This window comes from Mesocricetus auratus, unplaced genomic scaffold (genome assembly GCF_017639785.1).
Source record: "Mesocricetus auratus isolate SY011 unplaced genomic scaffold, BCM_Maur_2.0 Super-Scaffold_100008, whole genome shotgun sequence".
Taxonomy (NCBI): Eukaryota; Metazoa; Chordata; class Mammalia; order Rodentia; family Cricetidae; genus Mesocricetus; species Mesocricetus auratus.
This window is the reverse complement of record NW_024429192.1, coordinates 1,821,699-1,931,551: the sequence shown is the minus strand read 5'-3', so window position 1 is coordinate 1,931,551 and position 109,853 is coordinate 1,821,699. Positions and strand designations below refer to the sequence as shown.

Sequence of the window (109,853 nt, the reverse complement as noted above, 5' to 3'; positions counted from 1 at the left end):
GAACTCACAGAGATCCGCCTGCCTCTGCCTCCTGAGTGTTGGGTTTAAAGATGTGCGCCACCAACGCCCGGCTATTTTATTGAACTTAATATCCAGTTCACATTGGCTTCAAATTAAGAAGTAAAGCAGAAAGTTAAAAGTCATGAATAATTAAGGCTTAAGTACATTTCTTTTGGAACACTTAACACGGGTACCAAGGGTGACAACTATCCTGCATATTTAAAGCATTTTTGTGTCTTTTATTTTGACTGTGTGAGTGTGTGTGTGTGTGTCTACCATTTGCATGGTTGGTATCTAAAGAGTCCAAAAGAAGTGTAGGGTCTCCTGGAGTTGGATGTACACATGGTTGTGGCCACTATGTGGGTGCTGGGAGCTGAATCCAGGTCTTCTGCAAAAGGAGCTAACTGGGAAGGAGGGCTTAGGTTTTTGAAACTTCACAATCTTGCCCCAGTGATGTAACTCCAATCCTTCTTTCTCACACAGTTCCTTCAAACTGGGGAAGCATTCAACCATGAGCTTATGGGGGGGGGGGGCATTCTTATTCAAACTACCAGAAAAGCCTAACAAAATCCACTTTCCAAAAGATAATGGGTATCACAAACAAGAGTGGTCCACTTACATTGTTAAACCATTTTTGTTGTTGTTGTCCTAAGACTCTCCTCAACAATACATAGTTGCAAATTAAAAATCCATCAGGGATCTAGAGTCCCCAGCTTGCCCCTTATCAGGGGACACAGACTACAGCGCTGACCTTTAGGCACTGTGTCACCCCATAACCCAGTGGCCTCTCCCTGTTCCTCCTTCCATGGTAGGCCACATTCAGGGGACGGAGCAGCGGTAACATACTCTATTTGTCATTGTTTTTCCTTGCCTGTCACTCCTCACACTGCATCTCCAGACCCTCAACACTACCCAGCACTTACTGGGATCACAAGCTTATGCCACCACACCTGGTTCAAGCTAGTGTGAAAAGAACAATTAATAGGCTCGCTAAATTGACTTTGACAAGATGTCTACTTCAAAGGTAAATTTGTTCCCATCTTGTCTCTACAGGTACTAACCACACGCTGCACCCAATGAGACTCTCAGGCTGGCCTCCCCTGCAATCCCCCCCCCCCATGAAGGTGTGCACCGTGTCATGTTAAGTTCTAGGACAGCCGAGAAGCATGAGGAGTTAAGCTCGGATCCTCGCAACTCCTCTGGTCGGGACAGCCCAGCTGAGAAACACATCTTTCAGGCGTCCTTCAGTCTCAACCCCTAAGGCAGCCAGGCTATTATGTATGCCATTAGACCCAGCTGTAGAATTTTCCCATTTGTGCGGTGGTATTGGGGAAGACCCCCAAGGCAGTTCAGATGTTGGGCAGTCCCAGCCCAGATATTGTCCTACGAGTTTGTGCCCAGGAATACACATCTAACAACTAGAAGGTAACTTCCCTAGCATGCAAGGCAAGTAAAATCAATTCAAAGTCATCAATGGCTAGTAAACAAGTTTAGAGGCCAGCCTATGTTACATGAAGATAGACTGTCTCAATAATCTTGTCAAGTGAGGGGCTTGCACTAATTCAAAGACCCAGTTTATCAATAACCCCAAGTTTCCCAGTCATCAGCAAGTCCAACACACATAAAAATAAGTCAGACGCAGTGTCCAGCTGTAGACCCTGCATCATCTCAGACCAAGTATGTAATCTCAGGAGTTAGAGAAGCCATGTGTGACCATGTGTGATAGATAACGCAACCGTTTAGCCCCAGCACCAGGGAGGCGGAGGTGGACTGATCTATGTGTTTGAGGCCAGCCTGGTCTACAGAGTGAGTTCCAGGACAGCGAGGGCTACACCAAGAGTTCACCACTAATTTAAACCAACGAGACACTTTCAAACTTTCACAACTGCCATTTATTGGTTGAGTGAGGAGCAGAGTACACAGATTATTTCAATTCTTAACACATGTACCCAATCTCTGAAGTCATACATGGTGTTCACGTACCCCAAAGAGCCACGTGATGCTTCTCTGTGAACTATTTCAGTGATGCTCTAGCCTCTCAAATGCTCACACTCCTCCATCCCACTGACTCCCAACTTTATGCCGTACAGTACATACTCAAAATGTCCATCTTTCACAGCGTATCATCACAACTGTTAGGAAAACGAATGGCCACGACCACCAGACACAGTTCTGACAGGCCAAGGACTGAGGAGTGGTTTTTTAGGAAACGGTTCTACTAGAAACACGAGACCACATAGAACTGAAAATATTGCAGACACAAATGCACGACCAAGACTCCAAATCGCCACTTAGTATGCTTTATGCTGTAGGATATAAAACTAGCCCCCTCTACGGAATGTTAGGGTGACCCCCCCGCCCCAGACAGTCACAGCCTCTCCCGATTCAGCATTCTGTTTTCTGGTTGTACCAAAAAATAAACAACCAGCAAATGATTTAACCTCTTAAAAAAATCATTTACACTTAAAAAAATGGGATGAGGTGAGATTTCCTCCCACCTTTTAAAAATGTTTCTAGAGCTACTAAAAAACTCGCATTTACAAAATAGTTGATAAAAATATTCCTCTGGATTGTACAAGAAGGGAGGCAGGGACCACTGACAGACACGATGGATGGTTAGTCAGACTTGGCTTCTTTCTCTTCTACTTCAGAGGCTGGACTCTACAGACGAAAGACAGGAAAAGGAAAGATCAAGTATGCCACCTGCCACGGCCATAATCTCCACCACTCAACACAGCACCAACGCACTTACAGACATGCTTTCTTTTCTTTCTCGAGACACTCTCTCCTGGAACTTAGACCAGGCTAGCCTCAAACTCAGACGTACCTTCCTCTTCTCCCAGAGTACAGGGATTAAAGGTGTATGTCACCATGCCTGGTCATCTTTTTAAGTTTTTATTTTTTATTTTTTTGGTTTTTACGAGACAGGGTTTCTCTGTATTGTTTTGGAGGCTGTCGGTCCAGCCCGGCCTCTAATTCACAGAGATCCACCTGCCTCTGCCTCCCGAGTGCTGGGATTAAAGGCGTGCACCACCAACGCCCGGCCCAGCTAAACCTTCTAATTGAGAAGCAAGTATCTAATAAGACCAGCCAAAAAACCCTAGTACACAATACTATTGCAGCTGGAGGCTGGCTTGGTGGATGTAGCTAATCCCCAGCACCCACACCAGTGCCAGATGGGTGCTGCAGTCCACCAGTAACCCCAGCACACAGGAGAGCTTCAATCAGCAAGGGATCCCATAACATCCACCCTGACCTCTGGCCTCTATGCATACAGGGCAAATATGTTTGTACGCATACAAAACCGAACATTCCAATTTGCCTTTCTAAGCTTAGCAAATATAACGTAAGGTTAGAAAAGTAAGAACTGTATGTTTGGCCAGGCAGTGATGGTGCACAGCTTTAATCCCAGCACTCAGGAGGCAGAGGCAGGCGGATCTCTGTGATCTGTTAAGTTCCAGCCTGGTCTATAGAGCGAGTTCCAGGACAGCCACGGCTACTCAGAAAAACCCTGGCCCTGTCTCAAAAAAACAAAACAACTTAGTCTGCTGCATAAAAGATCCAATTTAACACCTGCTGCTCAAAATCAACACAGGAAGGCATGCACACGCACATGCACTCTTCTGACCTGGTTTTCCGCCTCTCCGTTTTCTGCGGGCAGATCCGCAGTTTGCTGGTCAGCCACTTCAGCCTGCTTGCCCTTTGCTCCCCTCTTCCCTTTCGCTTGCACCTTCTTGTCCGATGGTTTATCCTGAAACAAGAGCAATGCTCAGTAAGCTTTGCATTCAACTTTGACCTGATACAGACTGTGCACAGTGGATATCACAACATACACCAGGCGCCAAACTCAGCAACCCAAAAAGCCTCGGTATTAGACAACTTGAGAGTCACTCCAACTAGGAGACAACTCCTACCATGGCTCATTACCAGAGGAGAGATTAATGCAAAGGCCTTGTAACCACGAACAATCCAAGTTCCACACAACAACCACTGTCCTGACAAGACTTGAACCCACGTTATGCAGACCATTCACCCTGACAAACGCTATGTTGTAATGTCATGCTGCCTACCCTGCTACACAGCCCCTTGCTTGATACCATACAATGAGTAGTTAAAAAAAGATGGCTTTTGAGTTATCATTTTCACTTGGGTGTTTGTAGAATCTGAAAAGCACAGGTATTAGTGTGAGATATAACTTGAAACCATTACCAGTGTGAAACAGTATTTCTGGACCCCACCTGGCTTATAGGGAAGGAGCTTAGCAACGAAACCCCTAAAAACCCCAGATAAACAACAAAAAGCATCATTTTTCTTGAACTAGCCCCTGTGCTGGGATTAAAGGCGCCACCACTGCCCAGCTCCATCATTTTTCTGTAGACTGTAAAAGACAAATTTAAGCCAACAGGCCATATTCAAACTACTCCCAGGCTGGATCGCCAAGCCCGAGGACCTGATTTCATCACAGACACATGGAAAGAGAATCAGTTTCAACTTCTGATCTTCACACAGGTTGTGGTACAAATAATGTACCAATACAATAAATGCTAAAATCCTTATGGTGACTGCTGACTTACAGTGTCCCAAGACAAAGAAGCAAATCAGTAAGTGTAAGGGAACATGAGTATGTCTTTCTTTTAGGTTTTTCGAAACAAGGTTTCTGTGTAGCTTTTGGAGCCCGTCCTGGTACTCCCTTTGTAGACCAAGGTAGCCTTGAACTTACCAAGGTCTGCCTGACTCTGCCCCCCCCCCCCAGGGCTGAGATTAAAGGTATGGGACAGCACACACAGCATTCCTTCTTTTTTCTTTTTGGTTGAGAAAGGATTTCTCTGCCTAACAGCTGTGGTTGTCCCGGAACTGAAGAGATCCCTCCACCTGCTCCTGAGGGCTGGGATCAAAGGTGCCTGCAGCTACGAGCACTGCCACGTGGTATCAGACACCTCTGTGTTTAGCTGATCAGCAGGTATAGACTTGGGTTTGAACCCAGCACTCTAAAATACAAAGGCCTCATGTGTGGCATACACACCTTAAACCTAGCACTCTGGCAGCAGAGACAGGCAGACCCCTGTGATTACCAGACTCTCAGGATCCAGGTATTATGCTGGCCTGCACCTGTCACGTGGCAGAATGCACTCAGGCAGTACCCTGGTCAGCCCAGAGCTCTATGACTAGTTTACACGCAGGTGCAAAAGGACCCCTTTAAGAGAAAGACCCTGCCCACTTACGCTGTCTTTTCCAGCTCAGTGTGCCCGGAGCAGACAGGACTTTTCCTGTCTCCCTCCTCCCTTCTGTCATCTCTTTACCTCTTTCTCTCCCCTCCCTCCCTTTTCCAATAAAACTACTCACAGACTAACTAGTCAGGGCCACAGCGAGACCATCTCAAAACAAATCAACAAAGGCATCCATTAGACAAATTGTACACAAAACACCTATTAGGTGAAATAAAACCAAGTCTTCCTGTGTATGATTGAGCCTTCAAAATGTTTGCTTTAAAAAATGACACCAACAAGTTGACATTGTAAGTTGGGTAATTAAGACAGGTAGGCTTAGCCGGGCGGTGGTGGCGCACGCCTTTAATCCCAGCACTCGGGAGGCAGAGGCAGGCGGATCTCTGTGAGTTCGAGGCCAGGCTGGACCGACAGCCTCCAAAACAATATAGAGAAACCCTGTCTCGTAAAAACCAAAAAAAAAAAACCAAAAAAAAAAAACCAAAAAAAAAAAAAAAGGCAGGTAGGCTTGTTAAAGAAACTGGGCATAAAAAATTAGCATAGCCGGGCGGTGGTGGAGCACGCCTTTAATCCTAGCACTCAGGAGGCAGAGGCAGGAGGATCGCTGTGAGTTCAAGGCCAGGCTGGACCGACAGCCCCGAAACAATACATAGAAACCCTGTCTCATAAAAACAAAACAAACAAAGAAAAAGCATAAATATATAAGTAATGCCCTTTCCTGAAAATTTTTCTTTGGGAAAGCCAAGCACCAAGTCTGTTCCTCAAGACACCTCCCCACTCACCTCTCAAGACTACACATACTGCCCCAAACCCACACAAGTCAAACACAAACCAATCCTGTTTACTACTTAAGATTCTACAGGCAGCTCAAAATATCAACAAAGAAGAGAAGGGTGGCGGCATCCCATGCCTTTGATCCCAGCACTTGGGAGGCAGAGGCAGGCAGATCTCTGTGAGTTCGAGACCATCCTGGTCTACAAGAGCGAGTTCTAGGACAGCCTCCAAAGCCACAGAGAAACCCTGTCTTGAAAAAAACTAAAAAACTTAAACAGTTAAGAATGTCAAATAGAAGGTGGGCCGTAGTGGCGCACACCTTTAATCCCAGCACCGGGAAGGCAGAGGCAGGCAGGCAGGCCCCCGTGAGTTTTGAGGCCCGCCTGGACTATAACAGAGTGAGTTCCAGGATAGCCAGGACTGTTTTGAAGAGAAACCCTGTCTCGAAAAACAAACAAAAAAGCTAAACAGCTTATACGTAGAAGAACAGTGAGGAGCAACAGAGAACTGAACACCCGATTAAGGTTGTCGGGGTTACTGCATTGTCTGACATCAAAGTCTTAGTTGATGTTATCACCATGCCTTGAAGATGTGTTTGAAAAGACCACAGACTTGGACTGGGAAGAGAAGAGACCTTGGTGCTCTCCCAAAGAATCCAGGTTCAATTCCCAGAACTCACTTGGCTCAAAACTATTTGGTCCTTTTCTGAACTCCGTGAATGCACATACATGCAGACTTAAATAAAACAAGCCACTCACTATTGGGAAAACAGTTCAACAATTATTCAGGTCCAAAAACAAAACAACAACAACAAAAAAGACTCTGGGTGCTAGTGGCACGAGCCTTTAATCCCAGCACTTTCGAGGCAGAGGCAGACGGATCTCAGTGAGTTCGAGGCCAGCCTGATCTACAGAACAGCCAGGACTGTTACAGAGAAACCCTATCTTGTAAGAAAGAAAAGTCTTTTTAAAATACGTAAACGTATATGTACGTGTGTGTGCATGTCTGGGTTGTGCCTGCAGAGGCCAGAAGAGGTTATCAGACCTTATTTATCCCCTGGGGCTGTCTGTCACTCAAACAGACCCAGGTCCCCTCTGTAAAAAAAACAGTGTACACGCCTAACCAGTGAGTTATCTCTCCAGCGCACCATAGTTTTTTTGGATTCTAAAAAAGACCTGTATTTGTGTATGAGTGTAGTTACATCGCGTGTACCTGGTGCTGGAAGTTAGCAGAGAGAGTAAGACGCCTCTTAAATACAGAGTTACGGATGTCTGTCACCAGCCCTATGGGTGCTGGGAACTGAACTCGGGTCCTCTGCAGAACCAAATGCTGGTAACTGCTTAGGAAGTACCCAGCCGCTCCCCCACGACCTTCCAGAAACCACTTAAACACATGGAACTTTACCTAAGCAGCCGCTCTAAGGCATCCCTTGGGAACCTACCTTTCCCGCGGCCTTTTTCGGCTTCGCGTCCACCTTAGCAGGGGCGGGCTTCTGTGGGGTGGGGGACAAAACCAAAACGTAAGAGATGGCGCGGTCCTGCTGACCCCAGGCCCGCTCCCTCCCGCCCATACTGACCCTGCTCGCCCACTGACGTCTCTGCTGCCCCCAGGCCCGCTCGCCCATGCAGATCCCCATCCTGATCGTTCCCGCCCCTGCTGACCCCAGGCTCGCCCACCGCTCGGCTCCCACCCATACTGACCCTGCTTGCACACTGACGTCTCTGCTGCCCCCAGGCCCGCTCGCCCATGCAGATCCCCATCCTGCTCGTTCCCGCCCCTGCTGACCCCGAGCTCGCCCGCTCCCGCCCCTGCGGAGCCCCGTCCCGCTCGCTCCCGCCCCCGGCCCCGCGGTACTTACGGCTGACAGCCTCGCGGAGCGGCGCTTGGGCTGCGGGGAAGAAGAAGGCGCGTGAACGACGCGGTGAGCCACACACCCCCCCTCCGTCCCGCCCCAGCTCGCCCCGGGCCCGCGCTCACCTCCGCCTTCGCCGCTCCATCCGCGCTAACCTGCGGGAGCAAAGCACCGGGGGAGAACAATGCGGCCCCGTGACGTCACGCCCGGCGGCCCGCACCGTCCCCCCCCTCCCGAAGGTTCCAGAACCCGCGCACCCCTCCGGGGCTCCGCCGCGCCCTGCACCGACCGTCCCTCCCCCCATCCCCCGCTCCCTCCGCCGCGCTCACCTTCCTCTTGGGCATCGTGGCGGCGCTGGGTGGGAGGCGCGTGCGAGGCCGAACCCGTCGTCACCGAGCTGCGCTGCCTGGGCCGCCTCCGCACGGAATGCTGCGACCCGCCGCGGGGGCGGTGGGAGAACCGGATGGAACCGGATTGGAGCCCGCCCCCTTCTCCCTCCCTCCCGCTCCTTTCTCCTTCACTCCCTCCCACCCGCCCCCAGCCCGGGCCGCCCCCAGCCCCCATTGGCTGCGAGGCCCCAGCGCGCCCGCAACCCGCGTCCTCTAATTGGCCCGCCCGACTGTCACTCCGCCGGCTCGCCCCGCCCCCGGGCTCCCCCCCCACACACACTCCACGGGCGTGACTCCCGGGTCCGAGGGGCGGGCCCGAGCCGCCCGACCCCGCTAGGTAGTTTGTTTGAAGCCGACTGCAAAAGTGCGGTCTGCGCGCTGGTTGGTGGGCGCGTGTCACGCGGCCCCGCGGCGTCGCTTCTCCCACAATGCGCCGCCGCGAGCCAGGCGCGAGCCAGGCGAGCCTATTCCTCCCCCACCCGGAGCGCCCGCCCGTGGAATCTGCTAGAAGGAAGGCGGCCACGGTTGGGGGATGCCCCGGAGGGATTTGCCGTTCGCCCGTGGCGGCGCAGGCGCGGTCCGGGAGAAGAGAGGCGGCGTGGCGGAGGGTGCACGGGCGTGCGGGCGGGCGCGGGTGTGCGTGCTGGTTGCGCAGGCGCAGCTTCTCCCGCGCGCCTGGGCTGCCCTCACGCTGGCGCGGTCGGGGTGTTTTAACGTGACTTTGTTAGGTTGTAGCGCGTGCAGCTGCGGGCATCTCGGGCTTGAGTTCCCGCCTGCTGCATCCCTTCCCCTACCCCCCAACTGCAGAGCTTCGGTTTTTAGGCTCTGAATTCCGAAGCCGGGCTAATTGCACGCAACTGTTCTTTGTTTAAGGAAAGCGGCTATTACTGACTACGCCGAGAGAAGGCGGGCAGCGAGGCTGGGTAGTCGAGTCCTACCTGCAGCCGTATTACTGCTGCTCGATTGTAAGAAATACCGCGTGTGTCATTACCTGCTGCAAAACCTGTATGCACTTCAGGGAGTTCGAATCTTTTGTTTCTTGCAACTTTTGAGATTTTTTTTTTAATGCAACTGTCTTAATCCCCCTGCCCTTGTTTTCTCCGACGCCCACTGCTGTATTTCACAGATTAGAAGCTGTTATTCCACAGATTAGCTTGAAGCTGTGGGCCGATCTTTTCAGGCTGATGAGATTCTGTGAGGTCCAGCTGGGAGGCACACGGATCTCAGTTAAATTTCGAGGCCAGCCTGGTCTACAAATCGAGTTCCCGGGACACCCAGGAATGTAACTGTAGGGAAAAGGAACCAAAGAAACACACCCTTCGCAGAGCCAAAGAAACACACTTTGGCCCTGCAACCAGAACCAAAGAAATGTACCCTGACACCAGTGCCAAAAGAACACACTTTGTCCCTGGAATCAGAGTCAGTGAAAGAAATGCACCCTGGCCAAAAGGCTAAAAAGGACCAGAGAAAGAAACACACTTTGGCCCTGAAACCAGAGCCAAATCTGACCCTAATCCTGTGCAGAAAACCAATCCCTGAGCAGAGCTCTAGCCAATCTGAGCTCGGCACTAAAATCTGACCAATCCCCACCCTGGAAGCCCTATATAAACCCTGTGTCTGTTCAGCTTGTGTCTGTTCGGGCTAACCCATTCTTCCCTTCCAATAAAGCCCTTCAATGAGCTTTGGGTGAAGATCTTCTTTGATAGAGCAGAGCTAGCAGGGCGGTAACTCTTGCCTGGGAAACCTTCCCTTGGTAGAGCAGAGTTGTTACACTCCGCTCCCTGCTCTGCATTCTGCTCTCTGGGAGCAGAGCTGAACTGTAGCAACTTTCCCCCAGAAACCTCATGCAGAGCAAAACTGCTACACTGGGTGAACATGCCCAGCTGGAAGACACTGTCCTGCTAGTGCAGAGCCGATACACTGGGGAAGCCTTTCCCTGAGGCTGGGCTGTAAGCTGCTAAGCTTACTGCAACCTGTGGTGGTCCTTGGCTCCCGAGCTCCAGGATACCTTCCCACCTGAGCTGTGTAACACTGAGTATTCTGTGACTCCCGAATGCCAGAATACCTGACCCACTCCTGTTCCATCCTGTCCCGACCCATCCCGAAACGCTTACATTTGGTGCTGAAACCCTTCCGAAATGCCAACAGTAACAGAGAAAGCCTGTCTCTAAAAAACAAAACCTTAACAAAATGACTGTGAGGTCCGAGTCCAGCCAATGTTGAGAAGACACTGTCACGGTTTTGTCTCTGTTCTGTCTTCCAGTTGTACCCTCTTGATTTTTGTCTCTTGAGTTCGAGGCTAACCTGGTCTACTGAGCAGGTAGGTTCCAGGGCAGCCAAAGCTACGTAGAGAAACCCTGTCTGGAAAAACAAAGCAACAAAAAAGTAAAGTTTGCCTATGACAGGAGGCTCACCAGAATGACCGTTCAGACAACGTTTATAACCAATTCAAAGTCTTCATTCCAACCAGCTAGGACCTACACTCAAGTATTGAGGACCCAAGTGTAGCCCAGAGCACTTAGACTGAGAGGCTTTTTGTTTGTTTGTTTTTGTTTCTCAAGACAGGGTTTCTCTACGTAGCTGGCTGTCCCGGGACTTCTGTAGGCCAGTCTGGCCTTGAACTCACTTAGATCATCCACCTGCCCTGTTGACCAGGCTGGCCTTGAGCTCGCTTAGATCATCCACTGCCTCCGGAGTGCTGGGATTAAAGGCGTGCGCCACCAACGCCCGGCACGACCAAGGGGCTTTTAAAGACAAAAACTCCATCCTGGTATCTTGCTCTGCTGCAAGGGGGACGTTTTCACAACATATCAGTTTAACAGGAGCTAAGTCAGCTGGGACATCTTGACCCTCTAGAATACGGAGTTGGGTAACTTTCCACTGGGCTCTCCATCAAGGAGATCAAATTCTGTCTAAATCCTAAAATGGCCCGAGCAAGAATACAAGAGGCAGACAAACCTCTGCACTGCCTTACCCCGTCACATCCCCCACTATGGGCACGAGTCATTAACTAGCCCCGTTCTAGGGCTGCACAGTTGGTTCTAAGGAGACTGGTCACTTAACTGAGATTGTTCTTGATGTACTTGGCCATGCAGTCGAGGATGCAGGGTCCCAGCATTAGCTTGACCAGAATAGAGAGTCAACATTCCAGCTAATGCTGACAGTAAGGTGGGCAGCCATGACTGATGCCAATCATCTAATCTGTCTCTCTTTCCTTTATTTATACTGTTTTTAATATTTTATCTATTTATTATGTATACAGTCTTCTGCCTGAGGCCAGCAGAGGGCATCAGAGCTCATTCAAGGTGGTTGTGAGCCACCATGTGGTTGCCAGGAATTGAACTCAGGACCTTTGGAAGAACAGTCAGTGCTCTTAACCGCTGAGCCATCTCTCCAGCCCTCTCTTTCCTTTCTTTGAGGTCTTCTCTGATCATGGCAGGGTTTCCACTAATAATTACCCCTGGTTGGTTGTCATGGAAACCATGCAAGGCCATGTCCATGTCCCCTCCACCCCTCATCCCCACCCCTACCCCTTGCTCGCCTGTTTCATAAAAAGAGGATACAGCCTCCTTCGGTTCTCTAGGACTACCTCTGTGAGGTCGTTAACTTGGCTCTCCAGCCTGGAAATAGAATTCTCCAAATGATCTAAGTCTTTAGTCTATCTGGGAACTGAGTTCCCCAAGGTTTTGATTCCCAGCAGTCAAGGCTAAGGTGCTTATGACGGTTTTACTGGCTAGCCCTACTAGAATCAGAGACAGAATTGGGGTCCATTTGACCTTTATTAACATTTTACCCAAGGCCAATATGAGCTCCTCCCTTTTCTCCGTTATAGGTCTATACCTGGAGGATAACCAGTATACATAGAGTGGGGGTGTGGCTTTCCATTGAACCGGGGTTCGTTTAATCAGTCCGTTAGTACAAACAAGCCAGGTTGGGGCTGGAGAGATGTCTCAGAGGTTAAGGCCACTGACTGATCTTCCAGAGGTCCCGAGTTCAATTCCCAGCAACCACATGTTGGCTCACAGCCATCTATAATGAAATCTGGTGTCCTCTTCTGGTGTGCAGACAGATATGGAGGCAGGATGTTGCATTCATAATAAATAAATAAATTAATTTTAAAAGCCAGGTAATTGGAAGATGTGATGCAGATGCCTTGCCCTTGGTAGAGGATGCATAAAATTGTAATTCCTGAAGGCCTTTTTCTAGCCAGTCTTCCCAACAACCTGATTTACTGACCCCTGACCCTGCTCTAGACCCATAAATCCCCAGAAGGGACATCATATGACAGCAGAGATCGACTCAAAAGATAGTTTCCCTGTCTGTGGTTTTTCTGAATTCCTGTGTCCAGGTTTGGGGCTGATGGGGATTGTGACTCCTAGGTTAGTAAACTCTGGGCGTCTTCATCTTTATCTTCAAGGGGTCTGAGTCCAAGCCCATATGCCCTTGTTCTTAGTGGCCTTCCCCCAAACGATGACACGAGTCACCTTCCCACACTCAAGAGTAGGATGAGCCTGCCGTCTGGCAACATCTATCATCCTTGTTATCTGTCCTGTTTGGCCAGTTTTTATTTCTCCAGTCAATCTCGCCCCAGGGTGTATTCTCCACAGCCCAGTAAACTGGGTTACCAGGACTGGGAGAAGCCTCATGTTACACCTGAGGAAAAAAACATTTCCTTGTCTGTCTGATTAAAGCAAGCTGTATTCAGAAGTGCACACGAGACTGGCCGGAGGACTGCCTCCCCCTAAGTCGGGGTTTCAGAGAGCAGCCCCTCACTGACTTTTGAGGCCCCCTTTATGGGGAAGGGTTGGGGTAGAAAACAGCCGTTGAGATAATTGGCTGCTAGCCTTAAGCAGAAGAGTGGGGAGACTCAGGGCCCAAGACTGCCCTTTGGTATAGAAAAGTACAAGAATTTGCTGGGCTGTGGTAGCGCATGCCTTTAATCCCAGCACTCAGGAGGCAGAGGCAGGTGGATCTCTGTGAGTTCGAGATCAGCCTGGTCTACAAGAGTGAGTTTCAGGACAGCCTCCAAAGCCACAGAGAAACCCTGTCTCGGAAAACAACAGCCACAACAAAAAAGAATACATCACGTGTAAGGGGTGTCATCAAGGTGTCTGGGAAGACACATTTTCGTAAGGCAAGGGGACAAGCGTCTATTACAGGTTCAGGAGTGTAGCAAGGCAGAAAGGGTGGGTTACTAGTTCAGCATAGACCTAGAAACAGTTTTTCAGGATACAATTAGGCTTATTCTTTTAAGGTATGGAATCGGCAACAATGCATCACCATGTGGCTTGGTAACAATAACATGGCTCCTGTTTTGGTTTCACACTCACTGGTTCTAGGACCACTTCTTCTGAGGTTCTCTTGCCTCCGGCTTCCGGGGAATCCCCTTTTGGGTGGCTGTGTTTTTGGGACACACTCACTTCTCCTTCCAGTTCAGACCTGTCTCTCCAACCGACAGAGCTGACGGAAACACACAGAGAGAAACACAATCCCTTTATAGGAGCCACAGTCACACAGAGAGAAACACGCTCCCTGTATAGGAACAGCCATACTCACACAGAGAGAAACATAGTAAAGACAAATAGCACTGACCGCCACACACTCAGACACCAGAACAGACCAGGGGAGTTGGGAGACGTCTCACGCAGGATTAATGGTCACGTCTGACTTCCCTTCCGGTCTCCTAGCCAGATGTAATAAGACTTAATTCCAGAGGTGTCAGATCAGATGTCTTCCAGTTTCCTTTTTTTTCCTCCCTTCTAGGTGGCACAGCATTGGTGTCACCAATCACTCACAGAGGATTTCCTTGGGGCACAGGAACATATCAGGGTGCACACTCCCTAAGAGTTGTTCTTAGCCTGTGCACTTTTTCCTACTCCTGGGGGTCTAGAGGTCCCTATGTGTCACGGTCCAGTCTCTGGGGACCTTACTGGGGCCTCCAAAATGTTATGGGGAGCCCACCAGAGAAGACCACTCAGACACAGTTTATAGTTAAGTAAAAGTCTTTATCCCAGCAGGCTGAGGTGACTACACTCAGGGAGTTAGGACCTAAGTGTGGCCTCAAGCATTTAGACTAAGGGGCAAACCCCACACCCTGGTATGTTACTCTGCAGCTTCAGGGGGACGTTTCCACAAGCCATCAGTTTATAATAGGAGCTAAGTTAGCTGGGACGTCTTGGCCTCAGGTCCTAGAACAGATCTGTGTAATCTTCCACAGGACTCTCCATCAAGAAGATCAAATTCTGGTTAAACCTGAAGTGGCCTTATGGAGAGAATCTGAGATGGAGGAACTATGCCTTGCCCGGAGATGTTAGTTGGAGTAATAGTCTCTTTCTTCATGACCCCTAACAATATTTTTTTTTTTTTGATTTTTGAGGCAGGGTTTCTCCGAGGCTTTTGGAGGCTGTGCTGGAACTAGCTCTTGTAGACCAGGCTGGCCTCGAACTCACAGGGATCCGCCTGCCTCTGCCTCCGGAGTGCTGGGATTAAAGGCGTGCACCACCAACGCCCGGCTACCAATTTTTTTTTTTTTTTGGCTTTTCGAGACAAGGTTTCTCTGTATTGTTTTGGAGGCTGTCCTGGAACTCGCTCTATAGACCAGGCTCATCTCGAACTCACAGAGATCCACCTGCCTCTGCCTCCCATTGCTGGGATTAAAGGCATGAGCCACCAATACCCGGCAACCCCTAACAAATTAAGTGAGAGTCTATAGAAAAATGTTTTAATGAAATATGATCGGCTGGAACTTTAAGGGAGGAAAAGCGACAGAATCACTTGGAGTGAAAGGTTGGAAGCAGAGCATGGTTTAGGGCAAGGTGTCTTGGCGTTGAGCAACTACATAGAAAAAAAAAGAGTGACTCTTTAGAACCTCAACCATGTGACTCCAATTAAAACAAAGACCTCTCCCTTCCACTTTGAAGAAAGCTGACTATTCTCGCAAAAGTCTAACACTTTCAGGGTATTTGTACTCTGCATTTTCCTTGCCTCAGTGGTGTCCACCATTTTCTACTCTCTCGACTTTTGTTCCTCCAGCCAGGCTGGACAACCCTCACTTCATGGCTGTGTTAATTGCTGTTTTCATTCTATCTAGACGAATACATTCCCTAACCTAAATCTCTGGGTAAAGCCACCCTCCCAGTAAGACTTCCTTGCAATGCCTCATCTGTCCTTGTCTTTTTTTAAATTTTTATTTGGTTTTTTGAGACAGGGTTTCTCTGTATTGTTTTGGAGGCTGTCCTGGAACTCGCTGTGTAAGACCAGGTTGACATCGAACTCACAGAGATCTGCCTGCCTCTGTCTCCCCAGTGCTCGGATTAAAGGAGTGCGCCACCAACGCCCGGCTTGTCCCAGTCTTATTTGTGCACTGCAAAAATGACAATTTGAAGGGGCTCTGGCAGGCCTGTGTAGAGCAAACATGACTGACTCCAACAGGCCTTCCCCTTCCCCTATTTCCTCTGTCTTGCTAAAAACAGATCACATTCCTAAAGCTAGACATCAAGACCTGTTCCTTTATTTGGCCCCTTCCTCCACCCTGAGCCTCCTTTTGGCCACCCTAATTAACATGCCCAATCAGAACCAAATACCTCATCCTAACATGAAATGTCTCCCTTTTCCTTTATAAACTGCCATTTGCCGATGGGTCAAATCTGGCTCTTCTCTGTCCTGAAGCAGTCTTTTGTCCCTCTGGGGCAAATATCCCTTCACCTTATCCCTTCTCCCTCTATCTCCTGTCTTTGTCTCTTATTCCCTGCCTTTTGCCCCTCTGAGGCAAATAAACTTTGTGCTGAGAACTTGGTCTTGGTGTGTCTGGTGCCGATACCACAGCAATTCTTTGCATGGTCAATATCTCAGAAGGAATCTGCAAGAACTTGGAGCCAGCGGTCACCTGTGGGGTGAACAAACTTGGCAGGACAAGAGTGAAACTTAGCTTTTCTCTTGTTTGGTAGTTTTTTTTAAAAGCATAATCCTTGTCACGTGGTGGTGGCAAACACCTTTAGTCCCAGCACTCTGGAGGCAGAGGCAGGCAGATCTCTGAGTTTGAGGCCAGCCTGTTACACAGAAAATGTTCCAGGACAGCCAGTGCTACTCAGAGAAACGCTGTCTTGAAACACAGACAAACAACAGAAACAATGGGGAGGGGAGGAAAAAAGGAAGGAAGGAAGGAAGGAAGGGAGAAGGAAGGAAGGAAGGAAGAAGGAACCAAAAAAAAAGCAAAAGTACTTGTGTGTTCTTTCTTGGAATTGTTGTAAGTATATCATTTTGATATAACAAAGGACAAAGCAAAAGGTAATAAGTAACTCCCCTTTTTATCATTAAGTGACATAAAATGTGGTTTCTATTTGAACGCCTTTTCATTTTTCTCTTTCAGACTTCTTCTTGCAAAGGACCCAGGTCCAGTGCCCAACACCCCACACCAGGTGGCTCACAACTTCTCTGGCCTCAGCTGGCACCTCCACAAAGTGGAGGTCATATACTGTTGAAGAATATCACTGTGGTGATATCTTGCTTGTACAAATAAAGCCTTGTGAAAATCAGAGGATGGAGCTTGCCACTAGCTAACTATGGAGGTCTGTAGGTCTGTAGGTCTGTAGGTCTGTAGAGACAGACAGAAAGTGAGATGGCTGGGCAGGGCAAGGATGTAAGGGAGAAGAAACAGGAATGCCCTCTCTTTCTCTCTGCATCTGGCTGGCTAATGCATCCCTACCTTTCCTCTTCCCAGAATTCTCCTAGTTGGGTAGCCCTACCTATACTTTCTGTCTGGCTACTGGCCAATCAGAGTTTTATTAAACCAATATGAATGGTAAGTGTTTACAGTGAACAAGAGCATTATCCAATATCATTTCCCCCGTTTCTTTAAATAAATCCATGGTCACTTGTTTGTTTTTTATTTTTTTGTGGTTTTTTGAGACAGGGTTTCTCTGTATTGTTTTGGAGGTTGTCCTGGAACTCTCTCTGTAGACCAGGCTGGCCTCGAACTCACAGGGATCCACCTGGCTCTGCCTGCCGAGTGCTGGGATTAAAGGCGGTTTTTAAAAAAGATTTATTTATTTATTACATATACAGTGTTCTGCCAACATACCAGAAGTGAGCACCAGATTGAATTGTAGATGGTTGTGAGCCACCATGTGGTTGCTGGGAACTGAACTCGGGACCTCTGGAAGAGCAGTGTAAGGAGCGTGTAAACAGACTGTGAAAACAAAACTGTAAATAGTTTGGAGGGAGAGATGAGCTTGAAAGGTAACAGCAGTGATAAGTTGATGTGTATGTGCTGATAGATAAGCATAGAGGAAAGTTCAGAGGGAACATATAAAAACCACAAAGGAAGCCGGGCGTTGGTGGCACACGCCTTTAATCCCAGCACTCGGGAGGCAGAGGCAGGCGGATCTCTGTGAGTTCAAGGCCAGCCTGGTCTACAAAGTGAGTTCCAGGACAGCCTCCAAAGCTACAGAGAAACCCTGTCTTGAAAAACCAAAAAAAAAAAAAAAAAAAAACCCACAAAGGAGGACACCAGCAGAGCACTGTGATGCACTAAGTGTAAGATGCTGTCCGAGCCTCAGAGCAGACTCTCCTCCACCAACCAACCGAGTGACCCCGTGTCAGATCAAGACGGAGCACTGGTGTCCAGTTGGCCACTACACTTTGCTGTGCAAGCAGGTCAAGAGGAACTAGAAGACGCGGAAACCCGAACCTGAACACGGAGGTACCCACATCACACTCATCTGATCATGGTATATTATATCATGGCCCCTAGGATCCTTTTGCTTATTTGTTAGATGATTATTTTGCTTATGATGATTGGTTAGAAATATAGTTGATGTGAGACATGTGATGTGCGAATAAATATAATATTCAAGTGAAACTCTGTTGCATATTTCCTCCCCTCGGTAACCTGATGGTGTGGCTCGCTTCAAGCAGTCAGTGCTATAAACCTCTGAGCCATCTCTCCAGCCCCCCCCTTTTTCTTTTCAAAACAAGAACCCTGAATCTAGTCTCCTTTGTTTAGCTTTTTTTTTCCTGACCATTATCCTGTAACAACTTGTAACCAACATGTTAAACAAAGATAAACATCCACAATCCATTTTTTGGCAATGTGGGTGTAGTTTTCTAGACTACTTCCTGTAAGCGTTTTGTCGGGATGGGTCAGGACAGGATGGAACAGGAGTGGGTCAGGTATTCTGGCACTCGGGAGTCACAGAATACTCAGTGTTACACAGCTCAGGTGGAAAGGTATCCTGGAGCTCGGGAGTCAAGGATACTTGAGTGTTACACAGCTCAGGTAGAAAGGTATCCTGGAGCTCGGGAGCCAAGGACCACCACAGGTTGCAGTAAGCTTGGCAGCTTACAGCCTTGCCTCAGAGAAAGGCTTCTCCTGTGTATCAGCTCCACTCCGGCAGGACAGGGTCTTCCAGCTGGGGATGTTCGCCTAGTGTAGCAGTTTTGCTCCGCAGGTTTCTCGGGCGAAGTTGCTACAGTTCAGCTCTGCTCCTGGAGAACAGAGAGCAGAGAGCAGAGAGCAGGGAGCCGGGAGCAGAGTGTAACAACTCTGCTCTGCCAAGAAAGGTTTCCCAGGCAAGTGTTACAGCGCTGCTCGCTCTGCTCTGCTCTGCTCTGCTCTGCCCAGGGTCGCCTCTGCTTGCTCTGCTCTGCTCTGCTCTGCCCAGAGTCGCCTCTGTTCTGTCGCCGCCGCAAAAGAAGATCTTCACCCGAAGCTCATCCAAAGGGGTTTATTGGAAGACAGCTGGACCAGCCAAGCTGAACATACACAGGGTTTATATAGGGATTCCTGGGGTTGGGGAAGTTTTTCCAGAGTAGGGATTGGTCCGATTTCAGTGCTGAGCTCAGATTGGCTAGAGCTCTGCTCCGGGATTGGTTACTTTTTTTACACAGGATTAGGGTCAGATTTGGCTCTGGTTTCAGGGCCAAAGTGTGTTTCTTTCTCTGGTCCTTTTTAGTCTTTTGGCTCCAATTTTAGGGCCAGGGTACATTTCTTTCACTGACTCTGATTCCAGGGACAAAGTGTGTTCCTTTGGCACTGGTTTTAGGGTCAGGGTACATTTCTTTGGTTCTGGTTGCAGGGCCAAAGTGTGTTTCTTTGGCTCTGCTCAGGGTGTGTTTCTTTGACTGGTCCCTTTTCCCTACACTTCCTGCTGACTGGGGGTGCTGGTCATCTTATGGGGACCCAGAGAAAATGTAGGATTATGGTCAAGTCCTGACTGGAGTATTCTGTGAGGCTGGATCATCTCAGCCAGCAGTGTTAAAGCTGTTCTGGATGCAGAACTCAGAAGAACCTGAAATAGAGGTGCTTTGAAATGTTGGATCATCTGGGCCATCCATTACCATTGGAGATTTTTCAGGGGGTCTTCCTCAATCAAACCTGATTCTTCTTCTTTTTTTTTTTTTTTTTTTGGTTTTTTGAGACAGGGTTTCTCTGTATTGTTTTGGAGGCTGTCCTGGAACTCGCTCAGTAGACCAGGCTGGCCTCGAACTCCAAACCTGATTCTTCTTAACCCAGAATGAACCCAGAGCCTCTCATTTCCTGTGAAAACAAAAGCAAAACCTCTTCTCCAAAGTAATATATCTTTTGACTTAAAATTTGGAGTAAAGGCATCTTTGAAATATGTATGTTGGATTAGTTCAGCAGTGTTTATAATCAAATGTCTTTTAGCAGCTGTTCCTCTTTCCTCAGCAGTCAAATAATCTAAAGACAACACAACATACTGTACCCAGATTCTCTGTGTATTTTCCATCTTTACATGACTTTTTTGTTTGTTTGTTTGTTTGTTTGTTTTCTCTACTTCTTCTTTCCCCTCTGGTTTTTCTTTTTTCTTTTTTTTTCGAGACAGGGTTTCTCTGTAGCTTTGGAGGCTGTCCTGGAACTCGTTCTGCAGACCAGGCTGGTTTCGAATTCACAGAGATCCACCTGCCTCTGCCTCCCAAGTACTGGGATTAAAGGCATGTACCGCCACTGCCCAGCCACCTTTTTTTTTTTTAAAGGACTTCCTCTATCCATTTTATTTCCTCTCCCGATCCTACATATATTTTTAAACACACTGTAAACCATTTAGAGGTGTTTTTTTTCCCCCATCTGAATCAGTCTTTACTGTGTATCTCTATATTTCTCTGGCCAGTTGAGTCTTTAAACAGCTGAACGGCTTGGCCAGGAATAAAGCAGTGGCTTTGGTGGCTGACTTTGCCCCATTCCTTGGCTTCCTGAGTGTCTACCTTCATAGAGGATACTGGTGGGAGCCAGGTTTATTGTCACAACTCTTCGGAGTTTGTAGGTTCATGTCACTACCAAGAAGCATGCAGCCAGCTGCTTGTAAACATTATTTATTTGGTAGCAGGGCCTCTTAAAGGAGCCTTGAGGGTTTTTGCCTCTAATGTAAGTCAGGAATTCTCTCTTAAAGGAGCCTCGAGCAAACAGAGCCCATCTGAGAAAATGCTGCTGCCAAGAAGCTGTGCTTATCTCTGTTCTTTTGTGTTTAGAATCCCTTTTTAAGCATTTGTCAGGTTTTACGTGGAAATTCTTGCCAAAATTTAGGTGCCACATGTAAATGGGAGTTTCTGTCCCACCCAGTCCTACAGCCATTCAGTCCCAAACAAACACACAGGGGCTGATATTGATTATAAACTGTTTGGCCTGTTGCTCAGGCTTATTACCCACAAGCTCTTACCTATGTTTAAGCCACATGTCGCTAGGTGACTTTTCTCAGTATGGCATTCTCATCTTGCTCCCTCTGCATCTGGCTGGTGACTGCGTCTCTGCCTTTCGTCTCCACAGAATTCTCCTAGTCTGGTTAGCCCCACCTATACCTCCTGCCTGGCTACTGGCTGAATGGTGTTTTATTAAACCAACACCAGTGAAAAATCTTTGCAGTGAACAAGAGCATCATCCCACATTGCATTCCTTTAACTATGTGAAGGTGTGTTGCTTTTTTATTTTTTGATTTTTCAAGACAGGGTTTCTCTGTATTGTTTTGGAGGCTGTCCTGGAACTCACTCTGTAGACCAGGCTGGCCTCCAACTCACAGAGATCCACCTGCCTCTGCCTCCAGAGTGCTGGGATTAAAGGCATGTGCCACCAACGCCCGGCCAGGAAGGTGTGCTGCTTTTGTTTACGCTACATTTGTTTAACTTGTGTAGAGACAGGTTGTGTTTGTTTCACCTTGCCTGCCTAAGGCACCTGATTGGTCTAATCAAACGATGAAAGTTCAGTAGCTCGGCAGTAGAGGGATAGGTGGGGTTGGCAGGCAGAGATTAGAATAAGTAGGATGATGTGGCGCCCACGCCACAAGCAAGTCTGAGGTATCAGGAAAAGACCAGATGTCCAGCTGTTTGTACTAAGAAGTGTCTTTACTTTGCAAGTGTTAAGAAGGTCTCTCTCTTGTAGGAGGGAGCAGTCTTATATATAGTCTTACAACACAGTAGAAAAACCCCAATTGGGGCAATGAGGGGGCTGTAAACCAGGACTAGAAAACAGGATGCACCTGTGTCTATCAGCTGACAACTCAGAGACCCTGTGGGGGCTAGGCCCCAACAGGAGGAATCTAGGGGGAGAAGAGAGAGAGAGAGAGAGAGAGAGAGAGAGAGAGCTGTGTTCAGCTAGCCAGCTACAAAGGAAAGCAGTAAAGTAGGACATACAGAGTGAAAGGTAAAAAGCCTCAATATAAAACATAGAAACAGGTTAAATTAAGTTATAAGAGCTACGGGGGGGCCGCGGTGCAGGGGATGGTAGAGCTGCAGAGGTGGCTCAGTGCTTAAGAGAACTGGCTGCTCTTCCTAGAGGACCTGGGTTCAGTTCTCAGCACCTATATGGCAGCTCACAACCATCCGTACTCCAGTTCTAGAGGATCTGGCACATTCATACCAATGCACATAAAATTAAGTTAAATTACATATATACTTTAAAAAATGAGCTAGCTGGGCCATCCTGGTGCATGCCTTTAATCCCAGCACGGGGTTTTAGAAGGCAGAAATCATGTCCTGGCATCTCTCTTATTTTGTTTTTGTTTTTCGAGACAGGGTTTATCTGTGTTGCTTTGGAGGCTGTCCTGGAACTCGCTCTGTAGACCAGGCTAGCCTTGAACTCACAGAGATCCGCCTGCCTCTGCCTCCCGAGTGGGTGAGCCACCAACGCCCGGCTGTGGCATCTCTTGATGGGCAGCAGGAGGAGATTTGCACAAGCACACAGTTTAAGAGAAGATATGATAGCTGGGGCATCTTGACCTTAGATTCACAGAAGGTCATCTTGCATACTCTTCCATAGGGTTCTCATCAGGGCGGTCACATTCTAGTTAAACCTGAGATGACCTCCTCAAGAATACAAGGTGGTGGGATCTCTGCATTGTGTTGTCCCCGTCACCATGGCAGAATTAATGAATAAGCAAGATCTCATTAGGAGTTCTGCTCACCACAATCTGTACCAGATCTATGCTTTTTTTTTTTAAAGATTTATTTATTACATATACACCAGATCGAATTGTAGATGGTTGTGAGCCACCATGTGGTTGCTGGGAATTGAACTCAAGACCTCTGGAAGAGCAGTCAGTGCTCTTAACCTCTGAGCAATCTCTCCAGCCCCCCAGATCTATGCTTTTTGTTCTCTCTCTCTCTCTCTCTCTCTCTCTCTCTCTCTCTCTCTCTCTCTCTCTCTCTCTCTCTCTCTCTCTCTCTGTTAGTTTTTTGAGACAGGGTTTCTCTGTGTACCCGTGGCTGGTAGTGGGTTGAGCCTATAGTTCCAGTTAGGCTGAGTACCCTATGCTGCTGCCCCCCCCATCAAGTTACCTACATAGTTATAAAATCAGAATTGTCAGTACTTCCCCTTTGTTCTGCAACAAAGTGTCCTCATGGGACCTAGTTTTTGTTGAGTGAAACTTAAACTTGCAAGCTTAATAGATACAAGTGACACTTTCACACTTTCTTTATACATATTATAACGGCAGTCTTCAACTAAGAACTGAGTGTGGTCCACAGGAACCATGAGCTGAGCTGTATCGCTGAAAGTGAACTTTCCGAGGGTCGGGAAGAGCTGCTCAACTGCCTATATCAATTACATGATATTCACCAGTAATTTTGTTAGCACCTTGCCTCACCAGGAGCACAGTGGTCCTCCTGGGGTGGTGTGGCAGGTGGGTGGGGTGAGGACTGCAGTGTCAATACTTTCCTCTTCCCTTTAAATGGCAGAGACTTGCAGTTGAAGAGTAAGCAGGCATGGAGGACTGGGGAGGTGAAGGGCCCAGGCCCTCGCTTTGATAATTCTGCAGCCATGACACGCTGCGGAAAAGACCCAGTTGGATGCAGGCCCCTGACTCAGCAGCATGTTCTGCGCCCCCAGATCTTGCCTGAGCTGCCCTATTTACTGAAAACGAAAACAAAAAACACATATGATATCCCCCCACCACCACTCCCATATAGTAAAGAACCAATCAGAGACTAGGCTGGCAGGATCTTTACTGATTGGAAGGATGGAATGCAGGAACCACTGCAAACGCCACCAAATGTTGCAATTTCCCCACCACTCTAGTTAGCCAATCAACTTAGGAAAGGTACCCTCTGTCCAGAGGTGCACCAGTTCCGAGACTGTCACTACACAATTTCTGGGCTCCCAGACTCACACCTTACTCTGTCCCCACTGAGACTCGAGGTCTCTTTCCTGCTCCACCTCTGAGTTGGGCGGAGGAGTGGTTGCATCGGATCTGGCCCCTTGGTGGTCTTTGAGGGGTCCAAACTCTGGGCACAACGGGGGTGGGGTGGGGAGAGGGAGACATGTTTGCAGGTCACACTTTCACCATTTCTCATAAGGTGGGTTACTCCTCAAGGCAAGTAAAGCTCCAGTGTGTGCAGGACTTGGCAGCCTGCCTGCAACATTAGGTCGTCTAGCTGGAGAGGAAGCTTAGGAAGGGCAGTCTTCTGTTTAGCGTGCTCTTTCGTGTGATAGTTCATTCCACCACTGCTGGTAGTGTGAGAGCCATGGTTACGTTTTACGTCTTAACTACTATGCCTAAGAGATCCATGAAACAAAGATGTCTCTGATCTGCAAGCCGCTTGCCCAGGGACAGATAGTTTCTGAAACGTTGGAGGTTAGTGTGTATTGTTTGTAACTAGTCACATGCTTTCTCGCTCCCCTAAAACAAGTTTCTTTGAAACCATCTCAAGGGATGTGCTTGATCACGTGCGGGGGGAGGTTTGCAAGCAGGAAATATGTCAGGATGTATGCTTGCTCCTGATTGGATGTAGGCTGGAAGCACAGCAGGATGTAAACCCTGATTTGGGGCTATCTTCTGGGAACCCAGAAATGGACCTGGCCAGAGCTTATCCCCAGCCAGTATTTAGCTAAAGCTTGCTTCAAATTTGACTTTAAATTGGGGTAGTGGTCTTATTCTAGATGGCAGGGTTAACAGTAGATCTAGCTGCGTGTCCTGTGTTTCCTTCCAACTAAAATGTGTAGAACCCCAGCCATTCTATCATCAGTAACTCCGTTTTCAGAATATAGCATGGCAGAGAAGACATTTTCTCACTTTATTTGCCATGTATAAGCGAGTCGGGCTCTTTTGTGATAAACACTCATTATTGCCTAATTTAGCTCATTTTACTCACTATAAAACTTTCTTTTTTCCTTTTCGTGGAGTGCGCTGAAGGGAACTGAGGCTCCACACACCAAGTCTCAACCAGTCACTAAGGGGTCTCTTTTGGTTAACGAGCTTATTTCTCAGGAGTGCAATGCTGTATGTTGTTCATGCTTACCAGTGTTTAGTTTTAAAAAATGCAGACAAGTCATTTTACATGCAACAACTGTATAGTAAACTTTTTTCTTTTTTTGGTTACCTGCTGCGATGAAGTATGTTTTTCTAGTCGTGCCAAGACTTATCCTACAATAAATTTAAGAATAAAAGCGAGTGGCCTGGTGGCACGCCTTTAATCCTAGCACTCACGAGGCAGAGGCAGGGGGATCTCTGTGAGTTCTAGGACAGCCAGGACTGTTACGGAGAAACCCCGACTCGGAAAAAAAAAAAACAAACAAACGAATGAATGAATGAATAAATAAATAAATGTGAGTTAACTCAGGAAGAATATAAATAATTTCCAGACACTACACACACACACACACACACACACACACACACACACACACACACACACACACACACACACAAGGGCTACCCAATCCCTCTTGCGAGTGGCGTGGGTACCACGCGGCTACGGTAGCCGGGAAGGCGAAAGAGGAATCCTAACTAGAACCCCGGTCCAGTCCCACAGAGGAGGTGTAATGAGCAGGCGCAGGAACTGGCTGGCGGCTCGGTTGCCATGGTGTTGCCGGAGCCGCCGCGAAGCCGGGCGCCGGCGCCGCATCTCCCAGGCGCCGCCGTCGCGGAGCGGAGCGGAGCCGCCGTGCGCGCGCGCAGTCGACGACGCTGCTTCCCCCCCCCCCCCAGGCGCCGGCGTCGAGGAGCGGGACAGCAGTTGCGCAGGCGCCGGCGCAGGCGCAGGCGCAGACGGGCGCGGCGCCTTGGTCCCCATGGCGCTGCAGTAGCGGTGCTGGTGGTGCGTGGGAGCCGGGATGAGCGCTTCCGAGGCGGACCGCGGGGCGTGGCTGCTGGTGCTGAGCTTCGTGTTCGGGTGCAACGTGCTGCGGATCCTCTTGCCGTCCCTGTCCTCCTTCGTAAGTCTGCCGGCTGGCCGGCGGGAGAGCCGGCGGGAGAGCCGGCGGGAGAGCGGGAGGAGGGCGGGAGAGGCCGGGGCGCCGGGCCCTGCCCGGGCTGTGCTGCAAGGCTTCTTCTACCTTCACCAACCGGCGCCTCTCACTGCGCTCCGGAGGGTGGGGACTCCCGGAGCCACGGTTTCTGACAGCGGGAAGCCTCAGACGCCCGGGGCATGCTGTCTGTCCTTGCACGAAGCTGCCCCGGCCGTGCATCCCCGGCTGCAGGGAGCCTCCAACCCCCGCCCCCTTCTGCTGCAGACACGGGAAGAAGGAACACTACGAGGGACGTTAAGCAAGGCTACCCTTCTTGCTCATTCGCGCTTATTCTATTATTATTATTATTGTTATTTGGTTTTTCGAGACAGGGTTTCCCTGTGGCTTTGGAAGCTGTCCTGGAACTCACTCTGTAGACCAGGCTGGCCTCCAACTCACAGAGGTCCTTCTGCCTCTGCCTCCCGAGTGCTGGGATTTAAAGGCGTACGCCACCAACGCCCGGCTTCGCGTTTATTTTTTTGATTTCTGCTTTCATGTAAGCGTGTGTGTGTATTTTGCCTGCACGTGTGTAAAGTGCCTCACATGTGTGCAGTGCCTTTGAGGCCAGAGGAAGGCACTTCATCTCCTGGTACTGGACTCACAATTTGTGAGCCACCGCGTGGGTGTTGGGAACTGAACCCGGGTCCTCTGCAAGAGCAGCCAGCCAGTGGGCTTAACTGCCGAGCCATCTCTGCAGCCTTGGGAAACACTCTTTGTAGTAAACTGGTGAACAAGAGCGTTTCCCTGAGTTTTGTGAGCTGGTCTAGCAAACCAGTGGAGCCCGACGAAGAAGGGACATAGGAACTTAACTTGTAGCTGGGCTGTGTGACTGGTGTGACTGAACTGGTATGACTGATTTGACGTGGCGGTTGGGAGTTGACGCTGCCTGCCGGTTGGAGTGGAGACCGCCTCGTTGGTGAGCCTTACACGTTTGGAACCACAGCAGCCATCTGTGTGTGGGCAGCTGGTAGGAGAGACTGAGAAACCTCTCAAGTCTTTCCTCACCGTAATCCATTAGTTTGTTTCGGTGGTTAGAGTTCCTCACGGGTCAGGTCAGGACAACAACCCCTTGTGGGGTTGGTTCATGCCTGAGTGTTTGCCCAGGGTGCATAGGCAGTGTTGTTTGCAGGAAGCACCTGGACTGGGCCTGGGCCCTGCACGGAGCCCTGTGCTGTTTCTTTTTTTTTTTTTTTTTGGTTTTTCTTTTTTTTTTTTTTTTTTTTTTTTTTTTGGTTTTTCAAGACAGGGTTTCTCTGTGGCTTTGGAGGCTGTCCTGGAACTCGCTCTGTAGACCAGGCTGGCCTCGAACTCACAGAGATCCGCCTGCCTCTGCCTCCCGAGTGCTGGGATTAAAGGCGTGTACCACCAACGCCCGGCCCTGTGCTGTTTCTGTGGGCTGTGTAGCCCCTGCCTTGAATCCACTGAGCTTAAACCCTTTGATAGTGATACCTCGGGTGGTTGCTGGGTCCGGAAGGATGATATATGCTTGTTACCATAGCGGAGAACAGGCGTTCTTTATTGGTGTTCAGATCAGGGAAGAGAGAGATCCCATTTGTCTGGGTGCTGGGTGTCCAGTGAGAGGACTATTGGGAATACCCTGGTGCAAAGAGGCCAAAATATTGCTCCCCGCAATGGTTAGATTATCCCTGCAGCATGAAAAATAAAAGACCCAGAGACAGATACTGGGATTAAGCTTCAAACTGAAGATCAGAAAAGCAAAGCAGCCGGTCACTAGCTCTGGCCTCTACCTGAGACTGAAAGGTGACCCTGGCTCCACCAAACCTCAGACTGTAACCTCTCCTCAGCGTGGTTGGAGAATCCTGAGACGTCAGTGTCTTCCTATCCTCATTGTGACTGGAGAATGGATGTCTTAAATACCTCCCCAATGTTGGGATCAAAGGCCTGTGATTTCAGGTGCTGAGGTCATCTTTGTGTGAGCTGTTTCTCTTTTAGGACTGGATCAGTTTCGGGTAGGTCAGTGTGGATTTGAACTAACAGATCTGCCTACCACTACCTCCCAAGTGGTGGGATTAAAGGTGTGTACAACCACCACCTGATCTCTGTAGCTTGCGGCTGACTTTGCTTTCCGAATCCTCAGGCATGCTTTACTAAGTCAGATAATGCAGCACCACACAATCACCCCCATGTGAAGGACCAAGTATGACAAACTGATGACAAGATGGCTGGGTTGGGAATGCAGACACCACCGTGTTCAGGTGTTCAGAGTGTAGCTAGCCTTCCTCGCTGATTCTGAGTGGTAAACTTTCCTCAGGGTGCTGTGGGTGCCAGGGCATTCGGGAAGGGTGAATGCTGCGTGCTGCACGAGGGTGACGGCTGGGGCTGGGCTGGTTGGGATTTTTCTGAGGGTCCTTCCCTTTAGGTTGGTTACAGCACGTGTAGTTGAGACTGTCTGATTCATAAAGAAGGGGATCCAGCCTTGTCTGAAGAGAAGAGGATGGCCGGGCGGTGGTGGCGCACGCCTGTAATCCCAGCACTCAGGAGGCAGAGGCAGGCGGATCTCTGAGTTTGAGGCCGGCCTGGGCTACAGAGCGAGTTCCAGAACAGCCAGGGTGAGAAACCCTGTCTTGAAAACACACACACACACACACACACACACACACACACACACACACACACACACACAGGACAGGATTGCACATGCATGGGAGATACACCGCTCAGGTGTCCCTGCCTGAGCTGACATGCTCAGGTGGGGTGAGGCTCTTCTGACTGCACAAACTCTCCATGCTTCTCCAGGCCTGGCATGGCAGACACAGGGTGAAGGTCTGATGAACGTTCAAGTGCCCAAGGAGTGGGGTGAGGGCCTGAGAGTGGCAGTGTGCGGGTGCCCAGGTGGACTTCCTGACAGACCTGCTTTGCTGGCAGTAGCATCCAGCATGAATGCCTCCGGGGCCTGGCTGGTATAGCCTACCTCTCTCTCAATGTGTAGTCAGCAGTTTTGCTGTTTGCTCCAAGCCTTGGCCAGCTCCTTCCAGGTAACTGTCTGGAGCACCTTCCTTAGGTGTCCCTTTCCACACACCAGCCTCTCAGCGTGGCCCTTCTTTGGGATTTTTGCTTTCATTTGTTGCAAATTTGTTTGTTTTTTGAGAAAGGGTTTCTCTGTATAGCCCTGGCTGTCCTGGAACTCACAGAAATCCGTCCACCTCTGCTTCCCAAGTACTGGGTTTAAAGGCGTGTGTCACATGATTGGTTGGGACACGATTTTGTGGCTTCCAAGTGTTAGGATGACTTTAGCAACCTAACAAGATCTACTCCTCGAGCCTTGCCTGAGAGGTGTGTTCCAGGGGTGATGGGTGGAGTGCTTGATTGACAGGGCCCTCCAGGTGCACAACTGGGGAACCAGCCTCCCAGGAGGAGGTTAGCCCAGCCCAAGGAGTTGCCCTAGATGACCCTGGTACCAGTGGAGAGCAGCAGGCCTCTGGGCTTGCTGTGTTTAGGTCTTGGTCCCCTCACGAGATGAGATGGATGTTGGAGACACACCCACACTGGTGTCCTAGGTTGGTCATTTTTGTGCTTGCCTGTGGGATTCCAGGTGGGAGGAGCTAGGCCGTGCAATTCATGCCACCAGCTTCCAGATCTGTCCGGCCCTTGGTTAGTCAGTGGTAGCGTAGGGTTCGACCCTTCCCAGAGTGACTCCAAGTGCAGTCTTGGGCAAGCAGAGTGCATCCTGGCCAAACGAGATTGTAGTAGGAGCCTAGTGTGCTCGCCCCAGGCATCTCGCCTCTGCTTGCAGGGTAGAAAGGAGGAAGCCCAGCTCCTGTCCTTTGTGCCCCTGGATGTCCTTACCTCCCAGGTCATCTTGTTTTGTTTTTTAAAGATTTATTTGTTTACTATGTATACACAGTGTTCTGCCTGCACACCAGAAGAAGGCCCCAGATCTCTTTTTTTTTTTTTTGGTTTTTCGAGACAGGGTTTCTCTGTGGCTTTGGAGGCTGTCCTAGAACTCGCTCTGTAGACCAGGCTGGCCTCGAACTCACAGAGATCCACCTGCCTCTGCCTCCCGAGTGCTGGGATTAAAGGTGTGCGCCACCAATGCCCGGCTGCAGTCACTGCTCTTAACCTCTGAGCCACTCTCAGCTCTCCTGAGTCATCTTGTTAAAAATTTCAAACTTCGTGCCTCAGATTATCCGTGGGTCTGGCTCCAGGGCATTTGTGAGTCTGAATCACATAAAAGATGACTTGTTCTTCTTTGGAGATGGCCCAGTGTGTGGCTCCTGTTGGTGTGGAGGGGGCCTTGCACCCCTGCTGCTCCAGCTCCCCAACCTATGGGCACACACCTCCAGGCCCAGCAGTGCCCCCGTTTTCTCTTTACAGAGTCCCTGATGTTGAATGACAGCTCTGTGACTTTAAAAACAAATGGTGTATGGGAGCTGGAGAGATGGCTCAGTGGTCAAGAGCACTGACTGCACTTCCAAAGGACCAGGGTTCAATTCCCAGCACCTACCTGGCAGTGCTAGTAGACCCAACACCCATGGCGAAACACTGGTGCATATAAAATAAAAATAAATAAATTTTTAACCCCCCCAAAAAACCGGTATATGGTCTTTAAAATTATTTTATGTGTGTATGGGTGTCTGGCCTGCATGTCTGTCTGTCCATTGCCTGCATGCCTGATGCCCATGGATCCAGAAGAGGGCGTTGGATCCCCTGGAACTAGAGTTACAAATGGTTGTGAGCCACCATGCGGCTGCTGCGAACTGAACCCCGATGGATCCTCTGTTAGTGCTCTTAACCACTGAGTGTCCCTGCAGTCCTCGAGACTTTGGTCCATTGTTGTTTTCTCCTCCAGGGCGGACCAGGCTGGAGTAACTCTCCATCTGAGTGGTGGACAGTGGGCAGCAAAGAGAGGCTGTTTCGCATGCCCTGTTCCTTGTACCAACCTCAGGCATGGCACAGTAGTGAGCCCAGTGTGTAGCCCTCGGCCCCAGGCTGAGGCGTTTGTTGTGCCGGCTCATGAGGGGCTTCAGCTCGTGTCCCTGGGCTGTGTGCGCTGGAGTTAAGGGGGCTTCAGCTCGTGTCCCTGGGCTGTGTGCGCTGGAGTTAAGGGGGCTTCAGCTCGTGTCCCTGGGCTGTGTGCGCTGGAGTTAAGGGGGCTTCAGCTCGTGTCCCTGGGCTGTGTGTGCTGGAGTTAAGGGTTTGCTCTGGCTGTAACTACAGTCTCCCTTCTGTGTTGCAAGCACTTCCACTTTTCATCTTAAAAAAACAAAGCAAAACAAAACAGCTATTCTTAGAAAGTTTGGACAAACCTGCACATGCAGGAGTTAGTCATAACAGTTTAAAAAGCATTTTCCATTGTCATACCTGCTGTGCAGCCTGCATCCGAGAATGTAGCGAGGTGGTCGGGATAGATGACACAGAGACCGGTCGGTTGCTTTAAGAAAACTTTATGCTTCCCAAGTCAGCTTAGGAGGAGACTCCCAAGAAAAAGCGCTTCCCTTTTTAAGGACTTCTGCCATCCATCCACATAAAATTCTCCAACCGAGCTCTCACAGCTCTCCCAGACTTCTCACCTTCCTGGCTGGTGGTTTAATCTCCGGCCCCAGGCCCCAGAATGGGGGGGGGGACAACACGACGATGACACCCACATCAGGGAGCAGGAAGAGGCATCTAGCCGTAGGGGGTGTCAAAGTCATGGTGGTTCAGTGAGCAAGCCCTTAACGGAGCCCTATCAAGAGCTTTATGGCACTGAATTGTTTTCAGTAAACATTATCTCACAGCTGCCTGCTCCCAGGCCGAAGGGGAAGTGGGTTTCTGCTCAAGGTCTGGTGTCCCCACATATCCCCCTTGAAGGAAGGCACGTTGACAGCCCTTTGGAGAGTGAGCAAAGGTCTTGGCTGTGTGACAAAAATGTCTGGTCTGAAGGCTTCAGTTTCCCCACGTTAGATGAGGTTCTTTCCAGCGTCACTATGTTTGTGGCGATCTCTCCTGAGTCTGGCAGGGGCTCTGCAGAGCAGCTGTTGTGTTTGAGGGGGTACTGGACGATGCTGTGTTACTGTATGTTACCCACCGGTACAGCTCTTCCCTTTGCTGATGAGGCAGGCTGCTAGCTGGCCTGGCTGGTACCTTTCTGCACTCCACCTTCCGGGACAAGCTCTGATAGTTGGTGGGTGCCACCTGGTGGCCGCTGTTGTCTTGCTCTGGCTTGGCTGCAGGGCTGTTTCTGTTTCATGACTCCCCAGTGTCTTCCTGCAGCACCTAAGCAGTGTAGTAGCTGGGCCTGTTGGAAAGCCGGTCTTGGATTCCAGCCTGTGTAAGGGGCACGTAGAGTTAATCGTCTGGGTCTTGGCGAGCACATGCAGGCTCCTCTTTGGAGCTGAGGGAACCCACTCTTCTCTGCGTGGAAGGACACTGATGCTGGCCTCCTCCCTGCCAGGTTTCCAGGGTGCTGCAGAAGGATGCAGAGCACGAGTCGCAGATGAGGGCGGAGATCCAGGACATGAAGCAGGAGCTGTCCACTGTCAACATGATGGACGAATTCGCCAGATACGCTAGGCTGGAAAGGAAGATCAACAAAATGACGGACAAGCTCAAAACTCATGGTACTTGTCTTGCGGTCGCTCGTAACCTGGCAGGCGTCATGAGGGCCTATCAGGGGAGGCCTTTGTATATGGGCTTGAGGTACATGCTTTGCTTCCTAGCTGGCTGCACAGTGGTAAGACCTTGTAGTTGTAGGGAGGATCTCCCACAATAACTCTGCTTCTCCTTATTTGCTGGTAAACATTTGCTTTCTAGATATAGAAATCATTGTAGATTTTTCTTTATTGTAGATTTTCATTTTCAGTTTGGCACTTTACTGAGGGAAGTCCAGATGAAGATCACACAGTGGGTCCTCAGGGCACTTTGTCCCACTCTCAGGAGCATGCCCACAGTGTGTAGACGTCAAGGAGCAGCTCCTGTGCCAAGGATGGTGCACACTTGAGTCCCAGTGCTCTGAGGCAGAGTCAGGCAGGTCTCTGAGTTCAAGGCCAGCCTGGTCCACATGGTGAGTTTCAGGCTAGCCAGGGCTAATTAGTGAGACATACATGCATGCAGGCACACATGCTCTCTCTCTCCCAAGCATGTATGCACACACATGTGTCTTCGGAGAGCAGTGTGTCTGTCCTACGAGGCCCTGCTGGGTTTGTAAGGTAGAGCAGGTCTCATGCTATAGAACAGGCCCCTGCAGGCCTGGGAGAGCTGGACCCCGGCTGGAGGTTCAGTGACACATGGGTTAGAAAATGGAGATGGTGTTTAGTCTTGTTGGTCAGTGCGTCAGGAAGAGTCTCTGGTGAATGACTTGCAGGGATTGCCGGATGCAGTCTGAATAGCATAGTGATACAACTTTTTAAATTCTGTAAGTTAGCATGCAGAATAAGGAATTTCATCATGGTGTTTCATGCTTACGTGTTGTACTTTGTCCTGTTTGATATTTCTAAGTATATCGGTTATTTTGTTTATAATTAGAAGGTGTTTTATAAGGGAAAATAACATTTCTGTGTATTTAGGTGTTTTCTCTATTTTGTAGGACTAGTTCATGTTTCACCTTCTTTTCCTTTCAGTGAAAGCGCGGACAGCTCAGTTGGCCAAGATCAAATGGTTTATAAGTGTTGCTTTCTACATACTGCAAGTGAGTGTGTGGTGTCGCCTGGGCTCTGGACAGCAGTTCATTCCTTTCCTTTTACTTCGTGCATGCGTGCGTGCATGTGCATGTGCGTGTGTGTGTGTGTGTGTGTGTGTGTGTGCACGCGTGTGCGTGTGTGCCCGTGTTTTTCCCCATGTACAGGGGCCAGGGGCGGATGTGGGGTGTCTTCCCTGATTGCGCTGCTCTCCAGCTTGTACACCGAGGCAGGTTCTTCACTGCACCTGATTTAGCTAATCCAGTCAGCTTGCTTAGGGGACTCTCGTCTCCAGCTGCTGAGCTCTGAGATTCAGACACCGGGCTGCTGTGCTCCCATCACACATGTGGGTGTTGGAGTTCAAACCTGCATGGCAAGCTCTTTACCTGCTGGGCCATTGATCCAGCTCCCCGCTGTGGATTTCTTTTTTTTTGTTTGTTTTTTTTTTTTTTTTTTTTTTTGAGACAGGGTTTCTCTGGGGCTTTGGAGGCTGTCCTGGAACTAGCTCTTGTAGACCAGGCTGGCCTCGAACTCACAGAGATCCACCTGCCTCTGCCTCCCAAGTGCTGGGATTAAAGGCGTGCGCCACCAACGCCTGGCCCACTGTGGATTTCTAAGACTGAAAAGAAATATGTCTCTGGAGACCTAGGCTCTCAGAGCTGGTTTGCCTTGCCCTACTCTGGAAGCTCCAGTGCTCCTTGCTCCCTGGTGGGTGTAAATAGTGCTCCCATCCTTCAGGTAGGAAACCAACTGTTTTCTTTTCAAACTTATTCTTTTTGGTTTTTTTTTGAGACAGGGTTTCTCTGTGTACCTCTGGCTGTCCTGGAACTTGCTCTGTAGACCAGGCTGGCCTCAAACTCACAGAGATCTGCCTGCCTCTGCCTCCCAGTTGCTGGGATTAAAGTAAAGGTGTGCACCACCACCACCTGGCAAATGTTTTACTCATTTTTATGTGTGTGAGTGTTTTGCTTGCAACTATGTCTGTAATATACCATGTGTGTGTCTGGTGTCCTTGGGGGTCAGAAGAAGGCATCAGATCCACTGGGACTGGCTTTAGAGACAGCTGCAAGCGACCCTTTGGGTGCTGGGAATTAACGCAGATCTCGTGCAAGAGCAGGCAGTGCTCTTAAATGCAGAGCCATCACTAGCCTACCAACCGGTTTTCCTCATTGCTTGGCCCCTGGCATTCTTACCTTCTCGGGGGGATTTGGTGCTGCTGGTGGGAGGCTGCACAGCTGACTGACTGGCCGGCGCGTCAGTAGCTGCTGCGAGTGACCTGGGGTTTTAGTGCTGTGCGTGGGGGGGGTGGTCTTTTCTGAGGTAAAGCACTCATGCCAGTTCCCCTAAGGATGCGGTGTGGAGAAAGGCTGAGGTGAGCTGGCGCAGGGCGCTCGTATTTGATAAACTTGTGTTCCAGAGGGAGGTGCCTGGCAGGCGCCCTCTTCAGCCTCCTCCTCTGAGCAGGGCGCTTGGGGCAACACAAGTTGCTTCTGGGAAAGGACAAGAAGTAAAACAGTCTTCGCCAGCTTGGAAATGGTGGGAGTGGCAGAGGGATCACCTCTACATGGAGCACCAACACTGTAGGGAGGACTGTGCTTACTAGGATCTTGAAGTCATGACTGCTTTTCTATGTGGCATGTGGTTCAGCTGCTGAGGTTGGGCATTTCAGGTGGACTCAGCTCATGTAAATAGTGAACATATGGTTCCTGTGTTGGGTAAAGTGCCAGTTCCCATGAGAAGGAAGGCCCGCCCACCTGTTACCACTGTGTGATGCTTCATCTAGAGTCCTGTGTGCGTCTCTGTGCCTGTGTGCGTCTCTGTCTGTCTGTTTGCCTGCCTGCGTCTGCATGTCTGCACGTGCGAGGGCTGACTGGGGTGTGAGGCCTCCACTAACCATGTCTTCCTCCAGGCAGCACTGATGATCTCGCTCATTTGGAAGTACTACTCCGTCCCCGTGGCTGTGGTGCCCAGCAAGTGGATCACCCCGCTAGACCGCCTCGTAGCCTTTCCTACGCGAGTAGCAGGTAGGTGGTAGAGGTGTGTGGTAGGGGATTAGGCCACCTGACCTCGTCCTCACTGTCCCCTTAGCAAGCTGCCCCTCCTATCTGTCTCAGCCTTTTTGGGGGTCTAGAGAAGATGCTTGCAAAGTCACTTGAGTGCTCAGAGACCACCATCTCCTCCCTGTGACTGCTGCACCGAGTAACTCGCTTCTGTTGGCTGTTGTTTTCAGGTGTTAAAGGTTTTTCAGGTTAGGAGGTTGTTGAGACAGAGTTTCACTGTGTGGTCCTGGCTGCCCTGCAACTCTATTTGTAGATCAGGCTGGCCTCAAGCTCACAGAGATCTGCCTGCTTCTGCCTTCCCAGGGCTGATAGGGTTAAAGATGTGCTCCCCCATGTCCTGGCAACATAGGAACACTTTCTTAAAAATCATGCCAGTTGCCTTTTGTGTGTACTTTTAGTCTAGCACTCAGGAGACAGGCAGGAGGATCTCTTGAGTGCAAGGTCTACATAGAGAGTTTCAGACCAGCCAGGGCTGCTTAGAAAACTGGGAAGGAAAAAAAAATTCTGCCAGTTACAGATCCCAGTAATGTTGTAGTCTGTTTCTTCCATTCTGTCTTTGCCATCTGTTTTAAAATGGTCAAGGTCATCTGGCCCAAATCATTTTATACCCTTTTCACTTTCTCATGTGTCTCCTAAGTTCAGGCTGCTGTAATGAGGTACCACAGTGGATAACTTAAACATACAGATCTGCTTCCTGACGGCTGGAATCCAGGAAGGGGCTGTGGATTGGTTGGGACCCATTTTGTGGTTCACAAATGGCAAACTCTCAAGGGCAGGAGGAGGAAATGTTAGACTGCACTGTGTACGCTTCTTCCTAAGGCTGCCCTGCCCCATGACCTCAGCCTCTCCCAAAGGCCCCACCTAATACTGTCCCCAGGGTCAGGACTTAAGGATATTATGGTACAAAGATGCAGATCATGGCACTCTGTCAGTACATTTCTTCACCAAAGAATCTTCTTGTTACTTGAATTTTCCTGTTGGGACACTTTCTCGGGTCCTGATTTTTGCTAATAGAGAAGATAATTCTGGATGTGGTGGGTCATGCCTGTAATCCCAACCTCTGGGAGGCGGAAGTGGGTGGATTGCTGCAGGTTCAAGGCCATCATGGACTACAGTGTAAGAGCCTATAAAAAGCCAAGTGTCTGTTGTTGCCAGTCTTGGGTTCTGATGTGTGATCATACTGTAGTGAAACACATGATTGAAAGGAAGCAGTTTCAAGGATTCAGTTTAGCTGTGCTCTGTTCCCCTCCTCTCTCTCCCCCTCAACTGCCAGGCTCAGGTCTAAGGAGCAGCAGGCTGCCGCCCTTGCTGGCACTCTGCTGACCTGCTGGCACTCTGCCGCCCTTGCTGGCACTCTGCTGACCTGCTGGCACTCTGCCGCCCTTGCTGGCACTCTGCTGACCTGCTGGCACTCTGCCGCCCTTGCTGGCACTCTGCTGACCTGCTGGCACTCTGCCGCCCTTGTTTACAGTGCTTTTTTGCTGTTGTTTGTTTTTCAAGACAGGGTTTCTCTGCGTGGCCCTGACTGTCCTGGCACTCGCCCTGTAGACCAGGCTGGTCTCTAACTCAAGAGATCCTCCTGCCTCTGCCTCCCGAGTGCTGGGATTACAGGTGTGTGCCACCACCACCCGGCTTTATAATGCTTTTGTGAGAAGTGAAAAAGAAATAGTGGTATAGGGTGTTCTGACATCTCTGGCAGGAAAGGGACATTAAGACAGCACCCACTGTTTGGGGTGGTCCAGCTTGGTGCACAGGGCACCCTGGCTATGATCTGTCCTCTGATGAGCCCCTGCTCGTACTCCTCAACACTCGGAATTGGCACCTTCCTCCCTGTGGGTTGATGGTCACAAAGGTGTTGCCAGTGTATCCTCTGACACGCGTTTCTTTCTCTTTAGGTGGAATTGGAGTCACCTGTTGGATTTTAGTCTGTAACAAAGTTGTGGCTATTGTACTCCACCCTTTCAGCTGAGGGGAAGACGTGCAGCTACAAGCCTTTACAGAAAGGGTTCTATAGGGTAAAGAGCTGATTGCACAGAGGCCCACGCGTTCTGGCCTGTGTGTTTTGGAATATGTTTGCTTTTGTTCATCACCGGAGAGGCTTGTTCGAGTCAGGATTTTCTATACTTATCATTGAGCCAGAAAAAGACCAGTTATGACACTCACGTATCGTTGACATAGATTTGGATCCACCAAGTGGCATTTGCATGCTGGCACTTGCACTGGGTATGGTTTGGTTCTGTTGCCAGACTTCCCTAACAACTCCAGTAGTGCTGTTTTTAATTTTAGAAAAAACTTTTTTTAAGAGAAAATACCACTACTAGAACTCTGCTTTTTATTTGACAAAGTTCAGCTAAAAGTGACACTAGTGGATGTTGCTTGGCTTGTCCTTCTGTTTGAAATGTCATGTTAGACCAGGTTCATTGTATAAATGTGTGAAAAGTATCTCCATGTATCTGTTAATTTTTCAAAGTTGCTCCTATGTGCGTTCATGTGGGACCACGTTATACTGTTTTTATTTAAAGCATTTCAAATGAAGTATGTCTTTAAAGCATTGGGTGTTTATGTTGTGTAGAGTGGAACAGAATTAAGCAAGTTCCAGTTCATCTGAACTGAGACTCATTTGGCTCATGAAGTTAAAAGGCAGAGTTCTGCCACGTCTGGGTGTTTTTGTTTTGAGGCAGAGTCTCTAAGTGCGGTCCTGGCTGTCCTGGAGTTCTGTACATAGACCAGACTGTCTTTGAACCCACAGAGATCCGCCTGCCTCTGCCTCCCCAGTACTGGGATTAAAGGTGTGTGCTGCTCCAGCGCCAGCTCTGTTTTTGAAGCACTTTTCCTAGTTACAGTATTTGCCAGTCCTGACAGTCTTATTGCAGGAGTAGCCTCAGGGCCTGGACTGCAGGCTGCGGTCTTTGACTCTGGGGAACCGTAGCACAGAAAAGCTACACGCTACCACAGCTCTGGCTGTCCTGGAACTCACTACGTAGACCAGGCTGGCCTGGGACTTACAGACATCCACCTGCCTCTGCTTCCCAGCTGCTGGGATCAAAGCATAGCACTGGGTTTTGAAGGATCATATTTATATTCTTATGTTTCCTCGTGATGTCTCATAAATTGTTTTTTTGACTGAATGTACTGTGAACAGGCCGAGTGTATGGCCGTTTGGTTTGCTGTCAGATGGAATACCCCCAGAGCAAGCTTGAGAGTCCACGGATTTAAATTTAGCAGACACTGTGGATTTGCATGGCCCCATGGTTACTTGGCTGTATTATAAAGCGCACAAATGGAATGCTGCGGTAGGCGTAGCCAACATTGCTTGGAAGACCTGTCCAGCAGCTCCAGGGACCTCAAGGACCCAGGAGGCTGGGCCAACACTGGAAGCTGCAGAATCTGGGTTCCCTCCAGGGATTCAGCACCTGGGGCCAAGGGAGGGTGTGCACCTTAGTCCTTTTTGTAGGGAGCTGCAATCTGGAGTGGTGCTTAAGCCTGCACCGTTTAGGCAGCTGGGGTTGAGGCCATAAGCCTCTCAAAGTATGCATGACCCCAGCTGATCCTGCAGGAAAAAAGTGACAGGAGGGTTAGTTTGTTCCCAAATGTTAATGCTCCCACATGCATAATGTGTGTACGGCTGAGAGGGGGACATCACTGTGTCTTTTCCCCCGATATTGTATTTGTTTAAAACTGGGTAATAAACAGGATTATCAAGGGGAAGGGTGCAGTGGAAAGCGTGCTCTATCCTCCTGCCCTGCCGTGGTTTCGAAGACTCCACTCTTACCTGCTTCTCAGGGTTTCCGAGAACACGGTCTGTGTTTATGAGTGTCGGTGCATGCACTTAAAGGCTTTAAACAATTATACAAATGAAGCTGCGTCAGGCGTCTCGGATCCGTTTCCATCCGATTCTGCAGAGACTCGTGTGGTTCCTCCCCACGGCAGCCACCCTGGTGAAGCTGATGGAGAGCAAGGAAGGTTTTCAGGAGGCCCTGGCAGCCGCGGGAGACGAGTCATAGTTGTGGACTTCTCGTCTACGTGGTGTGGACCACGCCAAACGACCAACCTTCCCGTTTTTACAAAAAGGGCCAAAAGGTGGGTGAATTCTCGGGCGCTAAGGAGGAAAGGCTTGAAGCCTCTCTTACTGAGTTTGCCTGATCATGCCCTGGAAAACGTAACCAGCCACCAGCTGTTTAAAACCTCTAAGTTTTTAAATTTTCAAAACAATATGAAGTGTGGAGAACCTATACCCAACTGCCATCTGGTTATAAATGATTTTAAGTGATTTTTTTTGATACAGGGACTTACTATGCATCCCTGGCTGGTCTAGAACACACCGTGAAGACCAGGCAGACCCAGACTCAGATCACCCTGCCTTCCCCTCCTGAGTGTTGAGATGTAGGTGAGCAGCCACATCCAGCCTCATTACCCCGCTTAGCAGGCACTGTTCGCAGTTTCTAAAGGTGTTAATATTCACTAGCCCATAAACATCTGGAGACTGTGGCCAGTAAGTTGCTCCTGTAGTAAATGAAGGCGAGTCACACAGTGTAGGCTGGGAATACAGATTTTTTATAGCTCCAACCAAAATGTTAGACCTGAGCAGCTAGCTTGAGCATACAGTTTTAGAATAGGAGTAAGAGAAAAGGTCATTATGTAACAAAATAATAAATCTCAACAACAAAATAGACTCCTGTGCAGGCACAGGGGCTCTCAAAGGCAGGCACTTAGACGCTCTCGGCTCGGCTGAGCAAGAGACCAGTGACTCATGATGCCAAGCTTGAATCCCCGCACTGTCTTCGTTTGAGTCTGCTGGCCAGTGCCTTTTCCATGCAGCTGTGACAACAGTCCTGCTGACAGAGTTTGAATGCCTTAGGCTGACCAAGAGTGGCTGTGAGTCCCAGATCTCCAAGCTCAGAAATAAACCAGTCTTCTTGAGAAGAGTGGACATGTTCCACCTTTATAATAAAGAAGTAAGTTTGTATTTAAATGTTGCCATTGATCAAGATACAGTGGATTATTTTATTAGATAGCAATAAAGCAAATTACCCATGGTCCATCCAAGTACTAAAACAGACACTGTAAGCTCTCACACGGTAAGATTAAAAGGAACGTATCTAGTATATAAACTAGAATGTATTCAGCTACTGTTGCATTTAAATAACTGTTTTCCTATTTCCTTCGGTGGGTGAGGCCTGAATGGACCGCACCACGGTGGCTCTGGAGTCCCCGAAGGGGTTGCTGGCGGAGGCCTGGCTGGGCTCCAGCTGCTGGGCCTTGCTGGCCGCCTCGCCATTGGTGGGGCCACCCCTGCCCGCGAAGCCTGCCCCGAACAGCTCCTCCATGAGGCTGCTCTTCTTGTCTCGGAACGCCGTCTCCTTGGCTTTGGCCCTGGCCGCCTTGCCGAACGAGGGCTCGTAGCCGGCAGGCTCCAGATGCAGCTCCTGGTCGCTGCGGTGCTTGCCCACGCCGTGGCGGCAGCGTGGGCTGCTCAAGGCCTGCCCGCAGGACGTGGGCAGCCCGTGGTGCAGGTTCTCAGTGGCCTCAGTGAAGGAGTAGTGCTTCCGTGGCCGAGGGTTCTTGCTCGGGCACGGCACGGGCTCCGCATCAGCAACATTGGCCTCACGGGCCTCAAGTACATCGCCCACCTCAGCTGCTGTCCTGGCCGGGACCTCGCCCTCTGCGTTCACGGGGACCTCGCTTCCCCTTGGAATTGGCTCTACTTCTGGTGGGATGGCTTTCTTCTCTTGATCTTCCCTTTTTTCTTCTTGCCTCCTAATAGTTTCCACAGAAGTTTGTGGTTTTGGGTGTTCGACCTCCATTGCTAATTCTGCATTGGAAAGATTAAGTGCTCTCAAACAAGAAATAGAATCACCCCCCCCCCCCATTATTGCTCAGTGGCTGAGGGTGCAAGCTGAGGGCCTGAGTAATCCCATCCCTGGCATCCACTAGAAAGCAAAATCCCAAAGCTGGGGGTGGCTATGCCGGACTCTACGCCCAGCACTGTGGGGTTGAGAAAGACCGATCCTGGGCATCCCTGGCCGACCAGCCTAGGCTAAAGGGGAGCTTCGTTCAGCAATAGCCCTGGCCCGAAGCGATGAGGCCAAGAGTAGTGGAGGAAGAAGACATGGTGGCCTGCCCTGGTCTCCACCGATTATTTGGGGCTGAGGGTGTGACCCGGTAATAGAGCACTTGCCTAGTGTGCCAGGTTTGATGCCTCAGCTCCATAAAACCAACCAGCCCCAAACAGAAAAACCTCGGTGGATTTCCATTTCAGGATGGCATGTTAGCACACCTCTAGATTTCCAGACAAGCCACTGAAGGGACACAAGAGGTGAACACCCGCAGGGCACTAACACACAGACGAGGGCATTGCTAATAGGCTTGGCTTTCCCAGACTGTCCCAAATATGTGGGGATTAGGAAAAGAAGAAAAGGATTATTCATGCATAAATACTAAAAAGCTCTTCTCTCGAGGGTATTAAGATATGTTAAACATCAATTAACACAAGAACCTTTTTCTACTCATCAAACAGGGATCATTTCCATCAGAAGCTGAGGGAATGGCCCACTCATGGGTGTGGGAATTGGCACTTACTAGTGGAATTTAAGTGAATACATTCTTAGGCCCAGCACTTCCATATCTAAGAACAAGCCTACCCAACCAGATGGCTGCAGGACTGTGTGTGACGCAAGCATGTTCAGTCAAACGCACAAATATGCCAGGGACAGTTGGTGAAGGGCAGACAGCACGCTGCTGTCGGGGTTCTGGGCAGCTGTGAGCAAGTGGCCTTATGGGAGTGACAACTCTACACAACATGAGCTAAAGGTATTCTGCATTTGTTCCTGTTGATGGTGTGTGTGTTTGCATGTGCACATGCACACACATGAACCATGCGTCACCATAGTATATGCTCAAACAATATATCACATGAACAAACTTTCCAAATTGGCTTAAAAATAAGTGGAAAGGGCTGGAGAGATGGCTCAGTGGTTAAGAGCACAGCTGCTCTTCCAGAGGACCTGGGTTCAATTCCTAGCACCCATGCAGCTTATGCTGTCTGTAACTCTAGTTCCAGGGGATCCATCACACTAGGCATGCATGTGGTACACGTATCTCTGCATGCAGGCATGATACGTGTGTGTGTGTGTATGTATGTATGTATAAATAAGTGGGAAAGTTAAGTGAACACTGACTAGGGGAAATGCAGCAGCCTTGTGAAGGAATGCTGCTAAATTGATAATTTAAACTTTGGTTGACTTCACAGCGAAAGCATGGCCCTGCCAGGTCCTCTCCTCAACTCTCCTCTCAGGCCTGAGGAAATGCTCACTTCCTGCTCAGCATTGCCGGTTCCCCCAGTTCAGTTAGCAGTGATGAAGTATAGAAACAATGTGGCCAAGTCTTCAGGATTCTGAGGGAAATGATAACCTAGGATTTTACTCTGTGATTATCAATCATCTGTGTGGGTACAAGAGCGACATGCCAGGTGGAAGGCACAGACCTGCCCAATGGCCACCTGTCCCCAAGGAGCTCTAGGAGGTGGCAATGAGATTTGTTATGCAAAGATGAGGACAGGGTTTAGCAAACAGAAGATTCTATGGAAGCGAGTGGTGATGGGAACCTGTGGGGAATTCTGGGAGATCCCGGATGCCTCCCTGCAGCAGCCAGGCCAGGACCAACCTGTGCATCCCCACTCCCTTTCCCTCCAGGCTCCTCTGCACCAGGGGAGCCAGGGCTCTGCCCCGCCCTGTGGCCTAGGGGGACTGACTTGGCTCAGCCTGCTCTGAGCTGCTCTCCTGAGCTGGAAGCTAAGCTTGGTGATCTGAGGTCTGGACATTCCTTCTCTGACCTCTTCATGACCTTGTTGGCTGAGTGAGCCCTGAACTTGCTGCAAGGCCCTTTATGCCCGGTTGGAGACCCTCCGAAGTTGTTCAGTTACCTTCATGTTTTCTCTTAGACTCCTCTTGCTTTGGTAATTTACACACATAGTAAGAAATTTCATGGTTTATTTCGGTTGACTTTTCTTTATGACCAATGCTTCCAAAGGTCTTTTTACTCTATAATTTAGAAAAGCAGTAAAAAGCGTGTTTAGTATATAAAAATATAATTTTAAATTAAATTTTAAAATAAATATCCATGCTTTTTGTATACAACAAATAACTGCTTTTAGTTACTCTTCTCCCCACCCCCATCCCCACCCCCAACCCCGCTCAGAGACAGGGTTTCTTGTCTAACAGTCCTGGCTGTCCTGGAACTCAGGCTGGTTTGAATTCAGAGTTCCAGCTGTCTCTGCCTTCTGAGTTTTGGGATTAAAGGTGTGTGCCACCACACCCAGCCAGCTAGTCTGTTTTTGTTAAGACTTTCTAGACAACGCAAGATTTCAGAGTTCTCATACCTTCGTTGTCCACGATGGGACATCTGACTTTTGGGTTTCCTGGTGTCTCATATTTACAAATGGCAAACTTTTTCTGTCTGCTTGTACTGATTTTGTTGAAGAAACTATAAAATAGGTGGATTAGACGTGAGAAACATTTTGTATTCAGAAGCTTTACTGCTTTTGAATATGAAATAGCACTTAAGCAGGCAATGTAAGCATACAATACACTATAATATTACAGGACACATTCTGTAGACAGGCAACATGTGGGGGTGTTCCCTCTTTCCCTTGTTCTGTCTTATTTTAGGCCTCAGAGGTGATGAGTCATGGTGTTAAGGGGAGACTGGTGGGTGCTGGGATGAGGCAGCATTGTTGCTGTTTTGCTCCTCTGGTAAGGGGGCTGTGGGAGGCAAAGCTGCTGCCACACCATGCCAGAGCTCCCGAGGCCTGGGGAGGAGACTGCATGGTGTGGACAAGAGCTGCGAACCCTGAAACCAGACTTTCTCGCACTGACAGCCGGCACGCTGTCTTTTCAGGCAGACATCACTCAGGGTTACAACCCGGGGTGAGTGGAGGCCAAGAAATCGGAGGTTGCTGCCTTCGAAGGCAGACCTGGGTACTACCACTCTAGAGGTTAGGGTTCCACAGTGCAGAACCCAAGGCAGGGAGGGGTGCGGTGCCCATGATGGGAACACCAGCCTGGAGCCACCATTCTGAACAAAGGGAACTGGTACCGTGCCGTGTGTGTGAGTCGACAGCTCTGGGCTTCTAGAATGAGAACTTCACTGTTGTGATAGGGATCGTGCTGTGTGTGTGTGTGTGTGTGTGTGTGTGTGTGTGTGTGTGTGTGATTCTGACCAGAGTGATGGTTACACGGCTGTAAATATTTGCCTAAATCTGCTGACACTGAAGGCTGCCACAGGTAGATGCTATAAAACGTCCCCAAACAGCTTCATGTTCAGAAGCTGCACACTTGCTTCTATGTCTCCTAAGAGGGCTCCTTTTGCTTCTGTTTCGTCTGAGGTGGGGGCAGAAGGCCCTGAGTGGGAACATGCGCACTGCTGGTTCTTTTGACCGTATCGCAACTCCATTTTTCTACAGTCACAGAGTGCATTCCATTGCCGACTCAAGCGGCTGTTGAAGGTTTCCTATATAAATCTGGAAAATATGCCCCGACACTTAAAAACAGTTTTTGGGCAAAAGAGAATAAGACATACCTTTTGGGTAGTCTTCCTTTTCCTGTAAATTTTTAAGTATCCGGTTAGTGTAGATGTTTTTTATTTCCAGTTCACGATCCTTCTCCTGAAAAAGAGCCACAGTGTCAGTTTCCCGTGAACGCTTACATTTTTAAAAAAATTTTATTTATTTATTTATTTATTTATTTTTGGTTTTTCGAGACAGGGTTTCTCTGTGGCTTTGGAGGCTGTCCTGGAACTCGCTCTGTAGACCAGGCTGTCCTCGAACTCACAGAGATCCGCCTGCCTCTGCCTCCCGAGTGCTGGGATTAAAGGCGTGCGCCACCAACGCCGGCTTTATTTTATTTATTTTTATTTTGCATACATTGGTGTTTTGCCATGGGTGTCAGGTCCTGTGGATCTGGAGTTATAGACAGTTGTGGGTGCTAGGAATTGAACCCAGGTCCTCTGCTCAGTCAGTGTTGTTAACCACTGGGCCATCTCTCCAGTTCCTGTGAACGCTTGCTTTATAAACCTTGACTTAAAAGGGCAGTTTAAGAGAAAAGTAGTCGCTGGGCGTTGGTGGCGCACGCCTTTAATCCCAGTACTCGGGAGGCAGAGGCAGGTGGATCTCTGTGAGTTCGAGGCCAACCTCGTCTACGGAGCGAGTTCTAGGACAGGCTCCAAAACAATACAGAGAAACCCTGTCTCGAAAAACAAGCAAACAAAAGAAGTGAAATAAAATAAAAATTCAGCCCTCAGTCGCTCTCCCCATGCTTGGTGACTACGGTACTGGACAGCAGAGATGAAACCCTTCATCCCAGCCTCTGTCGGGCTGTGCACACGGATGTGCCGTGGGTGAGACCCACAGCTTAGCTTTAGACGCCCACATTAATGCTTCTGAATAAAGGCGCAACAAAAGCTTCCTACGTTTTAACTTTGTTGGGGGGGGGGGGGAGAAAAGAACCGAGAACCTGACGTTATTTATATATTGAGACTCTACCACCGTCTCCTAGACCATCTCATTCCCCCTTCTGACCGTGAAGAAATGTCAGTGAAGGAAACATGTAAGACCTCTGTATGTCTGACCTATAGGGTGTAGGCTTATACTCTTAACAAAATTTTAGAAGTTGTTTTTTGGATGTTTTGTCTGAATGCGTGCATATATGTGTACCATGTGTGAGCCTGGTCCCTGCAGAGGCCCAGAGAGGGGATTAGACCCCCCTGGAACTGGAGCTGTGGATGGTGTGAGCTGCTGTGTGGCTCCTGGGCTGAACTTGGGTCCTCTGTAAGAACAGCCTCTCTTAACACATTGCTTGTCTTCTATTCTTATGCTCTATTTAACCATAAAATTTTATTTTGAGCCGGGTGGTGGTGGCGCACGCCTTTAGTCCCAGCACTCGGGAGGCAGAGGCAGGCGGATCTCTGTGAGTTCGAGACCATCCTGGTCTACAAGAGCGAGTTCCAGGACAGCCCCCAAAGCCACAGAGAAACCCTGTCTCTAAAAACTAAAAAAAAAAAAAAAAAAAAAAAAAAAAATTTGATATGTACATAAGTGGGTAAGAAGTTATATCTTTTCTAGAATATATGTTTCCAGAAGCAAAGTATTATGGTCCATCTCCCCCATTCCTGCTCTCTCATGATTTAACACTTAGCTCAGAGACTGGAAATGCCAATAGTAGTGGCTGTGACAACCTAAGCCTAGGGGAAGGTGCTTAACTCCTGAAGCTAGTTAAGATGGTTGGAAGCTGCCATGTGGGTGCTGGGAGTCAAACCCAAGTCCTCTGCAAGGACAGCACGTGCTTATAACTGATGAGCCATCTTCCCAGCCCAGAGTGATTTCACTCACACCGTTTTAGGTTTCAGGGTTTATAGGGACACACGTTTTGTATTGGGAAAGCTCAGTCTTGTATTTTGGTTTGATATGAACATAATTCAGCAGACAGACTGGCTGCTGATGAGCTGATGCAGGGTTGGGTGCAGTCAGAAGGAAGCAACATGAGGGACAGTCCTGAGGTTCAAGGTACCTGTGACAGAGCTGGGCCACACTAAGGCAACAGTTTTGGCGCACCACCCAGGATCCGTGTGTGACCGACCATAGATGAGGACAGATGTCATGAATGCTTGAGGGAGGGTAAAACGAGGAGGCAGCATCTTGGTAGGTGCTCCCTGGGGCTGGCCTGCAAGCCAGGCCACAGCATCTCGCTTGGGAGTGTGGAAGGCTGACATCCACTGAGTGTGTTGTATCCTTCGTTGGTTTCCTGTTTGAAGTTCTCAAACATGGTTTTTATGATGTGTTTTTATTATAGCCATGTTCTCCTCACCTGTAATCAGATGTTTCTCTCCCACCTGCCAGTTCCCAAATAACAACATGGAGGCTTATATTAATTATAAATGCTTGGCCAATAGCTCAGGCTTATTACTACCTAGCTCTTACATTTTAAGTTAACCCATGTTCCTTATTTATGCTCTGCCATGTGGTGGTACCTTTACTAGCATGGAACGTTCATCTCCTGCTCTGTGCCTGGCTGGCAACTCCTCTGACTCTGCCCTTTCCCATCCCATCATTCTCAGTTTGGCTTTCCTGCCTGACTTTATCCTGGTCAGCTATTGGCCAGTCAGCATGTTTATTAAACTAACCATAGCAACACGTATTCATACAGTGTACAGAAGGATTATTCCATAGCACTCACCTATAATTTATTTGTGTGAATACTATCAGTCGGTTCATGATGGTTCCTGCTCAACTTTCGCTTAGTAAAGAGGAGTCACCCAGAATGAGGCACAGCCTGAAGCCACTGTGCTGTACAACACGGGGTGGCTTAGAGCCAGGCACAGTCTGAACTCCATACCCGGAAATAAACAACTCAGACTCTACACTTTCCTCTACACAGCCACCGTCTCTGACTCCACTTCTCAGCCCTGGAGTATTGTAATCAGATCCTAGTTTCAACCTAATCTGTCAGCATTTCAGGATCTACAATAGAAAGGAGTGTGTTTCCTAGAAACCTGAGTACGAGGCTGGGCAGTGGTGACCAATGTTTTTCACCCTAGCACTTGGATCTCTGAGTTTGAGGCCAGCCTGCTCTATAGAGCTAGTTCCAGTATAGACAGGGCTGTTAAACAGAGAGAAACGCTGTTTGGAAAAACAAAAACAAAAACCAAAACAATCCCCCCAAACCTCACCAAAATAAAAAAAAAACCAACCTCCAAAACCTAAGCACAATAAAAATTATACCTACCCTAAAATTGAAATAAAGTATCAATGCCATCAAATCTATTTTTTTTAAAGATTTTGTTTGAAACGAGGTCCAAAGTATTGTTGTGAATTACCTAGTATTCTTTTTTTGTTATGTTTTGTTTTTCGAGACAGGGTTTCTCTGTATTGTTTTGGAGCCTGTCCTGGAACTCACTTGGTAGACCAGGCTGGCCTCAAACTCACCTGTCTCTGCCTCCCAAGTGCTGGGATTAAAGGCGTACACCACCAACGCCCAGCCTCTTTGGCGTGAATTCTCCATGGGGGCAGGGGGGCTGCTTTATGGATTCTCTTTTGTCATGTTAGTGACAACTAATAGCCATTGGTTAGAACTATTGGTACATTGGGAATTCAAAACTAGTGATATTATGGCCCTATTGCTTCTCCTTCTTTATTAATTGGAATGATTTATAAGGAGAAATGGCCCCCGTCACACCTTTGGTTTACTTGGACACAGAAGTTCACACAGGAAAGGTTAAGAAAAAAAAGGGGTATCTTTTAAAAACGTTTTACAATGCTTGTTCTTAGCATTCGTCACACACAAGGGTCACTGAGTCACTGGTGTGCATGCTGTCCGAGTGTACCACACAGGTGTGCAAATGTGCATGCCCAGTAGGTAATGTACAGAGGACAGAAGAGGACACTGGATGTCCCTCAGTCTGTATATTTCAACCTGAGGTGCCTGTTTTCTGGGTTAAGCTGGAAGTTAGCAAGCCCCAGCAATCCTCCTGTCTCTGTTGCCCTCAGAGCTGAGGTTAGGTTACAGGTGTGGATGGGGCACCCAACTTGTTACATGGGTTTGAATTCCAGTTTTAATGATTGCACAGCAAATGCTGCTAATTGTAGAGCTTTCTCTCCAGACCTAGAGTTTTGTTTAAGAATGATGGACTCTTAGTTTTGATCGTTTTCAACTGTTATTTTTTCTTTCATTTAAAAATGATATTCTTTGATAATTCTCATATACACATGAGAATTATATAGATATGATGTATTTTGAGTACCAATTCATTCCATTCTATTCTCATGCCTCACTTCCTTTAGTTTTTTTTTTTTAAGTTTTGATTCAGGGTTTTGCTGTATAGCCTAGGCTGCCCTTGTCTTGAATTCTCCTGTCTCAGCTTCTTGAGTGCTGGGATTTCAAGTGTGTGTACCATGCCTGACTATCTTTTTTGGTCATCGTTGGTCAGTAGGAGCCAGTTCCTAATGACTGAATCTGCTGCTTGCCCCCTACAAGGCAATAGTTTCTCTGTGTGACAGCCTTGTACATTTCATGCACAGTTCTAGACTTCTTTAAGATGTTCTGGTTCTCTTTGAACCAGGGGACATTAGTGGTGTCCACTGTTACTCAGTCACATTGGGAATATGTAGCTTCTAAAGTAATACACTGGGGAGTCGTACTTCCACTTCCGATCAAAACTAGGACTGTGGACTTTTATTTAACTCTCTCTTACTTGTGTGTTGTGTTTTCTTTCTTTCATCCCCTAGAACCCTATTCGGAAGGGCACCAACATTATTTACAATGTTTTCAAAGCATCACATCACCCCCAACACACACACACACACACACACACACACACACACACACACACACACGCACGCACGCACACACGCACGCGCACACACAATGTTACTTCTGAAACCACTCACATTTGTGTGTGAAGTTATCCCAACATATGTCTGGCTAGAGTTCATTAAAATTTCTGTGCGAAGTCACCTGGGATGGCATTTCCCTATGTAACACATAGTTGGTGTGGATTTTCAGTGACAGCTTTTCGGGATTTTTATACTTAACTCTGTGTTGTGGATGTACTATTGCTTATGTTACGAAATGACAATGAAGACAAGAAGTCTGAGAGAGAGTGAGTGAGTGAGTTTTTCTAACCACGATGCACAGTGACCAGACTTGTTCACGCTCTCTGCTAACTGTGGATCCTCTGTCTGTTCATAACTGCCTGAAGAACAACTTGAGGCCATCACAGGTGTAAGTAGCTATGGTGTTCGGGACACTGTTTTGGAAGAAATACCTTAAGCTTCTGCTGCAGCTGTCTTACTTCCCCCTGCAGAGTCCTTGTCGCTGTTTGAGCTGCTAACGTCTTCCGATTTTCTTTGGCCAACTGCCGACCAAAGGATCGATTGTTCAGCCTCAGCTGTTTTTCCAAGTTCTGAAAACAGTATATATTTCAACTACTCTGTAACCAGCGTGGCGTCATGAAACTTGACTGCAATGAAATGAGCTACATTTATGACAGGTGCAGAATCTCAATACAACTTTAGTCACTGGCTTAGGGACAAACATCAGAACAAACAAAACGAAAGTCCAAGATCTCAGGTCTAGAGAATTAATATATCTCCTCAGCCCAGTGCCCAAATGGTCCTGTCAAACTCCGACACTGATAAAAAAAATATCCAAACATACCCTGAAGAACCAGCAAGTACAACCAGAGTCAAACCTAACGTGGGCCCCAAAGCATTACTCTGCTGTCCTTGCAGATGGGGACCTGGGCTCCCTTCCCTGTAAGGTCAGCCTCCGTGCAGACCGTGCTGGCAGGGATCCTGGACAACGGGCAGGAAGGCTGTGACGGGGCTCCATGCCACCTTCCACGGTGCTGCACTGTGGGACGGGGACAACAGACGCCTGCTGGGGGCCCCCACATGCACTGGCACCCCAGATGCTGACCTGGTGTAGCAGAATGACAGGCACTACTGAGTGTTGTTGGTGCCTAACACCCATTCCGTGGAAGACAATTTTCTTTGAAAGAGAACTTTCCCAGCAGGATAGTGTCACGAAAATGTGGGTGAAACAACCTAATACTTGTCATAGAAAGTATGCCATCACCAAGTATAAAAAACCTGAAGAGTACATCGACTCCATCTGTGTTTATGCCCACGAAGATCATTAACACAGGTAGGATTCTGTGTGAATAGTGCCTGCTCCCCACTGCACTTTTAGTGACAGCCCCGGGCTTTTGACAACCCAGGTCTGGTGAGGAAAATCTATCCATCTCTTCAGTTACTTTAATTCCATTCCTTCCCTTCTCCCCTCCTTCTCTTCACTCAGTTCCCTCTTCTCTTCCCCTCCTCTCTTCCCGTTCCCTCCCCTCCCTTCTCTTCCCCTCCTCTCTCCCCCTCCCTTTCCTTTCCCTTCTTCCCCGAGAAACATTATTTTGAAGTAACTAAAACTGTTTGTGTGGACACAAATCTGTAATCCGTCAGACTGAGGAGAGACAATAAAAGCAAAGGGGCGAGCAGACAGACAGACACGATTCTCGGGCAAGGGGAGGCAGCCTTCAGCAGGAGCTAAAGCAGGTGTTCATTTCCAAGGTTGAGTCCCACAGCACACAGCGGGCCTGTGGTTCACAGGAGATTCCCTGTGGGGCCATCAGACAAGCTGCTTCCAGACAGACATCAGGCTGGAGAGAGCACCTGCAGACATCAGCTCTGAGCCTTGGGCGCCTCTTTCCAGCCCGCCTTCCTTCCTTCCCTCCTTCCCTGTGGGCCGGCTCACAGCCCATGGGTGTGGCTTCAGTGTGCCCCCTCTCTCAATACTGGAACTTCTGAGATACAAACCTGTATTTTTTTGTCATTTGCCTCCATTTTGGCTGTGAGAACAGTCAACCTGTGAGTCAGATCTTCTCTTTCCGCAAGGTTTTTGTCTTCCGAAAGTCTCTGCAGGGCCTGCAAGGCGTCTTTGGTCCTCAGCAACTCACTGTCGGTTTCTCGGAGTTTCCTTGACACGGCTCGCTCCTTCTCCTGGGATTTCCGAAGGAGCTGTCGTAGGTTCTTCACCTCATTCTGGTGCTTCATGGTAATCTGAGGGAGATTGTTTTGTGAGTTCACATATTTCCCGATAGCTTTCAAGTGCCTATGCTGAAGCTGTTTCAAAAACTGGTTTTCTATGACAGTGGCTTCCAGCTTCCGATGTATGTCGGCTAGCTCATTCTTCAGCTCTTTAATCTTATGAAGCCTGGCTGACAGTATTCGATGTGTCATGGCGTCTCTTCTCTTGGCAGTCGTTTGGATTTGAGAATTAAAAAGTGAAGCATTCCAGATGTGCTTTTTCTCAGCTGGGAAGTCCTTCTGGCCTGCGTGAGCAGACATTGCAGATTGTTAGCAGCAGTGCACGCCTGGGGAGACCTCCCCGCCCCCACCAACACACTCGAACGCCGCGGCTACACAAGGCGCACAGACCCTGCCTGCTGCTGGCTAGGCACCTTCTCTACACACGCGTCTCACTGACACAGCCCTTCAGTCCAGGTGCATCTATTTTGTATCTGCAGGTTTAAGTCATCCAAGGTTATGTAGCTATGAAGTGACAGAGAATGGACTGAAAACTACATCTTGGAGTCTAAAGCCTGTGTTTAGGTATCTGCTGTAAAAGTTACTCAAAAATCCTGCCAGGTGTGGAGGCCCGTCCCTGTATCCCAGCACTGGGGAAGCAGAGGCAGAAGGATAGCCTGAGCTAAATGAGATGCCATTTCAAACAGAACACAAATTATATTAGAAAACTATTGTGTTGGATGGTTTTACGTCAACAGCACAAGCTTAAGAAGATGCCTCCACAAGATCAGGGTAGAGGCAATCCCGTAGGCCACTTTCTTAATTAGTGATTGATGGGGAGGGCCCAGCCCATTGTGGGTGGAGCCACCCCTGGGTGGGTAGTTCTAGCTTCTATAAGAAAGCGGCTGAGCAAGTCTGTAAGGAACAAGCCAGTAAGCAGCACTCCTCCATGGGCTCTGCATCAGCTCCTGCCTCCAGGTCCCTGTTCTGTTTGAATCCTGTCCTGGCTTCCTTTAATGAACAGGGCTGCAGAAGTGTAAACTGAATAAACTCTTTCCTCCCCAACTTGGTTTTTGGTCATGGGGTTTCACTGCAGCAATAGAGACCAGTTCAGGGTGACATATATCAGATATTTAAGCCATCACACAGTTCTCCCAGTAGGTTCTGAGATGACTCCTCTCAGTCAAATGTTTTTATTATTATTTTATTTTTGGTTTTTCAAGACAGGGTTTCTCTGTATTGCTTTGGAGGCTGTCCTGGAACTCACTCTTATAGACCAGGCTGGCCTCGAACTCACAGAGATCCGCCTGCCTCTGCCTCCCGAGTGCTGGGATTAAAGGCGTGCGCCACCAATGCCCGGCAAGTGTTTTCATTTATATTTTATGGTATGAGTGTTTTCATTTTTATTTTATGGTATGAGTGTTTTCATTTTTATTTTATGGTATGAGTGTTTTCATTTTTTTATGGTATGAATGTTCTCATTTTTATTTTATGGTAAGAGTGTTTTCATTTTTATTTTATGGTATGAATGTTCTCATTTTTATTTTATTTTATGAGTGTTTTGCCTGCATTCATGCATGTGGGCCCCATGTGTACCTGTTGGTCACTGGAACTGGAGTCATGGAAGGCTGTGAGCCACCATGAGTCCTGAGAATCAAACCCAGGTCTTACACAAGGACAACAAGTGCTTTTAACTGCCAAGTCCCCTCTCCAGCCCCTAGTCCAATGTTTTTTTCCTCCTCTTAAGTCAATTCTGGTTCCAGCAGCTGGGTGTTCAAAGGCTTGGACATGAGGGGCTCTATAATGCCAGGGCCTGCCTAACCATGATGTCATTTGCTATGGCCATCTCTTTAAAGTGCTCTGGACTCCTGCCAGCATCTCAGTGTGAAACAAAGAAGTGTTCCACGTGGGGCTCTGGGACTGGATGAGGTCCGTCCTTGCCCCACTAGAAAGGGGTCTTTAGCTGTTTGAAACCTCATGAAAGCCATGGGTATTTCCCTCTAGAAAAGCTCAGAATACATACAGACCTCTCCTCCCCGCAAATGCATGTCTGGTCTTAGAAGAATGATCCCTCCCGCAGGGTAGATGGAGAACTGAGGGGCATCCATACCCTCAAGTGGCACAGAGCGTCCTGGACACACCTGGTGGCAGCAGGCTGGGGAAAGGCAGTGAGTAAGCATGGGAGGCGGAGGCCCACAGACAGTGGAATCTCCATCAGTTCCTCCCTAAGGAGTACACACGAGTGCCCATTGCCTCAAACAGGCAAAGGTAATCCAGTCTGGGCATGCAAGAGGAGGAGAGATGGGAGGTGGTACAAGGCTAATTCTAACTTGGACAGGAGTTGATGTAAAAAGTCCACCGGTGGTGGTGCATGACTTTAATTCCAGTACTTGGGAGGCAGAGGCAGGGGGATCTCTGCGAGTTCAAGGCTAACCTGGTCTACAGAGTGAGTTTCAGGATAGCCAGAGCTACACAGCAAGATCTTGTCTTTAAAAACAAAAAGCCAGAAGGAAAAGGCATCAATAGCAGCCCTTTGAGTGATGTTGGTTTTAAAGACTGTCACCATCCTCACCACACTTGGGACACTGTCTCCTTGGGGCGTTAAGACAAGACACTGACATTTCATTGGCAGTTCAAATTTTGACTCTTTTAGCTGAGAACAAGGGCTAAAAGCTAGTATGAGTATTGTGATGAGGTTGCCTGTTAACTAAAACCAGAACCCTCCCTGCTAGCAGGCTTGGAGGGTCAGCTCTGCTGGGAAAATGCTACAGTTTCTGGTTATCATGTAATTATCCTTAATTTATGTTTCCCAATTCCTTCTATAAAAGTTCACCCATTGTGGTGGTTTGAAAGAAAATGGCCCCCAAAGGGAGTGGCACTATCAGGAGGTGTGACCTTGTTGGACAAAGTGTGTCACTGTGGGGGTGGGCTTTGAGGCCTCCTTTGTTCAAACTTCCCTCCGTGTGGCACTCAGTCTATTTCCTGTTGCCTGGGAGATGTGGGATGCTCACCTATGCCTCCAGCACCACCGCTGTCTGTGTACTGCCACGCTCCCTCTCATGGTGATAACTGTAACTGTAAGCAAGCCACCCCAACTAAAGAGTTGCTGTGGCCATGGTGTCTCTTTACAGCAACAGAGACCCTAACTAAGGCAGATGTATATGGAATGTTCGGGAACGTACACCTGTAACTGACTGTGGACCCCCGTGACAGGGCTGCGGCCTGAGGCATGGCCGTCTGACTGCTTACCTTTAAGCTGGGGGATTTTAGAAGTGTTACACTTTCTTTTCTCCTTTTCCTTCCCCAGAGGCTGCTGTAACTCATGTCTGTTGGCGGTGGCTTCCGAGCACTCGGAAAGAAAGCCTTCTGAGTAGTCATAGTGGGAAGCCGGGCTTCTGAGGGAGCACTGCGACCTGCTGTAATCTACGCTCCCATTGGAAGCCCTGCTGTTCGGGGACAGGTTGCCAGCATCAGGGCTACTCCTGCCTTCTGCAGACCTCCTGGTGCCTCTTAGTGCCAGGCTGGGGAAGTGCTCGTTTGTGTGTGCTTTTGTTGTGTCAGCCAAAGACATAGTCCACAACCTGGTGTGAGAAAAGGATGCTTCAGTTTGTGGATACTGGCATTAAAATGGGTCTGTGCTTTAGTGCATTTTCTTTTAATACAATGAGTAATTAGGAATGTCAAACAGTGCGTGTGTGCGTGCGCTTTCTTTCTGTCTGTCTTTTTTCTTTCTGAGACAAGGTTTCATTGTGCAGTCCTGGCTGTCCTGGAGCTTGCTATGTAGAAGAGGTCAGCCTTAGAGTCACAGAGATCTGCCTTTCTCTGTCTCCCAAGTGCTAGTATTAAAGGCTGTGCCACCATCTCCATCTCAGAACAATACAATTATTAAACAGCATTTTCTGGAACAGTCCCAATTTGGTCTTATATTATTTCAACATGAAATATATGGCCTTGGGGTCAAACTTTGAAATATTCACAGGCGATATAAAACTATATCTGATAAAAACACTGGCAACTTTTTAAATTTATTTTTATGTATATGAGTGTCTGCCTGTATGTGTCTGCTCACCACATAGTATGCAGTGCCTGTGGAGGTCAGAGGACGGTATCAGATCCCCTGGAACTGGAGTCGCACACGCTCATTGTCTGCTGTGTGGGTGTTGGGAAGTCATTGCCCCTTTACAAGGTGTAGCCAAGAATGGCCACAATTTATGTTTAAAAAAAGGAAAACAAAAGCAATGAGTTCCCTTTGTTCATTGGTTCTTCTTTCTGAAGGGCTCTGGAGCGTCCCAGCATTATTAAACGTCTCTTTAAAATCTATTATGTATGAGGTTGAGGGGCACAGATGTGGAGGTCAAAGGACAACTTGCCAGAACCAGTTCATCCGGGCATCTTCATGCTAGGCTTGGTGGCAAGCTTCCTTAGCTACTGAACCTGCTACTCTGACCAGGCTGGCCTCAAATGCAATCCCCCTGCCTCAGCTTCCCCACCACTAGGGTTATAGGCATGCTGTCATGACCAGCTAAGTCTATATGTCTTGTTAAGAGCTGCTGAGTGACCTCAGAGGAAGACTCCAATGTCATCCTGAGAAGAAACTCTGATGTGCACTATTCAAACTGAGCATCTGAAATGGGTAGGCTAGGAAGTCACACACAACAAAGGCCCCAAGTCATGCCCTGAGCACAGTTAACTTGAGTTGGAGCGCAGAGGCTCTGTAGGAGGACAGTCAGGCTCCTGGAAGTGCTTGCCTAGTAGCCTACCTCATTAGTAGGATGAAACAAACCAGTCCATCGCAGGCATCTCTAAAAGCATGGCTTTTTCATCCAGTTCTTAATTCTGTTTTATCAAAAAAGCAAAATATATATTAGCTGGTGTAAGACCCTTTGCAACAGAGGCTGGGCGTTGGTGGCGCACACCTTTAATCCCAGCACTCCGGAGGCAGAGGCAGGCAGATTTCTGTGAGTTCGACGCCAGCCTGGTCTACAGAGCTAGTTCTAGGATAGCCTCCAAAACAACACAGAGAAACCCTGTCTCGAAAAACCAAAAAAAAAAAAAAAAAAAAAAAGATCCTTTGCAACAGGAATGCAACACTCTCTAGTTGGAGCTTTGAGTTCCCTAAGTTGGTTTCTGCCTTTTGCTGCATATGCTTAGTGTTTTAAGCCTTCTCCTTGGTTGATAGAACGTATTAAGCTATTCATATTTCCCCACTAAGAATCTTAGCCATATGACCTGACCTAGCAATATTAGCATTTTGGTTAACTGTTGTCTTTATGATGTCCAGACCATGTGTAGTTTCTTTCTCTGGTGAGTAAACACACTTTATTCCATATTGCATTGACCTCTCTTTTGTGTGTTACTTTTGTTTAGGAAAAGATGTGTTGCATTTCTTCCACCTTGCCCACCTCAGGCACCTGATTGGTCTAAAAAGGCTCAACAGTTAATAGCCAGGCAGGAGAGGGATGGATGGGGCTGCTAGGCAGTAACTGGAGGAGAAATCTAGGCTCAAAAAGGGAGGAACAAGAGAGGAGAAGGGGGAGCATGAGGGGACACCTGGGGCAAGAAGCCAGGCAGACACCAACCAGGCAGACGCAGAGAAGCTGTGAAAGTAAGACATGCAGAGGTAAGAACGGTAATTAGCACGGAGGCAAAAGGTAGATACACAGGTCCATTTAAGTTAAAAGAGCTAGCCAGAAACATGCCTAAGCCAGTAAGTCTCTGTGTCATGATTTGGTAGCTGGTCGGTGGCCCAGAAGGAAAGGCCTGGTGCACTGTGGTGGCCCTCTCAACCCTGCCCCATCGCTGTCCCTCACCTCCTCTTGCTAGTGTAAAATCAAATCGCCTCAACAGTGGCCACGCACCCGTCTGCAGGGTTCCGATGCCAGGCAGTCCTCACTGCTCACCGCTTCTTACAGAAGCCCCCTCTGACTGGCATGTCGTCTTATTACTGTCTGTAATCTCCGGACTAGGAAGCTGAGGCAGGAGGATTGCTATGAGGTCAAGGCCAATAGGGGCTGAAGAGTGAGTTCTAGACCAGCCTGGGCTACAGAGTGTCTGCCTGTCCTCCCTCAAAAAAAAAAATCCCCAATTCAGAACACTCTTTCAAGAGGCCCTGAACCTGGGATGTATGTAGCTCAGTGGTCTTGAACACTTACTTAGCATTCATGAGGCCCTGGGTTTGGCCCTCAGGTCTACAAAAGGAAAAGAATGTATGGTGATATTTATGATCCGACAAAGCTTGTCTGAAGAGCAGAGTACAAAGTCAGTCACACTAGTCAGCCACAGAGGCTAGGCAGTGGTGGTGCATGCCTTTAATACCAGCACTAGACAGGAATATAAGACTGGAGGAGACAGGAGTCAGTCAGTCTGCAGTCACGCTGAGGACAGGATCACCCCGGCCTTGGTAGAGGTGAGAACTCTCCAGTGGTTGACTGCTTTGCTTTTCTGATCTTCAGCTTGAACCCTAATGTCTGTCTCTGGGATTTTATTATTCGTGATACATGAAAGTCTTTTCACACCAGCATGGTTACACAAAGAATTAGCCTGAGTGTTTATCTTCTGAAATTTTTTACTTTTAAAACAAATTTTGTGAGTGCAATTTGTGTGTGTGTCTGCGTATGTCTCTCTCTCTCTGTGTATGTGTGTGTGTGTGTTTGTGAGTTTAACTTTGGTTGTTGTTCCTCAGGCACTGTCCACGTTAGTTTTTGTGAGACTGGAACTTGACAGGCAGGCAGTTGTCCAGATTGGCATGGCAAGTGCATGCCGCCATGCTTAGCTTTCTTTACCTGGGTTCTGGGGATTGAACTCCGGTCTTCATGCTTGCATAGCAAACGCTTTACTGTCTGAGCCATCTCCCCAGCCCTATCATGTTTTATTTTTCTAAATATAAACACATACAAAAGTAAAGAGGGTCAAATAACAAACTCCGTGTACGCAACGCTCACTGTGAGCAGGAGTCATCTCCTGTCTAGTCCCGTGTGTGTGTGTGTGTGTGTGTGTGTGTGTGTGTGTGTGTGTACACGCGTGTGACTGTGTGCTCACATGTGAGTAGATACTGTTGTGGAGCTGCTTCTCCTCTCGTCTTCACATGGGCTCTTAGGATAGAACTCCGATATCTAGGTTTACAGGGGAGGCACTTTTACCTACTGAACTATCATGCTAGGTTTTTTCCTTTTGAGACAAGTTTATATGTAACACAGGCTGGCTTTCATCTCCGTAGCCGAGGATGACCTTAAACTCTGGATCCTCTTGTCTCTGTCTCCCAGCGCTGAGATCACAAGCCAGCACCAGTATGCTGGGTTGAAAAGTGCTTTACATGTTGCGTTTTGAAGTGATGGCAGGAAGTATTGGTGCAATGCATGATAGATGTTACTGAAGTAGACAGAGCTACACCTGGCTGGCTGTACAATGAGACAAACACCAGCAATTAACTGGGTTTATGCATGTGTATATAGGTGTTTTACCAGCACACATGTATGTATGCCACCTGAGTACAGGGCCTGCACAGGTCAGCACAGGGTATTCCATCTCACGAACTGGAGTTGCACATGGTTGTGACCCGACATGAGGGTGTTTAGAGAGCTTCCTGCTCTTGACCACTGGGCCATCATCCAGCCCCGGCCTCTCACACTTTCTCCATGGGCGACTGTGTAGCTTGAGCATAAAGAAAGTTGAGTTCTTTCACTGTATGGGGGTTATTTCTTTTCCTTGCTTGGTTGCACTGGACGGAACCTCTGAGGATGGCAAGACTGGTTGGCCTCATCTTGTTTTGGGTTTTAGGAGTTGATACAATCTCTCACATTAGATACTGTATCAACTATCTTTAAAAAAAAAAAAGCAAACCTATGTCCTTTATCGGATGGTGGATGTTCCCTTCTGGTCACTGTTTGTTTAAGGAACTAAGGTGAGTGCTAGTGAATAGTGGAAACAGACAGTGGAGGGGAGTGAGGGAGCGGCTCACACAGCTGAGAGGTACAGCACTCACCTGACTGGTGTGAGGCCCAGGGTCAGTCAGCACTCGAGATGGTGATGGTGTGAGAAACCATCCATTGGGAAACCATCTGACACAGGGCATGGCAGTGGGTATCCCACCGGACACCACGAGATGCCACAAGGAAAGCAGCCCTGCCTCTCATTCCCTGCACTTAGCTCTGCATCTCCCTGAGCTCAGCCTGAGCTGGGCCTGGTTAGCACAGGGTGATGAGGCGCTGCCTAGGAGACCAGGAGTGTTCCAAGTTAACACAAAGCTTGACAATAATGTTACGGTGTGTTCTTTTCTTCTTCTTTCTTTTTTGAGAGAAGGTTTCTCTGTGTAACCACCCTGGCTGTCCTGGAACTCACCTGCCTCTGCCTCGAGTGCTGGGATTAAAGGTGTGTGCCCGCTTGAATGTTAGGAGTTTTAACTAAGCATCCATTTATGACCTGAGCCACAGCCAGCTGTGGTTTGCATGTCCAAGCTCTGTGGGAAGGACTTACAGGCTCTTATCAGGCGAGTGAGAAAACCACCACAGCTGTGAAGCCACCTCACGAGACCGTCTCGCTCATGCAATTAGAGATTAACCTAGCAGTTTAAAACTGACGAGATCCAAGTTCCATTTCCTTCTATGCTAGTCACTTATAATCAATGCTTTTGATTTGAATTAGTCTAGTTCTTGATTGTGGCCACTTGTTAGCTGCTTTAACAGGACACAGAAGCAGCACCCTTACTGTTCACTACTGGCTGCTGCAGATCACTGGAATCTGACACCATCGGATTTGGAGAAACAGACAAGTGATTTCTTTGACAAATCATCATATTCCCTCCTTGAAGTAGGGAGCAGTTGAGCGTTTCCAGGGATAAAGAAGGGGATTGCAACCAGGCATGGTGAAATGTGCTTTAATCCTAGTGCTGGAGAGACAGAAGCAGGTGGATCTCTGAGTTCAAGACCAGCCTGGTCTTTGTGGTTTTGAGACTTGGGTCTCTCTATGTAGCTCTGGCTGTCCAGAGCTTGCTGTGTACAGACCAGGCTGGCTTTGAACTTGATGCGATCCACCTGCTTCTGCCTGTGCTGCCACTCCTGGCTGACGTGGAGGTCAGTGTCAGTTCTCTGCTATCTTTACGTGGGTTTGGGGGATTGAACTCAGGTCACCAAGCATATGTATAACACGTGTGTCTGATCCCCTCAGAGGCCAGAAGTGGGCATCAGATCATCTGGAACTGGAGTTACAGATACCTGTGACCTGACGTGGTGCTGGGAATCAAACTTGTCTGCTCTGCAAGACCAGTCAGTGCTCTTAACCACTAAGCCATCTCTCTAGCACCCACCAAACGTAGTTTTTGACAAGTTTACTTGAGCATAGTCCAGCAAGGGGATGGAGCTTCGGTATTCTGGAATTCCTAGGGCCCTAGGACTGTACTGAAATTTCTACCTCTGTTGCTGAATATGGCTGTTTGGGTCCACCTGTGCTGGCAGACAGAGTTCAGGCCCATCACTGGCAATGCAGACCAAAGAGGGAGCGAGTTTTGACTCTTGCAGGTCACTGTGGTCAGCCATGTGCCCTGCAGAACATCAGGTGCTCTCTGGAGCTGGCATTCCAGTTTCATCGTTGGTCTGTTATAAATTCACTGATGACTAATAACCGATCAAACTGTTCCACAGTGTCTGTGAAATAACATGACTCGGCTGCACTCCACAGTTCCCAACAAACACTAATGCTGTCTCTCTCCACATGGGAATCTCTATTACATGGCACATGGCGTCCTGGCTCAAACCCTGGGGTACTTCATTAACTAGCACATCCAGAGAGTCCTTGTTTAGTGCCTGTTAGGTGCCGGGTTAGAAAAGCAAACTGTCTTCAAGATGCTGCAATAAGCAAGTCAGTTAGCAGAGAACGGACACTGATTCATCAAATCTAAGGATAAGTGTCTAGTTTGAGTTCTCTTGGCACTTTGAACCATCAGTGTTTACAGTATGATGGTGTCTGCTTCATTAATGTGAAACACAGTCCTGTCCCTGTAGTGCAAGGTGTACAGGTGTTTCCTTGCTGTCGTGACCCAGGAACACAATCCAAAGTGGTGCCAACTGTTACAATGGAGACTCTGGATGGTGTCTGCTCAGGGACTGCACCAGACCAAAGGGGTCGCTGCTCATGACTGCAGCAGACCTTGGCGTGGTGCGTCTGTGATGGAGGGAGACGTAAGAATCTTATGGAGGCGTACACATGAACTATGATTCTACACTCTGTTTTTTCAATCCTGATTTTGCAATAAGGCAGATTAAAGAAAGCAGGTACTGAAGTGTTTAAGAAGGCGTTACTGCATACCTGTTACTCTTTTTCAGACTCACTCCCTAAGGTGTCTGGAGATGAACCGTATGCCTCATGTGGAGCACTCTTCACCGCAGGACTTATCAAGTTTCCAAGGTAGGACCTTTGACATGTTCTAGTCTCTTTTGAAAATAAAGACTATTTCAGAAAACCCTAAAATATTACAAAAGAAAAATGTTAATTTCACTATTGTTAGAGTTTTCCAGGTCCCGTTGCCGCTTCAGCCCCAAGTAAGCACACAAAGACTTATATTATTAAACTGTTGGCTGAATAGCTAGGGCTGTTGCCTAGCTTTGTCTTAATTATTAACCCATAACTACTACTCTATGTATTTCTACATAGTCCTATCCTCCTGGTCATCTCCTCATGGCCTCTCTCTGCCTCCCAGAATTCTCTTTGTTTCCTAGTCCTGCCTATCTTCCTGCCTCCATTGGCCAAACAGTGTTTTATTCATCGACCAATAAGAGAAACATAACCAGGCGGTGGTGGCGCATGCCTTTAATCCCAGTACTCGGGAGACAGAGGTAGGCAAATCTCTGTGAGTGGAGACCACAGAAGGACATCCCCCATCAATCTCACAGACACATTTGTCTAGGAACAGTATCCATCCATCCTCTATCTGTGGTGGTCTGGATGAGGAGGCTCATCTTCAGGCCCGTATCCGAATGCTTGGTCTGCAGATGGCAGAACTGTTTGGGGAGGACTAGGAGGTGTGGCCTTTACTGAGGGTGGGCTTTGAGATTAGCTCTCTCTGCCTCAGGCATCTTGGCCACTGTGTCAGTGCCATGCCTGTCTGTTTTCGAACATTCTCCTTACTATGGTGGTCATGGGTTCTAGTCCTCTGTAACTGTAAGCCCCAAAACTGAATGCTTTCTTTTATAAACCACTTTGGTCATGGTGTGTCTTCATTACAACAGTAAAGTAACTAAGATACTATGTTCATCTGCACTATAGATTACTGTATACATCATACATTGAGGTCTTTTATTCCCCAAAGGGAAATCAGCTATTGGCAGTTGTAGTTACTCTTTTTAAAATTTATTATGTGTATGAGTGTTTTGTGTACATCACATGTATGCCTGGTGCTCCGGAGTAGAGGAGAAGTTGTCTGATCCCCCTAGAACTGGAGTTACAGATGGTTGTGAGCCACCATGTAGGTGCTAGGAATTGAACCCAGGTCCTTTTCTAGAGCAGCCAGTGCTCTTAACCATTTCTCCAGTCCCCAGCTGCAATTATTTGTGACTGTCAGCGTGACAGGATCTAGAGTCACCTAGCTGGGCATGACTGGTGAGGGTTCTTCTACATCACTGAGGTGGAGAGACCCGCCCTAGGCGTGGGCGGCACCGTTGCACAGGTTAGGGTTTTGGTGGGTAAAAAGGAGAAAGCTAGTTGAGCACCAGAACCCACTCTCTCTGCTTCCTGACTGGACATGATGTGGCCGGGCAGGACCTCATGCTCCTGCTGCCAGGCCTTCCCCAACAATGACCGTCGCTCAGACTGTGAGCCAGAGCAGTCCTCTCCTCTCCAAGGTGCTCTGTCAGGGACATGGCACTGACTGGGAAATGCCTCGCTGTGCCATCAGACAGCTGAGTGGAGGTAAGGTCTGCAAGAGTCACACAAGAGCCTGTGCTTTAGCTGCGTGCTATTTTTTTTCTTGTGTTCAACAAAAAGTGACTGAATCATGTGTTTTTATAAATGGCAAAATGTTAAAGGAAAGGCCTCTTGCCATGACTGGTAGGGTCTTGGTGTCATTTTAAAAGCAGTGATATTGGCTGGTGATTATTACATATGGTTCTTCTCAGTGGGTCTCATGACTTACAAGATTTCTGACCATCAGATTTATGACCATAGCCCCTCCCCCTTTCCCCAGTGCTTGGGATCCATCCAGAACCTCATGAGAAAAATCCAAATACTGTATACTAAAGTGACTACTGATTCATATGTACAGTTTAAGTTGCAACGACAGTATCTCTTCCCCACATTGTCCTGTGGCAGGGTAACTGTCGTGTTCTTTCTTCAGATCCCCATTTCATACTCCTTAGCAGGCTAGATCAGTAGCAGTAATGAGTATCTGTGGACAAAATGACGAGAAGTCCACCATGGTCTGGGTGTTATCTGCAAATCCCAAGTGAAATTTTTTTAAAAAAATTATTCATTTATTATGTATACAGTGTTCTGCCTGCATATGTCCCTGTTGGCCAGAAGAGGGCACCAGATCTCATTACAGATGGTTGTGAGCCACCATGTGTTTGCCAGGAATTGAACTCAGGACCTCTGGAAGAGTAGTCAGTGCTTTTAACCACTCTCCAGCCCCCAGGTGAATTCTTACTGCATTCCTTACCCTAAAATAATTATTTAATAGATTTGAGATATATATGTTAATAAAACTATCTTAAATGAAAACACAAGATTTTGGCTGGGTGAGGGTGGTACACACCTTTAATACCAGCACTCAGGAGGCAGAGCTCTGTGAGTTTGAGGCCAGGAAATGAGTTCCTGGCTATTACACAGAGAAACCCTGGCAAGGAATAAAGCCCAGGCTAAAATGGAAACAACCAATAAAACTGATGACATATAAACAAAAACTAATTTCCTTAATTCATAAAGAATGCACAAAGCAACCCTTTAGTAAATGAGGCAGAGGCCGGAGTGTCTTCTGGAATAGTGAATGACCAGAAATGCTCTTCCCCAAGGAGAGTCAGGATCCTAGGATTTTAAAGAAAGTCATTCCAAAAACAGTATCTTCTAATACTGTATCTAATTTTTGACACAGAATTTTGAGGACTGTAAACATTAACAAAGTTGCTAAGGGAAGAAATTAGCTGATTTCTCAATGACTTCTAAGGCCCGACTCTAAAATCTACAGGTGATCCAGGCATAGTGCAATGCACTTTTCAACCCAGTACTCTGAAAGTGGACTGTGGCAGGTGATCCCTGAACTTGAGGCCAGCCTAGTCTGCACAGTGCATTTCAGGCCAGTCAGAATTGCACACCGAGATCCTGTCTCAAAAAAAGAAAATCCATCAGTGAAACATATTTTTCTCTCTCCTTTCTCTCAGACAGACAGACAGACACAGAGACACACACACCCTTTTCAAGAATTGCAATGTGAGAAGTGTCAAGTTCCAACCTTTGGATGGTTATTCACTGGCTCTGTGGGTTTGATAATTTAATAATCGCATGCATTTACTTAGTTTTGAATTCAAGGACACAGCAAATTCTTGCCTTCAGGACTGGAAGCCCAGCCTCTCTGCTTCCACCAAGTGGTGGTAAGTTATATTTCAATGACATTGTATTAGAACACCTAGCAGTTAACATCAATCTTGTATGTATTGGAGGTTCATTTCATTCACTGTGCTAACACGCCATGTGTCAGGAACTATGAGATGTGTCAGGAAATCACGCTGAGCACAAAGGTGAATGAGCATGCTTTGGGGGTCTGTTCTGTTTTAAAGGGAAGAGATACACCTCTGTGAGGATTATATAATGGAGGATTTAGGTCTCTGGAACATCCCTTCAGTAGGGACTGTGGTCCTCACTACAGGGTCAGGCAACAGGGTCAACTGACCATTGACTGAGTGCCGGTGGTTAAGGGGTTAAAGCTGTAGGCACGACAAATGCTTGGTGTCAGGGTCTAGGGAGAAGGAAACAGACACTGAATACTGAACGGGAGGACCTCCATTGTTAAGGATCCTGGGAGAGAAGGGGTGCGGGGTGGAATGGCAGGTTAGGGTTAGGAGGTAGCTCTGGGTTTCGTTTTTTTTTTTTTTTTTTCTGTACAGTCCCTTTTAAAGGTCTCTCCACAGTTTGAATCTAGGGACTCAAGTTTTGTCAGCCCTACCATGCTTAGGTAGTCTTGCCTTAAAATTGGGAATTTTCAAAAATACACGCTAAAATACTGTTGGTTTGTTTGTTTCAAGACAGGGTTTCTCTGCATGGCCCTGGCACTCACTCTTGGAGACCAGACCAGGCTGGGCCTCGGATTTACAGAGATCGCCTGCCTCTGCCTCACAAGTGCTGGGATTAAAGGTGTGTGTCACCACCGCCGCCGCCACCAGGCCTAAAATACTGTTCTTTTTTTTAGCTACGGGAAGCATGAATTCCCCACATGCCATAAAACCTCATGCTCAAGTAGCTTTAGAAAGGGCACATAGCAAGGGAAACGATCAAATCACCGCATCCTGGGCACGGACGGTAGTGACAGTCCGGGCTGGGAGAAAGGGCATAGCTACGAATCTGTGCTGGGTGTACTGTGAGAGAGGGTGTGCTGGCAGACTCGAGCTACAGCAAACCCTCGCGTCAAGTGCAAGAATGGGGTTCTCCAGCAACCGCGTGGATTACGAGCCAGGCTGCAGGGCTGTCAGGCCGGCACCGAGAGGTCTTGGACACCTGGTTAAGACAGTGGTCAGGCTGCGGCTGGATCCCCCCGTCTGACATTTGGAGGAGAGATCGGGGCATGAATACACACACTTTTTTTGGGGGGGGGAGCTCACTGGCATTTATGGGGGCTTGGAGTCTCTGGAAATGGATGAAAGCATCCAAGTGATTGGCGCAAACAGAACACAGATTCAGTGTCGTGTCACGCACGGCCCGAGACGAATCAACTGTTGTCAAGGTATAGTCAATGAACTGTAAGGCACTGGGGTGTGTGTGTGTGTGTGTGTGTGTGTGTGTGTGTGTGTGTGTGTGTGTGTGTGTGTGTGAAGCTGGGTCAGAGAGGAAAAGCAAACCAGCTGGAGCGGTCAACGCAGCGCGGCGTGTGTGTGTGTGTGTGTGTGTGTGAAGCTGGGTCAGAGAGGAAAAGCAAACCAGCTGGGGCGATCAACGCAGCGCGGAGGTTCGGGGTTCCGCGCTCTCCGCACTGGGGTGGGGAGGGGACGGACAGTGCCCAGCGAGCGACCCCCGGGGGGTGCACGCTCCGGTGTGTGCACAGCGCACGTCCCCGGCGCCGGGGCTTACGTTACCAGCTCCGCCGAGGCAAGGCGAGCAGGGCGGCCCCAAGAGACCGGCGACGCCGGACCCCCGGGAGGAAGCCTGTCGGGCGGCTCCCCGGGAGGCCGGCGCCGGCTGACCCGACTATGCGGCAAGAGGGACGGCGGGGGCGTCGGCGTCAAGGCCGTTACCTGCTCCGCGCTGCTGCCGCAGCCGCCTCAACCCGGGACTTAAGGAGGAAGCGCGGGCGTAGCCATGGAAACCACGCGGGGCCTCCTGGGGCCGGAAGCACAGGACCCGCGAGGCGTGCGCATGCGTCCTCGGCATCCTGCGAGAGAGGTGGGGGTGGGCGCCGACAAGGTGTGCGCATGCGCCCTTTGGCGTCGCGACAGAGATGACGCGTTCCGAAAAGGCGTACGCATGCGTCCTTCGGTGTCGCGACAAGAAAAAGGGCGGGAGGCTTGCAAGGTGTGCGCGTGCGTGCTCTGAGCCTGGACCACAGGCCCCCAGGTGCGCGCGCATGCGCGTCTAGGTCTTGTACGCTGATTCGTTGGAGCGGAGGCGGAAGGAGTGTATGGTTGATCCCGCCCCTGGCGTGGGTGCCTAGGAAGGGAGAGGACGGATACGGAGTGTCCCTGGTGACTTGGTGGGGTACGCGCTGGGCGTCTCGCTAAAACTGAATCCGGGCACACCGAGTGCAGGCTGAGACAGAAAGTCTCTCGGTTGTTGGGATTCTGTGGTTTGATCGTCAAAACTGGCGTCTTTGGTGGATAAGTTCCTTGTTACTGTAGGGAAAAGGGACCAGCCAAAGAAACACACTTTGGCCCTGCAACCAGAACCAAAGAAATGCACCCTGACCCTGAAACCTGTGCCAAAGGAACACACTTAGTCCCTGGAATCTGAGCCAGTGAAAGAAATGCACCCTGGCCCTAAAACCAGAGCCAAATCCGACCCTAACCCTGTGCAGAAAAGTAACCAATCCTCGGGCAGGAGCTCTAGCCAATCAGCACTAAAATCTGACCAATCCCCACCCTGGAAGCCCTATATAAACCCTGTGTCCAGCTTGTGTCTGTTCCCGCTCCCGGCTGTCCTCTGCCACTCTGGCAGAGGGCAGCCACTCTCCTGGATTTTTCCCTCCCAATAAACCCCTTGGATGAACTTTGGGTGAAGACCTTCTTTTGCAGCGGAGCAGAGATGACCTTGGGCAGAGCAGAGCGAGCAGGAGCAGGGCTGTAAAAGTTTTGTTGGGGAAACCTTCCCCTGGCAGAGTGGACTCTCTGGGAGCAGAGCTGAACTGTAGCAATTTCGTCCTGGAAACTTTCTCCTGCAGGAGCAAAACTGCTACACTGGGCAAACAATCCCAGCTGGAAGACCCTGTCCTGCCTGAGCGGATGGGCAAACATTCCCAGCTGGAAGACCCTGTCCTGTTGAGCGGAGCGGATACACTGGGGAAGCCTTTCCCTGAGGCTGGGCTGTAAGCTGCCAAGCTTACTGCAACCTGTGGTGGTCCATGGCTCCCAAGCTCCAGGATACCTTTCCACCTGAGCTGTGTAACACTCAGTATTCTGTGATTCCGGAGTGCCAGGATACCTGTCCCATCCCTATCCGCCCGAAATGCCTACAGTTACTAAGATGGGGAGGTGGTTTTAATAGTTATATTGGTGCCATGCAAAACAGCAACAACAACAAAAACACCCAGGGTTCTCACAGGGAGGAGGAGGAGTTCAATCTGGAACTAAATATGAGTGACCATGACCTGGGCACACATTTATTTCTCTTACCTCAAATATCATGCATGGTAAACATAGAAGGATTCAGTCATTATTCTGGCCTGCCCCTGTCACCTGGCAGAATGCACTCAGGCAGTACCCTGGTCAGCCCAGGGTTCCACGGAGGTGCAAAGGACCCCTTGAAGAGAAAGACCCCACCCAGTTAGCGGCCTTTCTGCCTGCTCATCTTTCTGCTCTCCTCTCTTTCCTGCTGTTCCCCTGGAGCAGACAGAACTTTTCCTGTCTCCCTCTTCTCTCCTATCTCCCCCTGTCTCTCTGTCTCTCTGTGTCTCTTTTCCTCTTTTCCCTTCCCCCTTCCATCTCTGTTCCCGGCTGGCCAACACCCACCCCTCCCTTGGGTCCCTTTCCCAGTAAACTCCACGTGGGTTCATTGAGTTTTGTGGTTGTGTTTCATCGGCCTGCAGCAGCTTCAGCAAAACAACAACAAAAACATTTTGTAAAGTCTCAATAGTTAACGGAACAAAATAAGTTGTAAGTCACTTGTAAAATATCACATACCAAGCCCGTTACAGCAAACCAGGAAAATCTGTAGGCCTCAGGTATTACCGGGGTTGTGGAAGCGACAGGTCTGATTGTATTTTCCAACACGATTTACCTGAGGGTCATAAAAATGTTATGTCAATCAGGGCGTGCAAGTGACAGTCACGTTAAGACTAAAGGTAACCCAAGGTACTTTGGTTCCTAACCTGTCATAGTCCAGCTAGCCACAATTATGTAATCTAATTAACCAATCACAGGTTAGAATCTTTAATATGGGTGGGGCCTTTTTTTTGGGGGGCGGGCCACAGTTCACAGTGCCCTTTATCCTTATTTGTAGCCCGCCCCCCTGTCGCACCTGCTGTGCGGCCTGCATCCGAGAATGTAGCGAGGTGGTCGGGATAGATGACACAGAGACCGGTCGGTTGCTTTAAGAAAACTTTATGCTTCCCAAGTCAGCTTAGGAGGAGACCCCAGTCCGCTTAGGAGAGAGCTCTCAGGAGAAGTCTCTCCAAGAAAAAGGAGCTTCCCTTTTTAAGGACTTCTGCCATTCATCTACATACCATTCTTTCCAGACTTCTCACCCTCCTGGCTGGTGGTTAATCTCCAGCCCCAGAATCGGGGAGACACCGCGGGGGGGGACAGGAAGAGGCATCTAGCCATAGGGGGTGTGAAAGTCATGGTATTTCAGTGAGTGAGCCCTTATCTGAGCCCTATCAAGAGCTTTAGCACTGAATTGTTTTCAGTAAACATTACACAGCTGCCTGCTCCCAGGCCGAAGGGGAAGTGGGTTTCTGCTCAAGGTCTGGTGTCCCCACACCCCCCCCTTTTGTTTTGGCAGTACTAAAGATGGAACACATTGCCTTAGGATTTCAATTTTTAATTTTCACCGAATGATCCAGACTGGTTAAGTGGTCTCTTAACCCAGCCTCCCAAGTGGCCTTGGTCTACCAGGGTGAACCTGGCCTTTTTTTGTTTGTTTGTATTTTCAAGACAGGGTTTCTCTGTATTGTTTTGGAGGCTGTCCTGGAACTCACTCTGTAGACCAGGCTGGCCTCGAACTCACAGAGATCTGCCTGCCTCTGCCTCCCGAGTGCTGGGATTAAATGTGTGCACCACCAACACCCGGCAAACCAGGCCTTTTAGCTGACATGTCAGAAGAGAGTGTCGGATCCTGTCATAGATAGTTGTGAACCACCATGTGGTTGATGGGAATTGAACTAAAGACTTCTGGAAGGGCAGCCAAGTGCTCTTAACCACTGAGTCACCTATCTGTCCAGCCCTGTCAATTACCTTCTTAAAGTCTTTATGACAGTGTCTCACTCCATATGTAGAGCAGGCTAGCCTTCAACTCATAGAAATCAGCCTTTCCTCTGCCTGTTAAAGATATGTTCCACCATGCAGAACAGTCATCTTTTGTTTTCAAGTGTATGTAGAGTCAACTTTTTAAAAATGTTTATCCTCTTAAATACTGTGTTTTTGTTTTTGAGACAGGATCTCATGTAGTCCAGGTTGGTCTCATGATTGTCATGTAACTAAGGATGACTTTTAACTCTTAAAATTTTAATTAAAATATTTTTATATTTTGAGGATTTATTTTTATTTTATGTGTATGGGTATTTTGCTTGCATGTGCTGTGTGTGTGTGTGTGTGTGTGTGTGTGTGTGTGTGTGTGTGTGTGTGGTAGGTGCACGTATGCAGTACCTGGGACGGCCAGAAGAGGGCACCAGGTCATCTGGCACTGGAGGCACAGACAGTTCTTGGCTGTCATAAGGGTTCTGGGATTTGAACCCAGGTCTTCTGTAAGAGTAGCAAGTACCCTTAACTACCGAGCCATCTCTCCAGCCCCTATTTACTTATTTTGAGACAGGGTCTTACCTGTGTAGTGCTGCCTGGCCTGGAACCATTAAAGTAGACCAAGCTATCTTAAATTCAGAGATCTGCTTGTCTCTGTTCTCGAATGCTAGGATTAAAGATGTGCCCCACTATGTCCAGCTAAGTTTTATTTTATTTTTAAGTATTTATATGTGTGTGTATGGGTGTGTGCATGCAGGCACAGGTGCCTGTGGTTTCAGATCCTCTGGAGGCTGGAGTTACAGGAGGCTGTGAGCCACCCCCGTTGGGTGCTGGGAACTGAACTCTGGACCTCTGAGAAAATAGGGTATTGTCTTAACTGCTGAGCTGTTCTCCAGCCAGAAGCAGAGTTGGAGATCTTGTTAAAGATATGTTATATAGGTTCAAATGGGGACTGGGAGAAAAAGGGGTCTCCAGAAAAGGCAGGGGTTCCCAGGGATGGGTACTGGCTGCTTCCTTCCCTTCCCCCTCCCTCCCTCCCTCCCTCCCTCCCTCCCTCCCTCCCTCCCTCCCTCCCTCCCTTTCTTCCTTCCTTCTCTCCCTCCCTCCTTCCCTCCCTCCCTCCCTCCCTCCCTCCCTCCCTCCCTCCCTCCCTCCCTCCCTCCCTTCCTCCGTCCGGCTGTCCGTTTGTCTCTGGGAATTGTGATACATGCCTTTAATCCCAGCACTTCAGAGACAGAGACAGGCAGATCTCTGAGTTCAAGGTCAGCCTGGTTTACTAAGAGAGTTCCAGGACAGCCAGGACTACACAGAGAAACTCTTGTCTCAAAACAAACAAACCAAAACCATCAAGAGAATATTTATATATATATATATATTTGCCAATTCTGTATTGTATACAATGTATTTTTATATATTTACCACCCTCCAGGAAGTTAAATCCTTGATTACCTTTTCCTGCTTCCCAAAATGTTGGAATTACAGACCTGTATCACTGCTTGAGTTACTTTTGTATTGCCATTGTGATGGCCAAAGAAACTCCATTTTACGCCACTAGGCATCCATCTTGGCTGTTTGTCTCTGACTCCAGTCTCTGGAAGATAAGTGCCCAGTAACCCTGACTCAGTGACCATCCCCCCACCCAATCCAAAAACGTCTACGCAGACATTCAGCAACGTTTGAGGTTGTCTTGACTACCTAATCTCAGCAGAGGGATTAGCCTTAGGTTGCTGGTGCAGATACTCAAGGTTTTTGCCTTTCGAAATTCTTCCTTCACTCCCCTTCGCATGGAAATCTCAACTTTGGCTCCAAGACTGTTGTCCTGCTAGCAGTCATTAACACATCTTTGAATTACAATTGGATTGACTCTGTGGTCTTTTCCCTGTGGTCAGGATCTCTATAACACCTTGACGATGACCAAGACAAGTTATAGAAGAAAGGGTAAATTGGGGGCTTACAGTTTCAAAGGGTTAGTTGATGACTGTCATGGCAGGGAGCGTGGTAGCATGTAGGTAGGCATGGCATTGGTGCAGCAGCTAAGAGCTTATGTCCTTGGAACACACACACACACACACACACACACACACACACACACACACAGAAAGAGACAGAGACAGAGAGAGAGACAGAGACAGAGACAGAGAGAGAGAATCTTTCCCAAACAGTGCCATCAACTGGGGATCAAATCTTCAAATATATGAGCTTCTGGGGGGCCATTCCCATTCCAACCACCACAGGGGCTAAGTGGTTCACCCTGCACGCTCACCTGGTGGAAAATCATTCAGAATCACATTGAACTTTAAGACGTATTTGGAACATCTGCCAATTGCTTATCATCTCCAGGCTCAGCAATGTCATTGGAACACCTAAAGGAATTTGTGAGTTTTCAGAATCCTAATTAAACATTTTTACGGTTATTTAAAAAAGCGTATATTGCCGGGCGTTGGTGGCGCACGCCTTTAATCCCAGCACTCGGGAGGCACAGGCAGGCGGATCTCTGTGAGTCCGAGGCCAGCCTGGTTTACAGAGTGAGTTCCAGGACAGCCTCCAAAACAATACAGAGAAACCCTGTCTCGAAAAAACCAAAAAAAAAAAAAAAAAGCGTATATTTGGACCTGTCATAGTTTAACCCCAATACTTGGAAGGCAGAGGCAGGGGGATCTCTGAGTTTGAGGGCAGCTTGGTCTACATAGAGAGTTACAGGACAACCAGGGTTATAGAGAGAGACTTTTGTCTCAAAACAAACAAACCAAAACCAAACTGACAAATAAACAAAAAACTCAATAAAGAACATACTTAAAAAAGAAAATCACTCTTAGGGTTTTTATTGCTGTGAAGAGATATGATCACAGCATTTTTTTTTTTTGTTTTGTTTTTCAAGACAGGGTTTTTTCTGGGTAGCTTTGGAGCCTGCCCTGGAACTTGCTCTGTAGATCAGGCTAGCCTAGAACTCACAGAGATCCACCTGCCTCTGCCAGCCTGAGTGCTGGGATTAAAGGCGTGTGCCACTAACACCTGGCAAACAAATCTCTTTTTCATTTATTTTTTTTAATCTTATGTGCATTGGGGTGTGTGTGTGTATGTGTGTGTGTGTGTGTTGTGTGTTGTGTGTTGGTCCTTTGGAACTGGAGTTACAGAGAGGTGTGAGCTGTCACGTATCTGCTGGGAATTGAACCCTGATCCTTTAGAAGGGCAGTCAGTGGTCTTAACCACTGAGCCATCTCTCCATGACTGATCCCAGCAAATTTTTTGTTTTGTTTTCTTTTGTATTGCTTTGGGGGTTGTCCTGGACTCTCTCTGTAGACCAGGCACAGCAATTTGTATAAAGGAAAACATGTAATTGGGGTGGCTTATAGTTCAGAGGTTTAGTCCATTATCTTCATGGCAGGGAACATGGTGGCATGCAGGCAGACAGGGTGCTGGAGAAGTAGCTGAGAGTTCTGTATCTGGATGGGCAGGCAGCAGGAAGAGAATGCCCCACTGAGCGGGGCTTGAGCATCTGAGACCTCAAAACCTGTCCCCAGTGACACACTTCCTCTAACAAGGCCACACCTACTCCAACAAGGCCATACCTCCTAGTAGTGCCACTCCCTATGATCCTACCGGGGCATCCATTTTTATTCAAACCATCACAATCATGAAAAAGGGCCACTGGGAATTTGAGGGAAGCACTGCAGAGCTTCATTCGTATCATGTTAAGAGATCAGATCTGTGTCCTCACCTGAGTGGGAGCTAAGTTAGGGTCTTCTAGATCAAAGGAGGGGTGTGTGCAAAGTACCCAGAGTGAGCTGGCTGATGATCACCTCCAAAAGATGGGATCTCTGAGACACTGGAGAAAGGAGTAGGCTCAGAAGCCAAAGAGGTCCCACCCTGGTCCAGACCACCAGTGTCCCCTCCTCTGTGGTTAGTGATAGGGGAATGAGAAGGTCTGGAACCAGAGGGAGGTAAATGCTCACAGCATTTCCTAAGCAACAGACTTTTGCCACTAATGCCCTTGAACATGATTTTTTAATTTGTGTGTGTCTGTATGAGTGTGTATTGTATGTACGTGCCTGTGTGTGAATGTGTATGTATGTGTGTGCACGTGTGTGTCTGTATGAGTGTGTTTTGTGTGTATGTGCATGCCTGTGTGTATGTATGTATGTGTGCATTTGTGTGTGTGTATGTGTACATATGTGTGTCTGTATTGTGTGTGCCTGTGTGTATGCATGTGTATGTATGTGTGCATTCGTGTGTGTCTGTATGAGTGTGCACATGTATGTCTGTATGAGTGTGTACTGTGTGTATGTATGTGCGTGCACATGTGTGTCTGTATGAGTGTGTATTGTGTGTGCCTGTGTGTATGAATGTGTATGTATATGTGCATTTGTGTGTGAGTGTATGTATGTATGTGTGTGTACATGTGTGTCTGTATGAGTGTGTATTGTGCGTATGTATGTGCCTGTGTGTATGAATGTGTAAATTTGTTTTTTCCTTCCACTAGGAGGTTCCAGGGGTGAAGCTCAGGCAGGTCACCAGGCTTGGAGACAAGTGAGTTTAGCCAGTGAGCCATTGCATGAAACCCATCAGAAGAGTCTGGGCTGGTACCGCTTGGGCTTCTTTACTAGTTTTGTAGTCAGATTAAAAAAAATGCTATTCAAATCACCTGTGTAAGTAAGACGCACCCGAGCTTGCTATAAACATCCCTGTCTCCAAAGACCTTTAACTAGGGACGATAATTTGCCAGTTGCAGTCATCCGGGGAGCCACTGCTATTTCCCGGCCCCTGAGGTGTCAGTGAAGTTTTACAGCGCCGACAGCTGGTGGAGAAAGCAAGAAACAGGCCACGCATAAAGGGGATCTCGTGTGACAGACAGTTCACTGGATTTTAAAAACATAACCTTCTAGAAAACTTTAAACAGGAGCCGCTCTTTAAATGGCCTCTGCGGCCGTTTCAGTCTTCACAACTCTGTTGTTTGTTCAAAGCCCTCCTGGATAAGGTGGCTTTTTTTCTGGACTTTTCCCTAGGCTGCAGACTCCCCTGCGTGTGCTCCACAGTCCGGGTCCCCCCAGGCCCCGCCTCGCCTGCCCTAGGCATCTCTCCATAGGTCTGTGATTGGTGCGCTCTGGAGCTCCAGCCTGGCCTTTTAGGGACTGTTGTCAGGCCTCTAAAGTGATGAGGGAAAGGGTCCAGCGGCCGCTTTTATCAGCCAATCATTTCCCTGACATCTCAGACGGAGGGGGAAACCCAGGATGCCTCCCTGTTGCTCTTTAGCCTCTGGGTTGGAGTGGGGGAGGAGGGCTGGGAGCCGAGCCTTGGAACAGCCGCCAACCCCCGACCTGACCTGGCACCGGCTGGCTCCCCGAGTGAGCGTCACTTCGGGATTTGTCTGGTGACTTCCCTAGCAGGCAGGGGTGTGTTAGGGGGAGTCCTCTTCCCGACTGTCGACATGGTTATCAAAGTGTTTGTTGCCACATCTTCTGGGTCAATAGCGGTAGGTGTCTGGGGCTCTGTGGGCTTTTCTTCCTGTGCGAGTTTTCTGGAGGAGCAGTGGGGGTATGCCCAGGCTTCGGTCTTGAATTCTGTTTTTGTTTTTTTCCGGCGTGCGAGTCAACTTCACACCACAGCAGCTCAGCGCGGCGAGCATGAGTGCCCTTGGCGTCTCTCATTTGTCTTCAAAGTGTGTGAAGTGTGTAATCCGGCAGGTGGGCGTGAAACGTGACTGGAGGGAGGGGTACTCCATGCTCGGCTTCAACCTGTGCTCCGTGTCCTGTTGGTAGTGCGGTGTGGTATTTATGATTCACCGGCCTTTGATTTTTGAGTGCTTTACCATCTGTCCTGTAAGGCGCAGACCAAAACTTGAAGAAAAAAAAAAAAAAAAGAAAAAGAAAAAGAAAAAGAAAAGACGGCGCATTGGGCAGAGCTGAAAAAAGACCGCAGGGAGTAATTCCTCCTATTTTCGAAATGGCTGGAAGCATAAAGACAGTGGGTGTGACTTTATTATTTGTGGAAAGCGATGCCACAGGGACAACAGCAAAGCCATCCGAGGCCACAGTTTTAAAAACTCTCGGAACTGGGGTGGAAGCCCACCAGTTCCACACCGTGGCTTTGCCTGGGTTTCTTGAGACGACTCACCTCCTGGTTCAGGCGTTCGTTCTGTCTAGACCCACCCGCCAAAGAAGGGCAACCCAGGGACTCAGTTCTCCTAGAAATGAGCCAGAGATTGGCTTCTGACTGGGATTTAGTTTCTGTCTGGAGTGAGGTTTTGGCCAGTGTTTTGGGAGAAAAAAGTGAGGCCGTGGGAAGAAAAGAGTTTATTAATTCTGAGAGTTAAGAGACCAGAGAGGGGGGTGTTTCCTTTTATAGCTACTTCCCGGAGGGTCTCAGGTTGCAGCTGGAATCCTGACAGTCACTCAGGAGAGATGTTTCCAGGCCCTGGCTAGGTGCCAGCCCCAACCATAGCTCGCCGAGGGCCAGCACACCCAGACCTAAACATTCAGGAGTGTTTCCAGAGAGGGCGAGCAGAAAACAAAAGGGTTTGGCAGACCCACCCACACATCCATGATGGTTTCTGTGATTCTGCTCATTCTGTAGGATGTAGACTTCGAGACAGATGACATGTCATGTTATTTCCCCAGTGACCTCAGACCCATAATAGGACAAAAAGAGGAGCACACATCTCCAATGGAGAATTCCAAACATAGAGACTGCAAATGTAAATCTTTGGTGACTGTTGACAACTATGGATATAAACAATATATGGATATAAATAGCTTCTGCAGTGCTGGGTTTAAACCTGGGGCCTCACAATGCTATGTAAATATGCTAATTTACCACTATGCTACATACATCCTGAGAGTGCATGTTTGGGTTTTTTAGATTGAAAATATTTTTTCAAGAATAATGGCTTTGGTGGGCCTTTTTTTGAAGTGGGTTTATTTTTATTTTTTAAAAAGACTTAAAATAATTTATTTTTATTTAGTGTGCATTGGTATTTGACCTGCATGTATGTCTGTGTGGGAGTTAGAGCCACTAGAACTTAAGTTACAGACAGTTGTGAGCTGCCATGTGGGTACTGGGAATTGAACCTGGGTTCTCTGGAAGAGCAGCCAGTTCTATTAACCACTGAATGATCTCTCCAGCCCCTGGGGTGGGTTTTAAATGTTAGTACTCATTGTTGAAAGTTCTTACCAGTCGTTTATTTGTTTAAAATTGTATGTGCATAGGTGTTTTGCCTACGTGTAGGCCTGTAGACAACACAGTGTGCTTGGTGCCCATAGAGGCCATAAGAGGCTTCAGATCCCCAGGACTGGTTTACAGATGATTGTGAGCCACCATGTAGGTGCAGGGAATTGAACCCAAGTCCTCTGGAAGAGCAGCCAGTGTTTTTAACTACCGAGCCATTGTTCGAGCCTCAGCCTTTTATCTGTTCTGACTTTGTTTATATTTATATTTGTTTATATTCTTTAGACAGTAGGGATAAACCCACAGACTTCTTGTTTGGTTTATTGTCCTGCCTTCCTGAAGCCTGGGGTCTCGAGTTGCTGAGTTAATTTGTGACTCCCAAGGCAAATGTTTCAGCGCAACTTGTAACTGTGTAACCTTGGAGGAGGGTGTTTCTCTTTCCTAAGCCTCAATTTCCTTGTCTGTAAAATGAAGATAAGAATAGTGCTCACCTCAGAGCTGGGTCACGAGGACTCCCGAGGCACCACACTCGGGTGCCCAGCACCGTGCCAGGGCCTGACTTGGAAAGTTCTGTGTAGTCACCGGCAGCTGTTTGTTCATGTTAATTGCTCTTCTAATTTTTATTGGCCACCATTAACTGATACTAATGCGCATTGCAGTTGGCATCATTATCAGTCACTGTGACTACTGGCAACTGTTTTTAGTAGCTCTAGGGCTATGATATTAGAACTGTCTAAAACCAAGGAGGCAGAAGGGTGCTTGTCTTGTCATTAAGATTGAGGGCTCACCACCCCACATCTGTACCGCCGAGTGTTCAGGAACGGGAGTTTCACCCAACAGCTAGCTCCTTGTCGGGAAAACTGTGCAGGGGGCTACTCATGTTCCTGTTACATGTGTGTTGGGTGGTCTGCGAGGTCACATGCTTAGAAAATGAATTCCGGCCCAGCAGAAAAGTAGCCAACACTCTCATTGATAGGAACTGAGTAATGTTGTGCATCAGCCCCATTCTAACAATCACAGTCAAAGGTCTGGGCCACACTGTACCCTGTTTGAGACAATTTTGGCCTAAGGGGTCAAGGGAAGCAGGAAAGGGTAAGTGTCCGCTCACATGGCCCCCTTCCTTTCTAGAAGGCTGTCACTGTAGTGGGGACAGAGAGGACAGAGAGGGTAGTCCTTACTGTTTCCAAGGTGTTCATTCCCTGGGGTGGCAACCTCTGTGACGGAGGATACGGGACTCCCAGGTTCCTCAGGCCCTTCTCCCACTAGATGGATGGTATAAATGTGACAGAAAAAAAAAAACAGGACTCTTTGTGCACGTGTGCATGTATGTTTGTGAGTATGGTGTATGAGCATGTATGTGCATGTATGTATCTTCACACACATGCAGAGGCCAGTGGAGGATGTCCAGTGTCCTGTTCTATCATTACCTGCCTTATTCACTTGAGACAGGGTCTCAAATTGAGCTGGGAACTAGGTTATCAGCCTGCAAGCCCCAGAGCTCACCCTTTCTCTGCCCCCCCCCCAGAGACTGTGGTTACATGTGTGGCCACACCCAGCTGTTTTATGCCGGTTCTTGGATCTGAACTTGTGCTTGTGCAGCAAGTGCTCAATCCACTGAGCTCTCTCTCCAGCACCCCACCCCTCAAAAAAGAAAAAAGAATAATTATTTTGATCTGGGTGTCAGTATTAGAAAACTTGTTGATACTTTAAAATAGGCGTGATGGCACACTTGTAATCCCAGAACTTAGGAGGCCAGAGCAGGAAGAGCATGAGTTTTTTTGGCCAGCCTGGGCCACATAGCTAGTTCTGGGACAACCTGGACTGTGTAGTGAGACCCTGTCCCAAGCAATACCCCAACAGTGAAATCCCCACCTGCTGGCATGGCCAGCCTAACTGGGAAAGAACGGTGTGTGCTGGGTGCCCAGCAGTGCATGGTCTCTGCTACAACCCAGAATGCATTGCCACACATCGCCACACTCAGTTGTCACCAACACCCCAGAGGAAGGCGTCTTTGTGTATACTTTGCAGACCAGGGAATCAAAGCCCCAAGCCCTTGCTTGAGAGCACCCTTGGAGCTAGGGCATAGACAAAGGTCACCCCCGACTCCCATCCAGCAGGCTTCACACTATAGTAAGGTGACCTCACTTGGAAAGGCTCCTCACTGTACCAGACAAATAAACAAGAGGCTTTGAGAGGCGTGTCTGTGGATCCTCAGTCACGCTGGAGTGGCCAACAGTGACTTGCCAGACTTCAGGACAAAGACAAAGCTTGTTGGGGCCACAGGATAGGAAAAACGCTCTCCCAGCCTCCACGGAGGTCCCCAAGGCTCCAAACAGTGACCCGGCCCCCAGGGATCTCCAGACCCTGCAGACCTGTTCCTCAAGACAGACAGTTGGGTGTAGAAGCAGCAAGGCCTTTTGGCATCCTGAGGATAGAGAAGGGACGTTGGGAAGATGTGGAGTGAGTCTTGAGGAGATCTGCTGGGGCGCCATGTGCACCGCTCTCCCAGCTGCAAAGGGGGAGGAGCCCTCTGACAGCTGGCGCTGTGTGCTTGGGGGGGGGGGTCAGCTCAGGCGGCTACCTGGAGAAGAGCAGCCCTTTAGGAGGAAGACTCAATCAGAGTACTCCAGCAAGGTCCCACCAGGGGGGAGGATGAGGCGGGTGAAGGTATCCACCAGAGAGGCACCCGGGTCCTACCTCCTCCTCTGGGCTTGACTCTAGGGCCCTTCCTTCTCTCAAGCTCCCAGGCCAGGCCTCCTCACTTGTTCCAGTCAGTCCCAGGAGACTGTTTTAAGCGGTCCTTGGTGAGTCCAAGTCGCAAACATTTTCTTCTATTTTCTTTTCTGGGTGCTGGGAGTTGCACTTCGTATAGGGTCACACCCGCACCTGTGCCAGGACCCACAGCTCCATTGCCCCGCCACCCCGCGATCCTTTCTAACAGAAACGTGTGATTTTATTGCTTTCAGGCCGCGCATAACTATCCACGCTGTGCAGCGAGCACAGCTAAAAGGAAATGAAGCCGTGCAAGCGTCGGCGAAGCACGATTCAAAAACACAGCTGCGACACAGCATTGTAATGCAGTAATGATTATTTTTCTCTGCTCTTAACCCAGATAAGGAAGAAGCAGCAAGAAGTGGTGGGCTTTCTGGAAGCCAACAAAATAGACTTTAAGGAACTGGACATAGCTGGGGACGAGGACAACCGGAAGTGGATGAGAGAGAACGTCCCCGGGGAGAAGAAGCCTCAGAATGGGATTCCTTTGCCTCCTCAGATCTTCAACGAAGAGCAGTACTGCGGGGTGAGTATTCGGCATTCTTCTGTGCATTTATCAGGATTATTAGCTGGCTAACTAATGGACTAATGTGTGTGTGGTTTGCATTTATCAGGATTATTAGCTGACTAACTAATTGACTAATGTGTGTGTGGTTTGCATTTATCAGGATTATTAGCTAACTAATTAATGTGTGTGGTTTGCATGTGTGTGTACCCATGCATATATGTGTGTGTGAGAGAAAGAGAGTAGTGTGTGTGTGTGTTAGAGAGAGAGAGAGAGAGAGAGAGAGAGTGTGTGTGTGTGTAGGTCAGAGGTTGACACTGGGTGTCTTCTTCAATCACCTTCTACTTTGTTTTTTGTTTTTTGTTTTTGAGGCAGGGTTGCTCAGTGGATCTGGAGCTCATTGATTCAGTTAGGCTGGGCAGAGTTGTGTGAATCAGCCTGTCTCTGTCCCCTGGCCAGCACCAGGTGAACAGACATGTGTTGTGCTCTGCTTCTGTACAGGCTCTGGAGACCTGAACTCACCCCCCCCCCCCCCCCCGTTTGCATAGCAGCCACTTTATACTTTATCCACTGACCCATCTCCTCGGCCTGTTTGCCAGAAATTGTTTAAAGCAGATTGGTTTCGAGACACTGCTTGAAACTGTTCACACCTGCCAGGTCACGGTCTCTTTCTTCTATCCCACCAACACGTAAGCGTGAGAAGATGGTTTGCAGGCATTTTAGGTTCTGCGGTTTCGGAGGATTGAAGCCAGTTGTTTTTACACAAAATCTCCACTTTCGATAGAACGGGGTGGGTTTTACTTAGCTTTGGGAAGTGCATGCTCAGTGGATACGTGATAAATTCTTGAAAGCTGTCCTTATGCCAGAAATAGGGTGAATTTGTTCAAACCCACCCTGTTAGTTTAAATGCATTCTGAGCATTTGATGATAATAGCGATTTTATTCATATTTTTTTATCGCCTTTAATTTTTTTTGTTGTGTGTGTGTCTGTGTACATGTGTATGGGTGTGTGCAAGCCACAGCATATGGGTGTGGAGGTCAGATGAAATTTTTGGGAGCCAATTCTCATGGGCTCTGCGGACTGAGCTCAGATTGTTGTACATGGCAGACTTTACACACTGAGACCGTATGCTGGCCTGACAAGTCCGTTTGAAGGACTTAATAGTTTATTTCAACTTCCTCAGAGTTTACAGGCTTTGCATAAGATAGAAAATTGTTGAAAGGAATCATTTAAAAAACCCAAAAACCCATGGACTTTAGCCGTGAGACATGGACATACAGTGGGGTCATCCCTCCTGTGGAGGAAGAGGGTGCTGGCAAGCAGAGGGACTTGTCCGTTGTGGCGTTGCATCTGAGATCTGGGCCCAGGCGTTCGGGGATATGCAGTCACTTCTTGGCTCCTGTGCTCGCCGTCTGAACCACCCTGTCTTCAAGCAGATGCAGGCTAACTCCTGCTGTTGCCAGTCTCTGTCTCACTAGACCTCATCCACAAGAATTCATTCACCAACCACCTGAGCTGAAGTCATACGGTGGCTCAGCCGAGAGCTGGGAACCAAGATCATGCATACAAGCCACACAGCCCAACATACTCATTACATGGCCGTGTGTGTGTGTGTGTGTGTGTGTGTGTGTGTGTGTGTGTGTGTGTGTGTGTGGTTGTATGTCAGAGGACAACCTTGGGTTTTGTTTCTCAAGCACCGTCGATCTTGCTCTGTCTAGATGGGGGGGGTCTCTTACTGGCATGGGACTTGCCCAGGCTAAGCTGGCTGGGGAGTCGGTGCCAGGATCCATCTGTGTTTGCCACCTTGGTACTGAGGTCCTGGGTTTCTTTTACATGGGCTCTGGGGATGGAACTCGGGTCCCCATGCTTGCAAGGCGGGCAGGCCATTGACTGGTCAATGCCTCCAGACGCACTGTCTGCTCTTCCGCACAAAAGCTTCTGAGCTCTGATTTGAAGTGTGGCATGGTCTTATCACGACCACTACAGCTGCAAATATCTTACTTCCAAATAAGGTCGCTTTCTAGGGCTCCAGGTGGATGAGGGCATGTCGGGGAGGCACTTGAGCCTGTCATAGGACTGCACAAATTTGCAAGACTGAATTAGCTTCTTGAGAGGCCCCCGGCACCCAGCTCCCAAATAATCACAGACACGGAGACTTACTCTTATGAGTGCCTGGCCTTAGCTTGGCTTATTTCTAGCCAGATTTCCCTAACTTAAATTATCCCATCTACCTTTTGCCTCTGGGTTTTTTCCCTTCTCTTACTTCTGTTTGTCTTACTGCCCCTCTTACTCCGTGGCTGGCTGTGTGTGGCTGGACCCTCGTTCTCTTGCTCCTCTTTGACCCCTTCACACAGATTTCTCCATCTTTTTATTCCCTCTGCCTGCCAGTCCTTTCCTTCTGCCTCTCTATTGGCTGCTCAGCTCTTTTAATTAGACCAATCCGGTGTTTTAGACAGGGCACAGCAACACAGATTTATGAGGTTAAGAAAATGCAACATAAAATAATGTAATACACCTCTGCATCATTAAACAAATGTTCCGCAGCAAAAAAACAAAAACAAAAACAAATGCAATACACCTTAAATTAATATTCCCCAACAAAGCACCCACTGCCAAGCCTGATGACCTGAGCCCCGTTGTCTGCTGACCCCCCCCACGCCCGGCAGCATGCTCACCTCCCCCATGGTAAATATGTAATGAAGTTAATGAAAGGCAAGGGAATCCATTCTCCACCCTTCTCCCACCCCTCCTTTGCATCTTACTAGACAAGGAGGAGGCTGACGCAGGAGCCAGCTGTGGCAGCAAGGGATTTTTGCTTTTGCTTTTTCTGTAATAGGTTCTTTAAAACACAATAAAATGTATTTAGTTTTATTTTTGAAATTTATCTGTGTGCGCCCAGACACCTGCTTCTCTGTGCGCATGTGCATATGTATGCGGTACCCACAGACGCCAGAAGAGGGCATCAGGCCCCTGGGAGCTGGAATAGAAGGTGGTTGTGAGCCACCTGATGTGGGGTCAGGGACAGTCTGTGAGAGCAGCAGACACTCTCAACCTCTGAGCCGGCTCTTGGGCACACCAGTTCCTCTCGTGTGTGTGTGTGTGTGTGTGTGTGTGTGTGTGTGTGTGTGTGTGTGTGTGTATTTTTTATTTAAAGTAGAAACAAGCTTGTTTTACATGTCAATCCCAGTTCCCTCTCCCTCCCCTCCTCCCCTGCCCCCCACCAGCCCCTTATCTTATCTCCTCTCTGCTCCCCTAGGGGTGAGGCCTTCCATGGGGGGATCTTCAAAGTCTGTCACATCATTTGGAGCAAGGCCAAGAACCTCCCCCCGTGGATCTAGGCTGAGAGACTATCCCTCTATGTGGAATGGGCTCCCAAAGTCCATTTGTGTACTAGGGATAAATACTGATCCACTACCAGAGGCCCCATAGACTGCCCAGGCCTCCTAACTGACACCACATTCAGGGGGTCTGGATTGGGCCTATGCTGGTTTCCCAGCTATCAGTCTGGGGCCTATGGGCTGCCCCTTGTTCACCAGTTCTAAGTAAACTTAGAGAAAGTCATACTTGCGGACACTGAAAGATGAACTGATTTCAAAGGGTCTTCGTGGTGAATCACTGCTATCTCAGTTCATGCTCACAGTTCACTGCAGCCCCCTGAGCCGAGCCAGCTCCATGCTCCCATCTGGGAGGTCACAGGGGCTTTCCTCTCAGAAGGGGTCTGTACTTGGTCTAATTCTCTGCTGCCGTGTGTTAATTCTCAGCCACGTTTAAAACCAAAGGCACAGTGGATCAACTTTGCTCTGGCCTCAAATATAAAGTAGGCTTTCCTGCCTGGAGGCAACCAGTGTTGGTAACTTCTTGTTTGAAATGTCCTGTGTGTACTTGTTGTCTCTAAATAAAGGAGTGAGGGCCGGGGTCAGTCTCACTACATAACTTCTTCTTTTATTATATTCTAAGAAACCATTTGTCCACTTTGTGGTTTTGTGAAACCTTAAAGCCATTAGGGTGATGGGAGAGATGGCTCTCCGGTTAAAAGCACTGGCTGCTCTTCCAAAGCACCCGGGTTTAGTTCCTAGTAGCTACTTGGTAGCTACGACCAGCTGTGACCCAGGTTCCAGGGGATCTGATACCCTCTTCTGGCCCCTGCAGATACCAGACATGTACACCGTGCACAGACAGGCATGCAGGCAAAGCACTCATGAAATAAAAATAAGATGGCATTAAACTTAATAGTCTGTCTGTGCTGGCTAGTTTTATGTCAGCTTGACCCAGGCTAGAGTCATTTGGGAAGAAAGGACCTCAATTAAGAAAATGCCCCCCCCCCAGATTGGCCCACGGGCAAACCTGTGATGCATTGTGTTGGTTGACGACTGTTGTGAGCTCACTGTGGGCGGTGCCACCCCTGGGAAGGCGGTCTGAGCAAAGCCATGGAGAAAAAGCCATAGGTAGCACTCCTCCATGGCATTAGCCCCTGCCCGCCTCCAGGTGCCTGCTGTGTTTGAGTTCCTGGCCTGACTTCCCTCTAAGAGATTGAAAGTGTAAGCCGAAATAGACCCTTTCCTCTCCAAGTGGCTTTGGTCATGGTGTTTTGTCACAGCGTAGTAGAAACTCTTAAGATACTGTCGCTGTATCTTTCCCCACGACTGGAATGAAAACTCAGCCAATCAGGTGTTCTCACGGGGTCATGTGGATTCTTTCTTGGCCAGCCGTGTCCTGGGCCCTATGAGAGACAGCAGCAGGCGTGGGGCAGGGGCAAGCAGCGGATGTCTGTGCACCAGGAGGTGATGTCCCTGTAACGATAAATGGCACACTTGTTGAGGGTGTAGGTAACTGTTTATTGTAGGAATTACTTACAAGAGAAAAACGGGCAACCCAGACGAGTCAGGTAGCTTTCCTACCACCGAACCAGAAGCCAAAAAGAGCGAATGTGGCTCTGCTGCAGTCTTTTATAAGAACCTCCGTACACGCCTCTAGCCACGCCCAAGAGTGGGCCTGGCTAGCGGCGTAGTTCACCGTCCCGTCTCTAGTCACGCCCAAAGTGGGTGTGGTTAGCACCGTCCTATCATTACTACATCCTTAAGCGCCTCTAGCGGGTCTCTTCCTACAAGGTGAGAGCTTCAGGTGTCCGGAAACCCTGCGCATCTGCTGTACAGAGCAGATGAAGTCACGTCGCGAATCATGGCAGATAGGGTCAGAGAAAGGCAACAGCAGGTGGGAAGCCCTGCACAGTCAAGGCTAGGTTACCCACCTGCGAGGGAATTCCTGCCGGAAGCAGTAGGGATGCCTGCCAATGACAAGCTGACTCGGGCTGGGGTGACTGCCTGAGGACCAAGGCAGCCTAGGCTTGGGCACAACCAAAGAAGACTTGGCCATTGGCACTCTTTATTAATCTAGATGTGGACACCCCTGGTATTCAGGGAAGTGGGGAAGGGCAGACCGCAAAACCAGTGAGTGGGTGGGGAAAAGGACCCCTTACATCTTGTGATTAAGGGGACCCTGTGCACCTGTCCCTAATCACCCTCCTCCCCTCCCAGTAGTCTTCCCTCTGTTTCCTGTGTGTGTGTGTGTGTGTGCGCGTGCGTGCGCGCGCGCACGCTCTTGTGCTTTATTTTATGGCTTCACGGCTTAGTTATCTGTTGACAGAGCAAGCTGAGAGGATGTTTTGCATTTGATGACTGACAGATAAGGGAGTACTGGGTTTCAGTACACATACCAGCTCCCGAGTGCATAACGGTTTCAAGTATTCTCTTTCTTTGCTTCAAGGATTTCGACTCCTTCTTCTCTGCAAAAGAAGAAAATATTATTTATTCATTCCTTGGTTTGGCTCCCCCTCCAGGGTCAAAGGTAAGCTTGAACGCCCTGTGTGGTCCTGTACAAGCTGTAACAAAAGAAGATAGCAGCTGACACACACTAGTGCTCATCAATGGCGCTCTAAGCCAACATGCTTTTAAAAAAAATTATAGAATGCTTCATGAATTTACATGTCATCCTTCTATGGGGCTCTGCTTATCTCTGTACCGTTTCAGTGTGTGTGTGTGTGTGTGTGTGTGTGTGTGTGTGTGTGTGTGTGTAGTTTCTGCACCGACACAGTTTTAATATATACTTCATTGAGGAATTATGTGCAGAGATATAATACAGAGGGTTTTCACCAGACAGCTTTTCAGTTATGCTTTCATCTTGTCCTCATAAATCTTACAATATTTAGGAAACATGAAGGCACTCCGGAGGCAGAGGCAGGTGGATCTCTGAGTTCGAGGCCAGCCTGGTCTACACAGAGAGTTCCAGGACAGCCAGGGCTGCACAGAGAAACCCTGTCTCCAAAAAACAAAAGTAACAACAACAAACAAAACAAAACCCCACATAAACAAAGGAAACATGAAGGCTAGGGGTGAATCTGGGGGTGGGGTGCAGCTCGGTGTGATCACCTATGCAGAGGCCCTGGGTTCAGTTCTGAGCGTTGGAATGAAGAATAGAAAAAGGGGAGGCAGGCGTGGTATCATTGTGTTGAGTTACGTAAGTCCATCCGTGAGACCCATCAATGTACAGAACCACTTCAGTGACTGTGAAGTTACACTGTCACGAATGACTTCTCATCTGTCCCCCGAACGCTCACTTTGCAAATGCATCTGCCCTCGGCTTAGTCATTTCCACTTGACATGAAATTGCTTTTTTGTTCTGATAAGAAGGGGACAGAGAGTGACATCTAGAATTAAGCATGGTACGGATTTCATCAGCGCTTCTCCTTAGTGCTGACTCCTCTTTATTATGTATAAGGGGTGCACAGGCTGCTACAAAGTTCAGCTGTGAATTTGGAGCTCTAGGTAGAGAACTCCCTCCTCACTGAACACTGCATTGCCTACCCTGACTTCCTCCCAGGATGGACTTGGCCCTGGGGTTTCATCACAGCATGGAAACCGCAGACTCGGACAAATAGGAAGTGGGGAAAACTGTAAACCCCCAAAAGACATCCCAGTGACCAGTGACTGCTTCCTTCACCAAGGCTCCATCCCCTAAAGGTTCCATAACCTCACCAAAGAGTGCCACCAAATGAGGACCAAGTGTTCACACACACAGGAGTCTATGGGGGAGCGTTTCTCACACAGACCACCGCGTGGACACTGACTTTAAATTGAAAAAAAAAATTGTGTTCAGGATTGAACCCAGGGCTCATTCAGACTAGGCAAATACTCTTGTGTGAGCTGTAACCCCAGCTCCAACCTGTTATTTTATATCATATATAAAATTAAATTATAGGTGGATTAAAAGGCTAGATTTTAATAACTTTGAAGGTACAGAACTATTAATATATTTACAAAAAAGCTAACATCGTGCTCACTTCGGTAGCACACATACTAAAGTTGGAACAACACAGGGATGCTTAGCGCGGCCCCTGTACAAGGATGTCACACAAATGGACGAAGGGTCAAGGTCAGCAGGGCTACAGAGTGAGACCCCTCTCAAAAACCCATCCAAAATCTTCTGAAATAATACAAGTAAAATGGTCAAAACACAAACAGAGTTACCTGAAAAGACAATGGGAGCGATTGGAAGTATGTGTGCCCTGCCTTTCCGGTAACCAAATGATGGTTGGTACTCCACACACTCACAACCATTAAAAAGCGCAATTGTGTTAGCTGGTCATAAGGCTAAAAAAAAAAAAAAAAAAAAAAAAAAAGGAGGGTGTTCATGTATTACAGAGGGTATGACACCTTTCAAAAAGAAGCCCTGATAGAAATATCCCCACCATTTTAACTTTTCATAGCACACCTAGCCATAGAGTCACAAACATGGGAACTTGATGAGGATCCACCAGTGAGAATAGATTTGGATAAATTATCATGCACTTAATATTAAGCAGATGCTACAAAGAATGAATTAGAAGGGCTTTTAACCTGGGTAAATACTCATGGTGTATTTTAAGCTAAAAAGTCATGAGGCGTAGCCTGTCTTTGTTTTTGTTTCAAAGCCCAGGGGAACAGGAAAGTAACAGACTCCCCCAATAACTAATATGTATCAGAATGGTGTTAGGTACACAGCAAATATTAAAGATCGATTGGTGACAGAGGGCGTGTTTGGAGAGTGTTTGTCATGAAGATAACCCGATGTTTTAGAAAGCGGGAGGGGGGGACCATTTCATAGGTTAAGATGGTCACGCGGGGACCCCGAGCTTGTGTTATGATGCTTTCTGCCTTTAGGCTCTTAAACTCATTTTAATTTTAATTTTACTTTGAGTGGATGGGTGTTTTGCCTGCACACATGTCTGCACATAAAGCGCACGCCTGGTACCTGCAGAGTCCAGAAGAGGGACTGGGATTGGAGAGACGATGGCTGTGAAGCTGCCATGAAACCGAACCCGAGTCCTCTGTGGGGGCAGCCAGCGTTCCTAACCCCGGAGCCTTCTCCCCAGCCACAGCTTTTATGTTCCTGCTACTGCAGTGCGGGTGGCAATGACTTCCTCCCCATGTGGGCCCCACTGTTGCAGCGAGCGAGAGACGAAGGCCAGAGATAGGAGTAATTCAGTTAGTTAAGAGACACTGGGATGTGAGTCACTGTCCTGAAGAGAATCTTCAAGTGTTTTCTCAACTGTTCCGGTGTAGGTGACAAAGTCTGAGGAAGCTGCTTCCCTTCCCAATGGAGACGTGGCGGGAGAGGCAGAAGGTGCTGCAGAGGTAAGGGCTGCTGCCGCCAGCGCACTCAGGGTGACTGCGTGGGCCTAACATTTCTTTCTCTCTTTTTTTGTCTACCTATGTATCTCTCTCTCTCTCTCTCTGTGTGTGTCTACCATCTATTTATTCACTTATCTATATATCACCTATCAGTCACTTATCATTCCTCTCTGTCATTCACCTACCTATTATCTATATTGTACCTATCCGTATACCTATCATCATTATTGTCTATTATGCCTTTTATCTATTGTCCGTCTGTCCGTCTGTCCATCCATCCAAACATCCAGTTCACCCTTATTCGTTAATATCCATCCATCTACGCATCTGTCACCTTCTCCAACCTTACACGAGTGACTCAACACCCTTCTACTCAGTGGCTTATGGCGGCAGCACACCGGCAGTCTGTTAGAAGCTTGGGGCCTCGGGGAGTTTGTGTCAGCGTGTAAATGACCTCGTGTTGGGGAAGTCTTATGTCAAAGCACTGTTGAGCCAATAGGAATCTAGATAGGTGGGACTAGGAGTTCAGGAGGATTCTGGGAAGGAGAAACACAGGAGATTCAAGATGTAACGCCATGGGGTAGGAGACATAACTTAGATTAACAATTATGGGGTAATTACTTAAGTCAGAGCTAGCCAGTAAGAAATAAGCAAGGCCAACAGCTTCATAATTAATATAGCCTCCTGTGTGCTTATTTGGGACTGATGGGGCTCTAGAACCAGGCTGGCGGGAAGGCTTCTCTCAAAGGAAAAGCTTCTCTTAACAACCTCGTGTAGAGGAGGTGTCTTCCTAGCTTCACGCAGGCTGTCAGAACCGGAAAGGCGAGTGTGGCCCGCTGTTTCCTCGAGAGCTTACCGAAGGCCAGTGATTCTTCTGAGTTTCTTTTTTTCCCTCCCAAACAGGGGACAGAGAAGGCCGAAGGAAGTGGTGAGAATGAGGCACAGCAAGAGGACAAGGAACCCCAAGAGAAGGCCGTGAGTGTTTGCTGTGTTCCCAGTGGTTTTGTCGCACCTGCCAATAGCTGAATCCCTGGAGGGTGCCGGGAGTCATGCTGAGCTCACAGCTTCGAGGAAGACAGTGGGCGCTGATGGGAGCATAGGTGGAGGAACCAGCTGTTTCCACTCCTGTTTTAGCTGCCGGGGACCCGGGCTTGGTGGGAGACAGTGCAGGCTTCAGCGGCTCATCATGCATCCAGGGAGAAGTCGCATTCACGTTCTTGCTCAGACACGGGTCCTGACTCCTTGACTTGAGTGATGAGTAGCTCCTACATGTAGCTCCCTGTGGACCTCCTGGGGAAAAGAGCCAGGGCGTTCGAGTGTCCTTGGGAAGGAGACTCACGGAGTTCGGTGTTCAGGGGACCGACAAGTCCCAGCAAGCCTGAGATATGCATGGGGCCTGCTCCTAAGGAGATGCACTATTCAGGGACAGGTGCTGATGCTGTGGGCATTGTGTAAGGAGCAAGAGCAGTGGGTGTGGGGACTACCTAAGGGATGGTGGGAATGTGGCTGGCAAGGTCTTGGGGTGGCATTGGCTGCCCTAGGAGCCTTGTGGGTTGGGGTTGGGCTCCAACAGGCCTCTGGCCCAGCCTCCCTAGGGGAGAGTTTCGGTGCGAACATTATGAGAACTTCATACGATGGTGGACGCATTACAACAGGCTCATGTTTGTGCTGGTTCTTGTTATGGAAAAGGCCAAATCGCTCTGAGTCTCGTTCGTTGCCAGCTGGTGCTCTTCATCCGAAAATCTCAAAGCCCTGGGCTTGGTGACACCTGGCTGAAGTCTCACCACCCTGGCTCCTCCCCAAACAAGTCTGACGTTGGTAAAGGCCAGCGTGGAAGGAGCTCCTTTTGAAAAGCTTGCAGGCCCGAGACTGGGCTCAGGGCCAGAGACTCAGGGGACACCTCCCCTCCCCCAGCGCTGTCTCCTCCCCTCCCCCAGCGCTGTCTCCTCCCCTCCCCCAGCGCTGTCTCCCCCCCTCCCCCCAGCGCTGTCTCCTCCCCTCCCCCAGCGCTGTCTCCCCCTCCCCCAGCGCTGTCTCCTCCCCTCCCCCAGCGCTGTCTCCCCCTCCCCCAGCGCTGTCTCCTCCCTCCCCCAGCGCTGTCTCCCCCTCCCCCAGCGCTGTCTCCCCCTCCCCCAGCGCTGTCTCCTCCCCTCCCCCAGCGCTGTCTCCTCCCCTCCCCCAGCGCTGTCTCCCCCCCCCCCCAGCGCTGTCTTCTCCCCTCCCCCAGCGCTGTCTCCCCCCTCCCCCCGCGCTGTCTCCTCCCCTCCCCCAGCGCTGTCTCCTCCCCTCCCCCAGCGCTGTCTCCTCCCCTCCCCCAGCGCTGTCTCCTCCCCTCCCCCAGCGCTGTCTCCTCCCCTCCCCCAGCGCTGTCTCCCCCTCCCCCAGCGCTGTCTCCTCCCCCTCCCCCCAGCGCTGTCTCCTCCCCCTCCCCCCAGCGCTGTCTCCTGCCAGTTCGTGGGCTAGCTGCCCTTTCAGGCCACACTGGCAGGCCTCAGCGTCATCCTCGCCGCCCATGTCTGACACTCGTCACCGCTGACACCTGTCCTTGGTTCTGTCCCGGTGCCATGTCAGTGGCCCAAGCCTTTGGCTAAGTTCCCAACAAAAATCAGCTGCAGCGTGGAAGGCCTAAGATGTCTCATTCCCCATGTCTGCTCCTGGTGGTTCCCATGGAGAGCCGCACTGTGTTGCCGGAGTTTTCTTCCCAGCCCGGCCCCGCAGACGATTAGCCCACGAAGACTTTAATATTAATTACAAGACTGCTGCCTGATGGTTAGGGCTTCTTACTGGCTGGCTCTCTCTTAATTACCGACCCATAACTGCTAATCTCTGTGTTTTTACATGGCCTTATCTTAACGGACAATGCGCCTGGCGTGTCCTATTTTCCCGGTCTCTACGTGGCATCTCTTCCTCAAGGCTTCTCTCTCTGCCTTCCTCTCCCCAACCTTCTCCTGGTTCTGGTAGCCCCGCCTATCTTCCTGCCTGGCTGTTGACCAATCAGTGTTTTATTCATCAACCAATAAGAGAAACATATATACATACACATACATACACACATATCTATCTATCTATCTCTACCTATCTATCTGTCTGTCTGTCTATCTATCTATCTATCTGTTTGTCTATCTCTATCTATCTGTCTGTCTGTCTGTCTATCTCTACCATCTATCTATCTATCTATCTATCTATCTATCTATCTATCTCTACATCTGTCTGTCTATCTATCTATCTACCTATCTATCTCTACCATCCATCTATCTATCCATCCATCCATCCATCTATCTGTCTATCTATCTATCTATCTATCTATCTATCTATCTATCTATCTATCTATCTATACCATCTATCTGTCTGTCTGTCTATCTATCTATTTATCTATCTCTAATTATCTATCTATCTATCTATCTATCTATCTATCTATCTATCTATCTACATCCCCCATCAGCACTGTGACATCATTTGGGTTGGTGCTGGCTCCTGCCCCTGTCTGCAGTCCTGCGATTCCTACCCCGTTGCGTGCAGCCCTGTGAGCACTTGATTTCATTAACGCAGCCCCTACAGCTCTCTTTACAATGCTTTTGTCTATGCAGATATTTCCTAACCATAAAATTGAGTTCCGGCGTTGTGCACAGTTGGCTTTGTCAACAGCCGCCTAGCTGAGACACTGTCTGGTTCTGTGAGCTTATGTTGGAAAAGCTTTTGGAGCTGATATATCATTGTACCCTCAGCTTAGGAAGGATTGGAAGCAGGAGCGGTATTTGATAAATATATTCAATTTTATCTGTTGATTGAGCCACTGCCCCATGCCAGGCAGAACCTCAGTGATTAGGAGGGAGCAATGGGGAGGCAAAGCCCTGCCCTGAGGGGGAGCCTTGTTTTGACTGCTAGTGATGACAATATCTAGGGCCCTTCAAAGCTGCTTTAGACTAGACTACTTATTTACTTATTATGATTATTATTATTATTACTATAATATAAATAGATATATTTGCTCTTTAAGGCAGGATTTCTCTGTGTAGCCCTTGCTGTCCTGGAACTTGCTCTGTTGATCACACTGGCCTCGAACTCAGATATCCACCAACCTCTGCCTCCCTGAGTGCTGGGATTAAAGGCGTTCGCCACCACCGCCTGGCTTTAGAGGCTATTTCTCTGAGAGTTCTTGGCAGATGCCTTTCTCTAGTGAGTATATCGTCCAAGAAATTAAGGTCATTCTCAGTATTGATAAGGAGGGCTACGTCCCTCTTCTGTTACTGATAGTCACCTAAGGTTGAGACCAGCAGTTACTGTAGTGAAACTTCCCCCTCTGTAGTCCAAGCTAGCTCTATGGTCTCCCCGTTTTTAATGGTACCTTGTTTCACCGGGATACTAAAAGTTCTTGGAGTTATGAAAATGTAAAACTCCATAGGACTGATGGCTCAATGCCGCATATGATGACGTTTAATCTGGTGACAGGAGGATAAGAAAGAAAATGAAAGTTCTCCGAGAGGCAGAGAGCAGGTAGCAGGCTTCACGTGTTCCGGCTCCCAGCCACTTACTGGTGTTTATCAAATTTACAACTTGGTTCCACCAGCGGCAGGATCCTAGAGGCCCTGAGAATAAACAAGGGTCAGATCACATGTGCAGGGAACACGCACAACAGCCAGAGAGACCAACTCAGTGAAGGCCGTGGGAGCCAATCTGAGACCCACGGCTCGGCCTTCTGGATTAGGAAATGTCTTCACCTGCAAACCTGATTTTGAGCCGCTGCTAGTGCCAGAGAATCTCACAGGGGTTCAGCTTTGCTGAGCAAGGAGCTCGAGGAGGAGGGGAGGGAAGCCAGAGGGTAGGCAGGGGCCAGATGGCTTTGTTGTTGTGGTTTTTGAGACAGGGATTCTCTGTGGCTTTGGAGGCTGTCCTGGAACTCGCTCTGTAGACCTGGCTGGCCTCGAACTCACAGAGATCTGCCTGCCTCTGCCTCCCGAGTGCTGGGATTAAAGGCATGCACCACTAACACCAAAGGAGACATTCTGGGTTTAGTAGGAACTCCGGGAGAGATCTCCAAGTGGGAGAATCTTTGATGTAGGGAACAAAGGGAATTTCTGGTTCTCATAGGTTCCTGGGGATGGGTTGGAAGGGTAGCTGGTTCCATACCACGTGATTCAGCCTACGTGCAGGGAGCAAGAAGGCCAGAAGGGGTTAAATAAGAGACTAAAGCCATCCTGGAGTCTGGGCATCAGGGAAATGGACTCATCTCAGCTGCCGGAGGGAGGGTGTATAAGTCCATGCTGGTGTTGCTTGTGCCTCCAACTGACGAGAGACAAGCTGCTATATCCCCTTCTCTTAAAGTGGCAGTGTCCTTTAAGGTCTGTAACCTAACAGCCAAGCCAAGACCATGAATTTGAATGAGAGCAAATGGGGTGGGCGGGGAGGACATAGGGGGAGTTGGAGAGAAGAGAAGGGGGAAATGAGGTAATTATAATCTCAAAAACTACCATCACTGTGCCACAGTAGGTATATGGAGGTCCAAGGACAACCCTGCGGGCTCAGTTCTCTCATTCCACCTTTATAGGGACATGGGGCTTGAACCCAGGCTTCCAGGCTGGCACAGCAAGTGACTTACTCACCGGGCCTTCTCACTGGCTATTTGGTAGCTGCAGTAAACACACACTTATAAGGCCACACAGGCAGTAAGGACATTTTTATTTTGGTTGGTTGTGTCTCTGATCTGAACCGTGCTAGATCGTGACAGCTTTGCTGTGTGCGCGCCTCTCGGATAACAATGCCAGGCTCTTTCAACGAGCTTCCTTTTCACTGTGGTTTGCTTGCCTTAGAAATTCACCTTAAATCTCACTCCGGTTTTTTTTTTCTTTGTGGCCTAAGGGAGAAGAGGGAGAAGAAGAGGGAGAGAGAACTACAGAAGAGGTAGGGGGTGCCACCGTTAGCCGCTGGCTTAATTAGCTTAGTGAACGCATCCACTGGAGAGCCAGGGCTGCCTTGGCTGCATTCCTCTCATTTGTGTGTGTATTTATGTGCATATATGTATGTGTGTATTTGTGTATGTGTGTATTTGTGTGTGTATTTATGTATATGTGTGTGTGTATGTGTATATGTGTGTCTGTGTATATGTTTGTGTGTATGTATGATGTGTGTGTGTTCATGTGTGAGTGCATGTGTGTGTGGTGACTGGAGGTCAGTGTCTGATGTCTTCAGCCACTCTCTACCTCTCTTGTGAGGCAGATGTCACTAGGAGCCCTCAGTTCTAGCTTGGCATCTTATTCCCATTGTGCCCTTCTGCGTCTCAGTAATGGTGTGATTCTGTAAAATCTAGACGGAAGAGGTAGCGGAGGAAGGAGCAGAGGGAGAGGCTGGAGAAGAGGAAGCCGAGGAAGAAGCAGGACAAGGGGAAGACTCTTAGGCCTTTCAGGCTGGTTCTGCAACTTTCCCAGGTAAGTGCAGGATTCTGGTTTGTTTTGTCCCTGTGTAGGACTGTGTGACCTCTCACACACACCTCTCCTGCCTGGCTCTGGGCACTGCCGGGCTTCAGACTACCGTGCCCACTAGGAGCCCTCTGACAAGGAAGGGTTAAGAAGGGTTAGGGTGCATGCATGTCCTCCTCTACAGTGTGCTGTGACAGCGGCTGGTTTCACGAGATGCAAGGACAACGCATTTGCAGACGCCAGATTACTGCTCCCGTTGTCTCTATGACCCAGCCTGAGGCAGCCGATCTTTTCAAACTTCCTCACAGTTCTTCTGCCACAACTTTAAAACAAAACAGAAACCAACCAAACAAAAAAACCTAAAAAAGTGTTTTAGTCTCCTTCCTGTCTATATGACACCTGTGTGTGTGTGTGTGTGTGTGTGTGTGTGTGTGTGTGTGTGTGTGTGTGTGTGTGAGAGAGAGAGAACAGCATGGGCATTCCTTCTCGGCTTTCTTACGAACAAGAAGCGGATATCAAGATGGTTAATATGGCCAGGCGGTGGTGGCAGAGACAAGTAGATCTCTGTGAGTTAGAGACCAGTGAGGTCTACAGAATGAGTTCCAGGAGAGCCAGAGCTACACAGAGAAAGAAAAAGGTGATTAGCATGTCTTCTTGGAGTTGGTGGGAATTTCCGTCACAGTTGGTTATTAGACCATAGAAACTGTTACACTCTGCTTACGTTACAAAGCAGATCTAGGTCACGGCTTGATGTTTCTCCACCACCTTCTCTCCTGCTGTTGACACACACAGACCTCTACTTTAAGGTCACCTGTCTGTCTGCTGATGAGGAACGATTCGGGACTCATGCTTAAGAAAGAGTAAATTGGCGGTTTTATGAAATTCCATCTGAAGAATTGGGAAAATAATGCAAAAGTGATGATAGTTATCACCCAACCAGCAGCACAACAAACGGGGCCGAGGAGCCACAGCCTCCCCCAAGCACCGTGCAAATCCGCTGACACTCACACGACTTGCAGAGTCCCTTATAAAACTATGCAATTTTTTTTTTTGTTTTATGAGACAGGGCTTCTCTGTATTGTTTTGGAGGCTGTCGGTCCAGCCTGGCCTCGAACTCACAGAGATCTGCCTGCCTCTGCCTCCCGAGTGCTGGGATTAAAGGCGTGCGCCACCACCGCCCGGCAAACTGTGCAGTTTTAATCTAGTGATTATAAAGACACTTACTGCGGAATGGCACGGCAGAGGGAGGAGCCTTCATGTTTGGATGGTGTCCAGGCCCAATCCCAAAGCTAAAATAAAAGTGTAAGAGCTTCGTGGGGTTGTGTTGTGGCGGAGCATTTTTGTCCGTTTCTCTGAGGGTGCTAGGTCAGAACCCAGCCCACCTGAGCATGACAGAGTGAACCAGGTGGTGCCCAGGTTCGCCCTTGGCTCCCACTGATTCAAGTGCCTCATGGTTGGCGGCAGGGTCACAGTCTCCGGGGAACCGCTCAGCTTTCCAGAGACAAACCTGTGCAGGTTCGTAGGGAGTGTGTACTCCCTCAGTTTGAAAACATGGTCTGAGCCGGGCATTGGTGGCGCACGCTTTTATTCCCAGCACTCGGGAGGCAGAGGCAGGCGGATCTCTGTGAGTTCGAGGCCAGCCTGGTCTACAGAGCTGAGTTACAGGACAATACAGAGAAACCTGTCTCGAAAAAAAAAAAAAAAAAAAAGAAGAAAGAAAAGAAAAGAAAACACGGTCTGCTGGAGACCATGGCAGTGAATAGAACAGCGGAGACAGTGTCCTGTCCAATTTAGAGTGAGACTCCAAACTGATGGCTGAGCTTGAGGAGCAAATAGCGTACAGGGTTCAGATTCTATTTCGTTGTTGTTTATTTATTTTTTTGTCTTTTGCAGCAGAATCTCGCTCTGTCACACTTACTGGCCTGAAACTCCCTATTTATACCAGGCCTGCCTAGGACTCATGAACTCACAGAGATCCTCTTTCTTCTGCCTCCTAAATGCCGTGACTAAAGGCAGGCGCCACAATGCCCAGCTGAATTCTACCTCCCGAGGCCGGAGAGATGGCTTGGTGGTAAAGAGTACTTGCTGCTCTCGCAGAGGACCCGAGTTTGGTTCCTAGGATCTTCATTGCCTGTAGCTCCGGCTCCAAGGGCCTTGATGCATCCATGGGTGCCATCATATGTACATGACACACGCTGACACGTACACACACACACACACACACACACACACACACATGCAAGCATACAAATAAAAAAATAAGTTCGAGGGAGTTCCAGGACAGCCTCCAAACAATACAGAGAAACTCTGTCTCGAAAAACCAAAAAATAAATAAAAAAGTTAATTAATTCATAAATAGGCAGTACTTCCCAGTGTTTTGCCACTCAGCACTGCCTCCTAATGTCACCTTGCATTGCTGAAATTCCCTCTCGGGGACTCCGTTGTAGTCCTCTCTGCTTTCCATGAACAAACATCGAGGAAGCTAGTTAGAGCTGCCCTTCTTCTGGTGTCTTCGATACGTTAACTCTGACAGCCAGTTTCAAACCTGGCTTGGCTTTCATGAAAGACATTTATTCTATCTTCTCGGCTTTGGGGCCAGAATTGGTAAACTGTGGTCAAGCCTTCCTGGATTGGGCGTTGAATAGCGAAGGTTACGGTAGACACTCCTGTCTTTAAGAGTCTTCTCCGGACATTTCCTTTCTTTCAGAATATCGGAGCCACAAGGCCGCATTTTCAACTCTCTCTCCACTAACTCGATGAAATCTTTGGCTCGAAGCCAGCGCCCTCCCCTCAGCAAACGTGGGTTCACCGAGGACTTCTGCGCAAGGTGTATTTGGACTCCCCATTCACTGTGTCAACATGAGGCTACATGTGAAGACCGCGTGCGCAACTGTGAGCGCACTGTGCCCACAATTCCTGGTCTTTACTTAAGTTTCGCTCCTTTTGCTGTGCACAAGCAGACCTTCCCCTAACACTCTGCCGAGAGGCGTTTTACTGTGATGTAGCAGGAGTAGCGTGTGCTCTGCGCACTGCTTGTCTTTAGGCTTGTCTTTCAAAACAAAGCGTTTCCCGGAGAGCAATCACAAATAAAGATGGATAGCAATAGTCTATCTAGTCTTAACTCTTTTTCTTCCCTTCCAGTCTGCTCACGTCTTTGCATTTTTGTGGACTTGAATTTGCTCTGTGTGTTCAGACCAAATCCTGGGTTAACCCTGAGGTAGACTTGTTGCACTAACTGGTTCAGGTTTTCGAATGGCATTGTCCAGTTGTGTTACGCGTCTCGTGTGACACAGAGTGCTGTGTGCACCTTGTCTGTGGAGCCTGACTGTGGAGTACTCCACCCACACAGTCATGAACGCAGCTAGGACCAGACATCTGCAGCCTCGTGGCCCGTGCATTTCTGAGGCACAGGAACGGGTTCCTCTGTTCTGCAGGCTGCTGAGATTGATTTGCAGCCCTTCTGCCTCTCTGGGAGCCATAGCCTGGGGTGTGGGTCAGCGACAGCTACCGCAGTCGCCTGGGTGTGCTCTGGGTAGATTGGACAGCGACACAATGCTTACCTGCCCAGGTTACTTCACCGGAGACATTTTCCCTCCCCGCGGCTCTCCCTTCTCCCTGCCATGCCGTGCCTGCTGCCTCTGTCTTCTGGGGGGAGGGTTCTGTCTTTGCTGTCCTGCCCCCTCCTGTCCCAGTGACTGTCTCTCAGTGTCCCATGGAGTGATGCGGACTTTCCCCTGTGCTGTTTAGGAATGTATTGTGCGGTTACAGCAGTCATGGGGAGCCCAGAGACTCTGGGAAACAGCTCTTTTCTTGTTACCTTGGTAACAAAAAGAGACTTTTTTTGAAGAGAAAGTTATTCTTTTCCCAAGTCACTGAAGTACCTTCCTTTAAAAACATTTTTCCCTTTTGCTAAAAGACTGGTGAAATGGAAACCCGACCGATTAAAAGGTAATTCCTCTTTTTTCTCTTCTTCACTGCGCCGAATCACATTCTGGTAGCATCCTAGAAAGCGACAACTCCATGCACTTCTTGCTGGTGCTTAGGGCTGACGTTCAGTCCTTCCTCAGCCGAGTATGAGTGAGGGAAGCTAGGCTCACTGACAATTCACCTCTTAGTTCACACATTTTTTTTTAAGCAGGAGGTAGAGGCAGGAGTGGATCCCCCCACCCTCGCCCCCCAGTGAGGGGTCATGTCTTGAGGAGCATCGGCCAAGGTTGACCTCTTGTCTCTGTGAGCAATGCACTCGTGTGTCCCCAATAACTCAAAATTCCACATTAAAGCAAAACAACAAAACCAAACCGGGAAGCCCTCTCAAGAAGTTGACTCATTTTAAGGTTAATCCGATGGGACCAGAAGATTAACAAGTTTGGTTAGTCTAAAGAAGGCCTGTGCGTTCAAAATAAGATTTCTATTTAGAAAATCAACGACACAAAGGCTTGAGTTAATTTTTGCAGCCCCTTTCAACCCCTCTTCCCATCGTTTCATTCCCCCGGAGGGGTGTCCTTCATTCCTTCTGTTCCAGAATCTGCCTCACGCCCTAAGAACAGCTTGTTCTTGTGATCCATGTTAGTGTAGAACAGGGAGAGACTGAGATGTTCTCTCTGCAAAGCATCTTGGGGAATCTGCGAGTATTTTCTCAGAGTCCTCCAATCCTGAAAACCCCTGCCAACACAGGAAGTGGCCCGAGCTGTAATAACAGAGAATTGCCCTTAGGTGGCGACAAAAGACAAGCTTCTTGGATTGGTGTCGCAGGGTCCCTGCTGCCTGTTTGTCCACCACAGGCTGGCTGCTGCGGTGTGAAATCTGAGGCGTCTCAACCAGAAGAAGGAAGAGAGCAGACGTGACTAAAATTTGTGAGCTCACAAGCACGTCACTTACAATGCTTTTATCCAATTTGTTTTGTGCAAGATGTTGTGCAGGCCTAAAATTATTACATGTGTGCATATGCATATCATGCTCTCTAGGCCTGAACTCTTGGGGGAGGGTCCTTGCCCTGAATGAAATGATAGACTCCGGAGATCCTCCAAGGAAGGTCTCACCCTCCCTGGGGATCCGAATGGGGATTGGGTAGGTGGGTGGCGGTTGGGGGGGCCTGGTGGGGGGCGGGGGAGGAGGGGAGGGAGAAGGAGCTGGGATTGACATGTGAAGCAAGCTTGTTTCCAATTTAAACAAAAAAGAGTGACCACAAAAAACCCACAAAATAATGCATATCACGAAATAATCGATTTCATGATGGCATTTTCATACATAAATATATCATGTAATTTTTGCTGATGGTCACCCCTTATTGTAACTCCTCCCTCTGCTGGTTCTCATATGAATCCTTAATTTCTTTCTTCCTTCCTTCCTTCCTTCCTTCCTTCCTTCCTTCCTTCCTTCCTTCCTTTCCTTCCCTCCTCCTCCTCCTCCTCCTCTTCCTTCTTCTCCTTCTCCTCCCTCCTTCTTCTCCTCCTCCTCCTTCTCTTTCTCCTTCTTCTTTTTGTTTGCGTTTTGATACAGGGTTTCTCTGTAGCTTTGGAGCCTGTCCTGGAACTCGATTTGTAAGCAGGGCCTCAAACTCACAGAGATCCGCCTGTCTCTTGTCTCCTGGGTGCTGGGGATCAAAGGTTTGTGCCATCACCACCTGACTAAGTTTTTTTTTTCTCTTTAAATGTGCATGGCTGTTTTGCCTTTCTGTTATGGCTGTGCACCACCTTAGTGCGTGGTCCAGGAAGTTAGAAGGGTGTTGGGCCCCAGGCCCCATGGGGTCTCTGTGAGTTGTTTGTCAGCAAATAGCCAAAGGGGCATCCTGTTTTTTAGTCCTGGCTTACAGACCCTGACTTGCCCCACTGGCATCAACCTCTAATTATGAAAACAGAGCTCTTACACCTGGGGTTTCTCCACTCTGCTTTAAGTCTGTATATAAGGCTGCTCCCTCTTTGCAATAAAGACTCTCTCTCTCTCTCTCTCTCTCGCTCGCTCGCTCGCTCGCTCGCTCGCTCTCTCTCTCTCTCTCTCTCTCTCTCTCTCTCTCTCTCTCTCTCAGCACAAATGGCCATGGCGCAGGCACCACAGAAGAGGGAGTCAGATCTCCTGGGACTGAAGTTTCAGACAGTTATGAGCCACCGTGTGGGTGCTGGGAATCAACTCCTGGTCCTTTGGAAGAGCAGCCAGTGCTTTTAATCACTGAGCCATCTCCCCAGCCCTGCCCCCTTTCCAGCCCAGTCGTACCTGGGTATGCCCCACAGAAGGGACTCATTTAATGCTTAGTTACTGGCTACCACTGGACAGTTGCCTTGAGTTCCTGGTGGCAGTTTTTAGCAGTTGAGAACATTTTCTGTCTGGGAATAACTCTGAGAGGTGACAGGTGTCTAAATATTGGGGTTTCTTTGGTTGGTCGTGTAGCAGGTCAGTTTTTTCTGGGGGTCCTTGCTAAAATATTTGTCTAGGGGCCCAGACAACCCTAACAAGCTAGATTTAGTCATCTATCTCCTGTGGCCAATTAGAGAGAAAGGAGGGGCTGGAGACATGGCTCAACTGGTTAAGAGCACTGGCTGCTCTTCCAGAGGACCCAGGTTTAATTCCCAGTACCCATACGGTGCTCACAACTCCAATCCCAGGCAATCTGACATTCTTGTCTGGTCTCCACAGGCACCGGGCACACTCACACATGTCTGGTGCACAGAGACACATGCAGACAGAGCACATGCATACAATAAAAATAAATGAAAACAAGAGAGGAATGACCATGCAGAGCAGAGCAAGGGAATTCATTCGAGGCGTCAGGATGCAGACCAGACAGCTGCACAGGCCGTGACTGCGGCAACCTCCCTCCTTCTCCCTAGCAGCCCGTGAACCCCAACTTCCCGACTGCTTCTCCAGGGAGGTTGTCAAATCTGACACATCTAAGGGCTACTGATGAAGCCTCCCAGCTCTGACCCCAGTTGAAGAATCAGGTCTGGCCCAGTTCCCGGCTCCGGTGAGACCATTTAAGGAAGGTTCCTGACTCAGCTCTATGATCCCGAACTCCTCAGAGTCCCTGTCTAACTGTTGTCTGTCCATCTGCTCACGGCATTCATAACTATTCCAATGAACTTCTTACCCCCAGCAGTCTGACTCAGTGACCTCCATGAACCATTTCAAGCCATGAAATTTAAGTTTAAACAGAGGTGACTGTATGTACAACTGGGCAGTCCTGGCCAAAGTGTGGTTCTCCTGTCTCAACCCTACTCTCTCCTGCCAGGTGCCAGAAATGTATGAAATTTCTTCGTATGGTCCAGGTTCCTCCTCTGGCTGGCCCCAGGCTTCAGCTTTTACCTCCTCCCAGCTCAAGATCCTGGGGGGGGGAGAATTCTAGTTCCTTCAGTACTCCGATGGCCAAACGAGGGACACACGTCTCTTTGCAATGTCTTGATATCTGCCAGGATGGTTACAGGGAACTGGAGTCAGAAATCCAGTGCACCCAAGTCTTCACAGCTAAGGCCTGGGAAAGCACACCAGATTTTCCTGGTTTTAGAGAGCTGTCATCTCACAGCTTGAATGAATCGGACTTTTGTGTCCCTACAAACAATACACACAGTTCTCTGCTCTGGGATGGGCTGGCTGCCCTGGGCCTTGTGCTGTAGACTGTGCCTCTCTGAGTAAAACAGCCACCATCTTCGTGGGATCCACAGGGCCTGCTTGTAAAAGGTCATCATACAGTATTTGTCGGTTGTTGACATTCTCTATAGACGGAGTGGACTTTTCTGTCCTCTTCTCCAAGCTATCTGTGTGCAATTCTGCCCCAGCTGAGCAGGGCCTCCCAAGTCTAGGGAGGTGTTTAGTGTATGGGCTGTGGGAAGACTTGTATCTTACAGTGATCCATGCTGGGGTTGTTGCCTTTTAAGGGTCTTGATCAGGTCCCTTCCTTTTCTGTGACAATTAAGGGAATAAAAGGCAGGAAATCTTGAGCACATCAGGCAGCCAACAGCAGGAAAAATCTCAGACTCAGCAGATAGGATCAGTCAGTAAAGAAAGGATTTTACTGTGGGTGAGAAAACACAGAGACACATAGACACACAGAACACAGACACAGACACACACAGACACACATATAGACACACAGACACAGACATATACACACACAGACACACACAGACACACATAGAGACACAGACACACACAGATACACACAGACACATATAGACACACAGACACACACACAGACACACAAACATACACAGACAGACACACATACACACAGACATACACAGACAGACGCACAAATGCAGAAACACACACACACAGAGGGAGGGAGGGTTCAAAAACAAAGGAGTTACAAATAAGCAAAGGAACTAAAATCTGTGTGTGGGGGGGATGAATTGACTCACACAATTGCTCCTCTGCATGTTCCTTTCTTCTTCTCTTTTTCCCCCCTCTTTTCTCTCCCCAGATCTTGGGGGGGGTGTACAGGTATATGTACCTTTGCAACAGTATTTCTTTTTGCAATGCAACATGAGGCTTGAGTTTCTCAGGGTTAGCAAGGCAGATAAGATTAACACACGGAGCAATAAACTAAAACTGTTAGGAGAAAGTTTTAGCACCAATTGCTTAGGGCTGTGGGTCACAGAGAATGACTAAGTTTTAACTTGCACAAGAAACAAAACCTGGCACTTTCTAGCCTCAGTGGCAGCCCAGGCCTTCAGGAAAGGTTACTTTTCCCTGAGGATGGCCTGATTGCCTTTGTCTTTATCCTCTTAGGAGAAACAGGAAGGAACAGCAAATCTCCGAGTTAAGACCCTGTGTTAGTAAAACAAGAAGCTTGAGAATCTTTCAGTGCAGGGTTAGTTTAGGTTATTGCTTCTCTGTCTGCCAGTGAGGTGAAACCAGGGCATGCTTTTTTTTTTTTCCTTCTATCCATCTAGGTAGCTATGAATCATCAGTTTCGGGCATGTGGTAATTCTGTGTCCTTGGAAAGCTGGGAATGTCTTAGGTGGAGTGCTTTGCCTGGGCCCTAAACACTGACCAAAGGCCTGCCAATAAAGATAATTGCAGGTAGGCAGATCTCTGCAATTGGGATGGAGAGGGGAACAAGGGCAGGATAGTGGGAAACAGGTCTCACACAGGGCTAAGGAATGTAATCAATAAACTGGGACCTGGATATGGAGGACAGGTTTTACACATAGGCTAAGGGAGTGTAATCAGCAAGACTCCAAATGCGTGGGAGAAATTTGTTCCCGGTAAATGATCAGCTAGTGCCAAGCTGTAGGAAGTAGACCCCAAATTTGTTGCAGAGAGGAATAATCAGGAAGAATCTACAGCAAGAAACAGGCAATTCATTCACAAGACTGTAACGCCAAACACAACTTTTGTGTTGGTTTGATCCACCATAAGAACCGTTAATTTGCCGGGTGGGCGGCGTTGGTGGTGCACGCCTTTAATCCCAGCACTTGGGAGGCAGAGGCAGAGGCAGGTGGATCTCCATGAGTTTGAGGCCAGCCTGGTCTACAGAGCGAGTGCCAGGATAGCTTCCAAAGCTACACAAAGAAGCCCTGTCTTGAGAAAACAAACAAACAAACAAATCCTTAATTCTTCTAGGTTTCTCATGAGACGATGGCTGCATAATTACTGTGTGATCTTGGAACTTGTAGCAATTCCCATTCTTTTTCTTTCGTTTAATAAATGAAACATGTGAACTCTCTGGGTAAAAGATTACTGGAATAACTATAATGACTTTGAAATGAATAAAAATCAATAGTCTATATTGATGGCAAGCTGAGATCTAGTTTAACCAACTAGAAGGTAAATTGTATATGATTTGAAAATACCTCTCATCTATAATATAACAATTTAGTAATATAAACATTTAGGAAAAGTATGACATGATGTAGTTAAGTATGTCTCAAAGTTGTTTTGAGTTACCAAAAAGGGAAATGTTAGTAGTCTTTGATTAATGGTATTAATTTGATTAATCTGTATATTGATGAAGTATTGTTAGATAAAGAGTTTACCTGAGTTAGTGGTGAGCATCTGTAGGATCAAGGCTGTAGTTGAAGTTGGCCTAATAAGTCAAATTTGTAATCAAGGCAATAATAAACCATTTCAGCTATGAGAGGGCAATACCAACTGTCTCAAAATATACATAGTAATACTTTCATAGCAGAACAATTGCCAGAAATACATATGGAGAATGTCTGATAATATATACATTACAGGATAATGGGCAGAATTTATACAATTAGTAATAGGACATTTTAAAAAGACAATTCAACCCCTGGGCTGTGGAGTTCAATATTTTAAAAAAGGGCGGTGACATAGGGGTGTAGAAGTCAATTATGGTTGATTCCTGCTGATACGGGGCCAAGCTGAGGATCTTGAAGACTGGAACACAGTGGAAATCTGGGAAGAGCAGGCTATTTTAGGCTCTGCGAGGCACGCAGGCAGCTTTGGAGCAGTCTGTATCCGGATAATGCAACAGGGCTTCCCTCTGGATTGAGAGCTGGAGGTAGGGGTACTGGGCTGCAGCAAGGCCGTGGTCAGAAGAAGAGAGATCTATAACACTTTAAATGATTATAAGTCTGATGCAATAAGTATATATCAATGGCAGAACATGAAGTTAAGGAATTTTAGAGAGGAAACTGCACACTTGGATTTTTTTTTTTTTTTTCGAGACAGGGTTTCTCTGTATTGTTTGGAGGCTGTCCTGGAACTCACTCTGTAGACCAGGCTGGACTCGAACTCACAGAGCTCCACCTGCCTCTGCCTCCCAAGTGCTGGGATTAAAGGCGTGCGCCACCAATGCCTGGCCTCACACTTGGAATTTTGAAATGCACGGTTTTTGCAGAAGAGAGAAAGGTGATCCAGGCCAGGGAGAGATGGAAAGTTCCTCCTCCCTAAAGAATAGGGAGGTGGGAAAACAAATTTTGGATAAGCAATACTTATCTGAGTTTATTTTGACCTGTGATGATGTTGGAGGATTTAACTTGACCCCTTGAAGCTTATAGCAACCTTTCTTAAGAGGCAAAAATGTTAGATATATCAGCTTGTTATTATTTGTAGTCCGTATTGAGATCCATGTTGTTGAAGAGTCAAGGAGACTCGTTCTTTTGAGTCATAATACAAGTTTGAAAATTTGAAAATAATTTTGGTTAAAAGAGGTAATATCCCTTTTCTGTATGCATGTAAATTAAAGAGATGTTTCTATCAAAATCATAATTTTAAGTTTTACATCTAAAAATGGTGAAAGGGAATGTAAAATATTAAGCTTGTGGTTGAACAGTATATCTAACCATACCTTTATAGGGGGCAATGATTCTAGATGTTAAATTTAGATTTTGAGATTGCTTTTGGAAAGGAGTAACTTGGAGAATTGGCCCTGTCCTTTTCACAGACAAAGGAAGGCAACTGACTTCAGAGTAAACATAATTAAAATAGAGTCTTAACAGAAACTAGAACACGGTATAGTTTTGCTTAACATGCGTTTAAACATCTTAAATGTCAGGGAGTTAAGTAAGGAATCATTTATATCAATTATAGTATGTTTGTAAGTATAGCTTTGAATATATGAGAGAATATATTCAAATGTTATTTGAACATATTTGAATAATATTATAAGATTAGCCAATAATCTGTATTTTAATTATAATAGCTTACAATTAAAGTAAATAAATTGTATAGTTTGTAGTTAAAGTAAATTTATTTTTAACAGTTATTTTTTTTATTTTTTTATTTTTTGGTTTTTACGAGACAGGGTTTTTCTGTATTGTTTCGGAGGCTATCGGTCCAGCCCAGCCTCGAACTCACAGAGATCCGCCTGCCTCTGCCTCCCGAGTGCTGGGATTAAAGGCGTGCGCCACCACCGCCCGGCAACAGTTATTTTCTACCTAATTAATTATTATGTTATATATCACACATATATACATTACCTAAATATATTGCATATATAATATGCAATAATTAAATAAATTATATATTATTACAATATATGATATTGCAATAATTAAATAAATTATCCAAACAGTTGTTTAATTAACCATGAGGCTGTATTTCTTTTTGTATAAGGCTATATTTCTTAATTATCTTTAATAGCTTATGATTTAAGTAAAGTTATTAATAGTTTATAAGTTAGTTATCTTATAAACTTGGAGCTTCATGTTTTATCTCTGTTAAATCTAGCCTAAAAAATGATAGTGGAATTATTTTAATAATGGAAACTAAAGCTCTTAACTAGAAACACAACGCACATGGAGGTTCTTAATCAGAAATAAGGAGTCTCTTAGGCAGAAACATGATATATAAGGAGACTGGTAATTTTGAATCTTTTGTAATGTATCTTGAGATAAGTCAGAGACCAAAACAACTGCTTTAGGGGTAAAGGAGGAAAAGATATTTTAAATTTTGTGGAGATATCAGGGTAACAGAGAGGACATGCAAACTCAGACATTTAATAAGACAAGTAGACGTTTGAGGAAATAGTTCCTTCGTGTGGGGGTAAGAGATTTTTAGAGTTAGATGAAATCCGTGGTGTTTAAATTTAAAAAGCAAACAAGCAGCAGCTGCAGCAGCAGGAGCTGCTGCCTTTCCAGGCTGGCTGCCCAGATCAGAAGGGCTGAGGGGATGGGGCGAGCACACAGACCGTCTGCAGCACGGGAGAGGGCAGAGCAGCTCGAGACAGGGAGCAGAGATGCCACGAGAGTGCTTTATGGAGCGGTGTTCCTGTGACCCATTTAGATCCAATGGAACCGAGAAACCCTGCAGAATTTCTGCAAAGCCTGGAGAGAGCGTCCTGTCTACGGGATTTGGTCTCGGGTGGGCTCACCGGAAGTTCCTGTACGTGGCCACGAATTTTTTTTTTTTGGTAAAGAAACCAGGAGTCGGGTAGCCTCATCCGCTTAGAGAGAAAGGCAGATGTGTGGCAGCAGGAAGGAAAGCTGTTAAGGATGGCTTTTGAAATACTCAGAGATCATTATCTGGGTTTTTAAAGCAGCTGGAATGGTCTGTCTAAGGCAGTTTGAGAGGTTAATTCCTTCTTTGCAAATAGAATCGTTTGAACGAGGGCTGTTTGGAGCAGGCAGGAATCTGAGCCGCTAGCCCAGAGAGACTGGGGAAAAGATGCCTCAACTTAATGGGCCACAGTTTACGTTTTCAGGAGATCTTGTCGAATGATTCCTGAGATGTAACAAGGAACGCCAATTACGATCGTAATGCATTGCATTGCCTTTTTTTTTTTTTTAAATTAATGTTAGACCTCCAAGCGTCCCTCTAAGGGAGAAAACAGAGATTGCAGTGCCAGATTTATCCATAACCTTCCCTTGAGCCCTCAATCGGAGCAAGTTTTACCTCTAATAAGAAGGAAAATTACATAAAG

General features: G+C 48.2%; 4 protein-coding genes, 1 long non-coding RNA gene, 1 other non-coding gene and 1 pseudogene across 8 annotated transcripts; 5 read left to right on the top strand and 2 right to left on the bottom strand.

The window, feature by feature from the left end:
- Nucleotides 1–1,874: 1,874 nt before the first annotated feature.
- On the bottom strand, nucleotides 1,875–8,340 carry Hmgn1 (high mobility group nucleosome binding domain 1). The gene is made up of 6 exons (XM_005073788.4): nucleotides 8,181–8,340; nucleotides 7,977–8,006; nucleotides 7,858–7,887; nucleotides 7,441–7,491; nucleotides 3,629–3,751; nucleotides 1,875–2,661 (listed from the first exon to the last, which is right to left on the bottom strand). Exons 1-6 carry the CDS (start codon nucleotides 8,193–8,195, stop codon nucleotides 2,617–2,619), a joined length of 294 nt encoding a protein of 97 aa, XP_005073845.1. The 5' UTR covers nucleotides 8,196–8,340; the 3' UTR covers nucleotides 1,875–2,616.
- A 17,378-nt stretch (nucleotides 8,341–25,718) lies between these two features.
- Get1 (guided entry of tail-anchored proteins factor 1) lies at nucleotides 25,719–39,355 on the top strand. Its single transcript, XM_005073787.4, has 5 exons — nucleotides 25,719–25,899; nucleotides 32,366–32,531; nucleotides 33,531–33,598; nucleotides 35,497–35,611; nucleotides 37,543–39,355. The coding sequence occupies exons 1-5, from the start codon at nucleotides 25,798–25,800 to the stop codon at nucleotides 37,614–37,616; spliced, it is 525 nt and encodes a 174-aa protein (XP_005073844.1). The 5' UTR covers nucleotides 25,719–25,797; the 3' UTR covers nucleotides 37,617–39,355.
- A 142-nt stretch (nucleotides 39,356–39,497) lies between these two features.
- On the top strand, nucleotides 39,498–40,599 carry LOC110341588 (annotated as a pseudogene).
- Nucleotides 40,181–62,651, bottom strand: Lca5l (lebercilin LCA5 like). The gene is made up of 9 exons (XM_040750397.1): nucleotides 62,514–62,651; nucleotides 56,975–57,050; nucleotides 55,464–55,795; nucleotides 52,005–52,519; nucleotides 50,462–50,599; nucleotides 45,224–45,308; nucleotides 44,025–44,128; nucleotides 43,569–43,686; nucleotides 40,181–41,459 (listed from the first exon to the last, which is right to left on the bottom strand). The coding sequence occupies exons 2-9, from the start codon at nucleotides 56,977–56,979 to the stop codon at nucleotides 40,786–40,788; spliced, it is 1,971 nt and encodes a 656-aa protein (XP_040606331.1). The 5' UTR covers nucleotides 56,980–57,050; nucleotides 62,514–62,651; the 3' UTR covers nucleotides 40,181–40,785.
- Nucleotides 62,489–65,898, top strand: LOC121141854. The gene is made up of 2 exons (XR_005878776.1): nucleotides 62,489–62,612; nucleotides 65,576–65,898. It is a non-coding gene; the product is annotated as an uncharacterized LOC121141854 (long non-coding RNA).
- Nucleotides 65,899–76,223: 10,325 nt separating this feature from the next.
- LOC101844661 (SH3 domain-binding glutamic acid-rich protein) lies at nucleotides 76,224–99,637 on the top strand. 3 transcript variants are annotated; one of them, XM_040750399.1, is made up of 8 exons: nucleotides 76,224–76,481; nucleotides 81,285–81,470; nucleotides 87,214–87,294; nucleotides 90,048–90,119; nucleotides 91,020–91,091; nucleotides 95,973–96,014; nucleotides 96,421–96,538; nucleotides 99,237–99,637. In XM_040750399.1, exons 1-7 carry the CDS (start codon nucleotides 76,437–76,439, stop codon nucleotides 96,505–96,507), a joined length of 585 nt encoding a protein of 194 aa, XP_040606333.1. In that variant the 5' UTR covers nucleotides 76,224–76,436; the 3' UTR covers nucleotides 96,508–96,538; nucleotides 99,237–99,637. The 3 variants fall into 3 exon arrangements, with proteins under 3 accessions (XP_040606333.1, XP_040606332.1, XP_040606335.1); XM_040750398.1 differs by lacking the exon at nucleotides 76,224–76,481 and adding an exon at nucleotides 76,564–76,692; XM_040750401.1 differs by lacking the exon at nucleotides 76,224–76,481 and adding an exon at nucleotides 80,840–80,976.
- LOC121142121 lies at nucleotides 88,779–88,885 on the top strand. The gene has a single exon (XR_005879126.1). It is a non-coding gene; the product is annotated as a U6 spliceosomal RNA (small nuclear RNA).
- Nucleotides 99,638–109,853: the final 10,216 nt, after the last annotated feature.

Coding starts and splice junctions, on each gene's coding strand:
- LOC101844661 (XM_040750398.1), top strand. CDS start 76,633: ATGAGTGCCCTTGGCGTCTCTCATTTGTCTTCAAAGTGTGTGAAGTGT. Junction 90,120..91,019: donor AGGCAGAAGGTGCTGCAGAG/GTAAGGGCTGCT, acceptor CCTCCCAAACAG/GGGACAGAGAAGGCCGAAGG. Junction 96,015..96,420: donor GAGAGAGAACTACAGAAGAG/GTAGGGGGTGCC, acceptor TGTAAAATCTAG/ACGGAAGAGGTAGCGGAGGA.
- Get1 (XM_005073787.4), top strand. CDS start 25,798: ATGAGCGCTTCCGAGGCGGACCGCGGGGCGTGGCTGCTGGTGCTGAGC. Junction 33,599..35,496: donor TTGCTTTCTACATACTGCAA/GTGAGTGTGTGG, acceptor GTCTTCCTCCAG/GCAGCACTGATGATCTCGCT. Junction 35,612..37,542: donor CTTTCCTACGCGAGTAGCAG/GTAGGTGGTAGA, acceptor CTTTCTCTTTAG/GTGGAATTGGAGTCACCTGT.
- Hmgn1 (XM_005073788.4), bottom strand. Junction 7,888..7,976: donor ATGGAGCGGCGAAGGCGGAG/GTGAGCGCGGGC, acceptor TCTTCCCCGCAG/CCCAAGCGCCGCTCCGCGAG. Junction 2,662..3,628: donor ACGGAGAGGCGGAAAACCAG/GTCAGAAGAGTG, acceptor TTTCGTCTGTAG/AGTCCAGCCTCTGAAGTAGA.
- Lca5l (XM_040750397.1), bottom strand. Junction 52,520..55,463: donor TAAAATCCCCCAGCTTAAAG/GTAAGCAGTCAG, acceptor CTGCTCACGCAG/GCCAGAAGGACTTCCCAGCT. Junction 41,460..43,568: donor GTCTAAGAGAAAACATGAAG/GTAACTGAACAA, acceptor TTTCCAATGCAG/AATTAGCAATGGAGGTCGAA.